At 39.5% G+C, this 130,273-nt stretch overlaps 1 protein-coding gene across 1 annotated transcript; it reads left to right on the top strand.

Moving 5' to 3' along the window:
- Window positions 1-16,195: 16,195 nt before the first annotated feature.
- Window positions 16,196-94,230, top strand: STIM2 (stromal interaction molecule 2). The gene is made up of 12 exons (XM_081999164.1): window positions 16,196-16,727; window positions 64,852-64,982; window positions 76,090-76,204; window positions 84,294-84,405; window positions 85,079-85,194; window positions 85,516-85,693; window positions 86,603-86,780; window positions 87,390-87,557; window positions 87,769-87,869; window positions 88,115-88,353; window positions 91,751-91,952; window positions 92,760-94,230. Exons 1-12 carry the CDS (start codon window positions 16,511-16,513, stop codon window positions 93,238-93,240), a joined length of 2,238 nt encoding a protein of 745 aa, XP_081855290.1. The 5' UTR covers window positions 16,196-16,510; the 3' UTR covers window positions 93,241-94,230.
- The last annotated feature ends 36,043 nt before the right edge of the window (window positions 94,231-130,273 follow it).

Raw genomic sequence — 130,273 nt, 5'->3', positions numbered from 1 at the left:
GGTGTCTCCTAAACTCCTACCCAGCGTCCCATCAAAGGCCCTGTGTCATAAAATACGTTCTCCTGCAGGGAAGGCCTGAGCATAGCTTCCTTCAGAACTTGTTGGAGCCAGTCCTTGCATGAGCCAAAATATTCCCCTGAGAATGATGCCAAGAGTCCTTTTGCTGTGCCCCATACTCTCTTCGGGAGAGCAGTGCTACGCCTTTACCAGTTTTCCAGCTTCTCTGATTCAACAGCTCAAGCTTCAGTTCAGAATCCAAACTCATACCAATGTGTGACGGATTGTCACTACGCTGTCAGGCTGGCTCATCGTCTCTTAGCGATCATACCTTTTCGTGAGGTCTTCCAGCTGTTTCTACTGATTTGTTTAATACCAAAGTTGGAATCAAGAATCTGATTTGATTAAGCATATCTCAATACCTGAAAAAGGATCAAAGTCAAAAGAACATAATGGGTAATATAGCCACTGCGTTTGCCATAGGACTTTTATCTTCGCCTAATTTACAAACATGTAGTTGTCATCCTTTGTCATACAGACTGTATGTATGACAGTGAAACATGAATCCTTCATAGTTTGCTCAAAAGTTACCAGAAAAGTGATCTCAGCTGTAGTCTCAGATAGGGTTATGAGCTTTATGTCTGTGATTATTGTTGTCTCTGTCAGGATAATGTAGTAAGAAACTTCCTGAACTTCTATAGACTGCTAGTAAATTTATAAGGCTAATTTTAAAAAGGTAAGGTTGTGGACTCAGTGTAATAACTTCTTTTATAAACTGCTTGACAGATATGATGTACTGAATGAGAATACTCAGGGAAATTTTGTTCTAGATAACAAAGAAAATTGATCTTTTCCTTAATATTTGCAAGAAATGGTTTTAACTATTTAACTAGAGGCTTTTCTATGACATTTAGTTTTTAAAAAGAGGACACATGTGACAGCTTTTCTCTTTACAGCAAGTATTATCCTGTTTTATACATGGGGGATGGAGGGCTAGAAAGATTAAGTGATTTGCCAAAGATTACGGAGTAAATTCCTAAAAGAGGTGAGCAGTTTCTCCTCTCCTGAATTCCTGTTTATACTTCAGGATTCTTAGTTTGTGTATTAACCACAAGACCTTATTTCATCTTCAGAACAACACATAATGCACACCTACCTCTAAAAATGCATCATTTTGCAGTTTTTAAAGTCCATAAGATTGAGTAGCAGTTTAGAAATTATCATGTTACAAAGCAGTCACAAGGATTGTGGCTCAGTAAGGTCATTACAAGGTTACCATGGCTTTTTAGGGAATTAAAAGTATTTACTAAATAGCAAGGGAGATTCCCTAGAGGCCTGCTGACCCTCTAATTCCCACCACTCTGTGCAAGTACGTGGTGCAGAATCGGAACATTACCCTAACGCATTCCATATTGGGATTTTTGAGCAGCATTTTTTTCTCTGTTTTTCTTCCCCCCCCCCCTTCATTTTCAATAGTTCAGAAAATGCTGTAAGTAGGCAGAGATAGAGACTGTTGGGTTCTTGTTTGGACAAGCAGTTCTGTGACTAACAGTCTGTTTTCCTCTGACTTGGCATCTTGTTTCTCGCCCTAACAGTCTCGCATGCCCCTTGTGTCCCCGCTGCCTTCCCCACTGCAGTACTTAAACTCCTCGTCCTGACCTCCACCCTCGTTTCTCCTGATGGCTGGACAGGGGACCTGACGCTCCGCAGCTGGTGTGGGTCCACACGCATTTTCGGCTGGGCCACGCGTCCTTGAACCTGGGGTGATGCTGTGCCTCTACTTCAGGGTCAGCCAAAGGCTTCATGGGCTGCGTGCAGTGCTTGAGCCAGGTATCGTACGGACCAGCTGTAGCAGCAAATCTCTTGCATACCTCTGCTGCCTTTTGTCAGATGTCTTAAGCTGACTTTTTTGAGACATGGAAAGATGCACACACACACAGAGACATGTACAGGAATAATGATTTAAAAGTGAGATTAAGATGAGGTTAAAAATGAACCAGATCCTCTCCTTAGACTTCAACTATACTGTTAGATTTTTATATTTTTTTAAATCTATTTTAAAAAATTGCTTTTACTGAAGGAGGTATTGTTTTCATGTTCCCCTCAGTTTCTCATTTTAGTTCCAACAAAATATTGTGTTTCAGATTCTAGCTGATACTTGTATTTTTAGTCTTCCTTGCTTAAATAATACTCTTTCATTTCAAATATTTTTTTTAAATATTAAAATGTCTGGTTTCTGTCTAACAGCTAGACACTTCTCTTGTATATGTAGGTAGTATCAATTATTTAAGTTTTAATTCTTTAACTTTAGAAACCAGTTCAAAGCTGTTGATGCCTGTAGTCTATCATTTGACTTCCAAATTCCTAAAACTCCTTCTCCATTTTTGATGTTTTAAGTAAGGACCAGATTTTGATAGTAGAATCATGTCTAAATTGTTAATTACATTGATTTAAACATGCTCAGTGGAACCTTCAATGGCTCAATTTAGCCAAATTGTTTTTCTTGGTCTGTTCCTCCCTATCTGAAATGAACACAAACAGACATTTCAGTACAAGAACCAGTTGTCTCCGTATTTATAGGCAAAGATTGATTTTTTTGCTGCTTACCTTAGGATTCTGGCTATGGTCTGTTAAGGGTTTCTTGTAATGTCAAATAGACTGTATAAAATACGCAAAAGCAAATAGGCTTGTCTAAAAATGTACCCAAGTTATCTTTGTTCAGTACTTCCAAAAATATATTGAAACTTAAATCTTGATGGCTGGGTAATGGAACAATTGAATAACTAGAACAGTTTCTACTTTTTAGTGGAATTTTTTTGTCACGGTAACAAATTTTATTATGAGAAATGGAGAGAGTATGGAAACTTTAAAACAGTAAAGGGAAAAGGCTGGAAAGAGACACCAGTTTAAGACACGTTTCTACTTGTTCCCAGAAACCAGGGGAAAAAAAAAATGCCCAAGCATATGCCTCTTCTGCTGCCTTCTAATTAATTTTATAAAATTGCTCCAACAAGACTGAAGGGATTTCATTAAACAGAATTGCCGTGTAAAGATCAGTTCGGGGAAAGCAATTTAGCGAGCTGCTTGGTAACACTAAATAAGCGTTTGTTTAAAAGATGCTGAAATATATTGCGAGACTGTAGGGCTGTATCCTCAGCGAGGAAGGAGAAGAGGCTTTCGACATACTTTAACAAATCGGCAAAGTATTCTGTCCCGTAGCGTACGTGAGGAAGCGGGGAAGGAGCGGGAGGATGCAGCGGGGGGCGGGAGCTGCTGGGCTCGCCCTCGTCCCGCCGGCCGCAGGGGCTGCCGCCGGCCGCAGGGGCTGCTGCCGCCCGCGCCTGGCTGCCGGCGGCCGCTGCTGCGCCGGCCGCTTCCAGCCCCAGCGCCCGCGCCGGGAAGGTGATTAGCCGAACCGCGGATCTGGGGTCAACAGAGCTTTGTCTTCGGGGCGGCCGGCTACAGCTGGCTTCCGCCGGCCCCGAAGAGCTTGCTCGGTGTGGGAACTGGTGTGGAACGCCGCGGGGCCGGGGCCGGGGCCGGGGCCCCCGGCAGCGGCCGGCAGAGGGGGCAGGAGCCAGCCTTCCTGTCCTCCTGGCAGCGCCAGCAGCAGCAACCACCCCTGTGAATAATCCCCCCTCCAGACAGCCGTATCAATGACTCCGGGTTTCAGACGAAGTGCTGGAGGCTTCAGGCTTTTAGCGCAAGGCCACGCTTGTTGTGAGGGACCTCATGCCTGTGAGCAGTTCTGCAAGAACCATTTATTGTAGTGAATAACCACAGAATAATCCAAAATCTCTAGAATCCGGAATAAGCTGTGCTGCTAATTGAAATCACTGAAGGAATTTTTTTTCCTGCACCTTTCATGCTCAGCTTTTTCAATACCTTAAAAAAACTGTTAATGCAGGGAAGAGAATTTTGATCGAGCAGTGGAACAGTTGTGCTCTGCTTTAAAACGGTGTTAAAATGTCTCATCTTAGTATTTTTAATTAGGCAATTAATAGTACAGCTACCAAGTGATGGACATACAGACCAATTGTCCTTGGAGAAGCATCTCAGGGATACTCATGTCTCTGCAGATGACAAACCGTGCAGATGTTATGGGGACAAAACAAATACACAGTTAGAATAGGATGTTCGTCTTGGGTTCAGCGGGAGTTGTAAGACTGCAACACATAAACGGTTGTAACGCGGCCTAATTGTGCAAAACACTGACTGGGGATCAGCCTTAAAATAATTACTGGGTGGTAATACTGCTTTATGGACAACCATGGTTCTTTTACTCTGTAGTTAAGCCCCAGGAGGTTCACCTGATCCTGTGTGCTGTCAGACAGCGCTGGTTGCTGAAGGTGAAGTTCAGGGTCTGTGAAGGAGGATGTCGTGGGGCCTCTCTTTGCCCATATTTCAAAATCCCCACGTTGTTCTAGATGTTGGACTACTGATATGTGCAAACAATTATCTCTAGAGAATTGGCTTTATGGAGGATCGTGGTGCGTTGCCAAATGACATTGTGTTTGGCTGAACAGTTTGAACAAATTGTTTCTTTTGGGATTATGACCAAAATAAATGGAATATTTAACAAAAGAGTTAAAGCTCACAATTTGTGCAAGGCAAAGCATGCGACCAATTTCTGTGCTTTGTTTTAAACAAGAAAAGGCTGTGTCATGTTGCTAAGAGACGAACTGGAATTTGATAGTCAGAGACAAAATATTATGTTATAGCCACCTGCTAAAATCTATAGCTACCTATAGGTACCTGATAGTTAATTTTATTCAACAGTTGTGTCTTCCATCAATGGTATATTCTGTGATTTTTTTTCTGAAAAGCTCTATTTAGAATAGTTATGCTCTTAAAGAGTCCAATTATAAATTGTAAATCAGCACAAACATATGTTGTAAAAAATAATATATTTAATATTCTATCTTTTCAGAATTATTTGTTATCTAATTTGTTTGATGTCTAGTGACACAACATTTTCCCTTTTCTCTTTTTTTTTTTCGATGCCTCTGGGTTACAAAAACATAAGCATTGCTTTGAAGCCCAGTCCTAGTTCATTAAAGTTAACATCAAATTCTGACTGTGGAAAACTGGCATTGCTACAGCTTGTGAAGGAAGTTCGGGTTGCGTTCAGCATTCACGTTAGTGGTAAAGAAGTTCGCTCCATAGTTTCTGACATAAAGACATATTTAGATATTTAATTTTAGTTTGTGATGCATTTGAGATATTCTAACCACAACCAGTTTCTGAAGATGTTACAGTTAACTGATGGACGTGGGAAAGTAGCATTATCAGTATTAATACCCCTGACCATGAACATATAGGCAGGAGAGCCTGTCTCCCAGCTCTGCCGCACTCTCACAAAATGCACTTCCACTATGGGGAAAGTGACTCTTGAAAGAAAGAACTTGTGAAAAAAAAGTGCTAAAACTCTGTAGACTATGACCTCTGCAACGCAGAGAGGGATTATTTGCTATTTATATTATTTCACAAAGTGTGCTTTCTTCTACTGACTTTAGATTGCAGCTTTATTCAGCAATTAAAACATGTATGTCAATTAAAAGGTTAAAAGGTGTTTCTGAATTTTTCATTATTTTTTATTTTAAAAGCTTGAGTGAGTTTTGTTAATAATATGAAAGAGAAAATGTCTTTTTGATAAGTTCGTATAAATTTTGAAATTCAAACTTTTACCACTAGATGTTTCTGTTCCAGAGCTTTATCTTCTCCTCTGTTCTTTTTGCAATATTCAACATCCTTACACAGTTTTGTGTAATCTAGTTTTCCTGTCTTTGTGAATTGATAGTTTACAACTTCCAGAAAATATAAGCCTTTCTGATTAGGACTCTTATCTTTCCCTGAGAAAGATAATGTTTCTAATCTGTTATGAAGAAATCCTGGAAAAACTTTGAAGACTCGGTATCAGTCCATTCCTGCATTAGGTGGTCATATGGATAAAGGGTAAGTATTATAGTGGAGAGATGGTTTATCGCAGGTATTATTTATTTAGGCCCGTAAGCAATATAAGGAACTGAAAACACAGAAAAGATGGAAGCAGTAGATGTTTGGGCTTTGCAACAATCTAGGTTAATACAGACCTAAATACAGGTTTGAAATCATAGAAAGTCAAACCCATCAAGGGCCTTCCTGTCAGGGCAGTCCTCCCGAGACAGCCGGGACTGGTGCCCGGGATGTTTTCTTGAACATCCCACGCCACCTTTCTGAGTGCAAACACTGGAGAAACTGCGTGGAGAAGGCATACGCTGCGTGCCTACCAGGTTTCGGTTAGAAGGAGATAATGAGAGAGAAGCAGGGAAGTTACGGACACCGTAATGAGTGCAAGTTTTCTTGGGCTGGATGGTAGCCTATGTGTTCGCTCAAAGTTGGGGAAAAAACTAAGACCATATTGAACACATTGGCTTTGAAAGAAGTCACACAGAGCGGTGTGTCAAACACACACACACTAACTGTCAAACAAGTAATGGAATATATTCCCCTTATGCTATGCTACTCATAAAACTCGTCCCTACTACTAGACTTTGGTTGAGGGAGGGGTCAAGATGGTAGTTTGTACAAATAAGCTTCTTTGTTCTGTGTACACTAGATCCTTAAACAGTAGCCTAGAACATAAGGATAGGTCAAAATAAAAGTATAATTTCCAGAGAACGAATGGAGAATGTTGAAATCTGGGCAAAGTAAAAAACAAAGATAGTCTTATGTGGTACGTACAACAGTGATTTTGGAGGTTAGAGGCTTGACACTTTTTTTCTAGTTTGTCAGATCTTCTGTGGTCTCTGCAAAATTGTGAAATTCTCCTGCAGATGTTGATCAAAATCTTGATTTTTTTAAGTGAACTGTGGGGGTTTTCTAATATAAAGAGTGGGTCTCTCTCTGACATGTAAGGTCCATCTTTTCCTATTCAGATGTGATTTTTTTTCCATTGAATTAAGGAATTCATATAAATACATATTTGTATTTTCCTAGTTCAGAAGCAGGAACTGTATTTCTTACAGTTATTCTACCTGTTTTGTCATCTCAAGGCTAATATTCCTATAGGTAAGAAATTCCTAGCATTTTTGTAAAATCTCAGTTCAGTGTTTTGTACTTTTATAAAGATCAGCTTTTTCCTACGTTATAGAAGAATAGCCCTTCATGGATACAGATTTTAGTGTTCACAAGTTCCAAACGGTTTAATGAAGAATATTCGCAGTTGAATTGGCCTTTTTTGTTCTGTTTTTTTAGAATTTACTGTAGATCTCTCCAAAAACTGGACACAAGCCAACTGAAATTCTTGGTGCAAATGTAAGGCAGCTTTTCAGTTTTCTCTAGACTGAAATTTTGCCCCTTTTTTGAAAACACCACGGTGAGATTATTAAATGGCGAGTGCAGGATAAATTTATCTTTCCTGACTTCAGTCCAGACATTTAAACAGAGAGATGGTTACTGATACTGCTCGGGAAATTGTTCCAATGCAAACAGGTCAATGCTGTATGCTCTGCTTTTGGTGGGACAGGGCCACTCAAAGGCAGGGTTATTATGGGACAGAGACATTCTTTCAAGACTCAGTGCTGTATTAAGATTTTAGTGAGGATTAATGCTAGGCATTTCAGCTTTTTATTTAATTTACTGCATAATATTTATTTTAAATTTTCACTAGCCCCCTTATTTCAGTGTGTGTTTATAGGCCAGATGTTAGATCTAAAAGGGGGAGTTGAGAGAATTTAAGTACACCACGCTCTTCCTTCCAGCTTAAAAATCACAGGACAAGGCTTTGCTGCCCTGCTTTAAGGAACACCCATTGCTGTAGTTCATGATTTGCTGCAATCTCCTGTGACTCTGGACAGGTGCCACATCTACCAAGTCTGTAGAATTCAGGAGGCATTAGCAAGCTAATTTTTGGTCTTGTAGCTAACTGTTTCTTGAACTTGTCTTTTCAGCTTACAAAAAATCAAGATTGTGTAGCAGGTACCAGTCCTACCAGAGTGATATCAAGACTTTCAGTTCTGAAGGATCACAAATCCTGGTTCCAGGTGAACGCCGCTGGTGTTAGCACAGATAATCCCGCTGGGAATGCATCTTGGAGCCAAATACTTCTCTGAGTCTCTCTTTAGTCCTTCAAGATTTGTTCTGAAGATACTCTCTGAACTAAATGAAGCATAAATATGACAGAAGATAGCAAATAATTAGGAAAGGTTTACCCATTGCTACTGGATGTGCATTCCAACCCTTTCATGCTCTAAGTATTTACCTTTATGGTTGTTTTCTATGTATATCACTCCAGTAAGGCCTAAAAGTTATTAAGATTCCTGTGTCCCAAGGACATCAAGTAAGGCATATGGAGAAGCATCAGGACAACATTCTGCTGCTCAGTCCCTAGTGGATAAGAGACAAAAATATCACTCATTCACTTTTTTCCAGAAGTTGATTCTCCTCTCCTCTCCTTTCTCCTTTCTCCTTTTTTTTAATGGAAAGACATGTAGAACAGGATCTAATTCAACTTATTTTAGAAGTCTAGCAGCTAAATGTCTAAAATAGTTTTGCAAGGCTCCCTTTATTGACAGTAGAGGGAAACAACTGTTTCAAAGGAAAAGTTGTCTGATCTTAGATGCTTATTTTAGTATGAAATGAACCACCTCCTAAAAGTTCCTATTACTCTTTATTGATTCTAAAAGTATCAGGCGTTGACTGTCTCTGATTTAGGTGTCTAACTTTTAGATGAACCCTTCCCCGTAGTTTCCCATTAGCTACCATGAACAGTTTAAAAAGAACTGCTAAAACTCATTAAACAATAGATAAGGGAGCCCTACAGAGGTCATATCAGAGAAAGCTGACAAACTTCACTGAACACAGAACTTTTTTGTCACATCCCAAACCAAAACTCTCCCGATTTCATCATGAAGGCAGATAAAGGAATAAAAAACATCCAGACCAAGGAAGATCATGAAAGCTCATTCCGCTCCCAGTGCTCAGGGAAGTTTAGCACCTTGCACACAACCCTCCAAGTGTCACAACTTGCAAAGCAAACAGGAACAAAAATGAACTGTATGTACTCTTTTGGAAGATGTAAGCAATAGATGAAATTTTGCTCTTGCTCCCCCCGCCAAGCTGTTTGTAGCGAGTCATAATGCCAAATGCCCAAGGTTGTGTCTGAAAGTAGGAAGATACTCTGTTTCCAAATGACCTTGTAACTGAGGATATGGTCTACGATGCTTTTTTTCCTATTACCCAAACCAAAACATAAAAAATTCAAGACAAAGACCAAATATATGTTATTTGATTTTCTCAGCAGTAGTTTCCATATCTCCTTCAGCTTTCTGCGTGATTTGAGACTAGCTGTCTCTGCCTCTGCAGAATGATCTTATTTACCGGGTGCTGTGTCGCTCACGGTACCTGGCAGTACATGCCACAGAGTTGTGACGGATCTAGAGAGCTCCTGTTTACAGGATGTGCAACTCGCCTGCAGAAATTCCAGGAAACGGTCTGCTTGCTGTGACCTCAGAGCAGCCATTTCAATCCACCACAAACCATCTGACAATAGAATTGTATTTACACACGATACACACGTTCACAAGGCTTTTTATTACTACCTGCTAGTCACAGATCATGAGAATATAATCTCCCACTCACTCAGGCTCTGGCCTCTGAATGAGTGATTACTTGTTCCACTTTTCAATCAACAGCTGCTAAAACTAACAGAACCACATTTGAAGTAAAAGTTCTGGTCACTTCCTTCTTGTTTCTTCATAAGGTCATAAATATTCTTTGTTCTTATCCCAAATATTTACTTAAAGGGGCAAATTATTTTCATTATAAATAATTAATCCAACAGCATTTTTCTGACCATGCTCATTCAGGTAAAGAACAGCTCTATACATTAGGAGCTAACAGGGTTTTAGCTCCTTATTTAGACAGGAGAAAAAATATTCTGAAAGTTACTACTTGCATCATTTTTAATGTAACAATTATTTTACAGCCACTGAGAAAATTACAGCTGACCCCCCTCTACCAGCCTGAATAGGCAGACTCCATCCTGAGCAGTTCCTGTTCCAGGCGAGCAGGAACTTCTCTCTCCCACAGAACACACACCCAAACATGCCCCAGGAGGCAGACTTCAATACTTGCTGCAATCACCAGTGTGCTAAATTATTATGTCCAAATGATATTTTTTTAAATTGTGAGATTTATTCTGTTTTTTTATCCCACACAGCTGGTCACCATACTTATTATAAGATAAAAGCTAGTCATGTGCAGTCATGACTCTCATCACCTCCCGATTGTAATTTTTTTCCTTGTTTGCCGTCCAGCAGGAAGGAAGGGAATAAGCAGACACAAAGCACTGACTGTCTCTGCTCTTGATAAGGGTGGATTTAGAGATTCAGAGAAGGTGAAAGAAAGATTATGCACATACTGGGATTTTTTTTTTTCACATGGTAATGAAATTATCTATTCTCCCTTCCCTCTGATTTAGCCTTTTTTAGTGAGTCATCTCTACAGCTATCACTTCTGTGTTGAAATGCGTTGAATTCTTATACTGCTTGAAAACTGATAAATAAAGATGGCAAGCAAACTATTTTTAGTGTATGGATTGGTTGTATAATACTGCTGTTCATTAAACACCAAGAATGGTTACAGTGGTCATTTAAAGACAGTTTGAACAGCAAATGAACTCAATATGACTTTACTGGGGATGCAAAATCAGCACAATCAAAACCTTAAAATTTAATAAGATGTTGGACTTTTACAGTCTGGCAATCAATTTTGGCAAAAAAAAAAGTTACAGTGAAGTATGCTCTATGTAGATCAGATGAGGAGTGGGTCTCAGTCACATGATCTCCAAGACATACTTCTGATCACCTTCATCTGTAATGTATTAATTTCCAGGAGTGCTTTTGTGTTACTCTCAAATGTCCTTTAGCTGTCAAAATATATAACAACCCATCCCTTTGTTGTAATCTAACTGACATGCCAAATAATATTCAGTCAGATAGCAAGATTCCTGCTCCTCCATCACCGGTAAGATTGTGTCCTGGCAAGCTGTTTGGCTCCTACTACAGATTCCAGAAATCAAAGTGCTGCCTGAAATATTTTATTCACTCATTCTGCCATTGTTTTCCTTCAGATTTGGTATTTCCGGATGTGCCTCCACAACTTGTGTAAACAGATTGAGTCTTTGTTTATTTTTGAAATAAGCAAAATCCAACCACAGTCTGCCTAGCCAAGATCTTCTAGCTGAAATGGCACCTTTGTTCCCATAAAGAACTCAACAAATTGAAAAAAGCATAAGCAAAGTTTCCATGCAAATAGCAGATTCAGCTGCAGTGAACATTTCTGTATTTTTCAAGACTTTTTAAATATTTGTACTTTAGTCTTTGTTACAGAAAAAAAAAATCTGCAATACTAGTGATGATAACAATCAAAAAAAAAAATCTAAAATTAGGAGACATAATCAAAAAGTTCCTTGTAGATCTACAGCCCTAGTTTGCAGTTAATGACTGCTCCTTTTCAGTGATTGAAAGAAATGTTGGCATTTTAGCAGCATTTTAGCCTATTACCAGGCAATTTGCTCTTTTGCTAGATACCTAGACTCTTGGTCATTGATAAGATCATAAGGGCTAATACTCTCATCAGGTAAGGAAAATGTTTAATTCACTTCCATTCTTTAAGTTCCAATTTCATTATTGGACCAAGATAGCATCTATGGCCCACAGGTTTTTAGTCCATTAGGGGCTGGGAATACAGGACCACTTAAAATACTTAGTGTAGTTTCCTCTTAAGCTAACAACGTTCCCTCTTCAAAACATAAACTTCTGTAACTCGGAAGCAACGGACAAAGGCTTCCTAGGCTGATCCTCTCATCCTGGCAAATATAAAGCCTATAAAATTCCACCTTCATTGGAGCTTTTACCTGCACATGAAATCAGAGTACGAGAAGGTTGCAATTAGTACATTTTTTTATAATTTAGGTGCAGATATGAGTAACTTCCCTAATAAAGAGAAGACATTTGAATTTTACTCTCAAGCCTGTTCAAAATGATTGTTTCTTTTCACAGCATTTGCAGAAACAAAGTCTTTTTGGACAATTTACCAATAATCTGGTCATCATTGCTTATTTGAATTTACATTAACTTACTGTCAGTTTGTATTTTTTTTTAATACATAAATCTGATTGTATTAATTTCTACCTGAGCTTTTGCGTATTATTTCTATCTCTTCTGTGACCTTCCAGAATTTTGTTCACTTTGTTCTTTGTTTTTGTTTTGCCCACCAGGTTTCTTTCTCATCTGTAATTATCAGCCTGTTTCTATACCTGGTTAATATTTTCCCTCTTGCGTCATCACATCTACCCAGAGCATTCCCAGTTTGTAGTTTGGGGACACTGCAGTTAGCACCAGATAGCGGTAAAAATATTTTTTTTCCCCCTTTATTCTACTGTTCAAAGTTGCTTCCAGGGGGGCTTAGGACCAGCAAAATGTATGTATTGGAAAGAACTGTGGGCATGAAACACCTTTGAAGATTATTTCCTCTCCCCTTTTCTGTTTAGAAAAATCAATGCGCACAACAAGGCTAGGTGACTGCTAAAATTGCCAGCAGAAATGGCAACTCAAAGCAGTAAAATATACTGAAACAAGGACCTTTTCTTTGAATCAATACATTATTAAAAACAAAACAAAACAGATTAGCTTTCTATGAAAGGATAGAAGACAAGACTCAAAAAAAAGCATCTCAGGTTATCCATACAGCAAAGTACAGTCAGGAGATTTGACCAAGACTGTACAAGTCCATCAGTACTGAGCAGGACTAATGACTGAAAGTAACATAAATGGCTTAACTCTAAGCCTTGAGACCAGTTTGCTCCCTGCTAAAAGATAAACACATCCACTTGTGGGAAATACTGTTGCAACACACTATGAACAACACAGCACATACCAGTGCCAGACCTTCTGAGGGGAAAGTGCTTTTATTTAAAAGACAGATTTAAATGAAACACCTTCAACTCTTGCTCACACCCTCAGGGTGTCATCATGCTCAGGAACACCAGGATGAGTATGATGTCCACCAAGTCTGTACAGCCATGGGGCACCAAGGCAGCGGCGATTAGGCTGCCCATCCAGCACTGCGATGCCCTTGTCCAGACATTAGGTCCTGCATCCATTGGGGCAAACTCACACCAGCTGTGAAGTCCTCCTCAAGTCTCCTGGGTTCTTCTTAGGCAGGCAACCACACACAGATTTTTTTTTTTTTTTTTTTTTTGGATATGCCTTTCTGTAGTCTTGAGCAGCTGATAGTGATCAGTGTCTCCATCCTGTCCCACCTCTCTGAGTCATCAGGATTTCTTCATGGCTCTTTTTCTCCAGATCTGGGTGTCTTCTGATAGATGTGCTAGGGTCTTGATGAGCTGCTAATTTGGGTGGCATTAACATACTCCATGCTGAGAGCCCTTTTGCTGCCGTGTGCTCCATCCAGTGCCCTAATACCCAGACATGCCTTGCTGTTACATCTGTCTATACCCAGAGGTAGAGAAAGCCATCTAAATCCGTTTAATTACAAGCATACTAAACCCAAGAACCACAGGCTCTGCTGCTGAAGGGGTAGGTGACCCAGATGAAGGACTGGGAAAAGGCTGAGATACTCAAAGCCCTCTTTCTCTTGTTCTTTACTAGCAAGGTCAGCCCTCAGGCCTTACAGATCTCTATGCCTAGAGGCAAAGTTTGGAGGAGGAGACTACTACCAACTGTAGAGGAAGGTTGAATTGGGGCCACTTTAGCAAATTAGATGTTTATAAGTCCTTAGGGCTTGACAAGAGGTGCTTGTGAAGGTGCTGAGGGAGCTGGCTAATGTCATTGTGCTGATTCCTATCACCTTTGAAAAACTGTGGCAATCAGATGGGATTTCCAGTTACTGGAAAAAAGCAAATGTCACATCTATCATCAAAGCAAGGTGCAGGAAACTACAGGACAGTCATCCTTACCCAGCCTCTGTCTCAGAGAAGATCATGAAGCAAACCTTTCTGTAAGCCATTTCCAGGATGAAGAAGGACAAGAAATTGATTTGGAAAAACCAGCACAGTTCCACCAACCTGGTTGCCTTCTGTGATGAGATGATAGGCTCTACAGTTGTGGTGATAAGTGCGGCACACATTGATTATAGCAAGGTTTTTGTGACAGTATCCGAAGCATCTTGGTAGTCCAGTAGGGGAGGTATGGGCTGAATAAGTGGACAAGGTGGGTGGAAAAGAGTGTGAACCACTATACTCAAAAAGCAGTAGTCAACAGTGGAAAATTAAACTGGCCTGTGGTTATGAGTGGTGTTCCTCAGGGCTGAGTAGGAGGGAGGTTAGACTAGATGACCTCCAGAGGTCATAACTTATTCTGTGATTCTGTAATTAGGCCTTGCAGGGAACTTATCAGAGTCTGGGTCCTCATATTGAAACCACAAGTCATTTAGGTTTCTGTGGATTGACGGGTTAGGCTGTGGCCCAAGATGGGCACCTTCCTTAATTCTGAGCTTATGCAGCTGAGCCTGCATGATGTGAAGCAGCAGTGCATCAAGAGGTGTCCACTTAATACACTTCTCACCGTGGGATCTTCTGCTAAGGTGCCCTGACCAGCAGTGACCTCCCCGCAACTCCAGAACACAAGCATTCCTTGAAAACAAGCCATTCCACGCTTCCCAATTTGGGGACATGTAGTTGAAAGCAAGAGGTGAAAATGAACCGATTTTCCAGGAGGATTTTTAACAAGGATCGTTTCCTACTTCAGGCCCACAGCATTTTCATCAAAGTGCTCTCTTTTAGTGTCCCCATCTCACAGCTGTTCTGATGTAGGGCATTTCTCTGTAGGACTCATGCAGTTCACAGCCTTTGATTCCAGTGGCTCTCGGTTAAAACAGTTCACACTCGCTCAGGGAACTTGCCTCTTTCACGTACCCTCTATGAATACCTCTCTCTTTGTATTTTAAAATGAATGAATTAATGAAATGAACAGCTGGTTTCTTTGTTTCCACCTGGGGAATTTCTCTGCTCCAGCTCCCCTCCCTAAAGTTAAACAACACTGAACAAGGTTTTGTAAGATGCAGATATTTCATTGTTCTCTTTGCACAAGATCTGGTCAGATAGTGTTAGTCTTTAAAGGCTGTTGTATCCAGCCAACAGAAATGGTAAGGCACAGACTTCATAAATGAAACAGAATTCGTTAGGTTTAGACACATTTCCCAAATCTTCATATGCTATATGACTACTTTCAAGTTTTATGGTGTGTTTCCCCCCCCACTCCCCCCCCAAAAATATGTTTCAGCTAGGATAAAGTATGCACACTAACTATGTTGCCACAGAAATTATTTCCTGCTGCATTTAATAGCACTATGACAATTTCACAGTTAGCTTTCTGGATTCTGCTGACCCATGAAAGCAGCTTGTGCCACTCAACTTAATGCTCCTGTTCTCCTGTAGGGTTTACAAAGCAGGCCAAGGCTTTTCTCAAGACCCTTTCAAAACACTTCTTCTGGTGATTGTAATAATTAATAGAGAATGTAATGTTTATATAGCTTTTACCATCCGTGCTGCATTATTTTCTCATATACTGTGCATTAGATTGAACTCGGTCTTTAAAGGCTGTCTTATTCTCATTAAATGACTCAAAACAGACTGAAAATCCCCCAGAGCTGGGCAGGACAAAACACAACATAGATTTTATTCCTGTTCTGTAGCTTGATGGAAACATCTCAAGCAAAAGTCTTTTGTTTTCCGGATTTTTTTGCCAAGGTCCTAATCACAGCTGAGTCAAGGTACGATCTCCGTGAGGGCTTAGTTTTCCAGCCCCATGGGACCAGATTTAAAACACCGTTTTTTAAAACTTGTTTTTAAAGGGCTGCAGCCTGCGCCGAACTGAAACTTCCTTCACCCGCTCCTTCCCCTTTTGAAAGCTCTCCTCAGGTGACTGCGTTTACCTCTGCGTTGGTGTGATAAGGACAAATTTTACAAACTCCAAGGTCTCAGTTTTCTCCCCCCGCGCCGCGTTTTGGGAGGCTGTGCCCTTCCTGAGGCCGGCCTGGGCCCGAAGGCACGCGCTGCCGCCGAGGGGGAGCCAGACCCTCGCGCGACGCCTGGGCAGGGCCAGCGGGGCCCGAGCGAGCCCTCCCCACCACACCGGAGCTCTCCACCGCCCCGAGCGGGCTAGAAGCTTCCCGCCGCCCGGCGCAGCAGGCGCGACAACCCGTTCCTGCCCACGCCTCCCCCGCCGCAATCCACCGCGCCTGGCGGCTCCCGCCGCGCCGCCCCGGAGCCTCCGGGCTCCTGCCCGCCGTGGGCCGCGCCCCGCCCCCTGCCCCCTCCCCGGTGACATCACCGCGCGGTGACGTGTCGCCCGGGCGGCTCGGCGGCGGCCGCCGGAAGCGGCGGGAGGCAGCGTGGGACCGGCGCTGAGGCTGGTTCGTGCCGCCGGAGCAGGCAGCATTGCAGCGGCGGAGCTCCAGCCCCCTTCCTCCTCCTCGTTCCTTTCGCTGCGCTGCAGCAGCGGTACCGATGAGCGGGCTCCGAGCGCCCGCCGGGCGGGGGGCGGTGGCGGCGACGACCCCAGTGCCGACCTGCCTGCTTTTGCTGGGGCTGCTCCTGCCCGCCGCCGCCGCCGCCGGCGGGGGATGCGAGCCGGAGGCTGCGGAGGTTGGCGGTGGCCGGCGGGGAGGACGGGGAGGCGGCGGCGCCGCCGCCTCTGCGGCGGAGACGGCGGCGGTTGTGACAGGTAACGGCTCCCGCGCGTGCCGCCGGCGGGGCGCGGGGGGAGCATCCCGGGGGTGGGGGACGGAGGGGCGGACGGAGGGACGCCTTCCTGCCGCGGCCCGGCCCCGCCCCGCTCGGCGGGGTCGCGGCGCTGCCCGGGCCGGCTCCCCGCTCTGCAGAGGGCGCCGGGCCGGCCTGCAGGGCATCCGGCTGCGGCACTGCGGTATTGCCCCGCCGCGCCGCCCCTCCCTGGCGGGAGCCCGCCGCGGGCCGTTCGCAGGATCCTGTTGAAGAGCGAGATTGTTGAGATGCGGAGCTGCCGCTTCCGCGCCGGGCGGGCGTCTCGGGCGCCGTCGGGCGCCTTCCGGGCGAGATGCTGGCCGCCCCTCCGGCGGGGATGGGGAGCCGCAGCAGCGGCCCTGGGGGCAGGAGGCGAGCTGAGCCGCCCCAGCCGGCTGGCGGGTCCGGCCGTATCGCGGTGCAGCTGGCCGCAACGCCGCCCAGGCAGGAGCCCGATACTGTGAAGACGTCCACCCTGTCCCCCCAGAGGGGTTTTAGTTTTCCCGAAAAGTGTGGAAAGCTTTTTTGCCTTTATTTAGTTATTTTTTAAAAAAAGTGAACGTATTCATACTACCGTACTTGTGGCAAATGGTAATGTCTGCAGTTAAAAAACAGCCTCTGCAGTGAAACATTTAAAAGAATCTAATTTCATCAGGCTTTGACGGCTTATATACGTTCTAAATCTATCTTGTAATGAACAATAGGAAGCTTTACGGTCTTCAGACTGTTCACTTAGGAAAACGGGATTCCTATGCTAGGAAATACTCAAAACCATTTAGAAGTTTGTCATGTCTCATAATGTGCTTTTCAAAAAGCTCCCTAGTTGGAGGGAGAGTGCGGAAGGTGGAGGAAAGAAGAAAAACCATACACCTTCTGAATCGAAGTAGCGTGCATTTCTTACCAGAGAAAAACCTCTCGTGTTGTTTAGGATAGTAATGACATCCTGAGCTAAAATTACTGAGCCTCGGTGGGTGAAACATGCATGGGTTTCTTCTCAACATAACACTTTAAAAACATGAATTTTAATTCTAATTAGTTAAATTTAACCGGTGTTCCTGAAGTAACTGAGACGGAGATGCAAGGCTACATGATCTAGCGATCTTCTTTGAGGACATGGCATTTCTGAAATCTAAATTGTCCACTCTGTTGGCTTGCTGTATGAACTAAGGAAGTTGGAACATCCGCAGTCTGTGAAGCAGCAGTTGTGCCTCCCAAGAGTGTTGTGAAAATGCTGTATTGGAACAGCTTTTTTACAGACTGTAATTAGTCTTGTTGTAGGTCGTATTAAACGGTTCTTGCTATATATAGTGCTGATGCTATCTACATTTCTTGCTTAATCAGTTTTGATGTGTCAATCTGTGTGGAAAAGAAGTAATGTTTTTTTACATTTTGTGGACTGTAAAAATACTGGCTTGTCAGCTGTTGTGGTGCCCCCTCCCAGCAGTGAATCTGGAGAAGAAATACATTTATTTGAGAACTCATAACATAAGTGGAGTTATTGTGTCATGTGACAGTTTGGTCTGGAAAATACATATGGTCAAAAGCCTTCCTGGAATCAGTTTTAATCTTTAGGAGGTTTTTAACATAGTTCCATGTTCATCTGCTTGATTAATACAGTATTTCAGTTGATCACGTAAGTTGTTTGCGTGTCTGGTAACCAACTCCCAAATGGTTTTAAGTTACTCTTTGCAAAGCTGGAAGAAGTCTTGATGGTTGGGAGAAAACCAGATGACGTGTTCAGGCGGTGATTTTAGTTATTGTCTGTCATTCTTTCCTTAAAAGATAAAACTTGCAGATGTGTCATCGAGTTAGGAGGGGTTGCCAACACTCATCCGGAGAAGAATAGAATAATCTATTAATTCAGTAATTTTGATAGATTTAAGAAGTACAATCCAGAAGATAAAAAGCTGCTAAGTATAAAATGTCACCCTAGGAGGAGGCCATCAGATCTCAGATAGAGGTGTATGGGCAGCACAGCTGTAGGAAGTAATCCAGGAGGCCTAGTCACAAATTGATCTGAATAAGCAACCTTATGTAGCTGGCAAAAGTGGGTGCTATCCTTGGATATGTTGATCTAGTTTAAGTTACAGATGGCTTTTGTTTTTTTCTTTTTGATTGCATTTTTGTGTCTAGTCTTGAACATTAAACAACCCAAAAAGTAAAGAGGGAAGTGTCAATGTGGATTGAGAGGCTTAGAACCTATGACTGATGAAAAAAATAGTATTGCTTTATTTTGGGGGTGGAAAAAGCTGTGGGAGGAGTGTGTATGTAATAAATATTTCACAGAAGTATATTGATTTTTTTCTTTAAACTTTTTCCATTTTCTCTGTGGTTAAGATGTAGGTTAAGAGGAAGTAAATTGTAGTGGGCGAGATTTAGGTTAAATATAGGCTGGTAAGTTTTTACCTATAACAGTCAAATTACGTAGCTCGTTCAACAAGTTCCCATTACTGGAAGTTTTTATTGGTTTAGAGGAGGAGCTGGCAAAGATAATCTAGACACTTGACAGAAGAGGGATGTATGATGAATTTTAGGGGTGGGAAAGAGCCTAAGATTCTACTCCTGCCATATTTTATCAGATATTCAGGGATTTACGTAATTGTTTATATAGATTATCACTACTGTTGTCTCCTCTGTATATGTGCTTTTTTAGTGGTGATTTATAAATGACAACTGCCTATGTAACATCTGACACTGTGCTGAAGGTATTTAGTCACAGTTATGAAAATCTGATCAACAAAACTGTGTTTCCACTGGATGGAACACCATGAGCCTATTTTCTATTCATTCTGGCTCGGCTCGTTTACTACTTAATTTGGTAGAAAGGTTTAAGGAACCTTCTGTTCTGAGCCTGAAGATAACACTGGCTTTTCACTTTTGGTTTATTCATTGACTTCTAATTAAGTTGCTTTGTAATTCTGGATGATTGTGGATGCTTTTCTTGTTTAAAAGTCTAAATTTAATCCATGATCATGGATTCATTTGGCTGCCTTTCAGGTGAGACAGAAAGCCTGGACTTGTTTTTGGCTAAGAAATTTCTTTCAAACAATAGCTTGTAATATTGAGCTAGACCATTTTTAACTATAGTACTACTGTAACTGCTGAAGAAACAACAGAATACATAATGTAACCTTTTCCTGAAAGTCATTAAAAAGATTTTTTTTTTTTTTTCTCCCCCTTTAATTCAGTTTCCATTCTGGAACTTACCCATCATCTTAACACTCTGGACTCTTCAAATTTACTGACTTCAGCATTTGAGAAGCAAGGGTTTCTAGGAAACATGCGTTTTTAGCTGCAACTTCACAATTGGTTTAAGCCATGCTAATATGGGTGGCTGGTGGAGGGTGGCTTTCATCTCTGGAGTTGACCCCAGCTGGCCATGCAAGCAATATTGTTAGCACGAGAGAGCTGGTAGGAGTAGGTGTGCTTACCCCAGTACTAGTACTCGCAGCCATTGGAGAGAGAGAGAGTTTCTGCTGCTCTTCTACTTTGCACCTTCTTTGCTCACAGTGTTGTGATGAGCACCATCTGTTGCTTTAATGTGCAGGGGTGAGAAAAGAAATGCAGGCAACCAAAAAAACTGATGGATTTCTTAGCAGACTCTTTCCTGACATGCTTTAAGTGCTAGCACCAGTGCAAAGAAGAGGGAGGATGGGACTGTGTGGGTGGGGTCAGCAGTGGAGAAGAAGGGCGATCTGCCTCCTGTGATGCAGTGAGTGATGGTCTGAGCATAGCTGTCCATAGAACTGCATCACTAAGTTGACTCTGAAACTGCTGTAGTGACCTTTTTGGGCTTGAATGATCCATTTGGAAGGTGGTGGTTGTGTGTGAGACTTCATGTATGGTGGACTAACTAGTACAGTCGTTTTGGTCATGTAGCAAAATGATCTTTGCATGATTATTTTGGCATGCACTGGTCCTAAAAGGTTGTGAGCTACAAGACTTCTGTCACTTCCCTAGCAAACTACTTTTTAAGGCTAGTGGATTTTTCTAGTGATAAAATCGGAGTATTTTAGGCTTTTTAAATTCCATTACTTCTATTTGTTTGTCTCTAGTCAAGCTCTTCATGGTCTGGTCTTACCATTTATTTTGGGAGGACAGAAATTTTGAGTCCTTCTCCACTAAAGGTTGTTGACTTTAAGCTACCATTTACTTTCTGATAGCATTTCAATGCAGTCATCAGTCCCTGCAATCTAATTCATTTCTGTTCTATTCTCAGTTTCCTTAGGTTTTTAATTTCTTAGCATATTCTTTATTTTTAGTGATGAAGAATAAGAGAAATCCAGCAAAGAAGGTTTCCGGATTTTGATAGCTCAATCAGCAGTTGGTGAATTGTTACAATAACTAGTTATAGCTAAAATGACTGTAGTTGGCTGGGTTTGTAGAAGTTTTTGAAACAAATATTAAAAACCAATTGACCAGGAATAATCTTGGCCTTTACGTAGCTGAGTGGCATGGGAATCTCACTCAGAGACAAGATCCTTTGCCTGTAGCTCAGTATTTTTTGCCTTACAGCCTTCCACTGTTTTCACTGTAACTCTTCAGTGCTTCTGCTAATGCATTCTGCACCTGCTGATGTCCTGTGGGCTTTTTTTTTTCTTCACCATCAGCTTCACCTCTTCTGAAGATTTCCCTGGTCTTACAGTTGGGACTTAGTGAGGTTATTTAGCTGGTATCATCTTTTTCTTGTCTTATAGTAGTCTGTAGCAGACCCTTTCTTAAAACCCCTTAGTGTTCCTCCCTGAAATTTTTTGACTTTATATCATCCCTCCATCAGCAGGTTTTTGTGTTGCCCTTTCAGCTATAAGCTTTCTGAAGACAGCTTTGCTTTTCTGGGGACCTCCTTACCAGATTCTGGCTGGCTGCTCCTACGCAATTTGGGCATGACTCATTTTCTTCTAACTAACCTCAGTGATACTGATCTATCAGAACTAGGTTGAGCTGCCATGTATTTGTCAAAGGAGGACTGGACTGAGGCAGTTGATCTTGGTAAGATTTCCTATAATGATACCATCACTGTTAAAAACACCTAAAAATGTAGTTTTCTTTTTTAAAAGTTTGTATGAAGTAAGCAATTTGATCTTTTAATTGATTTTTACCTTGCATGCTGTAACTTGTATGTCCTTTTGTATTTAATGTCTGTTCTGAATCAGCGTCAGGTGAGAGCAACACATTGTAAAGAGCTGTGATGCTGTGGCAAAGCTAGTAAAATTACTACAGTTTTCATTTTTTTGGTAATTCCTCATAAGTCAAAAGTGTATTATTTTATGTAAGAGTTGACTCTAATGTGCTGCAGAACTCCTGATGTCTGAGAAAACTTCATTGAGATTAGTCTGTTACATCCTATCTGTGAAACTGGTTTTTGAAAAGACAGGAATTTGAGATGTTTATCTTGACCACATGGCATGTGTTAAGAGTAAATAACCACTGTGTATGTTGTCTTAAAATACACACATATACATTTTGCAAACCAAGGTGGGTTTCAAGTTATTACATAAGTTTCTGTCTTCAGATACTACTAAGTCTCTTCTGTTACTATAGGAACTATCTTTGTGTATCTGAAAGAGGGAGGGTGTGAATAAAATGATAATGCTTTGTTAATATTTAGAATCAGTGTAAACAGAATGTTGTGATTGGGTATTGTGAAATTTGCATTTGTTTACTTCATTTCTGTGAGCACTTCAAACTTAACTGAAGAGAGTTTATGACTATATCTTTCATGGTGAGTTTTTTTGTCTTTTTTTTTCCCCTTCTTCTGGACCTTGCTCCTTTTCCTTCCAATCCCAAAAGCACGGCATTTTTAAGAGACCTGATAGAGGAATCCTTAAATTTGTACAATGAAAAGTATTCCAGAGTTTTAACTAAAATCTGTCTTGGAAATTGAAGCTAATGTGCTTGTCAGAACAGTTAAGAATTTAACAGCAGTCATTATAACAGAACTGTTGACTCACTTGAGTCAACAGAATATGAATTAACAGGTAAGAACCACTGACCTTTCCTTTTAAATCTTATTCTTGTGGTGTCTAGCAAAGATCTTAAAGTATACCAGGAGAAAATTTCCTCTCTGTACAGATAGTGTTATACTACTGCAGGTGAATCTTGCTTCTCGGGTGATTTGTGAATGCAGACGTGGGAGGGAACCCGTCACTGACTATTGCGGCTTGTATTGTAAACCACAAGCAGCACCACAGAAACTTGTGCAAATGGGAATGGTTGTTGATGCTGCTTGGATTTTGTGAGGCTTTAACTTTTGCAGTAGCTCAGAATTTATAGGAATGCAGAGATAGCTTTGATCCTTTTCCTCTAGGCAATGCTTTCTGTTTCCTACCTTTTCTTCTGCATCATGAGGCATTTAAAAATTGTCAGCAGCCCAGCCCTCTGGTACCGTCTCCAGTTAAAATTTTAATACCTGATTTTTTTTTTTTTGTATGCTTTGTTTCTGTGGTTGTTGTTCATTTGTAAGAAATTGTCATGTGCTCAGCTTTTAAAACTGAGGTGAGCAATAAATAGTAGTTTATCTTGAACCTATTTAAAGCTGTGTTTGAAAGCAAACAAACCTTGTAGCAGCATATTAATTTAAACAAGTTTTTGTTGAATAAAACTTTGGTGAAGACTGTTTGGATTTCTAAGCTCTGTATAGTTTCCCCTTAAAATGGGAAGCTTTCCATACCTGAGGGTGTGGTATGAATGCTCTTTCTCAGTTTGTGGTTTAGAATAAAGGAAGGGGTTAGCTGTATGTAATTATTAAGCACATGTAGTAATGTTTCAAAGATAAAGGAACAGTTTTTATTCAGTTCCGTCAGGTGACTGAACTGAATTAATTAAAATTCAGAGTTCTCTGCAAGTTAAATAGGTTATTTAGAAAGGAAATTTTCACAGAAATGTTATCTTATTCTTACTGGTAAATAATGCCTCTAAGCTGCCATTGAGATTGATGACCAATAGTCCCTGAATGTTTCTTGGGTTTTTTTTCTGTATATGTAGCATTTGATGAATGAGTGAATGGTTCAGTAAATTATTTTTTTTTTTGTATTTATGCTACCGTCTCTGTTTACATGTAGAAATATGTTTAGTGAGCTTTGCTAGGTAATTATCAACACAAGTTTTGTCAATCTACTAGATTTTTTTTTTTGTCCTAACCACATGATTTCACTTGAAATGCATTCTTCTCTCCTAACCTCACAAGATGCAGTAATTATAGAATACCAGGTTGGAAGGGACCTCAAGGATCATCTGGTCCAACTTTTCTTGGCAAAAGAATGGTCTAGACAAGATGGCCCAGCACCCTGTCCAGCCGAATCTTAAAAGTGCCCGATGTTGTTCCAGAGACCGATGGGGACACTACCTGTGTGCGGTGCGACCTGCTCAGCCTGGTAGCAGAGCTGAAAGAGGAAGTGGAGAGGCTGAGGAGCATTAGGGAGTGTGAGAGGGAGATAGATTGGTGGAGCCACTCCCTGGCGGCCCTGAGGCAGGGGCAGCTGGTGGAGGCTCCACAAGCAGCAGGAGATCCCCTGTCCTCTTGCTGCCGGGCAGAAGGAGAGGACCTAAGAGATGAGGGGAAATGGAAGCAGGTCCCTCCTCGGAGAGGTCAGTGAATTCCCTCCCGGCCTCCCTCACCGTCCCAGCTGCCCTTACACAACAGGTATGGGGCTCTGGAACATGAGGGACAGGAACATGAGGACCCTGACGAAGGTCCGTCCGAGGGGGTGCCTAGGGTGAGTCAACGAGCCCCACGCATCAAGACGTCCTTAGTTAAGAAAAAGAGGAGGGTGATTGTTGTAGGCGATTCCCTTCTAAGGGGTACAGAGGGCCCAATATGTCGACCAGACCCAACTCACAGGGAAGTCTGCTGCCTCCCTGGGGCCTGGGTGAGAGACGTCACCAGGAAACTCCCTGGTCTGGTTCGGCCCACTGATTACTACCCGCTGTTGGTCATGCAGGTTGGCAACGATGAGGTTGCGCTAAGAAGCCCAAAGGCAGTCAAAAAGGACTTGAGAGCACTGGGGCGACTGGTCAATGGAGCGGGAGCGCAGGTAGTGTTTTCGTCAATCCCTTCAGTGACAGGGAAGAACGCTGAAAGGAACAGGAAAGCACACCTGATCAACACGTGGCTCAGGGGCTGGTGCCATCGTCAGAATTTTGGGTTTTTTGACCACGGGGTGGTTTACACGGCACTGGGCCTGCTCGCAGCTGATAGAGTGCAACTGACGCCAAGGGGCAAAAGGATTCTTGCTCATGAGCTGGCAGGCCTCATTGAGAGGGCTTTAAACTAGATTTGGAGGGGGGGAGGGGATAAAACCGGGCTCACTAGAGTTGAACCTAGGGGTAGGTTCAACGTGCCAGAGTTGAAATCGATAGCCCAGCTCAGGTGCATCTACACCAATGCACGCAGCATGGGCACCAAACAGGAGGAGCTGGAAGCCATTGTGCAGCGCGACAGCTATGACTTAGTTGCCATCACAGAAACATGGTGGGATGCTTCTCATGACTGGAGTGCTGCAATGCATGGCTATAAGCTCTTCCGAAGGGATAGGCAGGGAAGGAGAGGCGGTGGGGTGGCTCTGTATGTTAGTGAGTGTTTTGATTGTATAGAAATCGAAGATTGTGAAGACCAAGTCGAGTGCTTATGGGTAAGGATGAGGGGGAAGGCCAATGAGGCAGATATCCTGCTGGGAGTCTGTTACAGGCCACCCAACCAGGACAAAGAGACGGATGAGACATTCTATAAGCGACTGGCGGAGGTCTCGCATTCGCTGGCCCTTGTTCTTGTGGGGGACTTCAACCTACCGGGCATCTGCTGGAAGTATAACATGGCAGAGAGGAAACAGTCTAGGAGGTTCCTGGAGTGTGTGGAGGATAACTTCCTGACACAGCTGGTGAGTGAGCCCACTAGGGGAGATGCCTTGCTGGACCTGCTGTTTACAAACAGAGAAGGACTGGTGAGAGATGTGGTGGTTGGAGGCCGTCTTGGGCTTAGCGACCACAACATGATAGAATTCTCAATTGTGAGTGAAGTAAGGAGAGGGGTCAGCAAAACTGCTATCATGGACTTCTGGAGGGCAGACTTTGGCCTGTTCAGGTCACTGGTTGAGAGAGTCCCTTGGGAGACAGTCCTGAAGGACAAAGGGGTCCAGGAATGTTGGACAGCCTTCAAGAAGGAAATCTTAAAGGCGCAGGAGCAGGCGGTCCCCATGTGCTGTAAGAAGAGCTGGCGGGGAAGGCGACCGGCCTGGCTGAACAGGGAGATTTTGCTGGGACTCAGGGAAAAGAGGAGAGTTTATCACCTCTGGAAGAAGGGGCAGGCAACTCTCAAAGAGTACAAGGATCTTGCTAGGTCAAGCAGGGACAAAATGAGAAAGGCAAAAGCCCAGCTAGAGCTCAGTCTGGCCACAGTCGTAAAGGATAATAAAAAATGTTTTTACAAATATATTAACAACAAAAAGAGAGGCAAGGAGAATCTCCATCCCCTACTGGATATGGCGGGGAACATTGTCTCCAAGGACGAGGACAAGGCTGAGGTACTTAATGCCTTCTTTGCCTCAGTCTTTAATAGCCAGTCCAGATATCCACAGGGTATTCAGCCCCCTGAGCTGGAAGATGGGGATGGAGAGCACAATGTACTCCTCATAATCCAGGAGGAAGAAGTTAAGGACCTGTTAAGCCACCTGGACACCCACAAGTCTATGGGGCCTGATGGGATCCACCTGAGAGTACTGAGAGAGCTGGCGGAGGAGCTTGCCAAGCCCCTCTTGCCAAGCCAATCATTTAACCAGCAGTCCTGGTTAACAGGGAAGGTCCCAGAAGACTGGAGGCTTGCCAGTGTGACGCCCGTCTACAGAAAGGCCGGAAGGAGGATCCTGGCAACTACAGGCCTGTCAGCCTGACCTCTGTGCCGGGGAAGATTATGGAGCGGTTGGTCTTGAGAGTGCTCACAGGGCATCTGCAGGACAACCAAGGGCTCAGGCCCAGCCAGCATGGGTTCATGAAAGGCAGGTCCTGCTTGACCAACCTGATCTCCTTCTATGACCAGGTGACCTGCCTAGTGGATGAGGGAAAGACTGTGGACGTTGTCTACCTGGACTTTTGTAAAGCCTTTGACAGCATCTCCCACAGCATTCTCCTGGAGAAACTGGCGGCTCGTGGCTTAGACGGGTTTACTCCTTGATGGTTGAGGAACTGGCTGGATGGCCGAGCCAGAGAGTTGTGGTGAACGGCGTTAAATCCGGCTGGTGGCCGGTCACAAGCGGTGTTCCCCAGGGCTCGGTTCTGGGGCTGGTCTTGTTCAATATCTTTATTGATGATCTGGATGAGGGAATTGAGTGCTCCCTCAGTAAGTTTGCAGCTGACACCATGTTGGGTGGGAGTGTTGATCTGCTGGAGGGTAGGAGGGCTCTGCAGAGGGATCTGGACAGGCTGGATCGATGGGCAGAGGTCAACTGTATGAGGTTTAATAAGGCCAAGTGCCGGGTCCTGCACTTTGGCCACAACAACCCCATGCAACGCTACAGGCTTGGAGAGGAGTGGCTAGAGAGCTGCCCGGCAGAAAGGGACCTCGGGGTGCTGGTTGACAGCCGGCTGAACATGAGCCGTCAGTGTGGTGGCCAGGTGGCCAAGAAGGCCAACAGCGTCCTGGCCTGTATCAGAAATAGTGTGGCCAGCAGGAGTAGGGAAGTGATCATGCCCCTGTACTCGGTACTGGTGAGGCCGCACCTTGAATCCTCTGTTCAGTTTTGGGCCCCTCACTACAAGAAGGATGTTGAGGTGCTGGAGCGTGTCCAGAGAAGGGCAACGAAGCTGGTGAGGGGTTTGGAGCACAAGTCTTATGAGGAGCACCTGAGGGAACTGGAGTTGTTCAGTCTGGAGAAGAGGAGGCTGAGGGGAGACCTTATCGCTCTCTACAACTACCTGACAGGGGATTGTGGTGAGGTGGGTGTTGGTCTCTTCTCCCAAGTAACCAGCGATAGGATGAGAGGAAATGGCCTCAAGTTGCGCCAGGGGAGGTTTAGATTGGATATTAGGAAAAATTTCTTCACTGAGAGGGTGATCAGGCATTGGAACAGGCTGCCCAGGGAGGTGGTGGAGTCGCCATCTCTGGAAGTGTTCAAAAAACGTGTGGATGTGGCGCTTCAGGACATGGTTTAGGGGACATGGTGGCGCTGGATTAATGGTTGGACTTGATGATTTTAAAGGTCCTTTCCAACCTGTGATTCTGTGATTCTGTTGGGGAATCCACCACTTCCCTGGGGAGATGGTTCCAATGGCTGATTGTTCTCATTGTGAAAAATTGTCCTCTTGTGTCCAATTGGATTCTCCCCAAGAGCAATTTGTACCCATTACCCCTTTTCCATGTGACTCCTTGCAAAAAGGGAGTTTCCATCTTCTTAGTAGCCACCCGTTAAGTACTGGAACATGGTGATAAGGTCTCCCCTGAGCCTTCTTTTCTCAAGAACAAACCCATAAGCAGGTGCATTTTCTGTTAGTATGCCCAGATCTAAAGCAAATAAAAAGAATCAGTTTTATGTGTCTGTTTAGTTATAGTCTGGAAGTGGCAAGCTTGATTAGTTTTTCCTCAATTTGAAATGCCACACAGTATTTTTATTTGAAGAACAACAAGCAAGAAATATTATACTCTTAACAAATAAACCACCCAAACTATGTGGTCTGTGATGATTTTGAAACGAATACGAAAGTTAATTATTCTGAGTAGGAGACTTCCTTCTACTGTAGTTTTAATTCTAGATTGCTATATATAGAAGGTTGCAGGATAACTTCATCGTGTAACATTGTATGCAATATGAAAAATACCGTTGGCTTAAGTTATTTTCATTGCCTAAAGACTTAAAAATTATTTTGAAATGAAAATGAAATTACTTTTTTAGTGCTAAGTATTGTTTACTCTTTTGCTAAATGTGAAAATTAGACTATATAATATCATATAGCTCCAGTACTTGTATCATGATGTGGCAGGAAGAAAAATATGTTTATATCCTTTCCTACTTGTGATTTTTAGTTGCAAATAAAATTCATCAAGACAGCTCTGTCTTCCTCAGAGTATATTTTTAATTTTTCTTTGATAAACTTAACTTTGCCAGTACTTTTTGGAACATGGCCGCCTCAATCTCTCTTCTCCTACCTAGTCCATGTTCCCTGAAAATACCTACTGTAGCACTGCTATCAGAGCCATAGAGGGTATTGTAGTTACTTTGGAAACAGCACAGTAATGTCAGTCTAAAGTACAGATAAGACACAACGAAATCGATTCCATTGACTTCAGTGTATGAACCTGTATTAAATGTTCACTGGGATTTTGAGTAAATTAATGTTTTGGTTTTGGTCTTATGAAACTGCACTCCTGATAATTGGTCTTATTTTGGTTGTGTTGCAGGCAGTGATATGAAACCTGTAGCTCTGTGGTCTTTGAAGGATGTTGCTTTGTTACTGATTTAAATGGACCTTGGTGTCAGCTGTTGCTGCAAGAAGGGGGTGCTCCTTCTTTGTGCTTGTTGCTTTCTCTCCTTCCCTGCCTATTCTGTGTATTCCAGCTGCTCCCTTAACATTTTTGTGGCTGGAGGTGAGCCTGTTTGGGGCAATTGATTGAACTGGAAGTTGGTATTAATTTTTTTTTTTTCAGCAGGATCAGGTCCTTGCTTTGGTTCAGTGCACAGCTGTGCAAAAGCATCTGTGAGAAGGTAACAGCATTGGAGGAAGGTAGTATTTAACCATTCTAGTTGAAGGCCATGCATGCAATGTAAATAGTAAGTGATTGAGAAAGGTGTGTAAGGGAGATTTAGGCTACTCGCAGAAAGCAACATTTTAGATGTTGCCAACTCTGAAGTTGAAAAATTACATTCAGTATTGGTAAGGAAATACTTCAGCAATCCATAAAATTTGTAGAGGGAGACTTTTAGATTAGCAGTAGACCCAAGATTTTAGCAGGGCTTCTTAAAGAGATCAGTTATTGTAGATGGTAGTAATTAGCTTGTAGAAAAATCCCCATTTTGGAATGAAACCTTTGTTTTGGGACTTGGTTTTACTAGTTGATTTATTATAAGGGAGAGTTCATGTCTTAAAACTAAGATCTCTTGCCTGGCATAACTATTTACTTCTATGAAGCAAAACTGATGAAATGCGATTTTATTAATACAGGATAATGAAGACATGTCCCATTCTGATTCAGCTGTAGATGTCTGAAAGAAAAAAAAAAAAAAAACCAAAACCCACACTTATCTGAGCTCTAAATACATCCAACTGACTACTTTTAATCTTTGTTATAAAGGAATCCAAGTAAAACTAGTTTGTTTTCTTTATTAAGTAAACATCCTTCCTGAGAAACTATGCATCTGTGATGTGTTTCTTTTTTGTCACAAAAGCACTCAGACACTTGTGTTATGTTGCCTCATGTCTGTTTATAATATCCTATGAACAGTAGACAAGGCTCTAATTTCTCTTGATGTTGATGGTGGTAAGACTTCCTTATTTCAACAAAATGGAAGCTCTGTACACAGCCTTGGCTGTGATCAGGTCCACAAAAATTGTTATTTCCTTACAAAAGTGTGATAAGCAATCACAGGTAAAATGCTATCTTAATGGGAAGAAAAAGGATGCATCTTCATGTTACTAGATGGTTACAAATGGAGCACTATTTAGCTTAAAAGTGAGTGGAAGTTTGACATGTAGCAGGATGATGAAGGGGGACTCATCCTAAACTGCTGTTGCCTGCAGAGATCCCTGACGGTATTTCATGATACTATGTAGCAGGCTGATAAGATGGTAGTGTTGAAGTAAAAAAAGTGGGGCAGGGAGAGAGAGGAGTAAGGAGTATATTTTATTCACTACTTCCATACTGTTAAGTGTATACTCAGACTGGATTTAACTGAGTAATTGGAGCTCTGATGAGCTGTTATACTTGAGACTTTTTGGAGTAGTAGTGGATTGTTCTTTGGAAAAAGCCTGGTTGTTCAGGTTGTTCAGGGGAAGGCGACTGGCCTGGCTGAACAAGGAGATTTTGCTGGTACTCAGGGAAAAGAGGAGAGTTTATCACCTCTGGAAGAAGGGGCAGGCAACTCACAAAGAGTACAAGGATCTCATTAAGTCAAGCAGGGACAAAATGAGAAAGGCAAAAGCCCAGCTAGAGCTCAGTCTGGCCACAGTCGTAAAGGATAATAAAAAATGTTTTTACAAATATATTAACAACAAAAAGAGAGGCAAGGAGAATCTCCATCCCCTACTGGATATGGCGGGGAACATTGTCTCCAAGGACGAGGACAAGGCTGAGGTACTTAATGCCTTCTTGGCCTCAGTCTTTAATAGCCAGTCCAGATATCCACAGGGTATTCAGCCCCCTGAGCTGGAAGATGGGGATGGAGAGCACAATGTACTCCTCATAATCCAGGAGGAAGAAGTTAAGGACCTGTTAAGCCACCTGGACACCCACAAGTCTATGGGGCCTGATGGGATCCACCTGAGAGTACTGAGAGAGCTGGCGGAGGAGCTTGCCAAGCCACTCTCCATCATTTATCAGCAGTCCTGGTTAATAGGGGAGGTCCCAGAAGACTGGAGGCTTGCCAATGTGACACGCATCTACAAGAAAGGCTGGAAGGAGGATCCTGGGAACTACAGGCCTGTCAGCCTGACCTCTGTGCCGGGGAAGATCATGGAGCGGTTGGTCTTGAGAGTGCTCACAGGGCATCTGCAGGACAACCAAGGGCTCAGGCCCAGCCAGCATGGGTTCATGAAAGGCAGGTCCTGCTTGACCAACCTGATCTCCTTCTATGACCAGGTGACCTGCCTAGTGGATGAGGGAAAGACTGTGGATGTTGTCTACCTGGACTTTTGTAAAGCCTTTGACAGCGTGGCCCACAGCATTCTCCTGCAGAAACTGGTGGCTCATGGCTTAGACAGGTTTAGTCTTCGCTGGGTAAAAAACTGGCTGGATGGCCGAGCCCAGAGAGTTGTGGTGAACAGCGTTAGATCTGGCTGGTGGCCGGTCACCAGCGGTGTTCCCCAGGGCTCGGTTCTGGGGCCAGTCTTGTTCAATATCTTTATAGATCATCTGGATGAGGGAATTGAGTGCTCCCTCAGTAAGTTTGCAGATGACACCAAATTGGGTGGGAGTGTTGATCTGCTGGAGGGTAGGAGGGCTCTGCAGAGGGATCTGGACAGACTGGATCGATGGGCAGAGGTCAACTGTATGAGGTTTAATAAGGCCAAGTGCAGAGTCCTGCACTTAGGCCACAACAACCCCATGCAACGCTACAGGCTTGGGGAGGAGTGGCTGGAGAGCTGCCCGGCGGAAAGGGACCTGGAGGTGCTGGTTGACAGCTGGCTGAACATGAGCCGTCAGTGTGGTGGCCAGGTGGCTAAGAAGGCCAACAGCGTCCTGGCCTGCATCAGAAATAGTGTGGCCAGCAGGAGTAGGGAAGTGATTGTGCCCCTGTACTCGGCACTGGTGAGGCCACAGCTTGAGTACTGTGTTCAGTTTTGGGCCCCTCACTACAAGAAGGACGTTGAGGTACTTGAGCGTGTCCAGAGAAGGGCAACGAAGCTGGTGAGGGATCTGGAGCACAAGTCTTATGAGGAGCGGCTGAGGGAACTGGGGTTGTTTAGTCTGGAGAAGAGGAAGCCGAGGGGAGACCTTATCGCTCTCTACAACTACCTGAAAGAGGGTTGTGGCGACGAGGATGTTGGCCTCTTCTCCCAAGTAACTAGTGATAGGACGAGAGGAAATGGCCTCAAGTTGCGCCAGGGGAGGCTTAGATTGGATATTGGGAAAAATTTCTTCACTGAGAGGGTGGTCAGGCATTGGAACAGGCTGCCCAGGGAGGTGGTGGAGTCGCCATCTCTGGAAGTGTTCAAAGAACATGTGGATGTGGCACTTCAAGACATGGTTTAGGGAACATGGTGGTGCTGGATTAATGATTGGACTTGATGATCTTGAAGGTCCTTTCCAACCTAGTGTTTCTGTGATTCTGTGAAATACTACAAATGATGAAGCAAGAAAAATAGTATACTAATGATTGTCACTTGAAAGGATATGTGAAACTAGAAAAGATTTGAATAAATCTTGCCAATGCTTTTGTATATATGTGTTTATGTATGAAGAGAAACTAACACTTGGTTTTAGAAGACCTGCCCTGTGACTGTAGTTCTTTGGAAGATAAAGCAAATATATGGTGGTAGTTGTGGTTTAGACCTTCAGCCTGTCGTCTTCGTCATGCTGAGCTATTTCAGTTTAGTTGTTTGGTTAATTTTCTGCTAGAATAATTTGCTGAAATTGGCTAAGAGAAGGCCAAATGAACCCTGGGCTGGTGCAGCTAGGAAGGCCAAGGAGGTGGAGAGAGAGGGATGGAAGAGCACTGTGGCAGCCAGATGGCTTTCAGGTCTTAGGAGGTGATAGTGAGGATGTGGTAGACCTCTTTGAAATCATGAATATTACAAAGGAGGCATCTAAAGGAAGGCTGGTAGTTATTTTCATGTTCTGCGACCTGGGGGCATTCACTGAAAATCAGAAGGAGGTCTAAAAATAGATATATTCCCTCACCCCCTGCCACTTTCCATTTTCCTGAGGGAACAGGGAGAGCACACCTGTGTGAATGGGTAGAATTAAACTAGGAAACTCACTGCAGTGGACTGTTGCAAACCAAAAATGTGGGGTGTTTTTTGCGGAAAAATTGTTCTTGCCATCACCCTTTGTACTGTACCATCTGCTGCTAACTGGTGCTGTGCAAGGCTGAACTAGATGGACACCTTTGAGTCAGTGCGGCCAATTCATATGTTTTTGCTAGTCTTCTGTGAAACTGCAAGGTAAGATTGTGTTTGAGACAAGACAGTTTGACAAGTACTTGCTGCTTTCCATTAGGATTTCATTTTTGGTTTTGTGCAAGTGTTTAAAGTGACTGCTAACGTAGAAAGAATAAAGGTAAAATGCTTAAAGGAGAATGCCGTAATGTTGTAGTAAGCTGCAGCACAATTTATATGGTAATTTTTTGGGAGGTGTTACTATGTGGTAGTTTTCAAGTTGAGGACTAGCAAAATTTTTAATGGTGCTTACTTGCGTTGTAAATTGATTTTATTGAACTGTGTTTCTTCTGTTAATTTGTATTGGTTTGCAATCTCCTAAATGGTATCTTAAGGCTGAAATTTCTTCCTGCCAGAAGCTAGTAAAATTACAACGATGTTTTTGTTTTTTTAACTACTTTTGGTTTTCTATGCCCAAAATGCTGTCAGCAGCAGATTAACATTCTTACAGAAGCCAAAAGGCAAGTCAGCCATTGTCTTGTTACCCAAATTATTGCTTTTATTCTTTAAATATGAAAGTAGTAGATGATTATTCATTTGAATATAATTTTTTGAAGTTTAGTACGTATATTTTAGTAAGTGCTTCTTTAATTCTGGTCATTTGTTGTTCTGATACTGTATTTTTTGGGTCTATGATGTGTTTGAGAAGATTGTAGGCAGAGGACTAAGCATACCAACTGAAGATACTGGGTTTTCAGAATACTATAATAGTGTTAACCTGTTTAAAGTCTAGATGTAGTGCTTTGCTATCTGTGATGAAAGGACCAGTCTCTAGTCTTTCACCTTCAGATGTGACTGTGGATGAAGTGGAGATTTGAGGCAGCTGTAGTGTTTTAGGTAGTAGTGTGATGATTTTGAAGATCAATCAACCCATTGCCGAAGGTCAGTCAACCCAATTTACTCTGGAAAATGGGCTTTTACTCTGTAGCTCCTGCAAGGCCACTCTTATTTTCAGGATGTTGAGGGGAAAATAACTTTGACTTCTAAGACTCTGTGGCCTCTTGTCTCTTTTTTTTCTTCCAGAAGGTTTCTAAGGCTTATTGGAATGAAAATGATTGTTTTGTTGCTTCTTGTACAATTGTGACTCTGAAAGCTGACTCCAGAAATGTTTCATGAATGTGTCTAGTTCAGTTTGCCTTTTACAAAATTTTTTTGGTGTACACAATAAAAATGAAAGTGAAACACTCTGCTTGTAACAAAGACATTTTGGACATGAAAACTAAGAAGTATGGTGTTTGAAGAAGTGAAAACTCAGCTTGCTTTTCCAGGTCTGTGCTGCATTTTCAATGATCAATAAAGGACAAGCTTAATTCTGGTCGGTTTATTGGGAATGTAGTAAGACTTGGTAGGAGCAGGAAGAAGCATGTATTTCACTATCAAGAGCGAGCTATAATTATGTTTTCCTTGGCAAGTTTTGCATTCGGAATGTTGGAGAAGACAGACTTAAAAGTTCTTTGGCACTTTCTGCACACAGATGAGAATTGGAAACATCAGCTGTAAACTGCTGTGGAAAACAACGGCATATGTCCTGGGATCACCCCAGAGGCTGCCATTTGTACAGCTGCTTGGATATTTCAAAGAGCTCCTTTTGTTTGGCTAGGTAGTGAATTTAAGATCAGAACTTGAATATAGAGCATTCTGTATTGTGTGGAACTAAAGCGTAGAAGGCATTTCTCTTAAGTATTTTACTTAACCTCAGGGTTGTTGTACCTAGTGGAGAGAATACTTCCTGGATATTTTCTTAATGTTAGTATGTGATGTAAGTGTTAAGTTGGAGACATAGTAGAGACCGAATTATGATGTTCATACTGGTGATAAGTACAGGTGCCAACTGTGCAATACTGCCAAAGTATTGCAGTTGTAAGTGCTAGGGTGAGGTAAATACTGTACTTTTCCTGTGTATCCTGTCCAAGAGTTGTAAATAGTCTGTTATATTTGCATGAATAATGAGCCTTTGGCTCTGACACGTTCCCTTGTCTTATGAAATAGCCTTAGCTGATGGTCTCGGATTTCTCACTTAGAAATATTTCTGAAACTTGCTTCCTCTTTGGCCTATCTCAGACTTGTGTTAAACAGAGATTAGTTCAAAGTGCAAATTCTAGTTAGTTGGTTTGTTAAACAGGTGAAACCCCTTCATTTTACTGATTGTGTCTTAGTCATTTTCTGTTTATTAATTGAAATGGATATGAAGTTTAGTTGTAATGAAAGCAACCTCAATTATTTTTTTCTTAACCTAAAAGATTTTAAAGATAATTGAGTATACATAGATATCTGAATATGGGTTAAATACTTTTAATATCAGAAATTAAATTTAATTTTTGTCATTGACCCATGTGTCATCATCCAAAGGATGACTTTCAGGCATCCTCCAGCTCTTGTCCAGTTGTCATTCCTCTCAGAGGAAATAGGGAAATAACAATTTGCATTTGGCAGGGCAGGCAGAAAGCTTTGTTGTTGGCCTTAATGATGCTTCCGGAAGGGGTTGAAGCATTTGGGATGGCTACTCGTGGGGTACAGGGCCCGGAGTGGAAGGAAGCAACCAGCCCCAGCTGTGGCTGCCCACACTGGATATTGCCAGGAGGGCGCCTGCTTCCTTCTCCTTGGCTTTACTGCCTGGCTGCTGCTCATGCCAAGGCTGCTGCTGTTGTACCGGACTTTGAGAATGCAGCATCACTTTGGGAACTGGTGTTCAGACCATGCAAACTTAAAGATGTGGTGGGAAAAGTATACTTGGGTAGCAATTACTATGCACAGTTTCCTGCTTCACCTATTCATTATTTTCATTTGATGTTTAATGCTGTTAAGTTCATAGGGCCCAGAGGTGTTAAAGTGCATACCCATGGTGTTACTTGATCAGAAGCTTTAAGGATGGGATTCATTTCACATCTCCTGAGGTGTCAGCATCTGAGCTAGGAATCTGGGCTCCTTCTATAACAGAGTAAACTTGTTTTGCCATGAGGTAGAAAGCCCTGTTTGGACATGTGGATCACAACACTAACTCTGCTTGTTGTGTCAGTTGATTTCTGTTGAGTGCGAACAGGAGAGTTACTTCAGATACAGGTTAAAAAACTGTTACGCTCCTGGCTTTATATGAGAACTGTTCTAGCAGCAGAGCCTCATCCTGTTTAAGGAGCCTCTAACCTGTTTAAGTTCAGATATAAACTTAAGCACTTTGAGTGAGGTGTTTTTGCCATGTTTCTTTAATGTGATTAAGTTTTTTGAATGCTACAGAAGGAATAATTACTGCTTACGTTGGATATTAATTTAGTATTTATGTTCACAGTGCTTAAGTGCACTTAAGTTTTGTATTCTCTGTCATTTAGCTTTAAAATGTTGGAGGATTAGGTTTCAGCCAATCAGTAATACTACCTAGGAAGCTATAATTAATATGGTACTCGGGGGAGGGGAGGTGCTATTAACTCCTTTTCCCCATCTTCGATAGCCTTGTTGGCATAATTTTTTACTTTCAGAAGGTTTGAGACTTCTTAGTAGATGCTAGAGAAGATGATCTATGCTTGCATTCACTTCAGCTTTTGAACTGTTTTGCAGACTGAATGGTTGGGTTGCAATGTAAGGAAATTAATTATTTTAGGATGTAAAGTTTCATAATGTGTTTTGTAAGATTCTTTTAAATGTCTTTTCTCTTGAGTCATGCTGTTGCATTTGTCTTGCCTTGCCTCCTCCACCCCAACAAATCTTATGCATGTTTTGTATATTCTGATTGTGTACCCCAACCTCCTTAACAGGCCTTCTCACCTTATTTGATTCACCACTTATTTTTTGCTCCAGTTTAAGAATGGAAAAGGAATACTGAAAAGCTAATACAGCCATTCTCTGTTGCTAAACTTTTGATGCAGGAATTGTGTGGATCTTGTAAAATGCCGTGTACAACAGCACATAACTGAAAATGCCATGTAGGTTCCAGAAGGAATTTCCATGCTTTGCGAGATTATTTTTTTGTGGATATAAGGTGCTCAGCTGGTTTTAGACCTATCTGCCTATGTTCATAAGGAGTACCAGAAGTAAAGAGTAGACTGCCATCAGTTAATGTGGTTCTGAAACTCATAACAGAAATATTTTAGATCTGTAGATAAGACTGAAGCACAGCTATGGAAAAAGGAAAGAACAATTCCACCTCTGCATTAATTGCATCTGGGAACTTCAAGTAACACTTTGTACTTCATAGCAGAATGTTGTGCTAAATTAGAAATTGTGATATTCTCGCCCACAATTGTTCAGTATCATGTAACTGTGATTGGTTTAGTCACAAGCAGAATACTGGTCTGCCTACTCTGTCTTTGCAAGCTGCCATAGCATTGGAGTTGCTCTTAGTGGTTCATTACTATTCATATGTATTTTGCAGTAGGAAGGATGAGAGCTGTGGGCAATGTCTTTTCTCTGGCATAGACTTATCTTTGAAAGATATCAGAGAGACAAAGAAAACACAAAATCTTCAAGAATATTTGGTGACACAAAATCTGCAGCTTGTTAGGAGGCTACAGTTGTCCTGTCTGAGGATCTTTCAGTAGTTGTTCAGAGTATCTGATACGATTCTCCTGAGTTTCTTTTCCTTTTCTGGACTAACACTAGAATCTGCAGAGAGCTCTTACCTGTTACATCTGACTAATGCAAGTTGTAATAGATCAATGTTTATGCTTAAGTTCTGTACTGTACTTCTAAGCACAGCTGAATGTGTTTCATGTAATAAAGGCCTCTAGAAATCTGCAGGGTAATTCTTTATATGCAAATCTTTTATTAAATAAATATTTAATTCCTCAGTTGAATGTCCAGTGGAACTCTGTGCAACTTTTGCTTTTGTTGTTGATAAGGTGATTCAGTTCAGATGGGGATGAATGATATGAGGGTGAGTACTTGAGAAATCTAGAGTTTGTTCTTAACAAATATGATGCAAAGACGTTTAGATTAGTTAAGGCCTTATTACTGTCTGAATTTATTTTGGCTTTTTTTGTTTTCTGCCCAATGAATGAATGCCTGTGTCATTGCATTCAGTGTTGATGGTTGACCCAACACTTAATGTTGAGAATGATTATTTTTTTTTGTGTGTGTGTGTGTTCAATCTAGCACACTTAATACGTGCAAAAGGACCTTTGTAGCATTAATATCTCCTCTGAACTGGCACTTTACTTGTGTATAGTGATGCTAGTAAATAACTGAATACTCCATGAATATGAAGTATTCCGTAATTAAAAGTAGCATAGTCAGCTGTCAGCAAAAGGTGTGTCAGTTAACTCCTCCATTCTGTCTGTGCACTTGCTTGGCATAATGTTTAATGGGACAACCAGCAGTCATTATTGCTCAACCAGATTGTAGAAAGAAGAGAAGAAATAGGAAAATCAGAGACATATAAGAGTAATGAGAGATTGCCAATATGTCCTCATGAATGTTCAACAGAAGATGGCTGCTGGCTGAACATGGGTAGAGAAACTAAATAAAAGTTTCCAGTGGAATGAAGGATGGGCCAGGGGAAAGCTCTGTCAAGGGAGGGTGGCAAAGATTGTGCATGCTGCACAATGCGTTGTAAAAATGCTACATCTGTCTAGAAAAAAATACCTTGCCAATAACGGCATTTAGACATACAAATCATTAGGATAGCAGTAGTGACAGATTTGTTTTGTGTAGCGTTTAAAGGGTTGCGTATGCAGTTTCCAGCAGTAGACAAGTTGGGGAAGCTGGGAAACATTGCTTCGGATTATTCCTCATCTCTCATTCTTTTGGTGTGTTTGTTCATGTAAGTAAACAATATTTTGTCGTAGCTGTTTAAGAAATAAGTATAAAGCAAACCAAAAATGCTAAATTAAGCCACATCTTTTATTATGTGGTTTATGTTTGAGAAATACAGTGATTCTGAAATTTTCCACTCTGAGGGTGTCTGGCAGGTTACAGTGTGTGTTCTTTATTCCACTCATGGCATACTGTTTTTGCATACTTTTGTTATGTGACTGGAAGTTGTTAGCTAATTCAGTAACAAAGCACCTTTTGTTTTTAGGGTAGGGCTTAGTAACTGGCTTACTTTTAAAAAAAAAAAACTTGGTTTAGCAGAATTTGTGTTAGTGCATGCATGAGAACTAATTGTCCAAAAATTAGTACTACTGAAATTATGCTGCAAGAAACACTAAAGGATTTTTCATTTTTCGTAAGTTATTTAGCCTTACCTATGAGTACTTGGTTACTTCTAAAGACTTAGATAACAGACAAGGAGGACTGTATGCATGTATCATACTCTTCTGTTACCTAATTTTTTAAAAAAATTAATGGAATCAAATTTTGGATGTGACCATAGATCTTTACAGACCACTGAAGTATTGTATTTGGAACAAAGTGATCCTGAGCAATATTTTTACTGCTTTTATAAAAGAGCAAACTTACTTGCATTTCTACAGCGCATCTATCGCTGTCTGTTGTTCAGAACTATTTTGCTGAAATATCACTTCCTGATAGAGGAAAGGATTCAATTCCTGTGGCATCAACTTTTACTAAAACATTGGTGTCTGCTTCTTTGAGAAAATCCATGTATGTTATGCATAGCATTGTAATGTGGAAATCCACAGAGTCTTTTTAGGACTATTGGAACTGTAGGGTTTTTTTTTTTTCTGGAGATGGCTCTTTCAGATAACACTGTCAGATAACAACAGATATTATTATTATTATTCACAAATATGTTTTCAGGCATGTTGTTGTGTGCTTCTCCCCCACTGACTGGTCCAGAAGTGACTGGTTAAAACCTTGTTTAAGAACATAATCGTTATCTCAAAATCAGAAAAGTAGTTTATCTAATATCATGAAATAACTGTCTACCTGGGGCTTGAGAAAAGAATATTGCAAGAAGTCTAGCACGTAGTTCCAGCACAGTGATTCAGTATAAGTCTTTCTAACAGAAAGGGAAGTTAGGAGTTTGTCTTAGGTCCTGAAGTGTGAAGAATTGTTCCAGACTGCTTGATTTTTATCTTACCTAATATAAATGTGTCTTTATGTTCCATCTTGCTTTGAAAAAAGTTTGGTGTCTTGGCCGTGATGATCAGCAGAACTCATTGTCATAACTGTGTATTACACAATGTAAAGGGAGGGATTTTTTTGGTTTTGTGTTCTGGGTGTTTTTTTTTTTGTAGCTAGAAGCTTTTCGAAATAATTGGAAAAAAAATCTCACTATTTGATTTCTTTTTCTCTGCTTTGTTTTCTATCATATGCCTTTTGCATATGAAGATATCCCCTTTCTACCTTTGGAATTACGCTTATTCTGTTTGGAGATGAACAGAACAGCACAGTACTCAAGCAAGGAATGTATAATTACCTTTGCATTTTTCTGTTTAGTAACTTTTAATAGCTGCTTATTAAGAAAATAACTTAATGGAGTTAACATCAATTAGCAATGTTTTGGGTAAGAAATTCTCTGGTAAAACATTCAAATGTGTATAATAACCTCAGGTGACTTACTGCGCAGATCAGCAATGGTCAGTTTTTGTGCGTCTTTGCCTCCATGTCTCCCTCTCCACAGCTCGGGTTTGGATTTCTCTTCAAATTGTCATAGATGACATTTGCTGTTAACATTCTTTACTTTGTCAACAGCAAAATTCAGTAGAAAGGAAGAAGATTGTTATGCTTGGTATCATTTCTGCAATTGAACTTGCAGCTCTTCAGCTCTTCTCCTCTTTTTTGACAGGGAAAAAGGGAAGTCTCAGTTTTTGTTTTGAATATAAATTTAGAAAGCTGAATATAAAAGATTTGCTCCGTACATGGTGTTCAGTATTTCTTCGCTGCGTTTGTATCCTATCTCTGAAAAGTTGTCTTTTGGTTTTACATGTTGTACCATCTCTTCTATTGCGTACAACAGCTTATGAAAAGGACTTTGTACGATTTATTGGTGGTTGACTTTGACTTTAGCTAAAATACTAGATTACCTTTGAGGAAAAAAAAAAGTCAACATTTTCCAGACACAACTGAATGTAGCTGTTTTTCTCCTAGGACGTGTTTATACAGTATTTATTGTATTGATAAGGGAAGAGAAAACCCAGGGCACTCTGGAAGCCCGAGTAAAAGGAAGGCATTAAGGGGAAGTGTAGTTTTTCCCTATTTGGTAAACTTTTTATGTTAAACAGCAAAAAATAGAAGACATTCTATCAAGAACCTATTGGCTTTGTGTGACCAAGCACTCCTGTGGATCCAAACTGAAATGAACAAGCAAAATGTTCTTGATTTCTGCTAATAAAATGTTTTACCTACCAAATGATGAATACGCCCACCTGTTTTGGAGTAACTTCTATTAAGAAGCAACATTTTATTTACATATTGTGTAAGTTTATATATTGTGCATTTTTATGCACAAGTTGTCTTTGATAATGTTGCTTAGATTCTAGTGAGCTACATTATCTCCAATTCAATATGTAATTATGAGAATATTACTTCCTTTAGTTTCATCTCATTTCTTGTCTCTCTTCGGTTCTCTAACAGAAGGGAAAGTATATTTAAAAAAAATCCCCAAACGAACCACATATAAACATATGTTTTCATCATGCAAAAATGATATCCTGTTACTGCTTTTTGGGAAAATAAGAACAAGCAGTGAAAGCAAAATGCTTACTTTTTTTTTTGTTACTGTTTAATGGAGGAAAGTTCTAGATGGGATAAACAAGTGGTGAGACTTTGATGTATGTGTTTATTGTGCAGCGGGACAGTTATGATGCAGTCGCCATCACAGAAACATGGTGGGATGCTTCTCATGACTGGAGTGCTGCAGTGGATGGCTATAAGCTCTTCCGAAGGGATAGGCAAGGAAGGAGAGGCGGTGGGGTGGCTCTGTATGTTAAGGTGTGTTTTGATTGTATAGAAATTAATGATTGTGAAGACCCAAGTCGAGTGCTTATGGGTAAGGATGAGGGGGAAGGCCAATGAGGCAGATATCCTGCTGGGAGTCTGTTACAGGCCACCCAACCAGGACAAAGAGACGGATGAGACATTCTATAAGCGACTGGCGGAGGTCTCGCATTTGCTGGCCCCTGTTCTTGTGGGGGACTTCAATCTACCGGGCATCTGCTGGAAGTATAACACGGCAGAGAGGAAACAATCTGGGAGGTTCCTGGAGTGTGTGGAGGATAACTTCCTCACACAGCTGGTGAGTGAGCCCACCAGGGGAGGTGCCTTGCTGGACCTGCTGTTTACAAACAGAGAAGGACTGGTGAGAGATGTGGTGGTCGGAGGCCGTCTTGGGCTTAGTGACCACAACGTGATAGAATTCTCAATTGTGAGTGAAGTAAGGAGAGGGGTCAGCAAAACTGCCACCATGGACTTCCGGAGGGCAGACTTTGGCCTGTTCAGGTCACTGGTTGAGAGAGTCCCTTGGGAGACAGGCCTGAAGGACAAAGGGGTCCAGGAAGGCTGGACAGTCTTCACAAAGGAAATCTTAAAGGTGCAGGAGCACACGGTCCCCATGTGCTGTAAGAACAGCTGGCGGGGAAGGCGACTGGCCTGGCTGAACAGGGAGGTTTTGTTGGGACTCAGGGAAAAGAGGAGAGTTTATCACTTTTGGAAGAAGGGTCAGGCAACTCACGAAGAGTACAAGGATCTCGTTAGGTGAAGCAGGGACAAAATGAGAAAGGGAAAAGCCCAGCTAGAGCTCAGTCTGGCCACAGTTGTAAAGGATAATAAAAAGTGCTTCTACAAATATATTAACAACAAAAAGAGTGGCAAGGAGAATCTCCATCCCCTACTGGATATGGCGGGGAACATTGTCTCCAAGGATGAGGACAAGGCTGAGGTACTTAATGCCTTCCTTGCCTCAGTCTTTAATAGCCAGTCCAGATATCCGCAGGGTATTCAGCCCCCTGAGCTGGAAGATGGGGATGGAGAGCACAATAACCCACCCATAATCCAGGAGGAAGCAGTTAAAGACATGTTAAGCCACCTGGACACCCACAAGTCTATGGGACCTGATGGGATCCACCTGAGAGTACTGAGGGAGCTGGCAGAGGAGCTTGCCAAGCCACTCTCCATCATTTATCAGCAGTCCTGGTTAATAGGGGAGGTCCCAGAAGACTGGAGGCTTGCCAATGTGACGCCCATCTACAAGAAAGGCTGGAAGGAGGATCCTGGGAACTACAGGCCTGTTAGCCTGACCTCCGTACTGGGGAAGATCATGGAGTGGTTGGTCTTGAGAGTGCTCACAGGGCATGTGCAGGACAACCAAGGGCTCAGGCCCAGCCAGCATGAGTTCATGAAAGGCAGGTCCTGCTTGACCAACCTGATCTCCTTCTGTGACCAGGTGACCTGCCTAGTGGATGAGGGAAAGGCTGTGGATGTTGTCTACCTGGACTGTAGTAAAGCCTTTGACAGCGTCGCCCACAGCATTCTCCTGGAGAAACTGGTGGCTCATGGCTTGGACAGGTTTACTCTTTGCTGGCTGAGGAACTGGCTGGATGGCCGAGCCCAGAGAGTTGTGGTGAATGGTGTTAAATCCGGATGGTGGCCGGTCACAAGCGGTGTTCCCCAGGGCTCGGTTCTGGGGCCAGTCTTGTTCAATATCTTTATTGATGATCTGGATGAGGGGATCGAGTGGTCCCTCAGTCAGTTTGCAGCTGACACCAAGTTGGGTGGGAGTGTTGATCTGCTGGAGGGTAGGAGGGCTCTGCAGAGGGATCTGGACAGGCTGGATCGATGGGCAGAGGTCAACTGTATGAGGTTTAATAAGGCCAAGTGCCGGGTCCTGCAACGCTACAGGCTTGGGGAGGAGTGGCTAGAGAGCTGCCCGGCAGAAAGGGACCTCGGGGTGCTGCTTGACAGCTGGCTGAATATGAGCCAGCAGTGTGCCCAGGTGGCCAAGAAGGCCAACAGCGTCCTGGCCTGTATCAGAAATAGTGTGGCCAGCAGGAGTAGGGAAGTGATCGTGCCCCTGTACTCGGCACTGGTGAGGCCACAGCTTGAATCCTGTGTTCAGTTTTGGGCCCCTCACTACAAGAAGGACGTTGAGGTACTTGAGCGTGTCCAGAGAAGGGCAACGAAGCTGGTGAGGGATCTGGAGCACAAGTCTTGTGAGGAGCGGCTGAGGGAACTGGGGTTGTTTAGTCTGGAGAAGAGGAGGCTGAGGGGAGACCTTATCGCTCTCTACAACTACCTGAAAGGGGGTTGTGGCAATGAGGGTGTTGGTCTCTTCTCCCAAGTAACTAGTGATAGGATGAGAGGAAATGGCCTCAAGTTGCGCCAGGGGAGGTTTAGATTGGATATTAGGAAAAATTTCTTCACTGAGAGGGTGGTCAGGCATTGGAACAGGCTGCCCAGGGAGGTGGTGGAGTCGCCATCTCTGGAAGTGTTCAAAAAACGTGTGGATGTGGAGCTTCAGGACATGGTTTAGGGGACACGGTGGTGCTGGATTAATGGTTGGACTTGATGATCTTGAAGGTCCTTTCCAAGCTTAGTGATTCTGTGTGATCCTGCGATCTTTGTAATAAGAATGCTCCTAGCATCTTTCACTGGCAATATTTGGAATGAAAGAACATGACCACTGTTTTGGGGTGAAAAATAAGTGCATGATGGACCATGTTTTATGGTTCAAGGGAATGCTTTGCTGAGACCTCTGAGCTAATGTGAACTTTATCTGGGAATCTGCACAGCACCAGGCAGACCTAACTACCCACGCTCAGCAGAGCTTGAAAGGCAGAGCTTAATGTACAGCACTTAAACAGATGAACTACCACAGCAAGACAGCTTCAAGTATCGCTCTGGCATTTCTGCCCTTGTGTTCATCAGTGTCTCTGATGGCATAAGGATGTCTTTGTACATATAGAAACTTGTCTTTGTCCCTGTGATGATATGTCTTTCATTCTCCTCTCCGCAATATCCTCTTTGAAGAAATAGTTTTCAGAAATTAAAAAAAAACCCAACCAAACAAAAAAAACCCACCCCAAAACGGGACAGAAAATTGATTCTTAACATTGTTTGGAGCAGTGTGTACGCGTGTGGAAATTACTCTGGCTGGTTCAGTAGAAAAAACTCTTAACTGATCAACAGTGTCTAGTTATGCACATCTGCCATTCTACTGCTGATAAAATGAGAAACTAACCAGGATGAACCACTGTAATGTTGTGGGTGGGAAGGATGAAGAGAAATAAATTGTTGACATTGCTTTTACAAAAAAAAAAAAAGTAGTTTTAGAAAGTGAAGAACTGAATTTTGAGAAGAGGGAAGTAGTGGTCTTTGTAGTGAAGTAAGAGAACCGATAGGTCGCTACATGACATAAACGATATTTATGGTTTAAAAAAAAGTTAGGAAGATGCAGCAAGAAGATGAATTTGATATCGGAACATCAAAACTGTCTGACAATAGTTTGATCACACCCCTTTCACAGATAAGGAGATTGATGAGAAACTGGAATGAAAACCTCGTGACTTGAAATGAAACATGGAATACATTGAGAGAAAACCTGGAAATAGAAGAATACAAGCAGAGTAGGGAATAATTACGTGTGATGAGGTAGTGGGAGAAGTGACACAAATGGGAAAAGCAGTAACCTAATTTATTGTAGGAACTGATGGCATTGAAAGCAGAAAGTAACAAGTTATAGTTGGTTTTCTACTCATTTTTAAATATTAAGCTTGTGTATAGTAGGAATAAGCATCGTGTGCTTCTCCAGTCACCTTGGTTTACGTTATAATACTTGTCAGTAGTTGTAGCTATCTGGCAGTTTATGTAGTGTCTTGTAAACTTGTTTTTGTGCTAGATAACAAGTTGAGTATGTGGAGTACTAAATATTTCTGTTGCTTGTTCAAATCTTGCTGTTTTCCTGGCTGTGAATTGAGGATGCAAATCCACAGGCTGGTGGTTCTAGCCATAGACTGCTCAGTGATGTGCTAAAAGTGATTATGTTTGCTTTGCAAGTCCTGCCTGAGGCGTGTGCAAGCCGAGCTAACTATTTGCACCCATACAGAAAATCTCAAGACTGACTTATGAAATCAGCTTCCTGATTAGTTAATGACATACCACAGAGGCTTCAGCTTGTGCTGCAGTTTGTTTTTCTGTCTCGTGCTCGTGGAAGGGACCTTGGGGTGGCTGGGCAGTGGAGCTTTGGTCAGAGCAGGGAAGGTGCTAATGAGAAGAGGTAGGTTTCTGAGTCAGTTTGCAGCCCCGGAGGTGACAGCATGCAAGAGACATGGCTGAATGTTTGGCCCGATTTCTTTGTTTCTGTTAGAAGCCACACCTCAGAGAGGTTTCAGTCAGCCACATCTTCATGTGGGTGGGTGATTCTCTAGAGTACAGAAACTGATGAATCAAACTAGCATACAGCGTGCGGACAGAGCTGGGGTGGCACTGTAAGGTTTGGATCAAGATGCCAGGGGTGACTGAACAAATTCTGGACTCTGGCATTTTTTCGACAGAAAATGTAACATGGAACTGTTGCCCAGGTTTGTTGTTTTTAAATTGCCATTTGGCTTAATTTGGATAGGGTTGAAAACCATCTCAAATTCTCCCCCCCCCTTGTGGGTTTGGGCTACTGCAGGTGTTTTTCTTAAATAGATCAATGGGCCTGTGCTCAGTTATTGGTATATGAACTTGGCTTATATTAATGTAGTTTATCATGCAGCAATACACATGGGCTTAAAAATAAAAGTATTGTGAGAAAAGGGAAGTCTTCAGAGGCCATTTGTATCAAGATGTCCCTGTGAAAAACTGCAGCTAAAATCCTGCTTGTCTTCATTTTGATTTTTATCTAGTTGCTTGCTTTTTGTTACTTTGGATATCTTTTATTTAAGAATTATGTACACACCCTCATGAGTGTCCTGTTTTTTGTGCATACATGAAGTATACAATTCTGACATGCTGATTTAATCTGAAAAGTGCAAGTGGGTGTTTAAACATATAAAAGATTATCTCCTTTTATGACAGCTGTCATCCTCTTGCTGTCTCTTTTTTTGGAGTTGTTTCAGATTGGCCTGCAGATAGGAAGCCCTTTCAGGTAAGAAAATTGTGTGCTTGTGTTCATTTAAGGAGTTAAAAAAAAAAAGTGTATATATGATGTTGCATTTTATAGAGAGTAGGCAGGAATTACTTGTTACTTGTTCTTAGAATAAATGGAATACTTGCTTTTAGAGTAAAAGTATGTGAAAATGCATGTTCTGGAGCTGGGTGTGTAATTTTTCTGTTTGTTTAACAAATTCTGCAAGTTTTTGGCATTCTGTACTTGAAATAGTAGATACTTAATTTTTGCCTCAGTCTAGTAGTCTTGCAATCTTGTCTATGGCTTTAAGATAGTGGTATAATATTTATTTTAATTGCCAAGCTAAAAGAATTCTTTTCTATTTATCAGTTTTTTTCTACAACAGATAATCCTTTGCAAGGGATCAGTAAATCAGTAGCTGTGTGATCTTGTATGAAACAAGGGAATTTAAAGAACTCCAGTATTTAAGTTTGTTTATTAAAACTTGGGTTGAAATAATTACACCTTTAAAAAAAAGGCAATAGAAGACCAAAGAACCTTTTACACAGTGCAGATATTAAAGTTTCCTGCCAGTAATTTACATTACCTATTTGCTTTTTTAGTCTCAAACTTTGTACATTTAAAAAAAAAAAAGCAAGCACAAACCTGCAATTGTTTACACCAGTAAATTTAGTAAACTTAATGTTTGATACGTTGATTTTTCTATATCAGTTTGCTGCTTGAGACTGATTAAGTACTGCTACTTAAAAATATTAATAGCTTTACTCTACTTACTAGGTAACCTATTCCTGGCAAGTGTAAGAGAAAAGGTTTTAGTTAATTGCATTAAAGCCTACCTTTCAATAAAAAATACTCAATTTCAGTGTGCGATTACATGGAACAGCTGATGCTGTCCAGAAAAGATTGGAATGAATTCTTCTTGGAGTGTTCTGTTTAAGCCCTGAATTTGCTTCAGGGTTTGCACCTTCTGCAAGGTGTTGCCATGGGTAGTTAAACACAAATGAGCTCTGAGCTCAGTATTTTTCCTGTTGAGGTAGAACTTATTTCAGTTTAAGAACTGAACTCTATTGGAATAGATTTGGGTACCTTTTCAGGGCGCTGGTTGCATTAATTCTGCATATCTCCTTAATTTCACTTCAATTTATCTGATTTTGGTTGCTTCTCTGCATTAGTGTGTTTCATATATGCAAACATTTCTATAGCTTTCCAGTCAAAATATGTGTGAAGTCTAAGGTTACATATAATTATTTTTTTTGTGAATATATTGACTGTTTTTGTAAGGTGCTTTTGTTACCCTGCTCTAAGTAGATCAGTAAAAATGATGATTTACTATCTTATCTCCTTTTCTGCCATTTCCACACCCTTCTCTTTCCCTTCCCCCTGCTGTTGACTGCAACTTCGCTAAGAACATCTTGAATCTTACTTTTGATCAAGATTGTGGTTGTAGTGCAGTAACTTAAGTAATACTTTTTCATTAATTACTTTTTCTGCTTATAAAAATGGGGAAAACATTTTGAAACAACCTTTTCTTTTCTCCCTTTTTCCTTCTGCATATGAAAATTGTTAACCCTTCTCAACTTTTAGCCTTAAGGTTGTGTAGGTGTCAATAAAGCCATTAAACCTAATTTTTTTTAGGTGTTCATCCCTAGAGAATCTCAAATTTCTCATTTTTTAAATTGCTGAAGGGAAAGGTGAGGCTTCTTACCAAAACAACACTGAATCTTATTGGAACTTTAGAAAACTAACAGTATCAGAAAGTTTTGGTGTTTTTTGTGTGTGGTTTTTTTTGGGTGTTTTTTTTTTTTTTTTTTTTTTGCTTTAGCCATGGCACAAATGCGTAGACTTTTACAATAGATATCTCACTTAAAAGTATGTGTTGCCATTTATTTGGGGCTAGGCCATGTAAAGTAGAATTTTAGCTTTTTTGCCTTTGTATGATTGTGCATACAGAATGTCTCTTAATGTAAAAAGTAGTTCTTATGGAACTGCAAGTTGCAAAGCAATGTTATACAACATAATGTAGTTTAAAAAAAAAAAAAACCTAATTCCTGAACGAACATGCCTATTCTAGTTGTGATGAATTCTTTCTTCTGAATGGTTCTCACCCTATTTTCAAGCGCTGGGCTTCTACAGGCATACCAATTCTTGACACCTTGTTCTCTTTATTGTCTTTCATCATGCTTTAAGTTCTGCTGAAACTCCTATCTCTTCCTTATGTACAGTGTATTGGTTTGCAGTGATGTGATGGTAAAAACATGCAGATTTTGCAAAAGCATTCCTAAGAAGCTGATTTGTATGCATGCATACAAAAATTTGTTACTATTGACATGAATACATACACACACTGAAAGGCAGTAAAACCTGTGCACAGATGTCAATGCTGTAAGATCCCATTTGGGATTTGGTCAGGGTTTTCCAAGGGTTACTTCAGGCCTGCCTTGTTCGTTCTTCTGTTTGTAATTGTTAGATATTTACTTAATACTTTGGGATGAAAATGTGGTGGGGTCAGCAACTTCTTTACAACAGCATGCTTTCTAGGAGCATCCTAGGAACATATAGTGAGGATACAATTAAGATTTCATAAATAAGTATGACTACTGGTATTACATTTTTATTTGTATTTGTGAGTTGGAGCCCTCAGTACTGGGGGCAGTTGTTACTCTAGAATCTGCCTTTCAAATGAGATGATAGAGATGCTGATTGAAAGGAACCCCTGGATGTCAAACTTGTGCTTTGAACAAGAATGTTACCATGGCAAGAACAGGCCAGCTCCTGAAAGCCTTTAAGTGTGAAGACTCCACATCCTCTGAGTAGCTTCCAATAGTGCTGCAACCTCCTCCTAGCAAAAAGGGTTCCTAATCTGACCCTCTCAGTGCATAATTTGACTGTCGGCCCATGTTATATGATCTGCCTCTAGTGAGGATGGTTTGCTATCTGCTGTCAAGTAGTTAGCTGCAGGCTACTATTAGACCACTTTAGCCTTCTCTTCAAAAGACTAAACAAGCCCAGCTTTCTGAAAATCAGTGATCATCTTGAAATTATGTAGGATTGAAACTCTGTTTTCTTTTAATCCTAATAAAATTGAACAAGTTTATTGAGCACAAGATTTGGAAGACAAAAGTAGTAAAAGCATGTAGTATTAATGGATTCAAAATGAGCCTCCAAAACAAAAAAAGGTTGAGTATGTGTGTGTTCATGCGTATACATATGGTCAAACAACGCAACACTTAAAAAAAAAAAAAAGTTACTTGAATATAGTAGCTTGTCTGTTGGCTTGTTGCAAAACTATAATCTGTTTCTGTATAGAAGATATTTAATGTTTTGTTTCAGTTTAAGTACTTCAGAATGTGCATTTTTGAAAGGATTTTTCTGCCTGGTGGTTATTAATGAGTTAGACCATCACATATGAATAATAACCAGTAGGCTTTGGAGAGAAACCAGGTGAAATGTAGAAAGGTTCTTTCAGTCAACTGAGTTCAAGAAGGCAAGTGAGCAGAAAATAGACTTATTTCCTGTTACTGCAGTGAGAAAAAGATGAAGAGTTTATGACTTAAAACATTTAACAGCTTACTGTTTCTTGAGAGTGAGTATTATCTTGCATGAAATAGGGAATTAGTAGCTCACAGAGAAGTAAATTTGTAGACTTGTTTAAAAGAAAGTTTTCAAATTGTATTTCTGATATGCCTAGATGGAAGACTTTTTTCTTTAAAGCCTTGACACTTCCTCCTTTAAATAAATCTTAGTATTTTAGATACCAAAATTAAATTTTAAAGAAAAGAAAGGAAGGAAAAATTGAGAACTTAGCTGCTAAGCTAGTAGGGTAGTGGCTCAGTAGCATAGTCTGTCTGGTGTTGGTTGTTTGAATGTTATCATAGGTAAAGAAAGTGAGAAAATAAGCCTGCAAGAAAGCTGTCGTCTTACAATATGGTGAGTGTACTAAACTTTCAATTTTGATGCTACCACTTTAAAGTAACATGTTAAAATCATGGTTTTCAAGGTTGGGTTCAATTCTCTTCTTGTAATAGCCCCATCTTTGTCACATCTACAAATGCTGCTGTTCTTTGATCTGTCCTAAGCATGTGTTTAAGACTTTTGGTTAATGTTGTTTCCAGAGTGGAGTTTTTCTGAGTGTATTCTCCTAGTTTGAAATCTTTTGATTAATTTTTTTATAATGTTAACCAAATCAGTTTAAAACCACTTATTCGTGTTACAATTTTAGAGGTAATGTCACCTGGGTTTGATTTGGTATTGGTAGTAAAACTTGTGTGAAGAGAACTTCAGCAAACATTCTAAATGTCAGAGGAGTGTTTTTATCTGTTTTCATGTTAACTAGAAACTTCTCCACGTGTTAACTTTATATGTGTTAATTTAAATATTACTAAAGAAATGAAACTTAATGAAAGGAGCAAACCATTTCCTTTTTTTTAATAGAGTAAATAGAGAGTGCAGCTCAGTGTTAAGGAGAATAAGGCATAACTGTGTTACCCATTTTCTGGTATCAGCCGCATGTTGATTGTGCTCAGTATTCCTCAGAAGTGCAGAATAGAAAAACATTGTCCCCTGCCCCCAGCAGATGGTATAAAAATTACTTTAAAATGGTTACAGACAAAACCAGATTTAAAGTGAAGATTTATAACCTACAAATCATTGTGTTAACATAGAAAAAATTAAAACATTTATGCTGGTTGACAGGTGTGGCTGACATGGAATAGTTGGGTTTTGGATGTTGGCTTTGTCAGGTATTGCGTTTAGGGCATGAGAATAGACCTTGGAGATAAAGCCTGTAGAATGTATGTTCCTTACATTTGATTAAACCAAAGCAAAATTACAAAGTAGAATAGTATTACAAAACATGCTTCTCTCTGAGATGCTAAGGAAGAACTTCAGATGTGTTTTATTGTTGACGGAGGCCATAAACCAGCAATAGAAAACCTAGTAACAAGACAGAAATCCCAACATATTTGAAAACAATCCAAATTTAGTAAAAGTGTTTTTTCTCTTTTCTATTTGTAACTTCTTCCATTTCCCACAGAAACAGAAATGTCTCGTGTGAAATTAACTTCCTGGGGTTTTTGAAAATGGGATCTAATTGACTGTACTGAAGTAGAATTAATCTTTCATGGTACTGGTTTGCTTTTGCTTATGCTTAATGATGGGCAGGTGGCTTTTTTAACTTTTGGAAGTTGCTTTGTTTTTGATATTGAAAATGATGTACTGCTGGTATGTGGTGATATTAAAAAACGTAATGTAGCGGAAACACTTATGTCTGTTGGAATTTGGCTGTGTGCCTGTTTTTCTACTGTCTGTTGCAGGGAGCGAATAGCAACAGAAGCTTTGGTAATTCTGTGCATGAGATACCCGGTTCCATTTGCAGTATGTGTCCAACAGAGTTTGGGGGGAAAAAAAAAAAAAGAGGATATTATTTTTCATGCTTTAGCCTTTCCACATCTGATAGATACAAATCAATATTAGTGTTTAAAGTCTTATGCAAGACTTTAAAATATATGTTGAAATGTTATGTTTACATACGCTGTATGTATATATGTCATAAAGTACCTGTAATGACTCTTGTAAGTAAAAGTAGTCATCCTCTGGGAAAAGCTTACTGCCCTTTATTTCATCTTGATTTTTCCCAATGTATGTCAGGAACATACACTGGGATGTAAGTGAGGACTTAAGAGTAGATTATATATCTCTTAATGTAATTGATTACCTTTAAAGATATACCAATATTCTTTTGCAGTTGGTTGGTTGTAACCTCAATTATCACAATGCTAAATTTTAAGAGATCTTTATACCTTTTTCTTCTTTACTTGGGGTTTTCCATAAGTATCTTCCTGGCTGTTCTTCTCTTAAGAAAACTGTTGTCTTGTGCTGCCAATAACAAAAATTTTAAAAAGCCTCTAAACAAAACAAAAAAACCTGAAACCAAACTCACTGGGTTTATGTAGCCACGTGTCAGAGTTTGTCAGCTTTGGGACAGTTCCTGTTATGTTGCTTTCTTACTGTCCTGTGTATTGAATTCTCAATGCATGTTCTATCTCCTAGCTTTTGGAAACTAGTCAAAAAATTTGAGCTTGAATGAAAGAACTACCTAAATTATAGCAATATTTGGAACAGACATGCACTTAGCAGGCACCTTGAGCTTGCTAGTGTAAGTTTGTAGAGATGAGGTGCCTCTGAAGACATACATCTGTGTATGATGTGGGCTGACTGCAGCCAAAGTAGGCTACTTCTGGAGCATGTGACTTCTCTAGGCTTGTGGGGGGAGCCTTGGAGAAAGGACAAATTCTGAGCTTGCCAGCACTGGTGTTAGAAACTGTTTTGTCAAATCTTGTGGAGTGTTTTATTTGCTTGCTATTATTCCAACTCCTGCTATTGTGTTACAAGAGTCTGTTTTAGGTTTTATAGGCCACAAAATCTCCTTGAAAAAACACAGATTGCTTCAAGTAGAGAATTCAATGTTGTATTTAAAGTCCAGCCATGATGTTAACTTGTTGCAGGTAAATATGTATGTAATTTTTCCACTTGATAGGTGTTAATTGCAGCAAGTAGTCTAGGACACAGCTTTTTTTTATCCTGTGCTTCCTATTAGAGAAAACAATGATCTAAAAAATGGATCTGGAGTTTTCCGCCCAGGTAGTGTAGATGTTGTTCCATGGCATTAATTCCATTTTTCAGTGTATTGGTCACCGACTGCGGTGCTGGCTAGATTCAGTTGTAACGTGGGACATGTCAGGACCAGGGTTTACCAGCAGCACTGGCTATAAAGTGTGGTTCTGCCTGCTTCTGTATGGGTTTCCTCCTCCTCCCTCTGTGCCTTTGCTGTCACAAGTGTTTGTGCAGGCATATAGAGAACCAATTCACGCAGAATTAGTTTCTTGAGTCTTCCTGCAGCATGATTGCACAAATGTGCTTATGTTGGTACAAGGAAGGGGATAGTAAGGGGACAGGAATGAATGGTGAGGGCATGAACAGTTAGGAACACATTTAGCATTAGTCTTTGGCTGCTTCTGTTTTAGAGCATGTGTGAAATTATTGCCTTGGCTCTTCCTCACATCCTGAGTACGCTCATGCTGTTTGGGAGCAACTGACTGTATTTGAAGCTGTACAAGTAGTATTTGGCAATGTGCATTGTTCAGGCAAATGTAGAGTGTTCAGGAACCTTACAGTTTTCCTTTGAATGTGACCTCTTGAGATTTTTCTAGAGGTGGAAGACTAGTACTTTTAAACTCATATGCAAATTCTATCTAACGTTTTTTGATGGGAAGAGCCATGGGTTTGTAGTATGAATTATATATATATTTTTAAACAGAATCAGAGATAATTCTTTCTAACACTACATGACTTACTCTAAATTTTGGAGTTCTTGTTTAATTGAACTGAGTTTCCTCTATTTCTACTCTGTGTGATTTCAGTGCATGACTTTGGGCACAGTGTGAGTGTTCAGTGTGTGCTCATTGTGTAAGAACTGGCTTCTATTTTATTGACCACTTCAACAGCTAAGGAATACATATTGGAAAACTATACCATTTGCTACTATTTTCATGGGCCCCAAAACACATTTATCAAAATGGTATCAACCAAGGTGTATCTAAGATATGTGCAACTGTGGTTTATTCTAATATTCTGATAATTGTAAATATCACTATTTGGGTTAAGTTTAAGCAATAACATAATGATGATATATTACATCCAAAGAAGTGTGACTGTAATTTTTTTACATGTTGAATTTTTTTTTTTTAAAGGCCTCTTTAGATCTTATTTGTATCAAATAAGCCAAGGTGAACTGAGACACCATCAGTAGATTTGTCAGCCCAGTTTATCACTTGGTGAAATTCATCATGAGAAAAATATTTAGCAGCATATTAGTAGGGGCAAAGCTGCCAGTTGTGCAAGCTGGAATTGGATGTGAGTGCTAACTGCAAAGCAGTTCATGTAAGCTTCTGGAAGTAGGGTTGTCCTTAACTAGATAGCAATCTGCACTACTGAATCTTCACAGAAGCTAACAGGACTATTTAAAGAAACTGATATCTATACATCCTTAAAATCACTGATATGTTGAATGGTGCTAAAAGGAAGTGTTTCATTACGGTGTTATTGATTAAATAAAATGAATCTATGCACTCAGTGCCTTTGCATTTCTGAAAGTATAAACATTGCATAGGCTGACAAATTTAATACTCAAATGCTGGAAACTTAACAGATTGTGTATTTAAAAAATAAAAATGCCCTGATGCTAAGCTTTCTTTATTGTAAGTACAAAGTTACATATTTTTAATTTAGGTTTCAGTTGTATAATTCTGATATGCTCTCCTAAAGTATAAATACATCCTGACAACATGTTGTTACAGGAACTCTGAGGGAACTGACGATGCTACAGATGGTGCTCACAGAGGATTAAATTTGATTCCTTGGTTAGAACAGTTAATAATATACGTACTAGATCAGATGGTGTAGAAGACTGAAGTAATTCAGTAATGTCAGCAATGTCATGCTTACATGCCTGATTCATGGATATAGGATATGATTATGAATCACATGTGGAAACAAATATATCGGACAAAAAACTGGTGTGATTAAAAGTATAAGTTTAAAGATATATATAATTTTATAAGCAGATAATTACTATGACTTTAATACACAAGTTATAATTTTAACATATTTCAGTTTATTTGAAAGTGTAAGGTATTAGGTCTTAAAAGATGCTTTTTTTAATCTTAACAACATCTGTAAAACTTTTTATGCCATTTTACTAAACTTAAAAAAAAATTATGTGAAGTGGTAAAATTCTTTTCAAGTGCCCTCCATTCTTTTTCATTCTAAGAAATTGTGAACTAACATTTCAGCATGAAAGGAGTTTGTAAACTTTTAAATTATTAGCTATATTATCATGGTGGTTGTATTCTGCAGATCACTGTCTTCCAGAAATGAATTTAGTGGCTCACACTCTGCTTTGCTCTTGAGCCATATCTGAATAGAAACTAGTACACTGGATATTAACTATACACTTTCACCAGGAGGCTAAAGATCAGGCTTCCAGATTAATGCACAGCAGAGGTGTTAACAAGCATGGAATTCCAAGCAAGATGATGAGGGTTGTTTCATCTTGAAAACAGTTACTAGGAAGTCTGCTTCAGGAATCACATGGACATATTTCAGTCATTTGAAGGTCACCTATAAATCATTTTTCTAATTTCCTGACCAAACTAAGAAAGTGACTTAAATTCTATACTACTGTTATTCCTTAAGATTTGACAAATTGTATTTGACAAAAGTATATGATCAGGGATATACTTCTTTTTCATTCTTTTTCAGCTTTCTGACGTTAGAAAAGGGAGAAAGTTGTTAGAACAGCAGAAAAGAACTAGCCAGACTGTGCTGGTTTTGGCTGGGATGGAGTTAATTTTCTTCATAGTAGCTAGCATGGGGCTAGGTTTTGGGTTTGTGATGGAAATGGTGTTGATAATTCAGGGATGTTTTCATTATTGCTGAGCAGTGCTTACACAGAGTCAAGGCCTTCTCTGCTCCTTACCCCACCAGTGAGAAGGCCAGGGGTGCACAAGAAGTTGGGAGGGGACACAGCTGGGACAGCTGACCCCAACTGACCAAAGGGATATCCCATACCATATGACGTCATGCTCAGCATATAAAGCTGGGGGAAGAAGGAGGAATGGGGGGGACGTTGAGAGTGATGGCGTTTGTCTTCCCAAGTAACTGTTATGCGTGATGGAGCCCTGCTTCCCTGGAGATGGCTGAACACCTACCTGCCCGTGGGAAGTGGTGAATGAATTCCTTGTTTTGCTTTGCTTGTGTGCGCGGCTTTTGCTTTGCCTATTAAACTGTCTTTATCTCAAACCATGAGTTCTCTCACGTTTACTCCTCTGATTCTCTCCCCCCATCCTGCCATGGGGTAGTGAGTGAGCAGCTGTGTGGGGCTTAGTTGCTGGCTTGGGTTGAACCATGCCACAGACCTGAAATATATAAAAAGCTTGGGTGTATGTTGTTATATGTGCTTAGATGTGTATTATGTGTTAATTGTCACTGAATATATATGAATACACATCTGTAGTTTATTTCATCAGCTTAATTAATGTTCTCTTGACAAATGAATTCAAATAGTAAATTCACAGTCCTGTTTCTTTAGAGCTGTAACTTCTAAACATGTAGGGGATATAAGGCAACAATACCCACTGTCTTGTTCATTTTGTTTGAGTTACGCGTGTGTTTTTATTCCAGGTGAAGTTATGAATTTAGGTCATCTTTGAACCTATGTAAATTTGTTTTTTCTTGGAGCTATTCTGGTTTTAGATGTTGTTAATTACTCTTACGTGCCCTTTTAAAGCTGCGTTCAGTAGTCTTCACTACTAAAGTAAGATACATAGATGAAAACTTAGATTTTAAACTGCATTAAATATTTGCCTTCTTGGCCTTGTACTAATAAATATAAATTGAGACAGACTTCCCTATTTTCCTATTTTTTTCAGTATTTTCCTATTTTTTCCTTTCCTTGCTGAGAGTAGGTATCAGACACCTGGCACTTTTTTTTTTAACTGAATATTGATACGTGTTTGTAGGTTTGTATAGTAAGTATCGTTAAAGTACAAGTAAGGTTGGAAGGAGGCAAAACCAGAGAATTTTTGATGGCTTGCGTAAGATGCGTCTCCCAGTTTCCTCTCACCCTGCTTTGTTAGGGTTGGCAGGCATTCCTCTTCTAAATCAGTCAACTTTGACCATTGTATACAATAATTGTCCAACTTCCTCTTCCCTTCAAACTGTGTCATTGCTCGGGGAGGGTGTGGGAAGGAGATGGAAAAGCCATGAATCCATGTTCCTGACTTTTTTTTTTGTGTAGTCAGAGCAGTGTTGTAACTTAATTATTAATTTTCTAAGAGTCTAAATGAGGTGTTTATACTGCCATTTTGTCTTGTCAGAATAATCCTTGACAGGATTAATGTATTGAAACCCCTTTTTGTAACTTCCTTTTTAAGCAAGCATTGCTGATTTGGGATAGCTGTTTTTAATGCATTTAAACTACAGCAAAATTAAATATGTCATAACATTTAATTCTCTAGAGAATTACTTTTGTATCTTTTCCTTTGAGTAAACATTTTTATTGCTATGAAGTTCTTAAATAGTTTTCTAAGATAATGTATGATGTTTTGAATGTCTTAACAGATGATCAGAAAGTTTACAGTGTCTGCTGTTCTGCAGCTTGTTTTAAAACTTTTTATCTAGGAAAGATGAGAAAAGCATTAATCAAAACCTGTCTTAACACTTGATTTTTCTAATAGCATTATTTAACTGAATTTCTGCGTTAAATAACCACCTCTGATTTCACTGTGGGTTTTTTTTTTGTTTTTTGAAATTTGAGTTCAGAATTAGACAGCTTTTTTGTGGGTGTGGAGAAAACAGAGATGAGCTAATGGAGATTTAAGGAAAAATCAAAGCCTTTCTTGCCTCATCAAGTTTCATGTTTCTATGTGGGGAAAAAACAATTTGCATATATTAAAAGATACTGAAATATCAGAATATATGGACACTTCTCAATAGTGACAAAGCTAGGTTTGGGTCTCATGCAAAGATCACTTGTATAGATATTGAAGTGGTAATGATTTATTTTAAGGTTATTTGAAATGTTACTTTTTTTTAATTCAAGGATGTTTAGTGGATTTTAAAAGAATTATGGCAGCTTTCATGGAACTGAACCGCAAATAGTTGTGGTGGTGTTTTTTAAATTAACTGGAGTGTTGCCAGTCATTAAGCATTACACATGTATTCAGTAAAAAGTGCTTCAGATACCAGACTTTACAGTCTGGAGTTCCATCTTATCTGCTGTTACTGCATGAGTTTATAAACACGATTTCAGAAATTACCTCAATTTCTGATATGAAGTAGCGGAAAAGCTTAATGTGAAACTTTGTTTTTAAATTCTTTGGCGACAACAATGTCCTGAATCTCCTTTCCTGTTGCACCCCCTTCCTCTGCTGTCATTAGTATTATTGCGTTTTTCTCTTCAGGAAGATCACTTAAGTAACATCAGTGTTGTGATTAGAAGATAAGTGTATTCTGCCCTTTTTGTAAAAATTTTGTCTGCTTCTTTTAAATGTTTTTAGTGGAGAGTTGTGCTGCAATTGATGAACTTTATTTTTTCCACTCTGATCGTTTAAATAAGTGTCACAAATGACATTGTCAAGTTAACTGTTATATCCTGCTCAGCCTACTTGCCATATGGAGGAGTTTAATTATTAAGAGTAGGAGTGATTTGCTTTGGGAGCTTTTAATTGAAAGATTAAACAAAGCTCACTCTGAGGCTCTCTCTTCAAGCATTTGAAGGTTTTAATGACACCTTATGTAAGGATATAAGATAAAAGCAACACGTTTGTTGTTTTTACTGTGAATAGCTGTTTTGAACATCTGGTGAAATTCTTGAAAACACTTGCTTTTCAGTAATTTCAGTAATCCCTACTGTACCTGACATTCAGATTTGTATTCAGGTCTTTGAAAAATCATTGTTCACTTACAGATTGCTGTTTTTTTTTTTTTGCCTTGACTGTAGTGTATTAAAGAACAGTGTAAAACTAAAGCACACAAGAAATGTGAGGAAATAGAAATCCTAGTCAGATGAAGATACATTTGGCAGGGGGTGGGAATATTGTGGCCACCTGCTTTGGCTCTGGAAAATGGAAAGAAATTCTACTTATGTTATCATGGCTTGCTGATATATAGTTATTTTAAGCTGAGAGTATGTACATAGGAAGCTGACATTTGCGTGTAGTGCTTGCCTTTTCTGTGAGGCTTCCCTTTATCCCATATGGCTTCTTAGGAATAAGGAATCATAAAACTAGCAGAACATGGTACTCTCCTGAATTCATTGGAAAAAAGCAGTCACAGGAACACTGTGGACTTCCATAGGACTACCATATGTTAGCATAAAAAAGTGCTCTTCCTTCTTGGTGAATGCTGAACAACCTTACAGAACAAAAATGATGTGTAGTAGCCAATCTCTCCAAATAACTCCCAACTGCTAAGTTGCTTTGAGTGAACTAGTTTAAATTTTAAATTTGCAGGTGTGTATCTGGTTCCAGGTACCTCTGAAAATCCCGTGTCCCTGTATTCTTTAAAAGGCTCTTTGAGGCATGGAAAAGACTTAAGGGCTCTGGTGCTTTGGAGGCCAAATTGGAACTGCAAACACCTGGCTAGGGTCCCTCTGTCACAGGCTTTGGCACAGTCATAGCTTTTATGCTCTGGTGTCCGTATGCTTAAAGGGGGTGCGTAAGAGAACTGCAGGATTATTAGCTATTTGTTGGTCTGTCAGTCCTTTTCATTCTGAAGTTTGTTACGGTCACAACAGTTTAGGGAAAAGTAAATGCAGGATAGGTGAAAGACTGCGAGGTGCATATACCCTTTTGCTTTGGAACGATTTCTAATGATTCCTAAAATAAATTTCAAGGGCTTTGCTGACATAAACACTTTAACATATATTGGTGTAATTAATTTTCCTTAATGGCTTGTGTTGTCAGCATCACTTTGTAAGTTTAGCTCCTTCTTAACTTACCTTCAAGAGATGGGATGAAAAAGCCATGATTCTAAAGTTTAGGATAATTATGAACTGAAGTTTTTCTTGTGGTCTTGGCTTATTTTAGCCTCATTGAAAAACAGAGAAGAGGGAAAAGAAAAAAAGAAAAGCAAGGGAGGGGAAAAAGAAGAAGAAAGTGCTAAGTGTTACTTTCTGCTTATCTGTAAATACAGTTTCCTGTATAAAGGGTTGGATAACTCTGTACTTGGTTCATTATCAAACGGTCTCCATGCAACTGGTCTGTACCCATGGCTTTGTGCGGCTCCCTGGACTGGTCAAGACTACTTTCTCCTCTTGCCACAGAGCTAAGAGGCAGTTACTGAGCTACTCAAGGCAGGAGGAGGGTTTGGTTCAAAAGCCTCTGCCAAATTAGTTGAGCCATCAATCTGACATTTAATTTTTTAGTAACAAATTCTCTCCTTATCATGACCAGAAGTTCTGAAACTTCCTCACTTCCAAGCAATGTTAAAAACTGGGTTGTGAAGTAAGTCCTGCCTAGAGTGACATATGGTGTGCTTGTATGCCTCTAGTCCACCTCATCTAAACTGTACCTCTTTTGTTTGCTTTGCTAATTCTTCTGTGCTGTTTGTTAAAGGAAGGGTGAAATTCCAAGCTATCAGGTTCACTCCTTGAGTGAACTTCTTGGTATCATCTCTGTGCTCTTTCCTGTCATGATGATTTTTGATTAAGTGTATTTATGACAACACGCCAGACTAGGAGAGAGAAATTGGTCCAGACACTAAATTAAGTTTGTCCTTAAAATACAATAGAAGAGTTGGAACCCCAGGACACCCTTAATAGGGTGGATTCAAAGTGAAAAATAACTAGTCTTACAATTTGTTGCGGGGCCTCAGGCTTATTTTTATGGTGCTTACTGTTTATTGAAATTTTTCCTCTTGGCTTTTATATTAATTGTTTCAGAAATTTCTAACCATACTTCATCTAGTATTAATTTGAATTGTTTTCTGCTGTGCAAGTGAGACAAAATACTGCATTTTAGAATCTTCTGCAAAGTTGCAGATTATTGAATTTCCATCAGCTGTTATTGGATTTGGTAGGGCCCTTTAGATATGCTTGTGAAATGCTTTTCACTTATTTTTTTAGGCTGTGGCTTTGTAATTTGTTTTTGCTTTGAGATTGTTCTCTGAAGAGGGGGATGACAAGTGTTGTCAGTGTGAGAATGTTTAATTTTACCATACGTAAATAAGCTTGATGGTATATCTGGATTCTGTTGAGAGTGGTTTAATTTTTATTATTACAGTCAAGATGTGGTCCTACTCCATGTTTCTCGATTCCCAAAAGGAGCAATTTGAACTGTATCGTGTCTTAAGAAAGAGATCAAGTATTGCTGGAGCCAGCACATGGGACATCCAAAGCAGCACATGGGACATCCAAAGCACAAGCAGCCTGTTTACTTCTCTCAAGAAGAGCCATAGCTCTTTAAAGTGCCTTCATTCTTAAATAACCAAAAAGGGCATATTTAAGATAAATAAGTACTCTGAAGAAACTGAGCAATCGCAGTATTGAGAAAATGTACTCTGAGAAAACCTTTTTGATTTGAAAAGCTGGGCTTTCAGCTGAACAAAACGGAAAAGCATTTGAGTCGATGCTTGCAAACTATGTGAACACTTTATCTGATGTTTTCTTCTATGTAAGAATAGAACTAATTACAAATTAGAGAAAGTTGGTTGTGTTTGAAGGACCTATTTATCTGTTCTGACAATTATGCTTTCTTCTACCTTAAAATATAGTGTAGATCTAATCCTGCAGCACAAAGATGGTTCTTCTGATATCTTATTGTATTTAGAGTAGTGTCATATTCTTTGTTCGTGGCTATTGGAATTTAATTATTAGCAGGACTTTGAGGTGAGTCATTACTATTGCAAGGGAAGCCTTTCTACACCAAGTACTCTGTATTACAGGGATAAAGTCCTTAAACACCCCAATGACAGTAACTTTTTCATTGCAAGGCAAAAATCTGAAGTCTGAGTTGTGCAAATTAAACCTTTTCTAATGAAACAAAGATGGACAAATAAAATAGATTTTTTTTTTTTAATGTAAAAAAAATTACTGGTTTGCTTTTTTCAAGAGCTGTTAGTTGCATTCCAAAGCTGAAAACTATTTGAGGTTGGCCTGGTTTAATGTGTAGTAATCTGTCTTTCTGATTTATATGAAGTGGTTCTAAAAACAGCATCTCTCAGTTCTGGAGCACTGTCAGTGAGGTGTTTGGTTTCTTTTTTCTGTGTGTTTGGGGGTTTTTTTGTGGTGTTTTTGTTTGTGTGTTTTCTTTATTTTTAATTGATACATGGGCACAGGTAACAGGTAACTGTTAACTCCTGTATAATAAAACTGGTGTATAAAGTAAGAATGCATTGACTCATGTCTAGCTGTAGGGATCAGTCCTGTTAATATGCGTCTGAGATTCCAGCTATGCCATGGCTGCTACTTTTGTACTTCTGCTTTGTAGCCTTAAGCAAGATGAGTCTTTCCAGCATCCATTATTTTTGATTATTTTAAAATTTATAATAAAGACAGAAAAGCAGACTCATGCCAACTCAATTGGTATGGAAATACTAATGCAATACATTCATTTTTCTGAGCAAACTCTTGATCCTATCTGTTGCTATATGTGCTTCCTTTTCATTACTCATATAAATGAGCCTTTAATAAATTCTGTAGTAACATGAAAGCTTAATCCTTTGATGGACTAGAAGAAGCAAAAATTACTCATGCTGCCTCAATTTGTATTTGCATTGATATGATTGAAGTGGAGTGTACCAGTTTATGGGACTAGTCAATGCTTTTTTGTAATGGCTATTACCGTGGGAAGTCACTGTCTTATTAAGGCCAAACTTTCAAAAAATGATTTCTGTATCCTTCTCCACCTTCTGTTCTTTGTGGTGTTCGATACATCAGCATTAATGAAATAGCTAGCTATTAGTTAATGCCAAGGTCTATGAAGGACCTTTAATGATGGTTGATCATCATGCGTTGTAGAATTTCACAGCATTTGGCATGTGCTTTGTGGAAGGGGAAGAACAAAGATATTAAAACCTGACGTGGTGACACCAGAGCCATCAGATGTGCACAAATCATGAGCCTTCAGTAATGAATGCAAATAAAAATGTACTATTTTTGACCCAGAATCCTGCTCCACAGTGACTCTGCTGTTTTTGATCAGAGCACACAGGACTCAGATATTATGTATTGTTATCAGTTGAATTTTCTTTGTGGTGTGCTTTCTTCTCTTGCAGCCCTTCTTAAATATTTTGCATTAAGCAGTACTCTGTACTTTGAACTTGATATGCAGTGTGGTTACCACCCCTTTGTTTGTGAAGCTACCACATGACAATTTTTTCCTCTTCCTCCACTGCTCTGTTTAGCCTAGGCTTTCAGAAAGGAGGTTGGAAAACGCAGTGACTTCACTTGCTATCACAGTGATTACATTACTAAAGGGTGGATGATAGGTAGAAGAAAAGGTGGAGATAGCAGCTATGGGGCAGGGAAAAAAAAAAAGCCATGAGTCAACCTATTCCAGACTATTCTTTGGTCTTCCTTCCTGGGTAAAAAAAAACGATTCTCTCCACTCTGCAGTGCCCCCCCCCCAATAATTATTTTACAGCTAAATTTGACATCCATGACCTGGTGGCTATGTGCAGTGAAGTACATGTACACATACAGAAATTTAAGCCCTTTCTCTTAGGAGCTTTATATTCTAGAATTACAGTAGCTAATATTTCTGTTTTGTTTTTTTCCCCCTCCTCACTTTAGATCCCTGCAGTTCACTCAGCCCACCGTGCTTTACTGAGGAGGACAGATTCAGCCTAGAAGCTCTCCGCATGATCCATAAGCAAATGGATGATGACAAAGATGGTGGTATTGAAGTAGATGAAAGTGATGAGGTAGGAATAAAAAGCCTTCACTTGTGCACACATGAGGTCTGTCTGTCTTTTTCCCTGTTTAATATAGCTGCTCTTTATGTTCCAGCACTTGAGTAGTCATTGTTTTTCTTAGTTCAGCCCTTCCCACAGCCAAATGTGGAAGGAAAGTCCAATTTCTAGAATTGCGTGAAAGACTATTACTGTCCATTGTTCTAGCCTAAAGAAAAGTTTTATACGACTATGTATAAAAGTGGTTATTTTTGTGATTAATGTAGGAAGTAGGTAAAAGGTGTTGGTATAGCTTGCAATGAGGTATCTAGGAGTTGATGTGATCTGCTGCCAGGTATTTGACTTTCTTTGCTTTAAGGTTTTCATGCTTAAGGCATTGCTGGGCTTTCCCGTTTACCTTAGATCTGCTCCAGGCACTTCATGGTGCAAAAGAGTACCTGTTAGCAGTTTGGAAAGCTTTCTTATGTGTTTTTGCTTACATTTTATGGGCAAGTAGTAATCACTTCCTGCTGTAGGCTAGTTGTAGATTAAGTCCTGTGAACTAAGGAAGGTTATTCAGACCTGTCTGAAGCTTTTTGTGATTGTGCTTGAATGGGTTTTGCAGGCAGGCTCCTGGTGGTCCTGCCAAAGGGCTTGCCTTTGCACCTACTCGACTTTACCATCAGGATTCTTGAAATCACTGGGTAGGAATGGAAATATCCATGTAGTTTCATTGTTCTTGCTCCTTCTGCGTTCTGGCCGTTGTCAGGGGCAGGCTTGAGAAAGGAAGGGGAGTGAAGATGTCCCCTCATCTGTGCCCTAAAAATGGGGGTATTGCCATTTGGTTCTGAAGCCCATTCTTACTGGAGGTGAGAAGCCTGTCCTCACTGGAGGCTAGAAGAATCTAGCCCTGATTTCTCTTCCTTTTTTTTTTTTTTTTTGGTAACATCTCAGGGAAGATTGTTGCCCCTGAATGATTTAAGTTGCGAATCGTCACTGCAAAGTTTAATGTGATGGTACTTACTTTTCTGTGTGGCAATGTACAAACAGCATCAACAGTGATTGATGCTTGGTTCATTCAAGTTTTGTGAAGGAATACAGTACAATGGAGAGAATGATCCAGAACAAAATAATGTACTTTTTAACTCTGGAGGAAAAAATCTGCTCTGTACCTTGGGGAGTGTCATGGTGAGGTAGTTCAGGTGCTGGAAATAGTCTAGATCTGTTATCCCAGAATGTTTGTTTATTGTCATTAATGTTTGGGACAGGCACAGTGCAGTCTGCAAACTGAAACATTAGTGATTAAGTGTGAGCTTTCTAAGGAGCTTCTCAGCATTGTGTGTTTCTCTTGAGTTGTGCTGCATTTGTTATACATGAAAGTTAAGAAAGTTAAAAGAAAATACTGAAATATTTATATGTTGGAAACTTTTATTAGTATTAAAAAGATCTGTCCTGGTTTCCAGTGGACCATCTTTATATCTGACCTTAAGTTTCTTCCTGTTCCAGAGGAATGTTGGGATAAATCCAAGCAACAAAAGCTACTCTTAAACCTGTTAAAATGATTGAAATTCTAACAGTTCATGAGGACTGCTGTTATAGCTGGATTAATGACATAAGTGAAACTGTTCAAACTACTCACTGTGCATAAAATAAGACGAATGAAATGTTGCTCACTTCATTTTCTGCTAGCTAATTTTGAATTATTGAAGAAATAATTAGTAACTCTCCCCCCACCCCAATTAGATTTTTTGTACATGTAGTTTCCATGCAAATCAGTGATGAATATATATTTGTACAAAGTGCTTTCTTCTAAGACATTAAAAGCTAACCTGAAATTAATAAGAAATGCAATTTAATTGCAAGTTCAGCTAGTAATCTGTATGTTCTTGTTGTAGTGCTCTTACTGGATATTTACTATAATCTTAAAAGATCTTTTATCATTTTATCAACATAGTTATGTAGTTACCTGACTACAGTAGTTCTGAATATATACTAAATATGTTCTAATATACACTATTTCAAAACCAGATTATTTTTTTTTCTGGCACAGTGGGTAATGCTGCTTGTTTTGGTTAAGAATTAGGACTGATAATTAGAAAAAACTTTATTAGAAGTAAAGCTTGCCTGAAATACAGGGACTTTACTTATGGGAAGTAAAGGGAATTTTAGTTATGGGCATTTTATTTATGGGAATCCAGAAATGGATTCCCTGTTTCATGCTGCATGGTTTTTGCTTGCAAGACTCCTGGAAGAGCAGTATATTGAGTATGTTTCTAAGATATTCATCAGCTTTTTATTTAGCAGGAAAAATGTAACAATGTACAGTAACTTTCTGCTGTTTTACCAGCACTAAAACAGTGTCACAAATTACAAGTATATATTTACACCAAGGAAGCAAGTTCTTGTAAATAAGTTATTTTGAGAGGGGAAGGTAACAAGAGCTGAAGACGTTGAACTATTTGTTTTAACTATTTTAATTTGCTAATCCAGTTGAGAACTCCCAGCAGTGATTCCAGACACTTCATCTGCACACTATTATTTTTCCTAGTGTTCCTCATGCCCTGTTTTAGGCTGTAGTTTGTTTTTCCTCTATAAATGAAGTCTTGCAAAATCATTCTGTAGAGAAAGAATTTCCCTAGGATATAAGAAATTTTAACTCTCTTATAAGAAGGTTTTTACTGGAAGTCTTTTGGATCTACCTTGTGTGGACGGGAAAGCAGCTTATATTTGACCTTGATGAAACTGATGTGTGAAATTGAAGATAGAGGGGCTCTAGTTTGAGCATGGACTGGTTAGATAGACCAAAGAATAAGGAAAAAACTGTTACATAGACTAGACTAGATGGTATAACTTAAGAGATTTGTAGAGGTGGAAAAAAAATTAACTTTTAAATTCAGTAGAACATACTTTTCTCATGTTAATTATTACAAAATAATTGGGGAAAAAAAAGAGCTTTTTGTCATAGCTACTTGTATGTTTGAATTTTTTTAAATTTAGGATTCACATAACTTTCTAATATTAGCCTTGAATTTTTGATGTAGAATTATGTACTTCTAAAACAAGAAGTATAACTTAAAAAAAAAAGATTTGGATACTAAATTTGTGTTGACTTTTAGAGTATGATTTACTGTGCCATTATTAATTTCTGTAAAGTAGGCTATCACAGTGTGAAAACCAGAGAGTATGGTACAGCAGAGAAGAGAAAACAGGAAGGATGTGGAAAAAAACTATTTACCTTTAGGGCAGGCTAATATGAATTTCTTTATCAAATCCAGCTTCTGCTATTATTACTTTATTATTAACATACAAAAGATTGCAATTGTTTAAACTGGTTTAAAGAGGTAGGCTGTAAAAGAGTAACTGAAAAGGAGAACGTATTACTAACTGAGGTTTTAGTCATGTGTTGTGGGAGGCTGTCTGCCTCAGGAAGCATCTGTTGCACCACGTGTACATGATTTGTTTTAATGATGAAGAAGCACAAGCAGTAAGACAGGCTTTATCATATGCTCACTATTTACATAGGTTTTTCCTGTTTCCAAAGAACCTCTATATGCAGATCAAGTAATTTCCTCAAGGAATCTCTCTGTAGAAATAGAATGAGTTGATATTTCTGAAATATGAATATCTTACTGTGTGTCTAATGTCACACAAAGCTTATGGCATGAATTCACAGCTTTGCGTGGGGTCTTTGGATAGATCACTTAATATCTTGATATTTTGTTTGACTTTGTTTTATGAGTGTGCTTGCATAATTACTTAACAAAACCCCCCAATTTGACAAACCCCACACAAAACCACCAAAAAACCTCCAAAACCAAACCAAACAACAAAAACCCCCAAAACAACTGTGTGGAGAGGAAGCGACTGCAGTATTGAAAGCATGAAATGATCAGAAAATGGCTTTTAATAGTATGGGCAAAGAAGTTGGAACTTCAGGGGTGATATGCAGAAGTGCCTGACTTCAAACGCTGCCTGGAGGCGAGGCAAGAATCAAAAAGAATCTAGCTTTAGTGGCCTAAACCAGGGAGGATGATCATCTTCTATACAGTGATTAAAGGAGAAAAAGTAGCTAGTATGATCTGTTCAGGAATAGCACTGGTAATATAGCACTTTGGATATAGTAAGTTTGACAGGGGCAGAATATTTGGCAGCCCAAGATCTTGCTTTGAAGTGACCATTTCTGAACAGATGGGCTCTGTGAAGCTATTGTTTGAGGGCTTGAGGTCATATTTACATCCAAGATGCAAATAATCCAAGAGAGGTGAAACAAACATAATGTCTTGAGAGTTTATGCTGTGGTTTTTTTGAGCAAAGATGAAGAGGTGGCATTTAAAAAAAGAAAAAAAGAAAAAAGAAAAGAATCCAGAAGGAAATAAAAATGGAGAAGATACAGAGGTCAAGTGTAAACAACTTGGTTAAAAATAAATAATTTATAGAAGTGGGGTGAGTTCAGAAACATATGCTTCAGTATACCCTCTTCTTAGCACTAATTTGTGCGTAAAGGTTTTATAATAAAGGAAAACCAGTTCATGTTCTTACTACTTATTTTTATTATGTAATTAATTTGCTAGTCATACTCTTGGTTGTTTATGCTTCTTTCCTTTAGCAGTTAAAATGGTACATGCATCTATACATCACCATCTATTTTACAAGCTTGATAAATTAAAATATTATGCATTAGTGTTACTATTTTAGGAGAATCAGGAGAAATTAGATTTGTCATGTAACTTTTCAACATGCATTTGTTTTCTGAGTTACTGCTGAAATACAGCTGCCTATTCAATTTGTGTAAAGATGAGTTGGTGAAAGAATTCTGTAGATATGTTTGTTCTTTAATTCCTTAAGAGATATAAAAAATGAATGAAATATGATTTACTTGTTTGGACCAGAGATGTATTCATTTCAATAATCTGTTCTGGCCAGTAGTGAGTACCAAATATTTTGGGCAAAATTGTGAGAAATTCCATGACAGGAAATCCTGCCAAGATAGTGCGGTGCTCCCATTTTAAGTATGTCTATTTTGGATACTTGGAGCGTAAAGTGTGACATGAAAAAACACTTTCAGAAATTAACATTAAACTAAGGGTGACTCTAAGTGAATAGTCCTTCTGCATTCTTGAACAAAAGCAAATTTATGTACAGAATTTCTCCTCTTTTTGATTGTTATGTCTTGGAGGGAGTAAAGATTTAGGAGAAGATTGGGGGCGGGCAGAGAAGTGCAGCTCTGTATGGAACAGATGTCAAAAAAATAATGGATGACATTGTTCAAAAGCTTGATCTCTCTTTGTTTAGTGCATCTTGGGACATTGTTAAACTTCAGGTGCCTACCCCAGATGTTACAATTGCAGTTGGGAGAGGTTCTGCTATAGACTGAGCTCTTGCTTCATTTTGCAGTCTGCAGATGCGCACTCAGCAAGATGTTCAGTGTACTTTAAAGTTCCCATAATATTCTGGTCTCATCCTTATCATTTACATAATAAAGGTCATTAAACTGGTGTTCATATTTGTGTAAACTATTTTATAATTCACTGTCAGTTGGTGACGCAAAATTCTGCATGGTAGAGAAATACCTGCTGCAGTGGTTCGGAAACTGAAAACATTCTGTTTTGCATAATACTGGAGTGGCTGCTGAGTGTGTTTTACGTGAATCTCACTGTGCAAGAACATTGTTATGAGCACTGATCTTTCAAACGAGTATTTTGAGCTTCCTAACCAGTGTAGCAAACCTTTTGCCCCAAAGCTATTGGGTTACTTTGATTCCCTTAGGTTTTTGTAGATCTGTTAGTAGAGCTCTTTTTTTGCATTGAATTTTATCGTTCAACTGCTAATGTATTTGTCCCCAGGCAGAGTGTCTTTTAGCCTCCTGAAGTTTTGTAAGCAACTCTGAGCATGTCTACACAGTCTTTTTTTTTCAGAGCAGGATAGGTAGGAGCCAGGTCTTGTCTGAAAATGTTATGACCATGTTCGTCTGCGGCTGTGCCTGTACAAAGAAGTCCTGTAGAGAGGCAGCACGTGTTAGCATGGCTATGGTTGCATAGAAACCTGTTCCAATGTGATTTGGATCAGACCTACCTCATGCCTTGCCTCCTTGGAGGTACTTAAGCTAATATCTAGCTGTCTGCACCTGTTTGTGTAGCACTGCAGGCATTCAGTCCTGCTACAATGAAATCCCCCCCTTGAAAATTCTAACTTGGCTTTGAAGAGATTGCAAGGTTTACTTTGCTGTAGAATAGCTACAATTTTGTTTTGATCTGCAATAATCTTTTCAGCACAATTTGTAGGTGACTTAAGATAAACTTGGTAACTATGTCCTGCATTTATCTAGAAATGTTTTTATTATGCTTAAATAAGTTTTCTTATTTTACTGTACTGTGTGCAAACATCTTTAGAAGCCACTTCTATAGGGTAGGCAGTTGTGAACACTGTCATACTTGAATCATAGTATTTTGCCTTTTAAAAGCACGTTTGCCATCAGAACTCAGTCGGTAAGTGTGACATTGCAATAGATGCAACGAGTCTGGTAGCAGTAGATGGGAGGGAATGTACTAAAAGGCTGCCTAATAGTGACTGGCTGTATCTGAAGGTAGGATTATAGGAAAACTGAAGTTGTAACTTTTGCAGGTTTTCTTAGGAAGGAACAAAACTGAAGGAAATAACACTGTTTAAGGAATATGTGCCCAAGGAAGACAGTAGTACTCAGCCAGGAGATGTTACTAATTGCTTTTAAAGTAAACTTGTCAGTTACAGGGTCTATTTTAAGTTGGTGAAACTGAAAATCATAAACTTGAGCCTTCACCCAGAACAAAATATAAACATAGCATATGAGTACTTCCTTTTGCAGTTAGTGAGTGTGGTTAATTTTACTTTTCCACTGGTGTTTGCAGAAGTATGCAATTGTTCATTTGTCCTTCAAGGAGCAAGCATCTCTTGCAATTTTGATATTTTCACATATTTAACTTTTTGTATTGTTGCCTGTGGCTTTAGTTTGTAAGTGCTCACTCTATGTCAAACGGGTGTGTCTTTTTTCCTCTTTGCAAGGGTTGGATTTTTTTGGTTGTTCTTTCTTCAGGTTAGTTTTTGGTTGAGTTGACTGGATTTTGGTGAATGTTACAGTACTAAAGGCTTTCTGAAGAGGAAGAAAGGTTGTGGCGTACCTGACCTTGTGTAACACTTTTCCAGGGCTCCACAAGTCCTGTCCCCTCCAGGGAGGAGAAGGTCTCCTCTCCACCTATTACACTCCTGAACCTTTGGCTTTGGGGTGTGAATCTCTGTAGAGGCACAGTTGTTATGGTACTTTTGGCATCAGAACTCCAGTTTTGAGTCTAGGTGTGGTGTTTTTTTACTCTCTACTTGTTTTTGAAGTAACTACTTTGATAAATGACTTTTTTGTTTCACACAGAGTTTTTAGGTAACTTATCTGCTGCTTTCTTGGTTTCAACTTGATAGTCTTAAAAAGCCTTCTCCCTCTTGAGTAATTATATTGGCTAAGATAATCCTTAGATGTTTTTGGTTAGAGCTTATTCTTTTAACCTCCCTGTTTAGAGTTATTTTTCTAACCTTTTCTTTGTGTACTTAATGACCAGGGCAACGGAACAGAGATTAGCTGCCATGACAAGGAACAGAAAAATCCTCTCTTTTTACCAGAGTTGTTCTGTTTTGATGGCTTTCATCAATTTAGGACACAATTACTTTTCTTAAAGGAGAAATTCCATATTAGGCTAGTTTTGAAACAAAGATCTTTTAAATAAAAGAAAGCTGCTTGATGTCATGTATCTTTTCATTAGTGAATGCATTCATTCTTTGAAATGTGATGGCCTCTTTCTAGCTATGCACACTGCAACTTTACTGTTGTGACCATCTGATGTTAGAGAACCTTGGTGAGGAAGTCATCGTGGTTATTCTCACAGGATCTGGGAGCAATATGGGGAGGACTGAACAGAAGAGAGGCTCTTTTATTTTCTTGAAGAAATTCTCATCAATGCATAATCTCTCCACCTGAGGAGTAACTGTGTACTGATTACTATAAGCAAACTGTTTACAAGTTTGTGTGTTGACAGTCCCTTTTAAAAGAGAGACTTAGACAAATAGTGTAAACAGTCTCTCAGTGTAAACCAGATCTTTTCCACTGTCGTCCTCTTCTCCCGGGAAATCTTGTGCTTCGGACTTGGATTTATTTTCTGTATTTGTGATGAAATTTGAAATCGGGCTTTTCTTTTTTTTCCCCTCGACTTGTTAGCGTAGCCGGTTGGGTTCCGCAGTGTGTGGAGAACATGAATTCATACGTTAACTCTTGCTCCCTCTGTGGGCTCTGTAGCAGAACGACATGAAATGCTGCAAGTTTTCCATAAATTGTCTGCCTTCCTTATCTGGGTGCCAAGGTAACCTATGTCCATCCCGTTTTTAAAATCTGAACACTTTCTTACAGTACCTTATAGTGTTTTGGGGTGAGATGTAGCACCTTGAAGCTTTCCCATTTATCATTTAGCATTTTCCTTCCCTTCTTTATTCCAAACCCTGTATCTAGAATTGTTTAACAGCAATTCAGATTTTCTTTAACAGCACCTAAAAAAGTTCAAACTTTCTCATCCTAAAGTTTTTTAGAACCTTCTGACAACTAGCAGTAAAGGTAGAAGCAAGTTTATTTCTTATGAACAAAACTGATCTGAGGTATGTGTTTTAGCTGAGGAGATGCAAAATATGCTGAAACTTTTACATACAACATATATATCATTCTGTTCCTCTTCAGAAACTTGATCTGTGTACGACGTTTGTTTTTAAAACAAATGTCCACACCCGAGATCTGGAGTTTCCAAGGGCAGTGCATCACCAGTCGCTAGTAAGCCACAGAGTGAGCATTAACATGTACCTTAACCACCATATGAAGGGAGGTAGTATTTACAGGGAGGAACCTGTAATATATTTTTTGCTGTCTTTTTAGTACATTTTTCACAAGTTTCCAATAGACAGGCTGGGGATGGGACTTGATAGCAGGTACTTGCAGTCTGAAGGGAAAAGGTGAGTTGGGCAAACATCAGTTGTTTCCTGCTGCTCCAGCTCTGAGACTGTGCTTTAATCTGGAAAGGTTTAGAGACATTAGTGAGTAAGATGTTTTTTTAATGTTCTGATTGTTTGGCTCCTTTTCTTCAGTTTGCCCTTTAATAAACATGAAGTGGGAATGAATAAGTTAATCCACCTTTGATTGCGTGTCTCACGTTAGCTGTGGAAATTGCCAGCTTCATGGTAGCTGTGCCAATTTGGGAAGTACTCAGAGTTCACAATTGGACTATGGAATATGCAACAGAGGTTTTTACAGATACTTTTATATTTGCATATAGTTACAGCAATCAGTTCTTTTCTGTGCTTATTGTACCTTTTTACAGTTGCTGGTCCATGGTGTTTCAGAAGTTCTGTAATTGTCTCTGCCCCAACAGGCTGCTATTTTCAATTGTTCTCATATTTCATAAATTTATCCTATATTTCTCATGTATATACATGTGCATATATATATATGTATTTATGACTTTCTCATACATAGGAAGAGGAGTTAAATGCTCATGCATTTTGTATGGGCTAAATGGAACTATTTTAGGAATTGAAAGGCTTTAGAAAGTTAATGTCTGACAATCAAAAAAGTTTTGAAGCAGTAGATTAATGAGAAAGGGTTTGCATCCAATCTGTTGTGGAACCAAAAGACATGTATGGCTTTATCATTAGATTACGGAAGGCAACTAGTACTTTATCCCAAGTCTAGCAGTTAGAGGAGGAACTTGAATCCCTTCCCATACTTTTAGATTCCCTTACTTCCTAGTAAGAATTAAGTTTTTAATATGGGGAATTTGATGTGTTAGCTTTTTCTGGCATATTTCTGCTATCATACACTGTTTCTTTTTAAGAGTTAATACTGTGGTTTAACATTGACTACTTTTCAGTCTCTCCTGCAGTTTCTTGAATGACATAATCTCTAGATTTGTTAGAAATGGGCTCTATGCGGGAAGCTCTGCAGATAAATTATTACTACGGCTAGATTTTAAGAGGTGGGATGTTCTGCAGTGCATCACTAGCTTGGCCACCTTCCTCACCTCTGCTTGAAGTGGTGATGACATATGACCAGCCACATAAAAAGCTGTTTTTTTGAGTTAGCTGTCATGACTATCTGTAGCTGTTTTTGTTTGAGCAGCTTTATCCTTCAGGAACTCAAGGCGGCAAACAATCTACTGTGGAAGATTAGTGAGCTCTCATGTTAGTTTTTCTGGTACTAATACTAAGGTTTCCACCCACAGAGACTGCCTATGCTGTGTTTTAAGAAACTGATATCTGTGGAATGTTTCCACTATTAATGGGAGGTGGTTTGCTAACCAATATTTCAACTTTTCTAGGCCTGGGTGAAATAAAAACAAAATAGGTTTTACAGTCACACTCTTTTTTGCTTGTCTGTATTTGGAGAATCTGTTTGTAGTGACTTATGAAATACTGATACAACACAGCTATATATGATGTAATTGCAGGAGCTTCCTTTTTATCATGTTTCTAAAAGGCAAAGTGTGGTATTTTGATATAGGCTTCCTATTAATTACTGAGAATGAAACAGCTTTGTGTAACACTTCTGTGCTTGACGTGTAACCACTGAGGAATGATTAGCGAGAAGAAAATTTGCCCTAAGATGACTTCTGTTTTTTAATTTGATGAAATAGAAGTCAAATTTTTGTTGTCTAATCAAAAGACTTTAGTAATACTTTGTCAACACCTTTCTCTCATCCCTCAAGCAGTTGCATTTAATGGGTGCAGCAGGATTCAGGTATTACTCATCCATAAAGAACTGGCATGTTTTCAAAAGTTACATGATCTTATCTTCAAGTAGGTGAAGTTAGTTCAATGTCTTCAGAATAGAGAAGTACGCAGTATGGCTTGTGTGATGCATTCTTGTAATCACTGTAAATCTAAGGCGTACTAGTAATGTTGTTAAACCTAGTATACTGGCAACTGCACCTTCAGTTTATCTAGGATTTAATCATTGTGAAAATCAAATCCTGTAAGAGTGTTTAACTTGCTTTCTGAGTCTTTGATATAGTCAACTTACATGAATTGTATGCTGCTTGCATGGGGAAGAGATAGTAAAGATGGTGTTTTCCCTTTTCTTCAGTTTCTAAGGGAAGATATGCAGTACAAGGATGCCTCTAATAAACATAGTCACCTGCACAGAGAAGACAAACATATCACCATCGAGGATCTGTGGAAACGCTGGAAAACATCTGAAGGTAGGTAAACAAGCATAATGGTGGTTATTGAAATAGACATAATACAACAACTTTTCCACTAAATAGTTTAGAGTAGTAAATGAATGACCTCTTAAAGTGTCTTCATGAATCTGTTTTGGTACTGTTATTCATAGGTGTATGTAAACCTGACTAAAAGCTCATTCACTCCAGCTAGCATTAATTTCCTCTTGATGTGCTGGGTGTATTGTAAGCAAAATAGGCTAGCTTACACACTCATCCATGTGAGGCTGTAATATATGAAGGTGACTGTTACAAACACTGAATTCCAGATAAGCATGTTTTTAAATTAGTAAGCCCTAAAGGTTGCCGTCAAGCTATTTTAAAACATATTTATTATAAGTTGTAGTAAGTGGAAAGTCCAATGTGCTTCCACTTTGATGTAAATTTTCTTTGGGCTAGAGAGCTAGAATTTTTAGTCCAAAGCATTTTGGAAAATCTTTTTAAACTTGGGATACAGGAAAATGGACTGACAACCCAACACCACCATCCCTTCCCCACTTTGATTTGAGTAAAATAATTAAGTTGAGCTAACTATTTCAAATATCAAAAGGCAGTACTTAATGAGCAGTACAGTGTTTGTTGCCAAATATGTTCCAGGATGTAGTGATTAAAAACGAAATTTCCAGTGGTCTGGAATGTTAGAGTTGTTAAGAGAAACATAGGTAACTTTTTCCCCACACCATTCAGAAAGTGGTGTGCTAATGGTGAGCATGTAGAGATTTAAAAGTTGGTGTTAGTCAAACAGCTAAAAGTATGAACAAAAGAGGAATGAAACTAGGAACATGCTATTGGTTTATTCTGCTAATATAGGAAGTGATTTAAGTGCAGTCTGAGGTAATACATTGGTTGTGTTTGCTATGTAGTAAATATTTATGTTTTAACCAGTGATTTTTAGCCTCATCTCTTCAAATATTCTGTAAATACTTATTCACTAAAGATCTCATTCAGTGAAAGTAATTGCAACTAAATTACCTGATCATCTCTCTGGACTTGTGCAAAGCATTTGACACTATCCACCACGACATCGTCATCTCTAAATTGGAGAGACGTAGGTGTGACAGATGACCACTCGGTGGCTAAGGAATCGGCTGGACGGTTGCACTCAGAATTGTGGTCAACAGCTTGATGTCCAAGTGGAGACCAGTGACAAGTGGCATTCCTCAAGGATCGTTAGACAGCACCGGTCCCAATACCAACTTTGTCAGTGACACGGACAGTGGGGTTGAGTGCACCCTCAGCAAGTCTGCCAAGGACATCAAGCTGTGTGGTGTGGTTGACATGCTGGACGGAAGGGATACCATCCAGAGGGACCTTGACAGGCTTGAGAGGTGGGCCCGTGCAAACCTCATGAAGTTCAAAAAGGCCAAGTGCAAGGTCCTGCACATGGGTCAGGGCAATCCCAAGCACGAACACAGGCTGGGTGGAGAATGGATTGAGAGCAGCTCTGCTGAAAAGGACTTGGGGGTACTGTTGAATGAAAAGCCAGACATGAGCCGGCAATGTGTGCTTACAGCCCAGAAAGACAACTGTATCCGAGGCCTTATCCAAAGCAGTGTAGCCAGCAGGTCGAGGGAGGTGATTGATTCTGCCCCTCTACTCTGCTCTCGTGAGACCCCAGCTGGAGTCCTGTGTCCTCAGCACAGGAAGGACATGGAGCTGTTGGAGCAGGTCCAGAGGAGGGCCACAAAAATGATCAGAGGGATGGGACAGCTCTCCTGTGAGGACAGGCTGAGAGATTTGGGGTTGTTCAGCCTGGACAAGAGAAGGCTCTGGCGAGACCTTCTTTCAGCCTTCCAGTACTGAAAGTGGGCTTCTAAGAAAGATGGGGACAGGCTTTTTAGCAGGTCCTGTATCAATAAGACAAGGTGTAATGGTTTTAAACTGAAAGAGGGCAGTTGTAGATTAGATATAAGGAAGAAATTCTTCACTATGAGGGTGGTGAAACACTGGAACTGGTTGCCCAGAGAAGTTGTGGATGTCCCCTTCCTGGAAGTGTTCAAGGCCAGGTTGGATGGGGCTTTGAGCAGGGGGATGGGAACTGGATGATCTTTAAGGTCCCTTACAACCCAAACTATTCTATGAAATTATCAGAGAAAATTATCTCCCTACAATTGTTTGCCTGACTTATGAGTAACTTCAAAAATTCAAGCTATAGTGATATCAGAAGTATCTAATTTGTCTATTGTGTCTTTGTTCCAGGTTTCTTGAATGTAGTGAGCAGTGTAAGACTCAAGATTTTGAGGGGAATGTCTGGCCTTATTGTTTCTGCTTTTAATGGCTTTACTGTGTATCCCGTTGAAGAAACTAAAGTTGTACCACAGGGAGGCCCTTAGAATGAGACTTCCAAGCAGTGTTAACAGTGGTCTAGTGACTGTTAGAAAGCATGAAGCCCCTCAAAAAATAAACTACTTTCAGTTAACATTAAGTAACATGGAAAAGACTGTTTTTCTGTTCTCGATATTTTAGGACTCTTGATTTATTTGTTTCTTACGTGCTGCTAATTTATAATGCCAGTTTAATGCAATTTGACAGCATTAAACAAGAGGGTGGAAGGTAGTGTAAACGACCATATCAGTAATTTGAAACTTGGTTAAGTAGTCTGTTGAGGTATCTGTGTGAGAATTACAAGCTCTAAGTAGTGCCCTTGACAGCGCCCATTAGCACTTACACCGAAATGTCTTCTGGATCTATTGCTGCTTAGTTTATGTTGGGTAGATTGCCCATTCCTCCCCATAAAGCTTGATTTATATGGATATTTGTCAAATAGCTTAAAGTTGCTTTCTGTTTAAGATACTGGTGATGTGAGACAGATAAGATTTAATGGAAGAAAGTGAAAGCACGGTTTATGGTATAGGTTTATTGTATAGTAAGTGCGCTATTGCTCTTTGGTTCTCCTTTTAGGATTAAGAAGAACAAGTTAGTTTTAAGTAATTGCTTGGGAAGGATCTTATACAGTGAATGGAACCCTGAGGACTGGCTCCATTCAAAGATTTAGAAATTGCCTAATAAAATAAAAAAGCAGCTTCAGAATATTGCTTTTCAATATTTCTGGCACTGGGCAGGCTTTTGGTATCCCCACCTGGTGCAGAATCCTTAAGGCATAGTGTGTACTGGTGCAAATTAAAAGAATTCCAAGGCTGATACAGGTTTTACTTGCACGGAAGGAATCGTATCATAGCTTAAATCAACATCTAGCCTGTTGTTGCTGTGTTGGCACACAGTTTCACTGAGTCCTTTAGTACAAAACAAGACTGTCGGTTTAGTTTAGTTGATGTTACTTATGCTTTTTTGACCATTTAAAATTGTTATTATCATAATCTAATTCTACAGAGAGCTCCCTTGAGAGGAACGACTAGGAACTAGCATAGCTGTTTAAAGCACAGATTTCTGTGCTTTCTGAAAGTCCTCTGACTTCTGTTATTGTGTGTGTACTTGAAATGTAAATGCCAGAGTATGCTTGTTGTATGGTATTTGCTTTGACTATCTTCTTTTCTTTCTAACTAAGCAGTACTTGTGTGTATACAGAGCCTTTCAGCTGTTCTAAAGTATCAAGCTTAGTAGTTGTTGGGTTAAAATCAAAGGTGCATCTTCAGTATTCTTCATACAAGGCCTTTGAAGAGGTGGTAGTTGTGAGTGCAGCAAAGGGGACAGATGAGCGTTTGTCTTGATGTCTGAATACCAGGCTTTGTACAATTAGCTTTGAAAGTTCTGTCTCAAGGGTGTCTGCCTTCTCTGTGTTTCCCCCCCTCCCCGCTCTTTAATGGGCTAACATCATATGAATTCACCGTCTGAAGAGACCTGTGTAGGTATTTAGTCTCAATAGTAAGGGAGTCTGTAAAATCAGCACAGGGTTCTTCAGCTGGAGAGTTCTCAGACCTCTCTTGGTGAATAGGTAGAGGGGTGCATTCTTGGTGATGTAGCATTGTCCCTTGGGTCTTTTGTAGAGAAGTAAAACTGTAATGGGCAAACCTGGAGTTAGGGGCAAACCTGGAGTTAGTGAATGGTATACGATTGTCAGACTACTCTGAGTCCTACCAAAAACTAGTTTTTACAAACTGACTTTAAAAAAGTAGTTTTTCTTTACTGTTATATTTGACCTTTAATACATAGTATGCCCTGTAGACTGCCCCATAATACAAAAACCCTCTTCCATGCCTTGTGTGTGTATTCTTTTTTTCTTGAACTCTTTTTCCTTCTCTGTGGAGGGTAGAAGGTGACGTAAAGTCTGGTACCTTTTTTGTTAGGAGTAAAAAAGATTAAAAATGGCTTTTTATGTGCGATCACCTGCTGTATTCTGAGGTAATGTTGCAAAGTGTTCTTGCAGCAACTGGGGCTAAACTGCAAACTACAAAGATGTTGTGGTTGCCTTGCACTCTCTTAATTGTTTGCTGTCTCAGGTTTTAAATATTCGGAGATGGGAAATGCATGCAAGCAGGGCTTGGCTAAGGATGAGTTATGTAATGCTGTGTGGCAGGAGGAGGACAGTGCTGCAGACTGACCCTTCTGTGTGAGAAGAAACAAGAATTGTAACGTTAAACTCTTGAAAAGATAGTCAGGGTCACACCTCTCCTTTGCTTTTCTGTGCTATTTAAAAACCTACCTCGTGGCAGTGTATTTCATGCTGATGTTGCTGCTGAAGGTCCTACTAAAACAAAACTAACTTTTGAATCCCTGTGTGTGCTTGATGGAGAACAATCTTGTGTTTTTCTATATTGCCTGGTCAGCCTGTTCTCAACTTTAAGCCCAATATATGGCTGTCGTTCACTCCTTGCTATGAAATACTCTTAGTGAATGTAATTTGATTTCTGAAGGGATAGGAGGCCCATAGAACTACTGAAGCTGACACTGTTACGTTGTTTTACTACACGTCTCCCTGCCCTGAATCACTGTGCTACATGATAAATTTAACATGAAAAAGTGATATATAGCCCGGTCTTCTAATCAGCCGTTAATGTGGGTTAGTGAGGAGCAACTTTCATATAGGGCCAGTTTGAAGCTACTTTTGCTGACTTCACCTTCAGGCATGTTGTTATAGAAGTTAAAAAAAAAAAAAAAAGTGGGGAGGGGGCGAGGTACAGAAACCAAACTTGTGATCTGAAATAGAACAGCTGATGCAAGTCTAGAGATGGAGTGCTGCACTGGGGTGTAAACACTGTGGCTCCTGCACCCGCCTGCCCAAGGCGTGTTGCTGACATCTCTCTCAAGATATCTATTTGTGAAAATAGGTGTGAGAGGGAAGGGTATTATGATTACTCTTTAATGCTATACGCATTTAAATTAAAGTAACTGTCAGTTGCTACTCCACTGTCTGAAGCACTTTTTGGGTGTTGAAAATTAGGAGAAGTTACAACCTCAGCTAATTGGTAGGAGCTGTCATATTCTAATTGGCAATGCTGATGGAGATGGATTTGAGCTGGCCTGCTTGACTTTCAGTACACCTGGTGTAGATCACTTGAGTCATGTTTCGGTAGGCTGTAACTGCTTCTGCTGAAGGGAGGCCAGTTTGCTTCTCAGTACCGTATGCTGCTGTAGAACAAACATATATATTTGTCATAAGGTCTTACTGGAGACAAGTCAAGCAATACTTCTTACCAATGTATAGCGTATAGAAGATACCAACAACTGAATATTTTCACTGATATAAATCAAGCTCCCAGGACTCCATTGTGGTACTGTAGAAAAGGGAGGACAAAGTAGTTCAACATCCAGTTTGACCTGGAAAAGTATGGGGTTTGTGGACACTGACACTGGAATTCTGCACTAGAGTATTAGTTTACACAATAAATCTAAATTTCTTGTGAAATATGTGCATGGGCAGAGATTCAGACTGTGAAATCCCAGAATAAGAGTTAAGTGTGTGTATCAATTATGCTTAGCTTAAATATGGAGTGATCATTTAAAAAGACACAACATACAAAAAAATTGATATTAACTGTTATGTAAGCATGTATCAGTGTAAGAAGAATATAGAAAGTACGAATTCTGATTCTAATTTGGGATAGACTTTGGTTACTTCTCTTTGCAGTTTCTGTACTAATGGAGCTATCTGGTACAGTGATAGATAAGGAATAGTAAAGTGTGTTTTCTAAATGTAACTGTTTGGGGAAATTTCCTTGATGCTCTGTGAAAGAAACATCACACCAGTCTAAGCAGTAGAACAGATGTGATTGACTCTACTGTAAACAACTTCAACATGTACCTAATTTCTTACATTCTAATATGTTTAAAATTACTACCAACTTATAAAAAGGTACAGATTTAAAGAAATTGTAGCAGAGTGACTAAAAAATATTTTAGGCAGTAGAACTTGTGCCCCCCCCCCCTTTGATAAAGTCATTGAATTGTGTGGCTTCTGAAATTGCATGTTCTGTACCGTCAGTGGTAAAGTCTGTGCTGTGTAGTAGCTATGTTAGGTGATTTTTTTCCTGTGTCACATCAAAACAATGCATTTGCTTTGGATCAGTTTATGAACATGTTTCTGGAATGCAGTTGAGGTGCTTTTTTTCTGGATGATCTTACCACCCTTTTGAGACTTAGAATGACTTGTAAATCTGATCACTTACTATTCACAAAACAGGTAAGAATCTTTGCAACATGAAAATGATCTGTTTACAAATAGAGCTGAGACATTTTGCATAAAAGATTACAGTGATATGACAAACCTGAGTCTGGTGGCAGATCAATACCTGGAAAACAGTTTGTGGCTCAAAAGCTGAGAAAGAAATGGGGCAGCATGCTGGGAAGGAGGTGTAGCCATTCATATGGATAGAATACAGGTGGTTTGTACTGCGAGTTTATTTTTTAAAGCTATAAGGGGGTCTATGAAGTATAACCTGTCTCTGGTTATCTGGAATGATGAAAATATGAATTGTTTAAGCTTATTTTTCAGCTACGCTGAGTGTGGAGAAGAGACCTAGAAAGTCCTTCAGTTTTGGTGCAAACTGAAATATGAATTTGAACTCTCAAAAATTTCTATTGCCTGCAGCAGAAAATTCAAGCTTTCAGCAGCTCTTTCTAAAGGATCTTTATCAAAATTCACCACTGAGAAACCTTATCACAATGACACAAAAGAAATCTCTGCCTGGCATTGTCACATGCAAACAGTTTTAGAGAGAACAATGTTTTAAAAAAAAATATTTGTTCATGCAAAGATATGCCTGTCCAGAAGGAGGCTGTCACTTTCTTTCATGTGCACACAAATGTTTGCAGACTTTGTAAATGAAGAGAACAATTTCCCTTCAGTGTTGTCAGTGTGAAGCTGTAAGCTGTAGCAGCTGGCCTGTAAGGGCCAGAACTGTGATTAAATTTTTTTTTTAAATTTTTTTTTTTTAAGTTTATTTTTTGGTAAAATCTCTGGATAGTAATTCCTTATTTTCTTAAAGCATCTGTGAAAGGTTATGTAGACTGTTGCTGTTATATGGGTAAATTGTTAATTATTCTCTACATATTTAAATAATTTTCTTAGTGGGAATATTATTGCATGTAATACAGATGTTTGGGGCATATTTGAGAGCGGTTTAATTGTTTTCCTGTTAAATTTCTTCTGTCTTTCAGTATTTTATTTCAATCACTTCTCTTCCTGTCTTCTCTGCTCCCATTTTGTGGCTAGTAGACATAAGACTCTATGAAGGTTCATGTGAAAACAAGTTCTTAAGACATCATCCTGGGAAAGGTGTTGGTACAGTGCCTTAAACAGCCAGAGCACTTGCTGACAAGGACAAAAAGATTGAGGTTGAGATCGGTTTAAGCAGATAATAGTCACAAGATGCTGTCCTGATTTAAACTAAAACAAAACACTAAATTATTCTGTGGAATTTTAAATAGTGAAATGTTTCTATTGGTTGCATGCATGTTAGTTTATATTTTGCCTAAGCTTTCTGAGAAGCATATAACAAAAAAGGCAAAATGCCAGAAACACCCTGATGAACGTTAATGCTAATTTTTCTGCAATTTTATTTGGCTAAACCCTCTTGCTTACTATAACCTGCTTTTCTACTTCTTGTCTTCTATGTCTTGCTATTGATTTTTACAAAAAATTAAAGGTAATTAAACTGACTTTTTCTTCTAGTTCATAACTGGACTCAAGAGGACACTCTTCAGTGGCTGTCAGAATTTGTTGAACTGCCCCAATATGAAAAGAATTTTAGAGACAGCAATGTCAATGGAACAACACTTCCCAGGTGAATGTTTCTTCTGGATTAGTTTCAGATAATTTGCTGTAGGTTGCTGCTTTAGTCTGTGCATGAGAACAACTATGTGAACCTAAAATCTAATAAGATATGGTCAAATGCAAGAAAAGAGTAGTGTCCTTACAGTTTTGAAGATCTGGCTGCATTTTTTTTCTACCAAAATATTTCAAAATACAAATGCTTCCTTGCCATTCCTTTCATCTTAGTTTTGTTTCTTGCTGTTGAACCTTTTATACATGACCACATAATTCTGTATGGTAACTAACTTTCTTTTGAACATCTTCCAATCTGTTATATGGATATACATTAAAAACTATCTGCAGAACCCCTCTTCTTGAGCATAACTACTAAATTTGAGTATTGCATATATTTCAGAGTTGGTGTCACAAGTCTGCAAATATACCATTACCTTTAACTATGCCAAATAGATTTATTTTGATTTTCCAGAAAGAAAAGAATAGGCAAATCATTTGAAGATCTTCAAATACCATATGCTGGTATGCTTTTTTTTATAGCAGTATTGTCACAGTATTATATCTCTTGCTCTAATTGCATAACTATGTGCTATATAACTGTGGGAAATGCCATTGATGTATTTCTTTCCATAGACTGGTTTCTGAATATAGCTTGTGGAATAGGTAACATTTTGTTTTGTCATTAACAGGATAGCAGTAAATGAACATGCTTTCATGATCTCTCACTTGAAAATAATTGACCGGAGCCATAGACAGAAGCTTCAGCTTAAAGCCTTGGATGTTGTTTTATTTGGACCTCTCACACGTTAGTAAATTTTTTTGGAGTTTTTTCTTATCTCTTCTTTGTAAGAATTCAACAGAAAATACTTTCAGTGACACTTGATATTGTAGTTAGGACAGCTTAGCTATTTTGTGGATGTACTGATGGATTGCTTGGCATGCATGTGGAGCTGGGCAATGAATTAAAAAAGATTATCATGATGCTGCAATCAGGACAAAGTTCCACTTCTGTGTGTAAGATTACGTAGAAATTTTAGTATAACCCCGCTTGACAGATGGATGTTGGCTTTTATGTCTGTTGTCTGTATTGATGAACTAATTAATGATCATGTTATTCTCTGCACAGGTCCCCCTCACAACTGGATGAAGGATTTTATATTAACAGTTTCAATAGTTATTGGTTTTGGAGGCTGCTGGTTTGCATATACACAGAACAGAACCTCAAGAGAACATATCACAAAAATGATGAAGGACTTAGAAAGTCTCCAAACAGCAGAGCAAAGTCTTCTTGACTTGCAGGAAAGGTATAAAAACTAAAAAAAGTTTATGTTTAGTGGTCCTTTTGAAGTTAAGTACAAATACAGATTCTTTACAACCATAAATTATTTGCATTAAACTGCCTTTGGATTTTGTTCATTTTGGATGGAAATTGTGATTTCAGTGATGATGTTTTTTTGAGTAGAAATTGCTCCTGGATATTTTAGCAGGCAATATGAACTTAGGGATGAAGGTAGAGAATAGAGGTTCAGTCTTTTTTACCTACAGATTTAGAAGTATGTGTTATTTTCATATAATTACAGTTTACATTGGAATACTTACTTACATGGAAATGGAAACATTTTTCCTGTTTTTCAGCTCTTAAGATTGAAACAGACCTGGACTTGATTACTTTCTATTGCTTATTTAGCAGTGTGAGAGTTGATAGTCTTCTCTGGTGCACCTGCAACTCAACTGTCTATAAAGACTTGTATTTTGATCTTATTACACCTTTAATGAAGGTTCACCTAAAAGTTTGCATATTTTATCTGATGTGGACATCACACTGTGTGATGTAATTGCTGCTGATTCATGAAGCTTGCAGTCTTTATTATCACAGAATGGTTGAGGTTGGAAGGGACTTTGGGAGGTCATCTTGTCCAGCCCCACCTGCTCAAGCAGGATCATCTAGAACAGGTTGCCCAGGATCATGTCCAGGCAGCTTCTGAATATGCCTAAGGATGGAGACTCTACCACCTCCCTGGGCAACCTGTGCCAGTGCTCAGTCACCCTCACAGTGAAAAAGTGTTTCCTGATGTTCAGACGGAACCTCTTGTGTTTTGGTTTGTGCCCATTGCCTCTTGCCCTGTTGCTGGACACATTTTTCATCTCCTGAGGACTGCAACTTTTAACAAATATGCTGTGTGTTTTCTCGTATTTTTTGTTCAATTGTGAAGGCTTGAGAAGGCACAAGAAGAGAATAGAAATGTTGCTGTGGAAAAGCAAAATCTGGAGCGCAAAATGATGGATGAGATCAATGATGCAAAACGGGAAGCTCATCGCCTAAGGGAGTTGAGGGAGGGAGCTGAATGTGAGCTCAGCAGGCTTAAATATGCAGAGGAAGAGCTAGTACAGGTATCTGCAAACTGTTTATAATTTTAGTGTTGACTTCAAATTGGTCCCGGTTTTATTAGATCGTTAGGAGTGTTTGAAGCAGAATTTCTCTAATGCTAGATTTAAATGGAAAAATTCTAAGAGCACTTAATAGTTGTCTGTCAATCATGCCATTATCTAGTAAAATAATCCTGAAACTATAAGAAGACATACACTTTGCATATTATCTTATGATAACGTTGTTGGATTCATAGAACAAAATATATACAAAAGCTGTTTTTTAATCTCGTTATCAGATGAGAGAGAGTAGCTTTGTCTCACTCTTCTAAGTAGCAATACAATAGATTGGACTTATTGTACTAAATAAAAATGCTGTCTTACAGAAATATTTAAGCTTCAATTTAGGGGCTAGATATCATAGGAAAAATATGAATATGATACAGTATATGGAAATTCATATGCTATATTTCAGAAATGCCTGATCTGCCTTCCTGACAGCAATTGGCACACACCAAAGCTCTGTAAAGCCTTAGTTTGTTGCTGTGGGGTATAAAGGTGCTTATATTTCACCTTCTTCTACTGTCAGTTCTAATGATACTCTTCGTGACACTATTTCTTTTTGATTGCTAGGTTCGCATGGCTTTAAAAAAGGCTGAGAAGGAGTTTGAGCTGAGAAGTAATTGGTCTGTTCCTGAAGCTTTGCAGAAGTGGCTTCAGTTAACACATGAAGTTGAAGTACAATATTACAATATCAAAAGACAGCATGCAGAAATGCAGTTGGCAATCGCCAAAGATGAGGTACTAACTCTTACCCTTCAGCTTCCTCAAGACTTTTCTGATCTGTTGCTAGATATATGAAACAGTAAAAATAAATTATTCAGATAAGCATTTGGAAATTTTTTCTCCCCTGAGTTGTTGTTTGCTACCTGTCAATATTGATAGTGTCTTGTCATCTGCATTAAGTACATAACTCCTAGTTTTATGCATTTCATTTTATCCTGCTTTTTAGGCAGAAAAGATAAAAAAGAAGAGAAGCACTGTGTTTGGAACATTACATGTTGCACACAGTTCCTCCCTGGATGAAGTGGACCATAAAATCCTTGAAGCAAAGTAAGAGTATTATCAGGATGCATATGCTATTGTGATTATTTCTGGAACAATGGAATTTTTTGAGAGTTATGGAATTCAGTGTCTTAGTGGTTTTTGCACTTTTAAGTAAAACAATTTAAAAGATATTAAAGTACGAATATTTGGACAATCCTAATGGATGTTCTGGTATGCTAGAATGACTGCACTTGTATATTTGCATTATCATTAAGAACTGTGTATGTAATTTTAGTGTGTGCTTTTTTCAGGAAAGCACTCTCTGAGTTGACGACATGTTTGCGAGAGCGTCTTTATCGATGGCAACAGATTGAGAAGATTTGTGGTTTTCAAATAGCACACAATTCTGGGCTACCAAGCTTGACCTCCTCTCTCTACTCTGATCATAGCTGGGTGGTTATGCCTCGAGTCTCCATTCCTCCTTACCCAATTGCAGGGGGAGTTGATGACTTAGATGAAGATACTCCTCCAATAGTTTCACAATTTCATGGTAAGTGGGGGGCTCAGTAAAAATAAGGGGAAAAGTTGTGAAAGCATGGGATTTTAAAGTCATGTGGGAGAAGAGTGCTGAAATCAAATGAGATTGATCAAAGTCAAAAGGAACAAAATTCTATCTAGCATTTCAGATGCATCTTTTGCGACTTGCATAAACTGAAAACTGGGTTTTGCAATAAAAATAACATGAAGAAAAAGGCTTTATTCTGTTTCAGTGAGGGAGTGGGGGTCAAATCCAGCTAAGGTTTTGAAAGTCTGCTTGTCATGCTTGGATTGCCACTTAGACAAAAATTTGTAATGAGTAATGCCGAATTTCCGTTAGCACATTTATTCTTTTGGATGGAAGGGTTGGAGTTAGTCTAGGATTCCTTGAGCTACTAGGAAGATCACACCCTTTGAGAGGCTGCGTGCTACATAGCTTTTCAAATGTTCTGTAGTGGCTGGAGCAAGTCCGATTGTTGTCCAAGGGAAGCTTTCAGGAAAAATGTTTGTGTTTTGGATACGGCGGGTTGTTTGAGTGTGAGGCAGAGGCCAAGTGCTGGAGGGAGGGAGGGAAACCCAGCTTTGGTTAAACTATGACCAAAAGATATACACTGGGAATTCAGACCACCCTCGTATCTTGAGTCATTGCATCAATACAAGAGCCCGTTTTATGGAAACTGTGATTAACTGGACTCTAGAGGCAAATAAAAAAGATGACCTCCCATATAGCTATTCAAACAAGCAATATCAAGCTGAGGAATGAGTAGGGAAGAAAACTTTGTCGTATGTGTACATTTTTCTTCCAGAACTGGGGTTCTCAGAAGAAATTAGAGCTGTATTTTAAAACAACATAAGAAGAATGGTCACCACTTTGCTGGCTGTATTTAGTCTGTCTTGGGCACACATTTTCCTTCCGAATGTACCAACCTTTTTTCTACAGGCCACATTGAAAAGTTCATTAACCCCATTGCATCACTACTTACTGCAAGTTCTGATCAGTTTTAAAGAATACTGTTTCTTTCGTCATCTTCACTGCGAAGGCTTTGATTTAAACCTTGGCAACAAATTTTTTTGGAGGGCCCAGTAAAATATGGATGCCTAGAGTTAATCTTCCAAGTCTGTATGGAGAAACCTGTGGTCTGATCTCAAAATGAAGAGCTCCATTTACAATCTGACTTTGCAGATGGTCTAAAATGACAAAATATTTAGATATGCTAATGGATGTTGTCTCAGTCAGTGATGAAGGTTGTCTGAATCTTAGTAACATTACAAAAACTTTAAATGTGTTTTTCTGAACTTTGGTAAGGCACGAGAGCCTGATTTTGTTAAAATTATCACATGAGGGAAGTAGCTTCTCCTAAATTTCCTAGCACTTACGATTTTTACATGGTTAAAAAAAACCTGGAAACACTTCGGAATGGGGAAAGAGAGGGAAAATACACTAAATGATCTGTTGCGGAAACCAGGAGTCAAATTATTGTAGGTTAGTTTGGTAACTGCTAAATTATTCCCCTCCTTTAGAGAAAAATGACAAAAGCACACGAGGAAGGACAGAAGCAAAATGGCTTGTCTCACTCATGAGGCCTCAGGCAAAATGCAGTGTGCAGACAGGTCAGTTATGAGCAAGACTTTCAGTCTCTGGACCTAAACTGAACTATCTGGGCTGTTACCTTGCCCCAACATCCTTTGATCTCTTAAGACCTATCAAAATTTGAACTCTGCCTGACAGGATTCTTTGTGCTGCAGCAGTTGGGATGATAGGCTAAAACGATGTGAAGTAATAGATCTGTTTAATCAACCCTGAGCTGAAGAAAAAAGGGGATAAAGAAATAAATATATGAGACTGGAACAAAGTCATTACAGGAGGGTGATAGTGAAGCTTCTACTTTTCCATTGACTGATTAGGATTCAGCCGATTCCTTGACTGAGTTTGATTTGTACTAGAAAATTTGAGATGTTAAATTGTCGAGCTGAATCCTTCATAATCCTGTGTATATACACCTACAAGAAACCAAAATGCTTGTAACCTCTCTTAAAATTCACTGATGGTGGAATCTTGTTCTGTTTTACACCAGTGAGTAGGATGGCATCTGATTTACCTGGCTACATTGTACAAATTTCCTAAAGGGATTCTTATTCTCTTATCTCAGCTCACATGTGCTTTTTTAGGAATATTTTTGAAATGATAGAAACTTATTTTTGATCTCCCAGGTCAGTAGGGAGTTCATCAAAAGTCTGAGTTACATGACAACTGTCATGTTGGCACTTGTAAACCTTTCTTTTCTGCTCAGCCTGACAGGAAACAAAGCCTAAGTATTGGTGAAGGTGCAGCTACTTGTTGTTTTCTGAATGCTGTGATTTCCTACACTAAAAGCAGAATGACAATTTGACCTTTTCTGAGATTCCTGGAAGAGAAACTGTAATTTACCTGATGTTAAACTGGTATTTCAGAAGGTAAAATGCATTTTGTCAGGCTAGACAGCCTTGTCTACAAAAATAATTGCTTTTCTTAATGCATTGTGTTTGATAAGCATTTTGAACATTAGTAAGGGTATGGTCTGTCTTACCTAAGCAGTGATGCATTCTGTGGGATGGTTTGAGGGGGGGTATGAGAAATCCTGAAGGCTCGTAACAGCTAGCCTGAAAACAGGTCTATAGATTTATTTCCATAGAAGTATTGCTGCCTAATCATCTTTTGAAGGAGGAATTGGATTAGGAACATTTTAGTTTGCCATTTCCTGTTAGATACTTTCCTGGTCAACTCTTGTGTTGCTGTGTCCACACATTATTATTATTTTTGTTCTTGGAAATTCATAGCTAGCCTGACAAAAGAAAGTGTTATCAAATGGAATATTCCTGAGCTTCAAAATGAGGTTGAATTTTATAGCTATTCTATCGTGTTATATAAATTAAATTGGTCTTCCATATCTAACATAACTTTCAACTAAGGTAGTATATCTCAGTTAGTTGTTTGGTTAGGTATACCTACCTTGCAAAACTTTTAAACGTTATTTTAAGCTCCAAATCGCCACACAAGTAAAATACAGGATATTGTGTAACATACTAATTTCAATACTGTTACTTTTAGTTCATAAAGGGTTGGGAGTTTCAGTAGAATCTTTCTCTTTGCTCTCAAGAGAGCATAGTGAGCCAGAGCTTTGGTGCACATGGTCAGAGTAATATTTGTCAGGCACAAAACTGCTGCTGTTACATCTTGGTTAGCTGCTTCATCTAACTGTAGAATGTATAAGGTGATGCCAGTCTTTCTTCCCTTTAAACAGCTGTGCAGTGTCAAAGTTGTTTAAGAATCACTGTGGCTGAAGCAGATAACTGTTATTTAGTCTTCAGAGTAGGTATCGTTAACATCAATGTCACTTGGAGGGTTTTGGTTTGCTTTTTCTTTGCCTCAGGGTCCATTGTAAAACCTCCCAGCACACTGGCAAGAAGCAGTAGCTTGTGTCGATCAAGACGCAATGTTGTGCCATCGTCTCCACAGTCTCAGCATGCTTTGCACTCCCCTGACCCTGACATCCTTTCTGTGTCGAGCTGCCCAGCTCTTTATCGAACTGAAGAGGAGGAGGAAGCCATTTACTTCTCTGCTGATAAACAATGGTACGGAGATTAGCAAACAGGACTTGGAACTCTGATACGATTATTTGAGACTACCAGTTTAGAATTAGAGGTTGAACCAAGCTGAAAGTTAAAGTAATTTGTAGGGTAATATAAATTAATATAGTCCACATGGAACAGAGAGAGTTCTTGTCTGGTATGTGTATGTAAATAGCTAGCATGTCATATACAGTTAAGTAATGTTACAATCCAGGGTGCACTGAACTAACCCTGATTCTCCATTACAATATGTTACTGGCTTTTACATCTGAAACTAGGATCAAAAGCAATGTCAGCTACTGGGCGAAGAGAAGATGGATGGTAACACAATTCTTACAGCATGTTGAGCGTGTACCTACTCTTGTTACATGGCCTCATAGGAAAAGGTTAAATTCCTTTTGGAAGGAGCAAATGAGCTTGTTGAAAGGTAGGGACACTTGTCCTGAAGAAACTTTTTGTATATGATAGGCTTAAATCTCCTTCTTTCATTTCATAACTTTTCTGACTTCACATGCCAGAAAGATAGTTTTTGTTCTCTGAAGTGAGAAACAAATGACTGATTGTGGGCAGATGCTGCTGCCCACAAAAACAAGATCTCACAAATCAATTGTCTTAAGTCACATAATAAAATGATGTAATGCAAGTTTTAAGTTAAAATGTTTAATGTTTTTTTTTGTTAATTAACTACTAAGGCAAAGTGTGGGTGGTGCTTTTAGACTAATGTTATTGATTCTAAATTAATTTCCTTTTTAACTGCATGAAGGAAATAGTAGTTCCATTACATTTTCTCCTTTCTTTGCTCTGACTCAGGGAAGTACAGGAAACAGGTTCGGAATGTGACTCCTTAAACTCGTCCACTGGAAGGAAGCAGTCTCCTCCAGCAAGTCTTGAGATGTATCAGACACTTTCTCCTCAGAAAGCATCCCCGGAAGAATTCTCACTGGAGGAATCATCTACAGGAGACTCCTCTTCTCTAACTGCAGATATTTCTAGGGGCTCTCCTGACTGTGTACGCATGGCAGAAACAAAGAGCATGATCTTTAGTCCTGCAAGCAAAGTTTATAATGGAATCCTGGAGAAGTCCTGCAGCATGAACCAGCTTTTAACTGGGATCCCACTCCCAAAGCCTCGGCACACCTCGTGTTCTTCAGCCAGCAGTGATAGTAAACCCAGCCATGAAGCTGCTTCTGTCCCTAGGATAAGTAGCATCCCACAGGACCTGTACCAAAACGGTGAAAAAAACAAAAAGCCATCAAAAATAAAAAGCCTCTTTAAGAAGAAGTGTAAGTGAGGTGGGCAGAAGAAACCTATAGTAATGTTATAAGAACTCTATTTTTTAAATCTTTAGGAATGTAATTCCATTTGAGCATTCCAGACTGGATGCCCTAATGGAATGCTCTGTAGGTCAACTATATTTAACTGACTGTACTGTCAAAGGTCGTGCCAGCTGTCAATGAGAAATCATTAAAAAGTTCAGACAGTTTACATTCATTTCTGCCTATTTATTTCTTTTTTTAGTTTGTCTTTTTTAGTGTGGGGTTTTTTTTTTAAAGTTTATTCATAAACCATTTTTAAGCCACTTTGGACTTCTAAGCTTTAATGGACTAGTAAGCCTTCCTGGGCTTGCCAAAGTTTCTTGTTTACCGGAGCATCTTCCTATCTTTCCGTAGAGCTAGGACATTTTATCTACTGGACTTTAAGAAAAATAGAAGAAGTAGAAATAATTGAATTGCACTACTGTTTTACAGACTGGAAAAGTATCTCTGCAAGTGAAACTGAAAGACTTGTATTTGACTGAGAAGATGAATCTTTTCACTTTTAGATCTTTTGGGGTTTTTAAGTAGAAGTTAGGATTTCTAATTGACTTGATTTCTGGAAATGGAAGTACCATGCTTTTATTATGGGAAGCTTTGTTAGATGCATTTATTATTAGAATGGTTCAAGTCCTGCTGTAAAGATCATGTTTTTCCCAGGACTTTCACTGTGATTTTACTTCACTGCAGGCTGTATGACAAAAAAAAAAAAAAAAAGTAATTTAACAAGAGAAGAGGCTCTTGATTCCTTATGCAAGTGATGGTTATGAAACTTGACTGTTGACTGAAAATATTTGCCCTCTTAAAATGAGGAGGGGGGATAGTAGCTTTTGTTTACAGGCTGACAGACAATGGACATGTGGTTTGTGAAAGTTTGTACTATGGTAAAGATAATAAATTGGAAACATTGTTGTGCTTGGGAATGTTCCAATTTTAGCTGATGCTTATTTCAGACATGTTTCAGAGGTCCTGTTAATTGAAAGCTGTTGTAGGCTACATTGCTTATGCTTACTGCTGTGTATAAGTTGTTACTATATTTTTTGGATTAGCTATTAATGTCTTAATGTCCTCCTTTTGTAAGATTTCATACACTTTATTTTTGTATAGTTTGAAGATTTAGCTGTTCAGACATGCCTGAAGTAAATGGTATAATTTTATAATGCATACTGTTATACTAACTCATAATTTTAGATATAAAGATAGATATAAAGGTGAGACTCGACATGCTTCAGATAAAAGAAATTTTCATGTTAAGCTTTTATAGGGAGAGATGAAATTACTACAAGGTAAGGAAGCCTTCTTAGGGCAACAGTAGCTAGTTGTTCAAAAACATCTTTTTATTTTTTTTTAAACAGTTGGAGACAACAAATGTACTGCTTGAGTAACAGTGCCTTTTATTCAGTTTCTCTGAAAATATTAATACTGAGCAGGAATTTCTTTTGAGGTACATTCCAAAGAAATATTTCTTGCTCTAATGAACACAAGCAATTTACCCAGTGATGACTAAATAGTTTCAGCTCTTCCATAGGGGTATTCTAGTTGCCTCAGTAACAGGTGCCACTGCCAGTGACCTGTGATTAGGGGCTCACTTCTTGCCAGTATGTACATGCTGTACTGTATGAAAGAATTAATTCACTCACTGCCTAAATTTTTTTCTAGTAAGGAGCCTTCAAAACCTGTAGCTAATTGAAATCAAGTGATACATGTATTTTCTATCACTTTCTATTTAGGTTGCATAGTACATAACTGATACATTAGTTCAGTTCTCAAGAAGTGGTGGTGATGTTAACAGAAGCATTTTACTGTGGCTAGTGAAACAGTTAGAAGAGGAGGGTTAGAAGATGGGATGACGACCCTACATGTGCAAGTACTTTCAAAGTCCTGGTACATTGATGAGTTCCTGAAGAGAAAGGAAGGAATACAGAGTTTTACTGTCTAACAAAGAATGACTGTATATCATCTATACAGAAAAGCATAGGAGGAATCCACTGTGGTAAAGTTTGGAGAAGAGAAAAATTGGTGGAATAGAAAATAATGAGAACATAATATTGTTCCATTATTCTCTGAATCATGAACAGCTGTAGCTGCAATAAAAGTCATCACAAGGTAACAATGGTCTCTTTGAACAAAGATTGTACATTCTGTACATGGTTACATGTACAAAAAACAGACAAAAAAAAAAAGCAGCAACGTAAAGAGACTTGTGCCAGAGAACCACCTCATTGCTGAGCCTTCAGAGTTGTAATTAAAAGCTTGATGAAGTACTTGAACATGTACAAAGGGAAAAAAATACGTAAAAGGAAACTTATTTTGCCTCACAGACAGCATGGAGAAGACTATTACCAGAAAAATGTTCAATTTTAATGTCTGCACTAGAGAAAGCTATAACAATAGTTGAGTTTAAAGTAAGATCTGGGGCTAGAGAGTAGACCTTGCAGTGTGAGGTTTGAGGAACTCTTGTCATTATCAAAGAAGATGAAGCAGCATTTGATACTGGAGAGCAGGTATTTACACATGGAAAAAATATCTGGTACTCTGGAGTGGGAGGACAGGACTACTTAATCTTGATGTAGACAGGCAAGCTCAAATACTGAGAAGCCAAAACAGATATTCAGTTTTCTGTAGTTAACTAAAACTTGAAATAGAGGACATGTTGGACTCTTCATTGGCTGTGAGTTTAAGTGTTAAGTATTTTTTCAAAATACAGAATTTAACTGTCTTCTGGAAAAAAAGTATCATGGCATTGTACAAACAAATTGGATGAGATTATCACAGTGATTAGATTTTGGCTTCAAAACGTCAAATCTTTGGAGCACAGACTGCTCTCAACACTCAGTTTATCACCAGCTGTCCTGTAACTTTATAGCTTCTACTTAATAAATATTATAGAACTAAAAACTTAAGTTAATATGATCAGAAGCGATGAGTATTGTATGTTGGAGCACAAAACAGTAATTTTAAGTTCATATAGTTGTTGGGTTTTATTATTTTAATAGACCCCTTGCACATCTTGCTACCTAAATTTGTCCATAATCTAAGTGACTTGCATTGCTCCTACTATGGCTACTGTAGAAATGCTCGTCTTCAAAAGGATGCTAACAATTTGCTAAGGTATGTTGAGACCACTGACTCTTAAGGTAGATCCTCCCTGGCAATCGTAAAATCCAGTCTTAATGTTGAAGTACCTGGCATATGTCAACATCTTGGAAGTGAGACAATGTGCTTTAAAATGTCCTCCATTTTTCCTCTGTTTGTTTAATGGTGTAACTTGAACTGTCTGGCAGTCAGTGAGTCCAGCCAGCATTCCAACCACTAAGATTTCTGTAAGACATGTCAGTCATTCGAGACAGTCATCTAATGTCATCATCCTTAAATGGCTGAAGACTTCCTAAGCTCTACATTCAGAATGTTTGTGATCAGAGTATGTTTTAATAGCTAAAATCCTTGTTCTATTTTAAATTTTCCAGTATTTTTCAGATGAGGATCTTTTGCTTTCTTAAATATTTTGTAAGAGTCCATTGTCAGGATAGCAGCCCCTTTGTGGAAAGTGCCTATAAGGCTTCTCCCTGAAGAGGTTACCATTTAAGACTTTCACCTGTAAAAGGAAGAATTGTCAAGTGTGTGGTTCTATGTAAAGTAAAAAATGCCAGTTCTTCCAAAACCTTGACACAATTCTTACTAAAGCTATGTGGCACTTCTTTCCTAATACCATAAAAATTTTAGGAAAGGCATTTCTGGTTGCCATGGGGAATACTTTTGACCAACTTACAGTGGTGACCAACTTACAGTGGACTTTGGGGTTAAAACAGTTGACTCCCCCCGCCCCGTGGTGGTGTTCTAAATTGCTCACTGGCAGTTCTAGGCATATGTCAACTTTTTTTCCCCTCTTCACTGGTACCTAGGTAGCAGATTATCCCTTGGCTTTCTGATGGGCAGTTTGCTGGAAGAGGGAAGACTCTCCATTATAGTCAAGGTAATAATGTTATAGCCAGAATACAGTTCCTCATTTGGAAGCCTTGAAGATGGTGAAGCCAAGGATACTTGACTTCCCTTTTCTTATGAAATTTATGGATGCCAGTGTGAGTTAGGCATTAACTTATGACTAATTGAAAGCTTAAAAAGATAAAATTAATTAGGAATTGAAGCTTTCAAGATTTTGCACCTTTGGTTCCCAATATATGGGAAAACAGCATGCACAGGAGAGAGATGAGGTCTAATTAGCATTTCTCATACCACCAGCTTTTAGAGCTTCAGGATAGTTTCATTCCATTTCCAAGATACTTTGCTGGAGAGATTATCTTAATTTTGTAATGTATGCAAAGAAGCATTTATTTTTCATTTATTTACAAGCAGGGGAGAAGAATGTAAACAGACTGTTTAAAAAAAAAATTTTTTTTTTTAAATCCAAATAGAGGAATTACTGGTTCTTGGACCTCTTTACTATTTGCTTATCTCCTTGTACAATATGTTAAGTAGGGTGAACATGGTTTTCTAATCTGTTCCAGTTGCACTGACTAAAGCGATGCATTACTATCTCATGTTTGAAACACTGCTTGCTCTGAATTGCTGTAGGCATTTTAATCCTGGATGTTGCATCTTCACTGAATAATGGTTAAGCCTACTAAGGCTGTTTGATTCCAAGTGCTGGTAAACTTTTCTATTAGTGACTTAAACACTGATGTCTATATAACCAATAACCAAAAAAAGGCTTTTGCCAGTAGTGTTTGACTGCCTGATAGCATGTGAATGTTTGGGTAATCATTCTTTGAGGCTTCAGTAGCAGTTCAACAGTGTCACACACATTTTCAATGGATAGCTTTCCCTTCCAGCCCTGTAGAGATGGTGCTGATCTGAAACTCTACTTAGTCCTCTCTTGCATAAACAGAATGCACTGATTCATATAAATTGTAACAATATTAACTGTTATTCCCAGTGGTTCTTGCATCTGACATTACTTAATTACTTAAGCAGGATGGCAGTACTTACCAGTCCACTTCAGTCTTTCAGAAATAAAATGTATTTGTGTTACTTTTTTTCTCTAAACTCTGAATCTCAAGTTTACCAAATTGTGTGCTCTGTGTATTTAATGCTTCACTGAAATGAGAGTGGGAAGATTGGTCTCTGCTTAGATATTAAGGAACGCACATTGGAGCAGAGTAAAAAGAAATTCCTCTTGCTCACTGCAGAGGACAAAAAAGAGTTCAGAGGTATTTAATCTGCTCCTAAGTCAGAAGACTAAGGAATGTGCACAGTTTACATTGCTAGAGACAAGAGGTACATTCAATCTTGAAACTTTCAGATCAGTAACTCTTCATCCAAGAAAACAACTTTCTTCTTTAGACATACTCTGCAGGGCATTACCTTCATATTTCTATTCCATTTTTGACCCAGCATTAAATTTGGTAGTTATAGCACTAACTTACATGATTGCTGGAACTCAAAGCAACTTCAGATGATTATTTCAGTAGTGTGTCTTAAAGTCAATTTTGGTATTAAACCAAAGATGTGCTAAAGATGTCTGAATTAAGAGTTTCTCCTTTACATTCCTTTGTTTTAATTCAACTCAGTTCTTTGTGATCCCTCTACTGTTAAAAAAATGAAGAGGTACTGATAGTTGATTCATGTTTAGAATACGGATTTTTTTTTTTGCAGCTGAGAATTACTAATAGATAAGTGCTTTTAATAAGTGCTTAATAGATATGGGCTTTTTAAAGACTAGATAATGGTTGGATATTATTGTAAAAACACTGCTGTACTTCAGTTGAACTAAGTACAGCATTGACTGGTGCAATTTGTGTATGAGTGGTAAAGTTATCCTTCATAAATTCTCCTTTGTTTTTATTTCTATCTTAACTTGATGCTGCACAATTATTTTCAGACTTGAATTCATTTAAAATTAAGGTCAGTATGTCCAGCCCCACAAAAGTCAATCTTCAATTGTCAGCCATCAGTCCATTCTTACTGAAATGAATTAGAATCTTGAAAATTTGTATTGGCTTATCAGCTTGTTAGGTGGTAGAATGGGTTCCTAGAAGTCTTCAGGTGGAAAGCAGAGAACTTCTGAAGTGAACCAGGTAACCTGTGTTCTTTATCAGCTTTCAAATCCATCTCCCAATAAGACCCAGTCTCCCCAGGGGAATGTAGATGTACTTACTGCTTGGAACTTTGTAGTTAATTATATTTGGCTATCTAATTCTAATAACTTGCATGTGTGCTATGCTTGCTTGCTTTTCAGTAGCTGACAAAAGCTATAGGAGGTCTTGGGGGTTTGCTTTAAAAAACCTGCTGTTTAAAAAAAAAAAAAAAAAAAGACTGGCAAGAGAAATCTGCCAGGCTGTGAACTGACTAGAACCAGCAGAAATCCCAGCTTTTTGTCTAAAAGAATTGTTTAAATAGTTGTTAATGAAATGAATTAGGTAGCATGTGTATTTTCACATTGCTCTCCTCCAAGCAACAAAAATAATTAAAATACCCTACATTTCAGTAAGGCTATTTGGGAGATGTCTTGCCCTGTTTTTAATTTAAATAACATTGAGTTGTAGTGAGTGTTCAGCATATTAATGCCTGACTTAAAAGATTAGCAGAATTTGAATGACTTGCATTGTTTTGTTTAATTACAGCTTTATAAAAATGTAGATATTTGCATAAATCCTGTCATTGGATCTAGGTATATTTCAATGACATAGCGAGAAGAGGACCAAGACAAGTAAATATGTGCACAATTTAAATCTTAAGATGCTTTACTGTTCTGGGAAGAGATGTTGTTCTCCATGCAGATTCTGCTCTTCCTCTATTTGCTCTTAGCTTCTGTTTGTTTTCATTAGTTGAACTAAAATAAGAAACAAAGCCCTCAGACTGACTAGTTTCTGCCTCTCTAATATATACACACTGTACTTGCTTTTAACTTCATCTACTGCACGTTGTTAATGCTGTGCACTAATGCAGTTGGAGTATTTCTTTGGTGTTGTACAGCATGATGCATTTCATTCCCCTTTCTAGTTTACCTTCCATTAGCTATATATTGCTTTATAACTGGAAAAAACTGAGTTTTTGGGAATTGAGTCTGTTTGCATATAAAAATCACTTTTTTTTTTCCTGTGAGTCTTATGAGAAATGTCCTGCTTGGAGAGTCTCAGACAGTATTTTCCTGTGTTTATTCATGTTACTTTATTTTATAAGTGGATATTGATTTCTGATGTGTTGTTACACTTAATGTTGAATAAATCTGACTTCCATTTTGAAAAGTGAAACTGTGTTAGTGAAAATGTTATGTAATGTTAATTCGTCTTAGACTGTTCCCAGATTATATAAGCTTAATTTTATTTATTTATTTTAAAATTGAGATAAATTTCTTTGTTCTGCTTAGGATTCTGGCCAATATTTCTTTGCTTCATGATATTATTAAAGGTTGACAGCAATATTACTGGGCAGGGGAAGGTGGAGACAGTTTTGTTTGGCAGCTAGGGTGCTACAGTTAGGCTTGGAAATCCTGAGTCTTACTGCTTTTTCTTGAAAGCACCTTTCTGAGTTTAAGTGGCTTCATATTTGGAAGACTTGAGATTTTGTGTTTCTTCTTCCAAACAAGGTGAAAAGCCTTTCCAGGTGACTGTTGGAATAATGCATAGCTTTGATTTTTTGAGTGTGAAGATTAGTTTGAGAACCTGTGGGTCTACCAAAAAAAAAAAATCCTTACCGTTGTTAAATATACCTTTTAATTTGTAATAACTCTTGAGAATGCAAGCATTGGCCATGCGTCAAGAATAGCTTTTTAAAAGTGGCTTCTTTTGTAACCGAAGTCCCACCTATGCATCGACGACAAGATAAATGACAGTGTGTGGACCATGGGATTAATGTGAATCATGTTTAGAAAATTTATAGTGCAAAATAAATCAGTTACTTTTTCCTTGATGAACATAAGATATTAGTACTTGAATCTGTATATAAATTATTGTCAGTTTTAGTTGTCTAATACAGCTCTCTTCAGAAGCAGTAACTTGGTGTGAGTTGGTCATTGGGTTCACTTCAGTTTGTCTTCAGTGTTCTTGATTCAAGTGTTGACTGTTTACCAATGGAAAAAGCATATAGACTGGCAAAACCTAAATCAGCTCTGCATCTTCAGAGAGCTAAATACTTTTCTGTTGGGGACCTACTATTAATTTCTCCTGCAAATTTCGATTGAGCTATTACAGCATAGCTTATAAGAAATGTCTTATTTTACTGCAAGATTTGGTGCCCAAGCGAGTGGAACACAGAGCATTCTAATCCCATGGGATATTTCTGAGCTTTGGTTAATTAACAGCTTCAGTGAGCTGGTATTCAGTCACTGAATTCAGATTTATTTTTTTTTCCTAATGAGCTGCTTTTGATTACTGTTGAAGTCCATTTCCTTACCCTGCCAAATTTAGGCTTTTAAACTGACAGTTTTACGAATTCCACTGGGTGATGGCATTGCTCATGAAATTCTGTAGCATCCTGCTCACCCTCAGTGAGATGGGAGAATGTGGAACAGGGCTGATTAGGGACAACAAATCTCCTGTAAGGTCCTTTGGGTGTTGAGCTGTTCCTAGGGATAGAGCATTCCTGGTTAAGCCTGTTCTGGGCTTAACTCCCTGTTCTTTTTGAGTGCCTTGTGAGGAAATACCTGCTAATGTAGCTATACAGTGGAAAATATTTCTTTATTCAAGGAATTTATCTGTATTTGCAGTAAAGTTTAGCTGAGTTTCCTATCAGCTTGATGCTGCAATACTTGTCTGTTTCAATCCTGTTTCTCTCTTACTTCTGTACTTAAAATTATCACTTTTTCCCCAGTGTTTCCAAGAAGTTAAGTGGCAAGCACATGAATCTAAAATATACAGTTAAGTTCTGAAGGGCAGGGTTTGTCTGTATTGTAAGAGGTCTTATCTTTCAGCTGGTGGCTGCTAGTATCCTGAAAGTAATTTCTGAACCTCATGCTGGATTTCCATTTGTTCTGTGTACTAGTTACATCTTATAAAGATACTCATTATACAGTTTTCCTCATTGGTTTTATACAGGGGAGGCTTAGCAATAGGAAAATATTCCAGAAGTTGTATGTCACAATTGCAGCATGTGGGCAAAGACATGTGAATACATGTGTGAGTGAAGAGGCTGGGGACAGGGGCACCGGAGAAAGAGTATACCATTCTTTCTTTGTACTCTGGAATGCAGGAGCCTGGAAGAACAACTGGAAAGATGAGGTATATATGAGGGTTTGAACACAAACTATGTAATTGCTGAAGTGCTTCCCCCTCCTCCTTACTCCTGCTCTCATGAAATACACCATTTTTAAGGTGTAGAGGTAAAATCCTAAAGAGGATTGTGAATGAAAATACTGCTTTGGGGGGGGAAAAAAATACATTCTGCTTTCTGCTATAGAATGTGTTAATATTTTTGTAGTGATTTTAGAGAAAATGACTTGAGAATGAATGTTATTTCTGGTGTTTTATTTATCTATCTCCAATAGTATGTCCAATGTTATCTGCCAGCAATGCTCCAAGATAGATGACTACCCTAAATCTCTACAAGAAAAAAAACCCCAACCAGCAAACCTTGTGGTGTTTAAAGTGTTTTCCATTTTTAGTGTGCTATTGCCAGTTAAAGCATATAACAACCTGGATCACTGTAGTTTACATTGCCAGAGACTTTGATTAGTTTTTGTCTGGGGTGGAAGAAGCAGCAAAGACATAAGAAAGAAACACTGAGTTTTGATTGAAGTTAGTGTCACCAGGACCTAGAAGCAAAGGGCTTCTGAATGTGGGCTTTTTCTAATGACATTCGTGACACTTTAAATAAAGTCCGTGCATTCATATGTCTAGCCATTGCTGAATTGTTCAGCCAGAGGGGTGTGCTTTGTAGTGTAGAAACTGTGTAGTTTCTGCTTTGATGCATGTCTTCAGATTTGTAAACAGCCAAAACTACAAATTTAATATGTAGAAGTAAAGAACAGCCCAAAAGCCTCAGTTGAGAAACTTAAAGTAGGCAAGAATACATCATTTTAAGACAAGTTTTCTCACTTAAAGTAGCTAAATATAACAATTAGTTGTGTATCAGTGATCTTGATTTTTTTTTTTTATACGGTGCTCAACCCATCATTCCCAGCATCTACCTCAACATGAAGTTGTGTTTTGTAGTAAATCTGACTTCTTTCTTGTCTTGTGTAACCTAAAGAAAAGTTTCTGCAGCGCAATTTAGGCCCTTAAGTGTACCTCTGCAACCTCTGTCTAAATCGGGCCTGGGATACCTCTGCTGCGTTGCTGTTGTCAATGTGTCTCCTCATGTTACAGGCAAACCTCATTTTTTTGGCAAGTTCAAAGTTTTTTACTGGAATTGATTCTATGATTTTGTTTTGTCGATCCTGGAATAATTCATTCCTGGCAGGTCTGGCCAGAGCTACTGGGCATTGCTAGGGATCGTGTCTGAGGCAACTGCTGTAGCTGTTCGGTGCCACCATTGCTAAATATTAGCCATAGACAAGTATACTAGTTTGAGGCTCTGCAGGGAGTGGGGAAAATTCTCATTCACCAAAATATTGAGGCTTTTTCTGTCTAAATCATGCCAGCATAAATTAAGAAAAAGCCTTGAAGGATCTCTAGTTACTGCAGTCTTGAATCAGGTTATTGTCTTGAAAAGAAAAAAAATTAGTATTACTCTGTCCTTTGACACCCCAAAGTAGTGGGAATAAAAGAAAACAGAGTAGTTCCTCTTGCAAAAGGCTACAAAAGAAAGTGTTCATGACACAGCAGCCAAGAGTTAAGAAACTAAAAGGAGTAATATGCTTGCATAGCTGATGGGAACAGTGAAGGCACCTTGAGGGTCAGTGTTAGATTTATTGGTATTTAACTTCATTAAAGATGGGCAAGACAGAATGTGTATAAACAAGTATGTGTATAAACAAGTGTGGAAGAGCAATTAAATGATCAGTTTTGATAAATGTATGTTAGAAATGTCAACACTTGATCCCTAGAATGCTCTAGATGTAATTTAGAACTCGAGAAAGAGACTTGGCCAGCCCACTGCAGAATTTGGTGTTGAGCTGCTAATCAACGTGAACATGTACAATGTCAGGATTGGAAATGGGTGTGTAGAAAATACAGTCATAAAGACATTTAGAGTATGGCCAGTTGTGCAAGGTAATTGTTAGCTGCCGTGATGCTAATAGCTCTTATAAGAGCTAACTTTGCTTTTTTTTGAATCAATCATACTGAGAGATGTGGTGTACTCTTCAGCATTAGAGCAAGTGAAAGAGAAAACCAAACTGGGATCCTCCACAGGTCTGAAGAGAGGTTCAGAGCCCTCATTAATAACATTGAATGTTAGTAATTTGAGGAATATCTGGAGATCCTGTAATTTAAAAATGAAGGTCCTGCAGGAGTCCTCTGAAGTGGAGCTGTGCAAAAGCAGAAACCCCTGCTGGTATTTTCTCTAAATACAGCTAAAGACCATATACATTCCCATGCCATGCTCCTGAGTGTATAGCAGAGAACACAGTTCTGTTGCTTGTGCTCCCCGTTTTATCTAGAGCTATTGAAATTAAATGTAAGGTTCCAAAGAACATGTACTCATTCATTCCTTTTTCTAGACTCTCTTAGATACACCCTTTGCCAAACTCAGGAAGAATATTTGCCCCATGCTGCTTACCTGCCATACACATCTGGAGGTAAAAGGTGATGTATCTTGCTTCAGATGATAATTTTGTCTTTTTGGCTTCTGCCAGATCTTTCAGTATTCCTGTGGAACCAAATTGTTCTGAGATTTGTATGGAAATAATTCAGAGCCTTCCTTGGCACTAATTTGCTCCCGCTGCGAAGGCTATTTTGTATTTGTAGTTAAGAATTCTCAAGTGTCCCATTTTCCAGGGGAGCTCAGACAAACCTGTTATCAAAGAGCTGTGATTGATTTTGTTGCATTACAACCAAACATTAATTTTCTTCTTTTGTTCCGGCGGGAGAAGGGGGTGTATGTTTTCCATCCCTTTAAAGATTCTCTTCATCTCCAAGCAGTGTGTAAACTGGCATATGTTAAATTTGAACATCAATGGAGAAAGCAGTACTGTAATTCACACATTTTGGTTTGACAGCTAGGTCACAAATATGCTAACATTCAACTTGCTGGTTATTATTGCTGCTCCTTTCCACAAGGGAAAATTAGTATGCACGTTAGAGGATGACTTTGCTACAAAGAATCATATAAACTAGGCAGGCGGCTTGATTTTTAACTGTTTGTGAAAAAGACTTTTATTTGTTACTGTATTGCCTGTCTGGAAGAAGTCAAACATTAATTTGAGCAGAAAGACTTGGAAATTAAACATATTTCCCTCACTTTAAATGCAGCCTGAACTCTGCTGAAACACTAGCTGTTTCCTCTTTTTTTTTTTTTGAGGGTGTTGCACTGGTGAATCACTGTTTGGTGCTGTGTTCATGATGTTTCATGTTAATAATTTAGAGAAATCTGTATGTCCTACCAGTGGATGCTTTTCCGTGTAAGAAAAAGGGGTTGTAGCAGCAAAGGACACCTGTTTTGATCAGTACTCTACTGTAGGGTGTAGTTGGAGCAACGAAGAATTGGGGGGGGAGAGAGAAGAACAGAAAAGGCAGGAATTCAAAGATCGCATCGGCATTCCTTTTCAAGAAAATACTGCTGGATTGTGAATCTATAATCAGAAGCCTCCTTGAATTTTTATGGCTTACTGGTAGGGACACTAGGAAGATTTACCAACAGCTGATGTTTTTACATTGGTTTAAAATAGCATCCTGTAAATTTGAAACACTTAAATAGTGCTCCATCAACTTGCCAACATAAAATTATACCTCATGCAAGTTACCCGGGGCATTTTTTTTCCAAATCAAGTGTCTTCCAGTAAGATTATTACTAATGTTTCTATTATACTTCTGCCCTCATCTCTGGTAGTATGATATGCTCAGCTGAAACTAGCAAGTTCTTGCTAAGTCGTGCTGGAAGTGCAAGCAAAATCTTAATTACTGAATTTTTGTTTACACTTTCCCTCCACAGCACCTGTAGAATTGGATTGTGGAAATACATAGAAAATGACTGTTGTATATGAGACTGCACTTTGTGTCTTTATAGGATAAGAATATAATTTACTATTGTGTATACTCTGTGCTATTGCAAATCATTTACCTGTCCTTAGTGAAAATGAGGTAGCGTGGTGTTCTTTATTTCTGTTTTTCAGGGGTAAAACATAGCAATAATGTCTTGCTCACAACAGTGAAGAAGTTTTCTTCATGACCCTTTCTTTACCCAGCCTTCTTCATCTTACGCAGTGATGGCTGCTCTGGAAATACTCTACAAAACTACAGGTCTTTCAAAGCTGCTTTAATGAAGCAGTAGGACGTTGTTCTTTTCTGTTTCAGCAGCCAGATAAAGCAGCCCCAGCTGAGCTTTCCCAGTGCACTCAAGTTAGTATCTGATCACTCTGCCCAGACTGCTACTGACAGTGCTTTGTACTTTTTGAGGCCCTTACCTGATAGGACCCAACCCAGAGCAGCTCAGTCAGGTTCAACCTAAATGAAATAGCTACTACCTAGCATGGCAATCTTCACAGTAATAAGACAGGAAAAAACAAAAAAACTTCCTCAAAAGAAAATTAACATTGTCTGCTTTAAACTCAACTTCAGCTAACAGTGTGTGTGTGGTTTTATACATACATACATACATATATATTATATATATATAAAAAATAAATATATGGCTAAGATTCTATATAAATTCCCACTAACACATTAGGGCAATGAATCTTTCAAGTGAAAAATTATGTTTTGTCTATCGTCACTTTGAAAGATATCTGTTGTTTTCTGGCCCTTCAGAGGGGAGTATTGACAAAGGTAGTACCTTTGGATCTTTGATTTAATAAATACAAATAGATAACAATACATTTAATTAAGCTTCAGACAGGAAGTTGTAGTCTAGTTCTTATTATCACTTATTTGCTTTGTGACTTTTAATTAGACAATTCAATTGTCCTTTAAAATAAAGGCAATAGTGACTGGCTTCTTGCAAGGGGCTGAATGAATGTTAAGCTTCTGTTAATTGAAAGTACTATTCTGAATTCTAGATATTATTAGTAGTTCACCAGATTAAGGGATAAAACTCTTCTGAGTGCTAGGCATTTTTCTCTTGCAAAGAGAAGCGTTGATTCTCAAAGCTACATTAAACTCTGTTCTGTCTTCCAGGATACTCTAACCTATTTGTTTTGTTTGAAAACAAAAAGTGAGTGAGAAGTAAAATTAGAAGCCAGGAGAAAGTATAATACAAAAAGCAAGTTTGACCTTCCTTTGTCTTAAACAGGGAGTTTCATGAAGTGACATGGTGGGGTGAAGGAAAAGACAGAAATGTACTGAGAATGTAAAGTCTAAGTGGTATGGAACCATCACAACAGCTTTCAACAGTGTATATGTATTTCACACCTGTGTTAGTAGTTATTCTACAAACATCTATAAATTAATGAAGTACACACAAATAAGAGAGAAATGTTCAAGCTTATCTTGTCATGGCTGCTAGTTAGCCAAAGGCATTAATCTACGTACTCTGCTAAAGCATAGTCCCTGTTTCAGGAGTTTGTTTCCTTTCCTGGAAGACAGTCTTGCAGCTTCACTTTACTGGAACTCAATATCCTCAGTAAGCCCACCTAGTGTTTCAAAAATATTTTGAGATCTTCCTTTGAGTGAGATGACTGATGGCTTAACCTGTTGATGGATTGCAGTTAGTGTATGTTTCCTGAGAGTGTCTAACAATATCTGATCTCATTTCCATATGTTGATTTTGAAACCTATTGTGGAACAGTCAGTTTCCTTTTTTATTTTTTTAATTCTTATTTTCACTGTATTCAGACACCAGAACATGGATTACAGAATCATGGGACTTCTAGGATCGGAAGGAACCACTGGAGACTAATTTAACAGCCCTACTCATGGCAGGGTCACCTGCAGCAGGTTGCCTAGGACTGTATTGAGTTTGGTTTTGGATATCTTCACAGATGGAGTCTCCACAATGTCTCTCTGGGCAACCTGTACCAGTGTGTGATCAGCCTCAGTGTAAAAACAGTATTTTCTTTGAATGGAAATTCCTATTTGAATTTATGCCATTACCTTGTGTCCTTTCACTGCGTGCCATTCTGAAGAGTCTGGTTTAGTCTTGTTCTCATGAGGTATTGATACACATTGATAAGGTCCCCCTGAGCCTTCTCTTTTCTAACCTAAACAATCTCAGCTCTCTGAGCCACTCTTCAGTTGTTCCTGTCCTCAATCATCTTCATGGCCCTGTGCTGGAACTGCTCCAGTTTGAACATCCCTCTCCTGTACTGGGGAGCCCAGGACTGGTCACAGTACTTACGGTGTGTATCAAGAGTGGGAGGTATCATCTCCCTCTGCCTGCTGGCAAGGCTCTTCCTGGTGCATCCTGGAAGACTGTTGGTCTTTTGTTTCAGGGGTACTTTGCTGACTCATGTTCAATTTCTTGTCCACCAGGATCCCCTGCGCCTTCCCTCCAAAGCTGCTTTCCTTCCAGTTGCCCCCCAGCCTGTGCTGGTGCATGGGATTATTTCTCTCCAAATACAAGACTTAAAATTTCCCTTCTCTGAACTTCATGAGGTTCCTATTGGCTCATTTCTCCAGGCTGTTGAGGTCCCTTGGAATGGCAGCACACCCATCTGGTATATCAACCACTCCTCCCCATTCATTTATCCTCTGACAACTTGCTGTTGTTCTCTGTCCCATCTTCCAGTTTATTAATGAAGAGGTTAAACAGTACCGGCCCCAGTATCATCCTCAGGGATGGATGCAACATTAGTGACTGGTCTCCAACTAGGCTTTGTGCTGCTGGTCACAGCAACCAGTTTGAGCCTGGCAGTTCAGCCAGTTTCCAATCCACTTGATTGTCCAATTATCTAGTCTGTATTTTGTCAGTATGTCCATAAGAAAGTTATGGGAGACTGTCAAAAGCCCTGCTAAAGTCAAGATAAACCATACCTCACCTGCTGAGCTCATCACTTTATTGTGGAAGGCTATTAGGCTGTTCAGGCATCATCCCTGCTTTGTAAGTTCATGCTGACTCATCACGTCCCTGTCTTTCATGTGCTTGGAAATAGCTTCCAGGATTATTTGCTTCGTCACCTTGCCAGGGTTTGAGGTGAGGTTGATTGGCCTGCAGTTCCTCAGATCTTCCTTCTTGCCCTTCTGAAAGATGTGACACTTGCTGTCTTCCAGTCCTCAGGAACCTTCCTCAACCACTACGACCTTTCAAAGATAATTGATAGTGGTCTCAATGACATTGGCCAGCTCCCGCAGCACTTGTGTGTGCATCCCTTCTCTACTGACAGTAAGTTTTCCTTGCTCCAGATTTTTCCACTGATTTCAGGGACCTGAGATTCCTGAAAGGCAGATCTTGTCAGTAAGGCCCAAAGCATAGAAGCCATTGAGTACCTCAGCCTTATCCATGCTGGCTGTCATGGTATGTTGTGCATCTTGTTCAGCAGGCCCACACTGTCCCTAATCTTCCTTAAGTTGCTGATATGCCTGTAGAAGCCTTTCTTACTGCCCTTCATGTCCCTCACTGGATTCAGCTTCAGATGGGCTTTCCCACACCTAACTGCATCGCTGCACTTGGACAGTGTCTCTGCATTCCTCCTGGGTCACTTGTCCCTGCTACCATCTGTTGTTATGTTTCCTTTTGATAGCTGAGTTTTGTCAGGAGCTCCCTCTTGATCCATGCAGGTGTCCTGCTACCTTTGCTTGACTTTCTGCACACTGGGATGGACAATCCTCGAGTTTGGAGGAGGTGATCCTTGGAAAAAAAACATGAAACGGCTGTCCTGAACCCCTCTGTTCTCCATGTGACTCCTCCAAGCAGGTCCCTGAATGGGCCGAAGTCCGCTTTCCTGGAGTTCAGGATCCTGCTATTTGCCTTGTTCCCTCCTCTCTGGATGCTGAACTCCACAACCTCCTGGTTGCTGCAGCCAAGGCTGCCCCCAGCCTTCACACCCCCTGTGCTGGGTCTGGCTGGGATGGAGTCAATTTTCTTTATAGCAGCCCGTATGGTGCTGTGCTTTGGATTTGTGACCAAAGTGATGCTGATAACACACCAATATTTTTGCTATTGCTGAACAGTGCTAATACAGCATCAAGGCCTTCTCTGTTTCTCACTTTGCTCCCCACAGTGAGTAGATTGGAGGTGGAGAAGAGTCTGGGAGAGGACACAACCAGGACAGCTGACCCCAAATGACCAAAAGGATATTCCGTACAGCATGACGTTGTGCTCAGCAATAAAACTGGGTAGGAGTTTTCCAGGGGTTGCTGTTGCTTGGGGACTAGCTGGGCATTGGTCGGCTAGTGGTAAGCAATAGCCTTTGCATATTTTTCCTGTGTTCTGTTGGGCCTTTGTCCTTGTCATTTTCCACACCTTATTAAGCTGTCTTTATCTCAACCTACAAGTTTTTTTCACTTTGGCCCTTGCAATTCTCTCCCTCATGCCTCAGTAAGGGGAGCGAGTGAGCGGCTGTGTGGGACTGAGCTGCCTATGGGGCTTAAATCACAATACCTCTGACCGGTTCTTCTTTCTTCCTATGTATAAAGTCCTGCAGAGCATCTCCCCTTGCTGGCTGCTTGATCATTGGTATCAGGAAGTCATCATGCATTCCTGAAACATCCTGAATTGTTTGTGCTCTGCTGTGTTGTCCCTCCACCAGATATTGGGGTGGTCAAAGTCTACATGAGGACCAGGGCCTGTGCATGTGAGGCTTCTTAAGTTGTCTGGAGAATGCCACAAAAATCCAATACTTCCTCCTGATCAGGTGGTTGGTGGCAGACACTCACTACAGTTTTGATCTGCCCAATGATTCTGACCCATGAGCTGTCAGCTGGCTCATCACCCTACCCCAGACAGAGCTCCATGCATCTCAGTGGGTTGCCATCAAGGGCAACTCCCCTTCCTCACTGTCCTGGCCCGTATCCACCCATTGCAGCAGCTGAGTTGTATGACTTATCCCGCCACGTTTCCATGGTCCAAATGAGATCGTAGCCCTGCAACTGCATGCAGACCTCTTAAGTCTTAATGTCTCTTCTGCGTGCTGTTGAGTTTTAGTGTACGGGCACTTCAGAGAGGTGCTCAGTCACGCTGGCTTCCTGTTGATACCATGACCAATACTGTAAGACCTATCACAACACAGAATGAACCAGTTATTGAATTTCTGAGGACACGTCCTTCAGCATGTTTCTGCTTTAATGGAGAGGAGAAGAAAGGGAAGTAGTGGAAGACCATGAACGCTGCTTGCTGTTCTCTGCTCCTGCGATCTACTATGCCTATTTACTCCCTGTTCATAGCAATAGAAAGTGGTTTTCTCCCCAGGGAGCCAGAAATGATCAGTGCAGTATTGAGAAATGTAGTAAAGATTGAGAGAGGAAAATGTTTTCTGACTTCTGGGGGGAATGTCAAGTGAAAGAACGTGAGGGTGTTTGGAGGAAATGTGATACTCAAAGGACAAATGATTGGAAGTAGGTGAAGACTACCAGATTTGAAAAGAAAGATGAGTGTACTCAGCATTAGGAAGAGAAGAGATCAGAATAAACAGAAATAATAAAAGGACTGGGCAATGTTAGTAATATATAATTCCTCAAGTGACAGGAAAAGAAAAAATGGTCAGAAGAAACAAGTACTTTTTTAAAGTATCTGTGCTTCATAAATAGTGTGAAAATGAAATGCTGTGTTCTGAGTGATCCTTGACTTTACTTTCTTTGTCCTGGGGTGTATGTAGGTTGATATGATCTGAAATGGAACCAGAGTCATTGTGCTTTCAAGGGCTTGATTCCCTATACTTTGCTTCAACGCTTTTCTTTCCTGCATCCCTTGGGTGTGATAATGGCATTCTGTGAATCGTAACAGCAGTACAGAACTTAATTAATGTTTGCAAAACACTTTGATCCTCAGATGAAGTGTGCTATGTGCATCCGATGCAAGATATTATTGCCAATAAGCACAGTCTATTTTTAATTCCAGCAACAACCCATTCTTGGTGCTTTTTCTATCACAAAACCAGCCACATGAGGATGGCCGTGATGGGTCATGCCAAGGTCCAGCTATCTCACTATCTATTCTCCAGGAATAGCAGGTGTTTAAGGAAGAGAACTGCAAAAAAGACAGATGCTTTATCTGGCAAAGCATCCTTCTAGTAATTTTAAAGTCTTTGTGATCTGGACGTTACACCCAGAACCTGCCCCTGAAGGGAATTCTTGTCCGTGCTGTTTCAACAAGTACTTGCTGAGCTGGAGAATTAACCTTGCATACCCTTCATACAGTGTTCTCCTACGTCTGAGAGAGAGAACCTAGAGGAAGAAAATCATATTTTTAGTCTGTAAAGTTGGAAGTAAATCTCCATCTACCACGATGACAAATGTATTTCAGTCACTAGAGGAAAAATTATGTGCTATTTGGTAGTTTGATATAACTGCTCATGGAAGAGCTCAGCATATGTTCTTTCAGCTCTCAGAATAGGATGATTTATTGCTTTAAATTTATCTGAATCTTTAAAACCACAGATTCATATCCAAGGAGACATCAGTTCTTCACCCTTGTGAGCTGGAGAACTGGAGTTAGATGTATTAATTCATATTAATAAAGATGCTAAAATCCTAACTTTTATGCAAATTAAACTAAAAATCATCAGCTCTGTAAGGAATTGCCTTGCCTTGCCATTACCTCACTTTTCCCCTCCCAGCTAACAGTGTTTTACAAAACAACTGTCATCAGTTTTTGGACTCATAAATAGAAATATTTGGAAATGTAAGAGTGAGATATATACATATATATATATATATATATATGAATGAACTGGAACCACTTTTCTGTTAAATTGTGTTACTATTTCCTGATTTGCACAATTTAATCAATTTGCACAATCAATTTAATTCCTAATTTAAAACCTTATTAAGAGAGTTCTATTCCATTTACCTGGGGAAATGGATAACTACTTTGTGAAGTTTTGGAAATATTTGGAGATGTGTGTAACGAAAGGGCCAATAAAAACATAAATTATCTCAACTGTATTTATCATATATTTCACCTAGTTCTCTGGCAATGCTGCTGATTTTGATAGCAAGCAGCCTACTAAATATTTTGTAGCATGATTTAAAAAATGAATAAACCCATAATATTTGCATTTAATTATCTGCCACGGAAGGTATCTCTTCCAAATCAAATTAGTCAAGCAGATAGTGCATGTTCACCAAATCTTTTTATCTTGGTCCTAGATTTTACTCTAGGTGGCAGAATTGTTCTATCTATGGCACATGAAGAACAGCTTGAGAAACAAAAAATGATTAATGGTGTACATGTCCCCAGTGTGAATAATTCTTGTTTCTTAATCAGCTGCCGTATTTTTCCAATAGTGTCAAATTTATCAGTAAGCAGGTAGAATTAATAAGCTGTGGGTTTTTTTGGGGGGAGGGGTAAACCTTTCTTCAAAAAAACTGCCTGACTTAATTAAAAGCTGCAGAATATTTTGTAAAGTATAATTGCTGTGAAATGCTGATACTTGGAGCAACTTTTTGGTAATGCATATGAACTGCCACGTATGTATAGTTTCCTAGGAGGGGTTGAGGTTGGGGGAAGAGTTAATCTTTTGGTTAGTGTTAATGTCAAATTCATTGCATATGGAGCAGTGAGATTCTGACACAAAAGGCATGTTAAACAGGGAGCTGGGGCACTTTAGACACGTTTGTAAGGAAATGGCTCTTTTAGGCTAAAATGCATATGCTGAGCAAGTGTGGGCTCTATCTGTGAGGTGCGTTGCAAGAGCCTAGAAGGACTGAGCTGGTCTGATGGTTAGATGATTACCCAGATTAACATTTTGACAAAAGCTCCACCCTCGATCCTCTAATTCATATAATTTTGGTTTGGACCATTGGATATAATTTCTTTGTTACCCAATGTAATAAATTTTAAGCGTAATCTCTTGTGTCCTCCTGACAGTGTTTCTGGACTTTAGTTTACAGGGGAAAAAAAAAAATGCTTTCAGGAGGATGGAGAATTAAATTAGACTCTTTAGGAAGTCAGGCATTTGGAGTATAGAAACTCTTTCTCGAGCTGTGTAGGGGTGTAGAGAATTTCAAAGATTTAATTTTTTTTCTCTTTATCTAGCTTTAATGATGCCAGTTCTTCTGTGTAGTGTTTTCATTGCCCCTGTTGCTACACTCCCTGTCCATCCTTGGCCAGTATGTTATTGCTACTCCTAAATGAAAACTATTTAGAAAAAAATCCTCTCACTGTGCTTACTATTTGTTCTAAATTTTGTAGCAGGGATGGTGTTGTGGAAGGTTTAAGCACTACTGCTTAGGGCTACTCTGAAGACTGATGCCCTTTGCAAGGTGGGAAGAGTTAGCTGGGCACGTAGCTATAACTATTGGAACATGGTGGGAAAGAAACAATAATTCTTTCAAAATTATGCTACATTTGACCAAAAACTTGCTGCATTTTTAGTGGTTTAAAAAGAGCGAAGCAGCTGTATCGTTGGCTTGCAAACCTCTCCTCAAAGTTGGGAAAAGTGTAATTTTTTTTTTTTTTCCCCCTCCTCACAGAAAGTAGAATTGTTGACTAAATGCTTGTCTTTGGTTTGCAGACTGTCTAGGCTTTTTTGTCCTCTCTAAGATAGGCTTATTGCAGTATTTGGAGTTGAAAGCACCCTTTACTCACACTGAGCATAACTTTCCTCCCTGAAGGATTCTTTGAGAGAAAATGGAGCCACTTTGTAAATGCAGGCAGTATAAATTCTCTACATGAGCCTGAATACAGTCCTTGCCTGAGCACAGCAGAAGCAAGAATAGAAGGTCGAAGAGTCCCATGGCAATGTATCCATGGATACTTTTGAAGTGCGTTTTTGCTTGATTTCACTTCACTTCAATCAGAAGTTTGTAAGGGTGTGTGGGAGTACCTAGGGATATGTCACGCTAACTGATAAAGGGTGTGGGGAACGTGGGAACGTTTATTTCTGTGAGATTATCTTAGGTCAAGGGCCTCGTCAAATGCGATCAAAAGGAGAAGGGGGAAGCAATAACCAAAATACAGAGACACAGACCTGACAGAGAAACATGATGGGACAAAGACAAGAAACAAATAAAAATTGATGGGCTATCAGGAAACTGCTGGCAAACGGGGACTTTGCAGCTGTAAGGTTGCAAACCTGAGGGTCCGGGAAGCTGCGGTGGGTGGGTGGTACTGCACAAACCGATGGGGGAATGTGCCAGGAAGGGGATCGGGCAGGATTAAAGTGGACGTAGACAAAAAAGGACGTAAAAGCAGTTACTCACTTGTAAAATGGGGCTGGTCAACATGTTGTCTGGCTCAGCCCTACGCCCGGTCACCACAGTCTGCCCGATCCTTCCGATCACATCCTTTGGTAACGATCTCTGTGCGCTCTCCCTCTGCCTCCCCTGCGTGCGAGTGCCACGAGGACGAGGTGCCAGCCGCAGGGGTACTGCTGTGGGTGGATTTGGGGCAGCTGGAGTCAGACCAGGGGTGCGGGTGCCCCCAGCCTGTGACGTCAGCTAGCGGAGCCAGCGGGCTCTGTGTGGCACCCGCTGGAGCGGGCGGGGGTCCGGGCCGGGGGCGGTGTGAGGGAGGGCCTGGGCGGCTGCAGCGGGCCTGTGGGCCGCAGCCCGAGCGCTGGCTGCTGAGGGGCGAGTGGGGCGAGTGTGTCTCCTCCAGACCAGGGGTGCGTGTGCGTTCGCTGGCAAATCTCATGCAGGAGCAGCCGGCCAGTCGGAGAGGCCCCAGATCTGGGCAGGGGTCAGAGAGGGGGATCTTGGAGGGACAGAGGGGCTGTGCCGGTACTCGGGGGATCGGCAAATGTGCTTGTGAACTTAGAGTGTGGTGTGTGAGGCTTCACGAGTGACCTCCTGTCTCTACCGGCCGAAGAGGAGGGGACATGGCTGTCCGTGCTTGTGTTTTAGGTAAGTCCTGTATGTAGGCGCTGCTGAGGGCAGCGCCTTGCCTGGGGCAGCCTGTGCCGCCGGCCATGTCGGTGTCCTCTGTGCACGTGTGTGCCTGTGTCCGAGCGTGTGACTCGGGGACACGCGCGCAGCTTCGCTACCGGTTGAGCATGCACGCGGCAGCCGTGTCCCTCAGGCTGGGGCTGGGGTCCGGCGGCCGGGCAGGAGCTGTTGGAGGTGGCTGTCGCTCCTGACATCACTTAGCAAAGCTTTTTTGTTCTAGAAAAAATTAAATTATAGGAAAACCATGCTGCTGAGAATTTTTTTTAAGCCATGAAAAACAAAAGGAAGTTTAAATAATTAAAATTTTGAATGCAAAAGTTTCAGGAAAATATGATTATTTGAATTTATGAAAAAGCTGCCAGTCAACTTGGCTCAAACACTCTTAAATATTTTTAAACAGGAATGGAAGAATACTTTGCCTATTTTTGAGCTTCAGGTTTATTTATGTATAACTCCTCAAAGCCTACAAGTTTAGCATTTCTATAGACTATAAAAGGAGCTTTTTATTGACTAAAACTGGTATGAATTTGTACTCTTACTGCTTCTAAAAAAAATAAATCAACACTATTACTGAATAAAATTGAAGACTGCCTTTGATTGCTCAATTTGTTTGTAAGAAATCTGTTGTGTTTACTTCACAAAACTGTAATTGGTGATGTATATTTGTGGGAATATTTTGACTCTCAAGGGATTTTGGCACTCTGCATGCTAACTAGTGCTACCATAACATAACCATTTATCATTAGGAAGTCTTGAAGGTCTACAGCATTAATGCTGCTATGCACCGCTTGATATGACAAGACTTCTGTTTCTATAGATTATTCATACCCTGTTGTCAATGGGAAAGGTTATACAAAATTCTGCTTAATGTAATCATTTTTCTTAATTTGTAGTTTCTTAATTTTAAACAAAATACTTTCTCCTTGCTATAGGACAGTTGAAGTAATCCTCTTTAGCTTGTAACTGCAATTCTTGTGCTATTCTATTTTGGGAGAATAGGTTTATATTATCACTTCTCTATAAAATTATTCAGAGGTCACCTTTTTCGACATCATTTTTCTTCTAGCTTGCTCTCTAGTCACCATGAGGAGATTCTGTTCTCTGTGAAGTGGGATGCTCTATGCTAATATTGTTTAATGTGTTTTCCACAGGGGTTTGCTATCAAGTAACATAAAGTGATGTTCAGGAGGTGAGCGTTATCTACCTTTGTAGCTGCTCTCTCTACTAGAAGAATGTCATACTTTACATCTTTTTAATGTTAATAAAGCTATGTTACAAAAGGTTTTTGACTCTGTGTTTTATCCCGGAGAAACCATAAACGGAACCTTTACACCCACCCATTTACTGTGTATTGCACACATTTTTTTTTTTATGAGCTGCAAACAGTATCTATTCCACCTTTATTAACATGGCATTAAGAAAAATTGTCTTTGCTTCTCTCTGAGATGTCAATGTATGTGTTTTGACCTTCCTCTGTATCAGTGTTCCCCTCGTTTTCCTTTAGCAATACCGTTACTACTGAAACACAGCAATTGAAACGATTTGCCTTGCCTTTTGAAACCACTGTGCTGTGCTTATGTCTGCCATCCTTGGGGAGCCACCTTCATGCCATGGAGCCTGTTGGGGGAAGCTTGGCAAGGGCTGTTTCTAGAAGCTAAAGCCAGCTTGCCCGGTGGAGCTGCTGTAATTTCACTGAGAAAACCTGGAAACAACTTAATAAAAAGTACTTGCTCAAATATTTGGCCTCTTAATCAAAAGAGAGAAGTCAGGTTTCAGGGTTTTGTATTCTCAATTTGAGGTTTTTCTCCCTGGAAATCATATTTTAAGAGAAGCAGAGGCCATTTTAGGGGATGGTTATAACATTATATCTGGTATGACCTGCAGAGAAGAGAGAGGTGCGAGAATCTGTGATTGCCTAAGAATACTTTAGGACAGGCAATGTAACTATTTTGTAGGTCTGATGATTTTAGACCTACAAAGAGCCTTTGAAAGAATTACCTGTTGACAGGCAGCAAAAAATAATTTAAAGTTCAGTAGTTCTCAAAATACTATTTGAGGAAAGGTATATTTTCTATGCTGCATATCTCAAATCCAGTTTTTAAAAAGGAATATTACGATACAGTAAGTGCTGAACCCCCATGCATTAATGGGGTTTACTCAGAATAAAGATAAATATTTTGGAATGAAAAGGTGTTTCAGTGGAGTTTGATGCATGCTGGAATATTGCTTAGTTGTTAATCATAACATTGTTGGATTACCTAAAATGTGTCCTTAGCTAAAGTTACCTTATAGCTTTGCCCTTAAAATGTGCTGTTTGTGGACATTAACTCACCTTGCCTTTTGGAGGAGGAGGATGGTCTTCCTCCTGCAGCCACTGGCAAGGTGACAAGTCTTTTCTTCATTTAAGGCACTCCCGAGAATCAGACAGTTGTTCTGCTAGTGTTGCCTGTCCTTCTTCTATACTATAATGGAGATATTGCCTGTTGCCTAAATGTCTGATTTGCCTCTGTGTTTTTGGCCTGGAGTGTTTTTCTGTATCTGGGGGAAGAGAGAGCAGTGTCTCTGCTTTGCTTTAAAGGGAAGTGAGAATAGGATTTGTTTCATATTACAGAGATACAGTTTATCAATTTACAACTCTTAAGGAAGAAACAAGCTTCCAGGGGTAAATAATGAACAGTCTTAGGGTGTAGCTGGTATATTCTTACCCTCCTAAAGAAGAGAGGAGTCCAGGGACTTGCTTTAAAAGTGCTAACTGTGATTCCTTGACTGATGTAAGAGTTCATTTAACTTCAACCTAGACCCAGTAAGGTAGCAGGTTTTTGGGAGAGGAGGACCACCTCGCAGCTAATAAAGATTCAACCTCGTACTTCAAAATCCATGCAGATGCATCAGTCATCTATTTTTGAAGAATGATTAATACTGGAACGTTATTAATGATTCAAAATGGCAAAGCCTAGATTGAATATATGGCGCACAGTGGAAGATGAAGGATCATGAAAAAAAGAGGATTATTGTGTCAACAGGGGATTGGAGATCCTTGAACAGACTGGATCCATTTACAGACTGGTTTTTCAGGAGTTAGGGAATTTTAATTTTTTTTTTTTAAAAGGCAATTCCAGTGAAGATACTCCCTGGAAACTAAACAGTTTTAAAATTTTACTTCTCACAAAAGATTTTTCCTGAGTGGGAGAGGCATTTGTGCTTGCAGTCTTACTTAACAGAATTGGAATGATGAGTGTTTAAAATCCAATTCGAGGGAAAACTCTTGATTTGCTTAAAAATGAACTTCTGGGTGGAGGAAGAATGGGGAGAAACAGCCAATTTTACAGAGAAAAGACTATTCCATCTTAAATCATGCTTAGCTACATAAAACTCGTATCAGAGTAGACTCTCTGGCTGCAGGGAGTAATTTGTGTTTTGTTTTGTTTTTTTTTTTTTCTTTCCTGTAAACACCACAAGAATGGCATTTTTTAAAAGTTTGGTCAATATGCTAAAACTCTGTCCATTACATGTTGAAGTAAGTTTTTAAGTTTCTCTTGATGTAACTCAATACCAATTTGCCTGTATTTCAGTAGTTTTTTAGCATTTCTAGTATCTGCTGACTAATACATGTGAATACCTGATTTTTTACATAGAGGCCTATGTTAGTTCTAGGATCATAGAACACCAGGTTGGAAGGGACCTCAAGGGTTGTCTGGTCCAACCTCTCTTGGCAAAAGCATAGTCTAGACAAGATGGCCCAGCACCGTGTCTAGCTGAATCTTAAGTGCCCAATCAACGTTGAAAAAGCTCCCAAACATTTCAAGATCTGATTAGAAAAATAATTTCCATTCCCTTCATCTGAACAGACTCTTAAAATATGATATTTATTTGTAGTAATTGGAGTGGAAGGATTTACAGCAAAGCAGCCTATCTTTCCTAACGTTTAGGATGGCTGAACTGTCTCAGGCTCCTCCATTTCTGGCAGTGAGGCTCTGCCTGCTCTTCTGCAGGTCTAGATTTACTATTTTGTTAATTCTTCTTTTGTAGGCTTTGGGGTTTTTCTCCTTTTACGTTCTCCCCCCTCTATCATGGTTGCTGGAATGGGGAAGGTAAAAGCAGGGAAGATTGAGAGCAGCCTGGCGTAAGCCCTGAAAGCAGCCTACCTGGCACGGCTGACTCTGGTTTCCACAGGTCTGCGCGTCTCACGTGAAACTCCTGAAGCAACGCACGGTCGGTTGCACAGCGCAGGGGTGTGTGTACGGCATGGGGGACAGCTTACACCCGCAGGCAGCTGAGTGTCTTTGCAGAGACTATTCAGGTCATATACACAGAAAAGAGAATACAGCAGTTACCCAGTGCAGCTACTGTGTGTGTAGCTTGGTAATGTATTTTCAATGTCACGCATACTTTTTCAGAAATTTTATTCTTCTTTTTTAAGGGTCAGATCCTATTACTTCTAAAAATTGGGTAGTGTTTTAGGCATCACCTTCAGTCTGTTTTGTGCATGTCTGTATATGAGAATATACTTACTTACGTTCTCATGATTTCTAGGTACTATCCTTGAAAACTTTGGGGGCTGCAACTCTGTATTCATTGCCTTAATCCCAATATTTGCAATGTTACTTCTATAACTGGGAACACTGCTTAACCTGCAGTTCTTCGTTTCTTTCAGTTATGATAACCAGAAAATCAGGAATAAGGAGAACAGAATATGGGGGTGGGAAAAGGGTCTAACGTTCTTTAACCTCCTACAAAGGTCAAGCCATCATCTGTAAAGACTCCCTTCTGTAGACCAATAATTTGGACACCAACACCTGTGGTGAGGTTGTACCCTTGTCATACCTAGTCAGTACTGAAATATATATTAAAACAATTATATCCTACTTATTGTTTTAAGGTACTACTATGTCTACATCACTACTACACTGCATCAAGAGTATAAATACTCTGGTGGGGAGATGGAAGGAATAAGAAACCTATTTCCTGCTTTACACACTGAAAGCTTCCTAAAATTTGTTGTTGTGGTGGGATTTGTTTTTTTCTTTTCCTTAGTATTGGACACATGATATTTATGCAATTAAACCTTATTGTCTAAATTAGAAATCCTTTTTTTTTATTATTTGTGAGAAGGAAGGGAATCTAGTTTGTCTACAAAGATAACCCCAGTGCTGTACCCAGCCAGACTTTTGTGTACTCTGTTCATCCATGTGGTACCCCAAAATTAGCTTGTTTAAAAGCAGAGAGAATCAATAATCTCTAGTTTTGACTTAATCTAAGTGGTATTTAGTCATGTGACCCTGGACTGGGAACAAATTTACCTGAAGATCTTCAATAGCTCCCTTTTGAGGAGTAATCAGCCTGTGGACAGAGTGGAATACTGCAGCCGATGTTGTTTTCCAATGACACCCAAGTCACCTTATTTCACTGTGTTAGAAAAGCTCAGAGGCTGTCACTCCAACTACTCCTCATTATTTGGAAAGACTCTTTGGAGTTCTGGAGTCTGTGCTCCATTATTGTTAATTAAAAAAAAAAAAATCTCCTCACTCAGTATAGCCTATAAAAAAAAAAAATAAGGCTTATGCTAAGCATATTAAAGAAGGCATTAAACACTGCCTGTGGCATTGTTCCCCAACACTGCTGGCCTGGGGGTAGTGATACTGAATGAGTCGTGTGCTGCAGGCATATTGTATTTTGTTCTTCCCTTCAGCTTGAATTCAAGTTTTTAATTTCCTCTGCCTGTGAGCGGTGTTGGAGGGCATCATGGGCAAGCAGCGCTCATGAGTGGTAGGGGTGTAGGGCTGGCCTACAACGCATCTCCCTTTGCTGCCTCTTATCTGTCACATTTGTGCTACTCGTTATGGATTATTCCCAAAGTTAACTAAATTCCCTGAAAAGTTTCATGAACTGAAAACTAAGCTGGCAGAAAAGCATGTAGTGTATCCGAGACCTGCCGTATGATGACGTTACTAATGCACACAAGGGGGCACAGTTATGCTTTCCCACGCAACTTTAATGTCTTAATCTATAACATCTCAGGAAATTAAGCAAAGATTCTCCTGTTCTCGGAAAATACTGGGGTGTTTACTACAATAACATATTAAGCTGTTCAAATTCTGAGTTGGCATTTCTAAGATGTTAAACTATAGTTTAAACCCCATCTCTCTAACTGCTACAAATGTAGATTTTTGATCTTCAAAATATATCAGTGGTGCCTATCGCATGTAGGTATTGCACATTAACACACATACACTAGCTGTGAATTACGTGATCACTTCTGAATTGTTGGTTTTCATCCACATTAAACAATTATAGCTGATTTTAATAGCACAGCTTGCTTTCCTTGTGGGCTGTTGAGGAAGGTTAATTTAATAATCTGTATCACCTTAGCTGTCTCTTCATCATCTTGTGTAGTTTTATATTTACATGGATCAAAATGTCCACTTTTTCCCAGGTTATTTGCTTTAGAGAAACCCAAAACTAAGCCAGCAAAACTCTTCATATTCTGATGGAGAACATAAAAAATAATTGGTTGTGATGCTACTAGAAATGAATTTGAAACACTGATGCATGAATGCTGAAATGTTTCTATTGAACTCTTTGGAAAGGTTGTGTCTCATTAATGTATGCCATCATCTATACGAAGTATTGGGTGAAACTGGAGCTACTAACATTTTTACTTATTTTCCATGCAAAAATCTGCTCCCCTAGAAAAACATTAGGGACTTGATCCTGTTTGTGATACTTGAGGCCAGCTCACATGTAGTTTCCTGTTTAGACTCGATGCCTACGTCTTGCAAATGTTAAGCTAATTCAACCCCCCAAAATGGAAAATAAATAATAAAAGGTTGCATGGAATTTAATCTTCAGTGAAAAATCCAAGGATGGCTAATTCATGAGCTTCACTTAATTGTTTTCTGCCTTCACTAGAGAATTGGTTCAGACAGGAACAGACTTAAGCATGAAAATTTGATCCTAGGTTCTGAAGTTTTTAGACAGAAATGTCTTTTTTTTTTTTTGCTAATTCCTACTGTCCTCAAACAATGCCTTGTTTTCCAAATAACAGCAAAGTGTAATTTTTTGTTTGTTTGTTTTTTTACATGCACTGAAGAAAAGTAGTTGTGCCTGAATTGTCTCTGTGGCAATTTATACAATTATGCAGTTATTATCTTAAATGCTTGTAAGTAGGGCTCAATCATGTTGGAGTGCAAACACAAAGCAATAATTAGTCCTCATCTCTGAGACACTATAAGTTAAATGGACCTGATGGGGATGCAAGAAGAGTAAGCAACACAGTACTGGCAAGTGTTCATGTTAATGTCATGATTATTTAAATGATAGGATTTAGTTAAAGTTTTACTGAATTGAAAGTCAAGAGAAGACAGCAGGTGTGTGTGGGGTCCTGGTCTTCTGCAGTTGTCAAGGAGAATATACTAAATATGTTATAATCATGAAAATAAAACTTTTCCTAAAACACCGAAGTGTGGAAATGTGGTGAGGGAGGGGCGAGAGTGTCCCCTTGTGCTGGGCTGTTTCTGTTTCTGGCAGCCACATGTTCATACAGGAACGTACTGTTGTTTTAGAGAACTGCTTCCCCTCCTAAAGAGACAGGGGTGAAGACATTTTGGAAATTTGAGCCTACCAGAGGGTGTCCAGAAGGCTTGCACTGTGAAACCAATTGGACCACTGAAACCAGTAGAAAAGATTGTGTAAGCTAGGGCCTACATACGCTGTTGAAACACTACCTTACTACTCTTTGTACTTTTTGGACACTGTCCCAAACATGTCTGGGAACACCTAGACCCTGGCCAGCTATGTAGCTTCACCTACTAAACATCATTTTACTGAATGCCAGGAATAACCTTTTACCCTACCCTTGGTGTTTCGCTGCTTTTCTTGGGGAAAATAGGTTTGTATTTCACTTGAAAATGAACTGGGATACCTTTCTGTGAACCTGCTACGGAAGGGACTATTTCTGCCTATGTTTGGAAATGGCAATGCATAGTAGAAAGTTTTGGTGCCCTAGAAAGGTCAAGACTTTGGCTTAAAAATAAAACACTTTTGCCAATACAGCTGGTGTAAAACAAGCTTGGATTCAAAGATGTTTGAGAACCTAGGACCTGCTATCTCCCAAATGCTTTGCTGATACAGTGTTGTAGTGTTGACTTAGCATAGAAGTGCTTATACATGCTTTGGCATAAGCTTTTACTGTATATGAGGTCTAACTGGAAACCATTATCATTGAAGGAGAGAATTATTTATATTACATATTACTTTATATGTAAAGTAATATTATGCTAGATATAATTACCAAGCGGTAATGGTTTTAAACTAAAAGAGGGTAGATGTAGACTGGATATAAGGAAGAAATTTTTCAGGGTGGTGAACCACTGGCACAGGTTGCCCAGAGAGGTGGCAGATGCCCCATCCCTGGCAAAATTCCAGGTCAGGTTCGATGGGGCTCTGAGCAACCTGATCCAGTTGAAGATGTCCCTGCTCATTGCAGGGGGCTTGGACCAGATGACCTTTAAAGGTCTCTTCCAACCCAAAGTCTTCTGTGATTCTAGGATAAACATTTTATGCATATAACTAATTTTCAATATATACACACATGCATATACTGTCAGTGCAATGATATTAATTATAGGCCAGCTGTGCCTGTCTGATCTTACAACCTTACAATATTCTTTGGTGCAACACTTCATGTATTCTGACGATATGCATTTCATCAATAATGTCTGTATTTCTTTCGAGAATGCCTCTGCAGAGCTCAGTATCTATAGACTTTCTTACAGAACTTATACTAGCCTACTGCAAAGGGTCACTATTAATTTTTAAGGAATAATTGAAATAAATTTTACAAAAATCTAGACATACCTATGCTGTTATGACTGTACAGCAGCAAAATCCACCCCCATAAAATCAACAGTTATGATTGCGAACAGTAGATAGACATTTCGAATTCCTTTGAATGCAGTGAGTTTTGAATATAGGGTGCAGCACAACGGAGTTAGCGGCCTAATTTTCAGGACTGTTGAAGCTAAAGCTTCTTTTCTGTTGTTGAGCAAGTAACTTTTATATCACAAAGATGCTTGCAGTTTCATGATGAGAATCTTTGTGAAGGGAAAACGGTTAACTGATTTCCATCTGCGATCAATATGAAGCTGACACAGAATCTTTGCTCTATCAATTCCAATAGAGTTGATAGGCTGCTAGATGAAGGGTTTATAGTGGTGTTATTTTTGCCCCTTCACTTGTATATTATGTGTATGTGATGTAAAAGAGACTCTTCTATGTTCTCTTTGTTTCTTCTTCTCTGCTCAGAGGAGCTTGCAAGGTTAATTTTTTGTGCGTGACAGAGTGTCTCCAGCTCTGAAGACTCTTTGTTCACAGAAAATCTAAACGATGTCTCCCAAAGACTGCGGGTAGGTTGATGTTGTTGCCTGAGCAAAAAAAAAATCAGCTGCTGTTTCTCATGAAATGAACGCCTATACTTTTTGTTGAATCCGAGATTATCTCTGAAACGATCTTTATGTATCATGATTGAATAACCACATTCACAGCTTGGGGAGAATGCAGAGGCAAATACTCATGAGCCATAATAAACAGTAGTTAGATAACGAAAAAAAGCCATACCCAGATGGGCTGTGATTTCTGATACTACAGTCAGGCACAATGAACATGCAGATCGAAAATAAGTATGGGTTGTAGCTGTTTATGGAAATACAACTTAGAAGAAGCTGAGGAGCTAGGTTTAGAGATAATAAAGTGTAGGAATCTCTGACTTACAGTTGAGGGGACAAAAATATCTTGGGGACAACAGATATTCCTTGCTTCCAAAAAGGCTTTTCTCTCTTCTAGTTAAATGTTTTATGAGAGGAATACCTAACCTTGGAACAATGGTATGTTGTGATATGCCTTAGGACAAAAAAAAAGCTAGGAAGGGTTAAGGCTGCTTCTCTAGATGGAGTTGAGGGAAGCTGTTGTGTCTGATCAAGAAATGATCAGAAGGAAATGATTGCTAGAGATGTAAGCTTTCCTTTTCTCTGCTACTAAGCCGAAGAATACCTACGTTGTCTAGTTTCTGAGAAATATAAGTCTGGATGTGTTGTTAAAACCGATTTTGCTAGTGTTCACTGATCTTACTGATCTTTATAGATAGCCTCACATGCTATATAGGGTAATGCTAGAAATAACCTTCAGCAAAAGCTAGAAGAGACCATCTTGAAATGACGGAAGAGAAGTTTTACCTGGTGACTCTGCACTTAATGGAAAAACTTTCGTTTCACTAAAATACTGTCCTGTCTACATGATTGCTGGCTGTAATAACCAGGCATCTTGGTATTTAATCAGCTTTCCTCCTGGAATCTGTGAAGTACAGAATGGTGTTTCATCCGTTTATAGATTTAGGGTGGGTGGGTAGGGGAAACAAGTTGCTTAATGTTTTTGAGCATCTCACTTTAAGGTCCTTGCTCAGGACGATAGCAATTTGATTCTCTAGCCAGGCCGGGGTCTCCCAGGCTTCATCAAATTCTTGACATACGAGAATGGAAGTGTTGGAATTAGTATCTTTTTGGGTCCCAGCCAGAACATTTTTCATAAAGCCAAAAAGACTGGAGTGCCTTGTGTGGATGGCATTCTGTGAATGTGAAAATGATATTTTTCAGAAGTTTTCAAAATGGTTGGTGCTGATATTGTAGTGGGTCTGGCAGACATTTAGAAAATACTTCCTTTAACAGTAAGACTGTCTCCAGCTATAAGCTAGGACTTGGGAAATTGGCTCCATAGCTTTGTCCTTGAATTGCAATCTTATCTTGCCATCTAATTTACTCTGTTACTCTATGTTTCTATCTTTAAAGTGGCTTTAGTATCTCTCCTACTGGATGTTCTGAAAATTGGAACGTGTATACTGCCTTGAGGCTTTCAGGTGAACAGCAAAATGGAATTGCAAAGGTTACTAGTTTTGCTATTTGCTGGCAATCTAGAATGTGCTTGTATTCCTAAGGGTTAATACAAAAATAAATTTAGCTTAACACAGTTGTCAGCCAATTTAAGGTGAAGATTTCAGAGATTAGTTCTGACAATCCTGTGGAACACACCATATGTCATCTTTAGAACACTGAAGTCGGTATTCCTTCTGGTCTTTGTTATGAACTTAATGAGGTTAGAGAAATGTCCTCTGTCTTTTACAAGACACAAGGGTAGAAGGCCCGGATTTGAAAAATACTGATCAAAAATGTATCTTTAGTGAGAAAACAAATTGAATTATGCTGCTGATTTTGTTCCTATGGTGCTTCTCAATAAAAGTTTCATCACAAAATAATTTAATTGTAATTGCTCATAAAAACCACAACCACAATTTTTTACAAGCCAGAGTGGAATCCAGTAGGGATGACTGACAGCTCGTTTTGAGTTTTGCTTACTGTGTTTTAGGATATACAAGCCTGACATGGTAAACTAATAGTTATAACAAAGGTGTAGGAGCTCTTGGCTGCAGAGATTTCTGGGTGGGGATCACTGGAGGGAAGAGCCACAATCTTCCTCAGACTGAAAGAATTGACATGCCCTAATGCCAGCATCCCCCAGGCCAATTACAGTGTGATGATTTTTCATTGTTTCACTGCTCCAGATATAATGAATCTTGCTGTTATGACAGAGAAATATTTTTTAATATGAGAAAAGAGACTGGAAATAAATTGTGCATCCAGCTGCCTTGCTGGCTGTATTTTTTGCTGTCTGAGTCTCTTAAATGACAACTTGAAGACTACCTAGTTGCTGTGCTATCTGCTCTGATCATTTTGGGTATATGTATCTCTTTCATCCATCAAACAGTTAGCCAAAAACGCTTCTAAGTAAAGTCTTCAATATTGGAAGACACTGGAAACTGAACCTCTAGGTTTTAACTATTGTTCTTATGTAGTTTTTATTCCATACACCAAATTAGAGTAAGATGTTTGTATTTTATATTTATCTTTAGCAAATTATAGTTGAGAAATACTTGTAGAGATTTTCCTTCCATTTTTAATAAAAATTGCCTCATTTTAAACAAAAAACTTCCTCACTTTCTGCTGCCCATTTGATCTCTCCTTTTTTAATCAAACGTAAATTTTGAAATACAGGATTTAGGGATCATGCTAAGTTCTTCTTTTTAATTTAAAACTAAAGCAGGAAAATAAATGGGAGCTCATTACTTATTTTTTCTTTCACTGTTGAAAGTATTCCAAGCAACTGAAATGAGAAATGTCATAAATGAAACCAAGGTGATGTTAGAAATAAAGTACTTTTTTTGAGACTGCCTAGGATTTAGATCAAGAGATTGGAAGTGTTTCTGACTTTACTATTGATTTGCTAGGTGATGGTGTTTAACTTCTCTGGATGTTTTTGCAGTCGCTCTTATCTCATAAGATTTTCTTACACTTTGCATCCATATTTTTTTATTAACTGATACGTGGAGGGAGGAGAAAAGTAAATAAGGTGCAAAGAGAGACACTGACTCCTTATCCAAATACTATCAACATATAAGAAATCTTTCTTTCTGGAAAGAGATAAGCTGCAGAATACAACACTGATAATTCTAAATGGATTGAAGTCTGCATATATTTAAGATGAATGATCAAAAGAGCCAAGTGGCACAAAGCGCAAATGGGATATGAGAAACAACGGTAATAATGAAGGCAATTAGTTTACTTTCTCTGAGAGAACAAGATGCTTGCTGCCAACTGAATATCAAATTGCCTGGCAGCTGGGGATGGTGCATGAGGGGGCAGGAGCAGAGTGGTGAATTGGCAGCGGTTATCTTTTTCTCTGTTTCCCAAAGAGGTTCTGGGGCTGGAGCAGATGGGAGAAGGACATCCCTTCCTGCACAGACAGGGCTGACCTGCCTTCTAGGACAGAGGGACCCTGTGCTGGTGAGCTGAAATTTGCTGCAGGTAGCTCTTCTTGGGAGATTCTCCTGGAAGTGCCTCCAGCCCAGCCCCCAGGGATGAATTAGTGCTTTCCTAAAAGCCAGAATGTCAGGACGTCTTTAAATCTGATGAGATGAGTTTTTGACAAGGGGAATGAGGTGGTGAGGGTTTGATGAGCAGAGATGGACATCTTCCAGAGAAGGAGATTCGGATGTCTGATTTCTATGTTGAAAATGTAGCTTAGGGTGATGGCTAAGTCTGCCTGTGATGTGAAACAAAAAGTAAGAAAACAGCGATGTACCTGCTCAACTGAGGACAGATAGAAGGCTAGAAATGGTGCCCTGTAGCTGTTGGCCTATAGGAATGGATTACTAATAGTTGAATATCAATGGAATTTAAATTCTGTGATGAAACTCTCCCTGCATGGCTTTGTAGGGAATACATTCGGATCTTAAAGGGCAACTAAACTAAGTCATCCTCTCATACTCCAGAAGTTAGCCTGTGACGGAAACTCTCCTCATTGAGGAAAGCTACTATGAACACCTTTTTTTTTTTTTTGCTGGTAATGCTGCCGATAGTAAAGTATGAGTGCAAGGTATGTTTGTTTCTTTTTGTAATTTACTACGTTTTTATGAACAAATCACTCATAAATTACAAAGTTCAGAGTCTTCCTAACCTGGTTTTAGGAGTTTCAAGTAAATGAAGTATTTATGACCTATGCCTGCTGTCCTGGCTGGGGTTAAACCATGACACCTGCTTAACAGAAACCTTTTCTTATGTGGAATTATTATCCAAATTAGAAGTACGTCTTTGTAAATTTTGTACAGAAAAAGCAGGAACAGAAAGATGAGCCTTTGCTTTCACAGCATGCATATGATTTATCAGGCATTGCATTCTTTCCCTGGGGGAAGGTAGGTCAGCTGAAGCATACAGTGGGGGATGTAAGGTGTTTTTTTATTGTCTCCTTTCTGTTACTTGCAAGAGATATTTTGTATACACGTGTCAAGGTAGCTTTTATTAAGACTGCTTTAGAATTAGAACTCTTAAAAGCAAACTGTGGGATTAAAAATTTGTATGTTACTAGGATGAGTTCTCTGTTGTGGCAAAAAAATTGT

The sequence above is a fragment of the Phaethon aethereus genome (genome assembly GCF_964289735.1).
Source record: "Phaethon aethereus genome assembly, chromosome: 4".
Lineage (NCBI taxonomy): Eukaryota > Metazoa > Chordata > Aves > Phaethontiformes > Phaethontidae > Phaethon > Phaethon aethereus.
The sequence above is the reverse complement of the archived record's forward strand: the minus strand, read 5'-3'. Positions and strand labels throughout refer to the sequence as shown.

What these genes read in the sequence shown, in the direction of transcription:
- STIM2 (XM_081999164.1), top strand. Translation starts at nt 16,511, where the DNA reads ATGAGCGGGCTCCGAGCGCCCGCCGGGCGGGGGGCGGTGGCGGCGACG. An exon ending in AAGTAGATGAAAGTGATGAG is followed by an intron (nt 64,983 to 76,089) that starts GTAGGAATAAAA and finishes CCTTTTCTTCAG; the next exon opens with TTTCTAAGGGAAGATATGCA. An exon ending in AATAGTTTCACAATTTCATG is followed by an intron (nt 88,354 to 91,750) that starts GTAAGTGGGGGG and finishes TCTTTGCCTCAG; the next exon opens with GGTCCATTGTAAAACCTCCC.